Source organism: Oncorhynchus tshawytscha, linkage group LG26 (assembly GCF_018296145.1).
Source record: "Oncorhynchus tshawytscha isolate Ot180627B linkage group LG26, Otsh_v2.0, whole genome shotgun sequence".
NCBI classification, from domain to species: Eukaryota; Metazoa; Chordata; class Actinopteri; order Salmoniformes; family Salmonidae; genus Oncorhynchus; species Oncorhynchus tshawytscha.
Genome location: NC_056454.1, coordinates 41,574,071 through 41,718,249, shown reverse-complemented (window position 1 = coordinate 41,718,249; position 144,179 = coordinate 41,574,071). Strand labels below are relative to the sequence as shown.

Genomic DNA, 144,179 nt, shown 5'->3' with positions numbered 1-144,179 from the left:
GGCTGTATCCAAGCACTCCGTGTTGCGTCGTGCTTTGTATTTAAGTGATAATGCCTGAGAAGCCGGTGTTTGGAGGATATATTGGCACGGATGTTGTTAGGCCCGAGACGAAATCGAGGGCTGGCAAACCGTGCCAATATATTCTCCAAACACCATTTTCGAGGACAGTATCACTTTTACACAACGGGTTACCAACATATTGAAATAACGATTGACTTATTTAAATTAAAAACTTTATTTGGATGAATTTATTCATACTATTTCTTCCTTCCACAAGATATAGTCCCGACACAAATCTAGGTACTACCCAAGCCGGCTGGTTGTTTGTTCTATCGGTTCGGTTGCCATAGACGTGACCCAGTTTTAAAAAAAATAAATTCATTAAAAATCCTACAATGTGATTTTCTGGATTTTTTTTTCTCATTTTGTCTGTCATAGTTGAAGTGTACCTATGATGAAAATTACAGGCCTTTCTCATCTTTTTAAGTGGGAGAACTTGCACAATTAGTGGCTGACTAAATACTTTTTTGTCCCACTGTATGTGCTGATGGTCTGTCAATTCCTCCTCAGCTCTGCAGAAAGTGTTGGATAGAAAATGCCATAAAATTGATTTCAAAATCCCTTTTGGGGTGGTTGAGCTTCGAGTGAAACTGAAGGAAGATGGCGGTGAAACAGAAGTGAAGAAAGTTAAACCACCAGTCTTCCCTCGCCCTACAAAAGACAAACTGATTTCTCTAGGAAAGTCTTCACCTAAAGTTGAAGAGAAGGTAATTCTTTATGTGTTGCTTATATTGTATCAAGTTAGAGTTGGCAATATACAGCATTACAGCATTTAGACCTACTAATGTGTTTTCTCTCTGTCTTTGATGTATCAGCCAGTGTCAGAGAGTCTAGCGGGTAAGACTCATATTCATAAATATACTTAATGTTGCACTATGCAGAATTCGCTCCGCAATTTCCTGGTTGCTAAAACTCGAATCGTTTTTCTAATTTCAGTTTATGTGACAAAATAAACTAGCATAAAATCTAAAAGGTTAAATATTGACACTTCAATAAGATATTAAATCAATAGGGAAATCACAGTAATGTTAATTCTGTGTGTCTGTTTATTATTCAGATTCAGTGACGGATAATGACATAAAATTACTACTTGTCAGAACAACCAAGGAATGTGAAAAGGAGGTCCTTAACTTGTATTTTGAGCAGTTTGCTTCAGAGGAAGGAGAGGTCAGCATTACAAGACATGGAAAGAATAGATGGGTCCTTAAACTGTCCTGTCAGTCAGGTAAGGAGTGTTTTCCCATAGACTCATCTAATTCACATGTTCTTTTTTCAAATGAATATTATATTGTGGATTTACTGTATGTGGGAGTTGTTAACCACTTGTATTGCTTTCAGTGGACAGTTCAACTTTGTACCTGTCAGGATAAGCACTAATTATATCTACTATGACACTTGTGTATCATTCAGAGGTAACTTTCCTTTGACTGTAAAATACCATTAGTCATCTCAGCTGGGAATAGGGCTCATAAGGAAATGATTCCTTCTCGGTCACTAGAACACAATGGCTGCTATTTGAAACAAGTATATGTTGATTTTTTTTCAGTGAGTCTTTGTATCTCAGATAATTTACCTTGTTACATGTGATGACATTGACATTGTGACACTGACATGTGATGACATTGACATTGTGACACTGACATGTGATGACATTGTGACGTGATCTCATTGTGACGTGTCATCTACTTATATCATCAAGTGAACATTTACATGAGTGAATTTCTTGAGTCTGCTTGATCATTCATGCCCACCAATAAATACTGTTCCTACTACCTTCTGTCAGATGCAGAGAAAGTCCTTGCCAAGAAGGAGCATCAGTATGGCATTTCTGTGGAGGTGTACAATGAGACAGCTGTTGAAGGGAAACTGGACAAAAGACGCTTCATCCTGACTGGGTTCAACGAGACCTGCAAGTGTGACATTGTCTCTCTATACATCGGCAGCTGCAGCCAAGGGGCTGAACATGTCTGGGAGACCCTTGACGATGGAGAAAGAGTAGTGGTCACCTTCAAACAGGACATTGGTAGGTCCACAGATACATCATAAATATGTATACACCATATCACTATTACACCATATCACTATTACACCATATCACCATATCACTGTTACACCATATCACTGTTACACCATATCACGATAACACCATATCACGATTACACCATATCACTATTACCTCATATCACGATTACACCATATCACGATTACACCATATCACGATTACACCATATCACTATTACACCATATCACTATTATACCATATCACTATTACACCATATCACTATTACACCATATCACTATTACATCATATCACTATTACACCATATCACTATTATACCATCACTATTACACCATCACTATTACACCATATCACCATATCACTGCATGACCAAACAGCACCATATCACGAAATACAACACTAATACTAACTATTACATCATATCTAACTATCCATGTTCACCATATCACCATATCACTATTACATCATCACTATTACATCATAACACTATTACACCATATCACTATTACACCATATCACCATATCACTATTACATCATATCACTACTACACCATATCACTATTACGATTCAATTAAGTCGCATGACCAAACAGCGAAATACAACACTAATCTAACTATCAATCTAACTATCCATGTTCCGCAGACATCAAGTCCTTCCTTAGGAAATGCTTGTCAAAGAAGTTCCAGGGCATGGAGATTGGGGCTTGCCGTTTAGAGCTGACAGACTCTGTCCTTGTCCAGGGGGACATGAGCCAATTCAAAGGAGAGGTGGAGGAGGCCCTGAATCTCTACTTCTCCAGCAGGAGGAGCAAAGGAGGGGCTATCAGGTCCCAGATTTGGGTTACAAATGGCAAGAGCATGGTCATCACCTTTGAAGACTGTCATGGTAGGGCCCTTTTCAATGACATTATGCTCTAGAAATGATGTTGTGTGTAGGCCTACAGTTGTATCAATAGTTGTACATGCACATTGTATATTGTGCATTTCAAAGCGTAATGCATTACCTCCGTGTGCTATCCTGGTATTTCCAAACAGTTACAATTGATGACCTTGGAAATACAATATAGTGTTCAAGTCCTCCTCCAGTCTCATTTTCACCTAATTTAAACACCTGATTTACTTAAAGGGCTCCTTTTTTTCTCAATTTCCGCCTGACTGACGTGCCCAGAGTAAACTGCCTGTTGCTTAGGCCCTGAAGCTAAGATATGCATACAATTGGTACCATTGGAAATAAAATACTTTGACGTTTGTAGAAATGTTAAAATAATATAGGAGACTATAACACAATAGATATGGTAGGAGAAAATCCAAAGAAAAACCAACCAGAATTTGTTTTTGTTGAGAGCCCATGCTCTTACAATGGAAAGTATAGGGGCATACTGAATTCTAGCTCCCAGGATGCAATTCCTATGGCATCCACAGGGTGTCAGCCATCTATGTTCAAGGTTTCAGGCTTGTAACTTCCAAAACGAATAAGAAATATGAGTTTTAGTAGAGGGAAATTTGTGTTTGGGCCCGCGATGAAGACAAGACGCACCTGCTGTTGTTGAAACAAAGTTTAGCGGTATATTTTCAGATTCCTTTCTCTGCACGTTGAACAAGTGGTTTACTCATCGATGACGCCAACTAAACAGACTTTTTAGGATATAAAGAAGGATTTTATCTAACAAAATGACACCACATGTTATAGCTGGGACCCTTTGGATGACAAATAGGAGGAAGATTTTCAAAAAGTAAGTGAATATTTAATCGCTATTTGTGAATTTATGAAACCTGTGCCGGTGGAAAAATATTTTGATGTGGGGCGCCGTCCTCAAAACAATCGCATGGCATGCTTTTGCTGTAATGGCTACTGTAAATCGCGCCGTGCAGTTAGATTAACAAGAATTTAAGCTTTCAACCGATATAAGACACTTGTATGCACCTAAATGTTTAATATCCATAATTTTTATGATTATTTATTTGAATTGCGCGCCCTCCAGTTTCACCGGAAGTTGTCCCGCCAGGTGGTCACAGTATGACATGAAATGGCGGAGGTGAGGGAGGAGGACTCTCTTCTGTTCTCTATTGCTCCTATTTATTTATTTTATTGAACCAGGAAGGGCTCATTGAGGTTAAAATCTCTTTTTCAAGTTTTTTTTTATTTTACTATTTTCTATAATGTAGAGAAGTCAGAGCTATGAAATAACACATACAGTTGATGTCGGAAGTTTACATACACCTTAGCCAAATACATTTAAACTCAGTTATTCACAATTCCTGATATTTAATGCAAGTAAAAATTCCCTGTCTTAGGTCAGTTAGGATCACCACTTTATTGTATAATGTGAAATGTTAGAGTAATAGTACATAGATTAATTTCAGCTTTTATTTCTTTCATCACATTCCCAGTGGGTCAGAAGTTTACATACTCAATTAGTATTTGGTAGCATTGCCTTTAAATTGTTTATCTTGGGTCAAACGTTTTGGTTTGCCTTCCACAAGCTTCCCACAATAAGTTGGGTGAATTTTGTCCCATTTCTCCTGACAGAGCTGGTGTAACTGAGTCAGATTTTGTAGGCCTCCTTGCTCGCACACGCTTTTACAGTTATGCCCACACATTTTCTATATGATTGAGGTCAGGGCTTTGTGATGGCCACTGCCAACACCTTGACTTTGTTGTCCTTAAGCCATTTTGCCACAACTTTGAAAGTATGCTTGGGGTCATTGTCCATTTGGAAGACCCATTTGCGACCAAGCTTTAACTTCCTGACTGTTGTCTTGAGATGTTGCTTCAATATATCCACATAATTTTCCTACCTTATGTTAAATGCACCAGTCCCACCTGCAGCAAAGCACCCCAAGCACCCCCGGCTGTTGTCGTTCTTCACATTCAGTGAGCCGAATTCCTAGCTACAGACTAGTAATTAGTATCAAAGACTTGTTCTCATTCTGTCGGTATCGATAGTCTAAGAGTTTAACCACGTGGTATGGTTGAAAGATTCAGCAATGGTCTGCAACCTTTAGTCCCCCTCCTAATGGAGAAAAACATGGTCTACTGATAATTTCTCAACGTGGGGTTTTATTCAGAATGGCAGAAGAGGGCTGTCCCAGGATGTCTGACCCTAACTGGGCTCAGGTGCGGTCCTCTGATTTAGTTCAAATCAAAAGGGAATTGTATTTTTCTTCATTAAACAGTCCACAATCATATTACACCATTATTCAAACAGTATCGTCCTCACTCATTCATCTTATACAACAATTAGATGTAAACCTCATATCTGAGGCTATTATATAAACAGCGTTATGGTAATGTGGCCACACCGTCTCTCTTGATCTTCCCAAGTTGTGACAAACGGACCAGTTCGTAGCTGGATTCTTCACCGATCTTTTACACTTTCTCTGGAACATGAAATTTGTTCGTACCTCAAGTTCTGTGAGGTGGAAGGATTTCCTTTGTCTCCATGAAAAACTACTCCCTATAACTGTGTGTCCATGAGGCAGGGTCTTCCTGAGGAATTTACGACCTCACTCTGCCCACAGCAGTCTGTGTAAAGATTTTCCTCCTCCTCTTCTGAGGAGGAGTAGCGAGAAGGATCGGAGGACCAATGCGCAGCGTGGTAAGTGTCCATATCGTTTAATAAAACATAAACTGAACACTCAATGAATACAAAACAATAAACGTGAACAAAACCGAAACAGTACCGTGTGGCGAACAAACACAGACACGGAAACAATCATCCACCGCACAACAGTAAAACCCAGGCTACCTAAGTATGATTCTCAATCAGAGACAACTAACGACACCTGCCTCTGATTGAGAACCATACTAGGCCGAACACAGAAAACCAACCTAGAAAGACAAAACATAGAATTCCCACCCAACTTACGTCCTGACCAACTAAAACAAACAAATAACACAAGAACTAGGGTCAGAACGTGACAGTCTGGTTGTAGAAGCAGAGAGCGGGGGATGGTGCTCGCTGTACTCAAAGAGGGCAACATCATGACACTACTTTGAAGAGTATAAAATATTTGTTTAACACTTTTTTTGGTTACTACATGATTCCATATGTGTTATTTCATAGTTTTGATATCTTGACTATAATTCTACAATGTAGAAAATAGTAAAAATATTTTAAAAACCTTGAATAAGTAGGTTAGTCCAAACTTTTGACTGGCACTGTATAATTTTGCTTTAGTGTGTGTACTTTACTGTATTTCTACTTGGGATATCACATTTCAACAGGAGAAATGGATGATGTCTTTAAGTCAATTCAGTAGTAATTCATTCTGTCCCCTGTTCTCCTTGTTCCAGTTGCCCATCAGGTGGCAGAACACAAGCATCATTTTGGTGGGGTCGACCTCATAGCTCAGCTGTTCTACTCCAGCCTGCAGAAGGCTTTGACAGGACAAACAGCCCTCCTCCCAGACATCCCCACTGAAGTGACCCTTCCACTCAGTGTGGAACTCCTTGACTTCATTAACCATGACGAGACCCGCAAGCAGGAAATTACAACTGGACTCCTTAGGGTCCATGCTAGAGTTTCCTTCAACATGAGTACAGAACCCCCTCAGATGGAACTGAACATGACCATGGAGAATGAGTCTTTGGGCATGCTCAGATTGTTCCCTACATGGGAGAGGAAAGCCCGGAGACAGGCACTGGACTTGCTAAAGAAATATAAAGAGGTTCAGCTGCCCATAGAGGTGGAGGCCTGGGAAAGGATTGAGAGCGGTTGCCTTGGCCTCAAATCCCCTGGCGCTAGCATCTCTTACAGGAGCACCAGTGCTGAGATAGTGGTGGTGTGTGTGCAGAATGAGGCGAAGACCCTAGTGGAGAAGATTGAGCAAATGGTGAAAAATGCTAGTGATGAGCTCGAGAGGGAGAGGAACACGGTATTAAGAAAAATCCCACTGGACTCTAAGGAAAAGCTTGATTTCATTTGTGATCTCGTCTCTGGTAAACTAGTGGACGTAGGGTTTTCTAAAGATGAAGAAAGCTTTATCATCTGCCTAAAGGGTTTGGAGAACCAGGTGAGCACAGCAGAAGGTGCCGTGAAAGAGGCCCTGGGGAAAGTTGAAGCCAAACTCCTTGAGATATCAATGCCTCTGGTGGAGTTCCTAAAGTCTGTGGACCTGAAGAAGATTGAGAAGAACCACTTTGCTCAGAACAACATATCGTCTGTGTTCCTCCTTGGTAATGATTCCATCCAGATCCTGGCAGATAGAACTGACATCCAGAGAGCTGAAGACAAACTACACGAGGTCATCAAAGAGGAAGTCATCAAACTCACACCAGACCAAACCCACGTGACTAAGGGCGAACAATGGCTGCAGTTCTTTGCCGGACTCGACGGGGAGCTCAAATCCACCAAGAACAACCACAATGTCATCATCTCAGTTTCACAGGAGAAGATCGGTGTCTGTGGATTCTCCAATGTTGTAGCAGATGTGTCAGGGAAGTTAAGGGGATACCTGGATAACAAGAAGCCAGAAACAGTGGACGTCCCTCTCAAATCAGTGCAGGAAGTACAGTATGTGGCCTCTTGTATGAAACTCTCAGAGGTCCTTGAAATTAAGGCCCTTGGCGTGACTATACTGCCATGCAAAACACAAGGATCCCCTTGCCTGAAGATCACTGCAGCGAGGGATAAAATCAAAGAGGCCTTAGATGCAGTGAAACAGCAGGTCAGTACAATAACGACAGAGAAGTATACATACTCCGAAGCCGGCAAGTCCAAAGTCCTGGAGAAGAACCGAGTTGCTCTGCAGGCTAAGGCCAAGGATTTAGGGTGTAAGCTCTACCTATCACCATTGATTACCCACTGCCAGAAATACAGCTACGACATAGAAGGGTGCGTCACTTTAACCGTGGGTCAGGGTAACATCTCCCAACATCCTGCAGATGCTCTGATCTGCCCTCTGAGCAGCAGCCTGGCCTTCGATACTCAGATCGCCAAGCAATTCCTTCAGATGGGTGGGCCTGAGATCAGGAAGGTGTGTGACAAGTTCCTGAAGGAAAGGCAAACTCTACAGGCGGGAGATGTGGTCTTGTCCAACCCAGGAACCCTTGGAACTAAACACCTCATCTATGCAGGCATTCCTGTATTGGGGGAGGCTTCCACACCTCTCAACATTGTCTATCTGCAGTCTGCTGTCAGGGACAGTTTATTGGGAGCAGAAAAAATGAAGTGTGTCTCCATTGGCATGCCAGTTTTGGGGTATGGCACCTTTGGTTTTTCTGTCAAAGAAAGCTGTGTAGCAGTTATCAAGGGAATCCTAGATTTCATCAACGCTGATCAGAAACCCCCCCAACTGAGGAGCATATTTGTGATCGACTCTGATGCCAAGCTAGTGGGGGAGTTCCAATCAGCTATTGAAGGAAAGGTAATTCTGCTTCTCCACATAACATTCCATGTTGATCTAGTTGGACAGGTTTTTTTGTTTATAATGCCACCCGGCTCTACCTTAGATTTAACATACCAAGTCAAACCACGGTACATTCTTGTGTGTGATTGAAGAGGAAATGTACAGTGGCATTTGTAAATGTGGTCAAGTATTCCTGTTGAAAGTGAAACCTCTTTTGTCCTGCTTAATTTAACAGGGTTATCGTCGTCAACAAAAAAACAGCAAACCAGCAAAAGGCACAACTCCAACTTCTCCCCCTGCAGCCAACGCCTCACATAACACACCTCCACCACCACCCCTAGCGGCTAAACCAGGTTCAGACATCAAAGGTTATTTCCTTCAACCATACATTTTTGTGTTAACATAAAGATAAATACTGCAGGAAACCTATAGCATGCCGTGTCCTCACTCAGACTTCTCTCCTCTATTAACAGTGATTATAGGTGGCGTGTCAGTGATCCTGAAGAAGGGCGACATCACCAAAGAGACAGTGGATGTCATAGTGAATTCCAACAACCAAAATCTGGATCTGAACTCTGGTAAGTTTCAATGTTTACAATTAGGCAAATTATCTCAATTTAGACTTTTAGGTTTTAGTTCAGGTTAGTCACAAGTCTTTAGAGGGTTGCTGAACTTACTGATTTAGCCTCGGTTTCAATCTTCCTCATTGGGAAACACACCTGAGATTTGGGTTTTGGAGCCTTGCTTTGATGTCGGTGTCTCTTGTATGTGTTCGCACATGGGAAGAGTTTCTACATTCACCCTGACAAAAACAGTACACAGTTACAATCAATCACCCTTCTAGATAACTTAAAACCAGGTCTTGTGTCTGGAAGTAGCCTAGGTTAGCTAGCAAACTTCTTTTGCCAATTAACTTCAGCCAGCCGGTGCACGACTTTGGCAAAGTTGGTTTGACTTTGGATAGCCTATCTGTGGGGCTAGTCAATATATTACACAATATAAATGGGAGTATACTTTCATGTTACACACACCTTTTTAGTTTTCTCATTAAATTATTTCAATATTTGTATATTAATTTCTACAAATAGTTGTTGGTTTGAGGTTTTAATGTCATTGCAATTTGGACCTATTGAAATGTACAAATATTGTCCAATGTACAGTTGAAGTCGGAAGTTTACATACACTTAGGTTGGAGTCATTAAAACTAGTTTTGCAACCACCACAAATTTCTTGTTAATTAACAAACTATAGTTTTGGCATGTTGGTTAGGACATCTACTGTGTGCATGACACAAGTAAAAATTTCCAACTATTGTTTACAGACAGATTATTTCACTTGTAATTCACTGTATCACAATTGCATTGGGTCAGAAGTTTACATACACTAAAGTTGACTGTGCCTTTAAACAGCTTGGAAAATTCCAGAAAATGATGTAATGGCTTTAGAATCTTCTGATAGGCTAATTGACATAATTTGAGTCAATTGGAGGTGTACCTGTGGATGTATTTCAAGGCCTACCTTCAAACTCAGTGCCTCTTTGCTTGACATCATGGGAAAATCAAAAGAAATCAGCCAAGACGTCAGAAAAAAAATGATACACCTCCACAAGTCTGGTTCATCCTTGGGAGCAATTTCCAAACGCCTGAAGGTACCATGTTCACCTGTACAAACAATAGTACTCAAGTATAAACACCATGGGACCACGCAGCCGTCATACCGCTCAGGAAGGAGACTTGTTGTGTCTCCTGGAGATGAACGTACTTTGGTGCGAAAAGTGCAAATCAATCCCACAACAACAGCAAAGGACCTTGTGAAGATGCTGGAGGAAACAGGTACAAAAGTATCTATATCCACAGTAAAACGAGTCCTATATCGACATAACCTGAAAAGCTGCTCAGCAAGGTAGAAGCCACTGCTCCAAAACTGCCATAAAGGCCAGACTACGATTTGCAACTGCTCATGGGGACAAAGAACTTACTTTTTGGAGAAATGTCCTCTGGTGTGATGAAACAAAAATAGAACTGTTTGGCCATAATGACCATTGTTATGTTTGGAGGAAAAAGGGGTAGGCTTGCAAGCCGAAGAACACCATCCCAACCATGAAGCACGGGGGTAGCAGCATCATGTTGTGGGGGTGATTTGCTGCAGGAGGGACTGGTGCACTTCACAAAATAGATGGCATCATGAGGTAGGACAATTATGTGGATATATTGAAGCAACATCTCAAGACAGTCAGGAAGTTAAAGCTTGGTCGCAAATGGGTCTTCCAAATGGACAATGACCCCAAGCATACTTCCAAAGTTGTGGCAAAATGGCTTAAGGACAACAAGTCAAGGTATTGGAGTGGCCACCACAACGCCCTGACCTCAATCCCATAGAAAATGTGTGGGCAGGACTGAAAAAGTGTGTGTGAGCAAGGAGGCCTACAAAACCTGACACAGTTACACCAGCTCTGTCAGGAGTAATAGGCTAACTTAGTAATGGGCCAACTCTGTCAGGAGTAAAATTCACCCAACTTATTGTGAGAAGCTTGTGGAAGGGTACCCGAAACGTTTGACCCAAGTTAAACAATTTAAAGGCAATGCTACCAAATACTAATTCAGTGTATGTAAACTTCTGACCCACTAGGAATATGATGAAAGAAATAAAAGTTCAAATAAATAATTAAATAATTAAATAAATAATAACTCTCTACTATTATTCTGACATTTCACATTCTTAAAATAAATTGGTGATCCTAACTGACTAAGACAGTGCATTTTTACTAGGATTAAATTGTCAGGAATTGTAAAAAACTGAGTTTAAATGTATTTGGCTAAGGTGTATGTAAACTTCTGACTTCAACTGTACACTGAGTAATTTACTGATGGTCCCTAACTAGCCCCGTAGGGATATCCAAAATTAAACCAATTTGTCCATGGTCAGTGTGCTGGGCATTATGATCAGTCGTGTTCAACTGCCACTCCGAATTGGTGATTACTTGTGTGCTGCCGGCTGTGGGCATGTGGGCAGGATTGAAATCAACCTAATCCAAGGAAAACCGTTACGTACCCTTCATTCCGTGACATACCCTTTTTTTCCCTAATAACATCTAGGGCCGGGATGATACCAGTATCGCAATACTCGTTAGGATCGTGGCAAAGAAACAAAACACAAAGCAATTTTACTTTGTTAGGAAAACAGCCCTGATGTTTCAAACAAACAAACATTATGATGTCATCCAGTGTCACATGTATTTATTTTCCAAGCTAAAGCACACAACATTTTAAATAGGGCAGGTTTTTAAAGGAACACATTTTGGTCTGCTTCATGTTTTGCATGGAAAAAAATTCTGAATAAATGTTTCCACATAGGCCATTTTCAACCAGAAAAGGTGTTTTTTTGATTGTTGCTCTTTAACATATCTCATACTCATTGACTTGACAGGGGTTTCTGGAGCCATCCTGCAAGCGGCTGGGAAATCTGTAGCAGATGAATGCAAAATAATTGGTTGAGTATTATTTTATTAAGTCTTTATTTGTCCAGAAATGAAAGTGCATTGAGGTTTGTAGAATTTACTTTGTGTCCCAATTTCCCCAGGTATGCTGAAGGCCGATGGTGTTGTGCTCACTTGTGGTGGGAACCTAAACTGTAAAAACATAGCTCAGATGGTTGGACCCAAGAATTCTGCAGGTATCATCACCTCCATAGAGAAGGTCCTTCAGCTGTGTGAGAGCCAGAATGCAGCCACAGTGTCCATCCCTACTATTGGCACAGGTGATTCAACTGAACTGTAGTGTAAAACTAAAAGATCCATTCCGGTGTCACTTGTATTGATTAATCATTATATTTATTGGTTTCAAATGATCTATTTGTCACTTTGGATGCTGATGTCTTATGCTTTAGGGAAAGGTGGCATTGAACCCAAAGATTGCATCAAGGCCATTCTAAAAGGACTGGAGAGCCACACGTCACAGATGACCTCATCCAGCATCAAAATCATTTTCATAGTGGCCTTTGAGCAGAAGATCTTTGACTCCTTGAGAAATTACTTTAACAAAAGGAACCTGCCCCCACACAAAATCAAGCAGGTAGATTTAGTGTGACTAAGGCTCAGTTGGACATGTTCTGTGGTTTTGTTTGGTTGATGCGTGTAATAACTTAAGGTTATGGGTTTTATCTAGGCTGCAGCCACACCTTCTCAGTCCAGTCTTCCCCCAAATCACGGTTGGATTTTGATACATCTTTGTTTACATTTTACATGAATTTGCGCTGTTCTATTTCAACATTTGCGTTGGTTGTCATCATCACAATAATGATTGTCGCTGAAATGTTTACCTCTTCCGACCCCTAGTTAAGATCCATGGTGTCAGAATTGAATTGAGGAAAGGCAACATTACTCAAGAAACTGTCAGAGGCATTGTGAATAGCACCAACGCTGATATCAGCTTCACAGGAGGTCTGTATATGGAAAAAAAGAACATAAAATGGTACATTGTTAGCACACTACAGAAAATACAGTAGTAGCTATTCTGTGAATATAACTTTCTCCATACAGTCTTTTTAAAAATTGATTTTAAGGATATGGCCTCATTTTAAACACGTTATTTTCAGGAGTTAGTGCGGCGATCATCAAAGCAGCTGGGAGCGCAGTTGAACAGGAGTGCAAAACCATTTGTGAGTGTCTCCCATCTCCCATAGCAATTCACCTGTGGTGGCTCACAGCCATTCAGTCTGACTCTCTCTCTCTCTCTCGCCTGCTCGCTCTCTGTGTGTGACATCTGCTTTATCCAGGCCCTCTGAGGGCTGATGCAGCAGGGGTGACCAGTGGCGGGGCCCTTAAGTGTGACTTCATCATCCACATACTGGGGCCCCACTCTGTGGCTGAAGCTACACGACGAGTCACCAAAGTCCTGGAGTGCTGTGAGGACAAACAGATCACCACTGTGTCCTTCCCTGCTCTTGGCACTGGTGGGCAATGGTTTATTAGTCATTCAGCATTGTTACAGGTTGTTAAAAGAAACTGTTGTTATTAAAAACTCTGAATTACCCCATCAAATAATATTTTTAGGCTACCACCATGCTGCTATTTTTAATTGTCACATTCAAAATCTAGTCATCCATTGGTTCTTGTTGTCCTATTTTTTTCAGCTCCACCTAATGCAGGTCATTTTGTATGATTCCCATTGTAGGTGGTGGTGGCCTTAGTGGCACAGACTCTATTGGTGCCACCCTCCAGGGCATCCAGGATCATCTATCACTGTGCTCCTCCTCTACCATCATTAAACTGATCTGCATCGTCATCTACGAGGACAAGATCCTGCAGGAGTTTCAGCTGGGGCTCAACCAGTGGAAGACAGACCAGATGGTACAGCATGTTGAGGAAATACAAATCTGATGTACTAACCTTTCCTTACCAACTAAATGCAAACATTGTGATTCCAAAACCAGGTTGAAGACAACAGTGACTATGATCTTGAGGATGATCTTTATGGTGATGAAGATGACAGTGATATATGGAACACCAACTCTGAGGAAGATGACACCAGTGTTCAGACAGGTTCGTACAATTCCAGTCGGTTGCTAAATGTGTTCTACTGCTAAATGCCTGCTACTTACACTTTTCTATGTGAATCCCTTCATCCAGGAAACACAATTGAAGCAATAATTGGGCCAGTGAAGGTCAAGGTAGTATGCGGTGACATCACTAAGGAGAAAACGGACGCCATCGTCAGCAGTACAAACACGAGTCTCGATCTGAACTGTGGTAAGATCCCCCTCCCCCAATTCCAACTTTCGAACAGCCAAACAGACCTGATATTATTGCATCATACAGGTCTTCAGCTGAGGATTATACTCATGACCTATCTCACTCTGCAGGTGTATCAGGAGCCATTCTAAAAGCGGCTGGACAGACAGTCGTGGACGAGTGCAAAGCCTTAGGTATGAGTCTTGATGTATATTAAGGATGTAACGGATTTATCGATATGCATCGGTCCCCAGTTCAATTGTTTGAGATGTGAGTGCATCGGTCTGTGGAAGCCCAAACCAATCCAAATTCAGCCTGTAACGCAACAAAATGTGGAAAAAGTCAAGAGGTGTGAATACTTTGAAAGCACTGTACATTTTCAACCTTATACAGAGATAAACCAGGTGACATCACTTCCTGTTGAGTGAGGGAGTGCTCTGTTTGTTGTTTTGAAAGTCTCTGAAAAAGTGTTATATTAAAAACGTTTAGTTACTAGCTAGCCACCTTTTGAGTTTGGATATCGCAACGCGGTTGGCATCACTTGCTGGGATTGCTAATATCTGTCCAGGGATCCTGCCGACCAAGGCTGGGTCTGGGGAGCTATTTGACCTAGCAGCTAGGTGGAGCGTGTCCACAGGCTTGGAAAACCCAGCACCGGCCCAGATGACAGGTCCAGGCCGATAGTGGTCAAGTTCCTGAGGTTCAAGGTCAAGGTAGCTGTTCTGGAAACAAACACTAGTAACAGGATCATCCAAATGTATTGATCACATTTTCACTAATACTGTAGTACTTTGTTCTAAAGATGTATCCGTACCCATTGGATGAAGTGATTACAATATAGTGGCTATATACAGAAAAGCCCAAGCTCCAACAGCTGGGCTGAAAATAATGTAAAAGAGATCATACAAAATATTTTGCTTTGACTCCTATGTGGATAAGGTTAAACCCGTTGGTCTGATGTGATTAATAAGGTGCATCCAAATGCGGCACTTGATGAATTTATGAAATTGCTTCTTCCAATTATTCATAAACATGCACCAGTTAAGAAACTGACTGCTAGAACTGTTAAGGCTCCATGGATTGATGAGTAATTGAAACACTGCATGGTTGAAAGAGATGGGGCAAAAGGAGTGGCTAATAAGTCTGGCTGCACTTCTGACTTGATGTGACTAAACTCAACAAAAAGAAGAAGAAACTGTATTATGAAGCCAAGATCAGTGATATAAAGTATGATTGAAAAAAACTACATTAAATGACAATCTGGGCAGAAAGACATTCAACGCCATCTTTCATTGACTCAGATGGCTTATTCATCACAAAACCATTTAATGTTGCCAATTATTTGAATTATTACTTCATTGGCAAAGTGGGCAAACCTAGGCAGGAAATGCCAACAACGAACAGTGAGCCATCGTATTCATGCATAAAAAAAAACTAATAATGAAAGAAAAGCATTGTACATTTTAATTTTCTAAAGTTAGTGTGGGAGAGGTGGAGAAATTGTTATCAATCAATAATGACAAACCTCCTGGCATTGACAACTTCAAATCAAATGTTATTGATCACAGACATTTTTAACAGATGTTATTGCAGGTGTAGTGAAATGCTTGTGTTTCTAGCTCCAACAGTGCAGTAGTATCTAACAATTCACAACAATTCACACATCTAAAAGTAAAAGAATGGATTTCAAATGTATATAAATATTAGGACGAGCAATGTTGGAATGGAATTGACTACAATAAAGTAGAATAGAATATAGTATATACATATATGAGTAAAGCATATGATATGAGTAAAGCAGTATGTAAAAATTATTTAAGTGACTAGTGTTCCATTATTAAACTGGCCAGTGATTCCATGTCTATGTATATAGGGCAGCAGCCTCTAAGGTGCAGGGTTGAGTAGCCTGGTGGTAGCTGGCTAGTGATGGCCATTTAACAGTCTGATGGCCTTGAGATAGAAGCTGTTTTTCAGTTTCTTGGTCCCAGCTTTGATGAACCTGTACTGACCTCACCTTCTGGATGATAGTGGAGTGAACAGGCCGTGGCTCGGGTGGTTGATGTCCTTGATGATCTTTTTGGTCTTCATGTGACATAGGGTGCTGTAGGTGTCCTGGAGGGCAGGAAGTGTGCCCCCAGTGATGCGTTGTGCTGACCACACCACCCTCTGGAGAGCCTTGTGGTTGCGGGTGGTGTAGTTGCCATACCAGGCAGTGATACAGCCCGACAGGATGCTCTCAATTGTGCATCTGTAAAAGTTTGTGAGGGCCTTAGGGGCCAAGCCAAATTTCTTCAGCCTCCGGAGGTTGAAGAGGCGCTGTTGCTCCTTCTTCACCACACTGTCTGTTTGAGTGAACCATTTCAGATTGTCAGTGATGTGTACGCCAAGGAACTTGAAGCTTTCCACCTTCTCTACTGTGGTCCCATCGATGTGGATAGGTCTGGGCTCCTTTTGCTGTTTCCTGAACTCCACGATCAGCTCCTTCGTTTTGTTGAGGGAGAGGTTATTTTCCTGGCATCACTCCGCCAGGGCCCTGACCTCCTCCCTCTAGGCTTTTTCGTCATTGTTGGTAATCAGGCCTACTACAGTTGTGTCATGATTGAGTTGGAGGTGTGCATGGCCATGCAGTCATGGGTGAACAGGGAGTACAGGAGGGAGCTGAGCATGCACCCTTGTGGGGCCCCAGTGTTGAGGATCAGCGAAGTGGAGGTGTTGTTTCCTACCTTCACCACCTGGGGGCAGCCCGTCAGGAAGTACAGGACCCAGTTGCACAGGGCGGCGTCGAGACCCAGGGTCTCAAGCTTAATGATAAGCTTTGAGGGTACTATGGTGTTGAAGGCTGCTATAGTCAATGAACAGCATTCTCACGTACAGTTGAAGTCAGAAGTTTACATACACCTTAGCCAAATATATTTAAACTCAGTTTTTCACAATTCCTGACATTTAATCCTAGTGAAATTTCCCTGTTTTAGGTCAGTTAGGATCACCACTTTATTTTAAGAATGTGAAATGTAAGAATAATAGTAGTGAGATTTATTTCAGCTTTTATTTCTTTCATCACATTCCTAGGGGGTCAGAAGTTTACATATACTCAATTAGTATTTGGTAGCATTGCCTTTAAATTGTTTAACTTGGGTCAAACGTTTTGGTTTGCCTTCCACAAGCTTCCCACAATAAGTTGGGTGAATTTTGTCCCATTTCTCCTGACAGAGCTGGTGTAACTGAGTCAGGTTTGTAGGCCTCCTTGCTCGCACATGCTTTTTCAGTTCTGCCCACACATTTTCTATCGGATTGAGGTCAGGGCTTTGTGATGGCCACTGCCAACACCTTGACTTTGTTGTCCTTAAGCCATTTTGCCACAACTTTGGAAGTATGCTTGGGGTCATTGTTCATTTGAAGACCCATTTGCGACCAATCTTTAACTTCCAGACTGATGTCTTGAGACGTTGCTTCAATATATCCACATGTAAATCCTTCCTTTTTTTCCTCCAAACATAATGATGGTCATTATGGCCAAACAGTTCTATTTTTGTTTCATCAGACCAGAGGACATTTCTCCAAAAAGTACAATATTTGTCCCCATGTGCAGTTGCAAACCGTAGTCTGTTTTTATGGCAGTGTTGGAGCAGTGGCTTCTTCCTTGCTGAGCGGCCTTTCAGGTTATGTCGATATAGGACTCGTTTTACTGTGGATATAGATACTTTTGTACCTGTTTCCTCCATCTTCACAAGGTCCTTTGCTGTTGTTCTGGGATTGATTTGCACACGACAGCCCATAATGACAAAGCAAAAACAGGTTTTTAGAAATGTTTGCTCGTTTATTAAAAATTAAAAACGGAAATATAACATTTACGTAAGTATTCAGACCCTTTACTTTGTTGAATCACCTTTGTCAGCGATTACAGCCTCGAGTCTTCTTGGGTATGACACTACAAGCTTGGCACACCTGCATTTGGGGAGTTTCTCCCATTCTTCTCTGCAGATCCTCTCAAGTTCTGTCAGGTTGGATGGGGAGCATTGCTGCAGAGCTATTTTCAGGTCTCTTCAGAGATGTTCGATGGGGTTCAAGCCCGGGCTCTGGCTGGGCCCTCAAGGACATTCAGACTTGTCCAGAAGTCACTCCCACGTTGTCCTGTTGGAAGGTTGAACCTTCGCCCAGAGTTTTCATCAGAGTAGAGAATATTGTTTCTTATGGTCTGAGTTTTTATAAGTGCCTTTTGGCAAACTCCAAGCGGGCTGTCATGTGCCTTTTACTGAAGAGTGGCTTCCATCTGGCCACTCTACCATAAAGGCCTGATTGGTGGAGTACTGTAGAGATGGTTGTCCTTCTGGAAGGTTCTCCCATCTCCATAGAGGCTGCAGAAATTGTTTGGTACCCTTCCCCAGATCTGTGCCTCAACACAATCCTGCCTCGTAGCTCTACAGACATTTCCTTCGACCTCATGGCTTGGTTTTTGCTCTGACATGCACTGTCAACTGTGGGACCTTTTTATATAGAGAGGTGTGTGCCTTTCCAAATCACCTCCAATCAATTGCATTTACCACAGGTGGACTCCAATCAAGTTGTAGAAACATCTTAAGGATGATCGATGGAAACAGGATGCACCTGAGCTCAATTTCGAGTCTCATAGCAAAGGGTCTGAATACTTATGTAAATAAGGTATTGTTACAGGAATTAAATTCCTCTATGTTTTAATACCCAATTAAAATGAAACACTCTGTCAATTCATAAGAATTTGTAAGACTCTTATTTGTATAAAATGGACAGAGATCAGTCTTTGAAATCAACCAGCAGCGTTTATTCTCGAGAGGACTGCCCATGATACATTCTACCACAGGTTATAAACTGAAAATGACGTCAGCGTTTTCTAACTGTTCCGTCTCTTCTTGACACTGGTATAAAGGCTGTATAGTTCTCAAGCCTTCCCACATTGTCTAGAGCCAAGGCCAGCCTGTGTAGATAAGCATTCTAGCCAATCTGGCGATATAGTTCATTCATTTCTACCAAGGAACAGACAGTCATTTTTCTAATTCTTGATTATATTTACACACATTATATTCAGTACTAGGATTAAAAAGAAAAATCATACATATACAGTAACATAATAGTATTCTGATTAGTCAGAATACATAATTAGTCATTATTGATAAAAAAATTCCCTTAACAGGTATATCTGTTTTTTGTTTTCCAAAAATACTTTTCACTGTGTCATTATTGGTTTATTGTATGTAGATTTGCTGAGGATTTTTATTTTATTTAATCCATTTTAGAATAAGACTAACATAAATGTTAAATAAAAAGTCAAGGGGTCTGAATATTTTCCAAAGGCACTGTATAAAAGATAGGAATATGTATAAAGCCATTATTGCATGGAACTCCCATCTCATATTGCTCAAATGAACAACAAACCTGCTTTTAAAAAACAACAGATAAAGCAACACCTCACGGCACAACGCCTCTCCCCTCTTTAACCTAGATATTTGTGTGTATGTATTGATATGTAGGCTACGAGTGCCATTTTAAAATGTATGTAATTCTGTCCTTTAGCTGTCCTTGTCTATTAATGTTCGGTATTATTTCATGTTTTGTGTGGACCCCAGGAAGAGTAGCTGCTGCTTTCGCAACAGCTCATGGGGATCCTAATAAAATAACAAATACTCTAATCTGATAGTGGGGTGGTACATGTTCACTTAGTCTGACCAATGGCTCAGCTTAGTTGCCTATACACATCATTGACAGACACTAACAGAGGGCCACTCAGAGATGTCATCTCAGACCGATCCAGCTCAGAGAGGCCCAGTTCCTGAGCTCCCATCAGCCGCAGATTTTAATTTAAAATGGAAAATTAATGTGTTCATGCAACAATAACATGTGTCAAATTGAAACCAAAGCACATCAATTCGTTCCCCTAATCAAACAAATCTATTCCTGTATTGTATCGGAGCTATAGATACGTATCGAATCGTAAACATCCCTAATATCAATACATACACACAAATATCTAGGTTAAAGAGGGGAGAGGCATTGTGCCGTGAGGTGTTGCTTTATCTGTTGTTGTTTTTTTAAAGCAGGTTTGCTGTTCATTTGAGCAATATGAGATGGGAGTTCCATGCAGTAATGGCAACTTGCTAATCCTTTTTTTACCTTCTGATCCCAGGGACCCAACCCAGTGATGGTGTTGTCATGACCAAGCCTGGGAATCTCAAGACCAAGCACATCATCCACATGGTGGGACAGACCAAGGAGAAGGAGATCGCCAGCTCCATGCTTAAAGTGTTAAAGATGTGTGAAGACGAGAAAATACAATCGGTCTCTTTCCCAGCGCTCGGAACAGGTAGGCATAATAACAATCTAGTATTATTGTTGCAAACCTTACAGTGACGTGTATTATTTGCTGTCCATGTACTGTATGAAGATATAACAAATAAATACACTGGACACTAAAGACACAAGTGTCTGTTCTAACAGATGTGGTATTGTTTGTGCCCTTGTACAGGTGCTGGTAACTTGGGAGCAGTGCAGGTCGGAAATGCAATGATGGCCGCAATAGCTGATTTACTGATAAGCGTCAGAACTCCGTCAGTTACAACGATTCACATTGTCATATTCCAAAACAAGATGATAAAGGACTTTGAGGAGGTTATGAAAAAGTTCAAGAAGGTGATCCCCAAGGCTGCAGGTAGGTGACAGGGTTTTAAGACCAGAGTTGAAGCTTCAACCTTTAACTTAAAGTCCCACAGTAAAGTAAACACACTTAAGGGCACAAAAATATGTGCCTTTTGTTAAGTCAATCCGGTGGATAAATGAGGTTCTAAAGAGGTGGGACTTTCATCAATATACCTTTAAGAATTTGACTGTATACAGAATTAGATCATGTTTTTTTTCTGCCTCATTAATACAAAACCAAAGCATACAATGTTGTTATTTTTGAAAGTCTTGTAAGGCTCCTCACAGCACTCTTTGTTTTTTAATTCATTCCCATAGCCAAAACGTCATCAAAAACTGCCAAAACAACCAGACCAACCCAGCCCATCCCTACCAAACCAGCCCTGTTTTTGGCCAGTGCCACAGCAGCCGTGGTCTTCCCCAGTATGGAGGCTGTGGTGTATGGGCCCTCCCCTGCCAGCCTGACCAAGGTGAAGAAACTCCTGGACGAGCTGATCTCTGAGGAGTGCATTAGCCAGGACCTTCTCTCCAGCCACCTGCCCTTGCTCCTGGAGGCCCAGAAGGAGGCCATCGTGGCCCTGAGCCAGAAGAACCAGGTCCATGTGCTGGTGGCGTCCCCAGACAAGATGACCATCTCTGGGAAGAAAGATGACGTTTTCTCCGCCGTCCTCCAGATTAAGGACTATCTGCAGGGGGCAAGGGACAGGGAGAGCCGGGAGGGAGAGGAGAAGAGGCTGAGGGAGACAGTGCGCTGGGAGGCGGGGGAGGGAGAGACCTGGGGAGAGCTGGACTGTAGTCTAAGCTATGATCTGGAGCTGGCCTTCCACAAGAAAGAGAAGCTTTTTAAATATAACCACCAGGGGGAGACATTCACTGTGGACCTGAAGGACATGCAGCAGACTGACAGCAAAGGGACCATCACCAGGGTCAAAAGGAGCCTTGTGGCGGACTCTGAAACAGGTAATGCCTCGGTTTTAATGTTTAGGAAAATGTTTTATATGAAAGTATAGTTTTTAGTTCATACAAATGTATAGTTTTATACAGTGTCCAATACAGAATATTAAGAGAATATTCCTGTCAAACTTCGGTGATAACGCTCCTGGTCATGTTTTTACATTGATTGATCTGTTCAATTATTCCCACTGTGCGTCTGTTTTTCAGCCGTCATTCAGTTCCCACAGAGCTGGACTAGAATGGAGGGTAAGGATCTGGAGATCGTCACACTGGCTTCCAATTCAGCAGAGTACCAGAGAATTGAGAAGGAGTTCATTGCAACCAGCAAGGACCCAAATACTAATACGCAGCCAACCATTCAAATTATCCAGGTAAATCAAATCAAATCAAATTTTATTTGTCGCATACACATGGTTAGCAGATGTTAATGCGAGTGTTGCGAAATGCTTGTGCTTCTAGTTCCGACCATGCAGTAATATCTAACAAGTAATCTAACAATTTAGCATCAACTACCTTATATACACAAGTGTAAAGGAATGAATAAGAATATGTACATATGAATATATGGACGAGCGATGGCCGAACGGCATAGATGCAGTAGATGGTATAGAGTACGGTGAATACAGTGGGGAGAACAAGTATTTGATACAGTGCCGATTTTAAAAAATATATATTTTTATTTTATTTTATTTTTGCATTTTCCAATTAAGAACATTCAAAACAAAAGTGAAAAGATATTAGACAACGATAGGACAAAGTGACAGTAACAGACGAGCGTAACAAAAATAAATAATAATTATAATTATATAAACAAACATACAATAAGAAAAAATATATAAAATAATAACGAGACATTGGATCACCTGCCGTAGGCTACATATTATACATTACGTGTGAAACATTATGTGAGGATTATATATAGATTCAGTCAATGAGATGTTGGGGGGAGATTCTCCATAATGTCAATAAAAGGTTGCCAAATTCTGTCAAATGTCTTTAACTTATTCCTCAAGCAGTAAGTGATTTTCTCCAAAGGGATACAACTATTAAATTCCGATAGCCACATTGCAACTGGCAGGGAGGAATCCAATTTCCATTTCAAGGCAATACATTTCTTGGCAATCGCTAGCAATATTTCTGTTAGCTTTATAGTATGGCTTTGCCTAAGATTGGTGTTAGTAAAGTTACCCAGTAGACAGACCTCCGGGTCTAAAGGGAATGCAACCCTGTGAATTGAGGATATGGTATCGCATACCCCCTGCCAGAAACCATGTAGTTTTGAACACTGCCAAGTGGAATGGAGGAATGTTCCTTCATCTGAGCCACATCTAAAACATAGGGAGGAGATATCTGGGTTGAACTTGTGCAGTCTAGATGGGGTGATATAGAGCTGATGGAGGAAATTAAACTGGATCAGTCTGTATCTGGAGTTCAATGTGGATGTAACACCATCCCTGCATAGCTCACTCCATAGATCCTCATCAAGATCAATACCCAGATCTTTTTCCCATCTAAGTCGGGGTTTTATCTACAGTGCCGATTTTGCAGATTTTCCTACTTACAAAGTATGTGGAGGTCTGTAATTTTTATCATAGGTACACTTCAACTGTGAGAGACGGAATCTAAAACAAAAATTCAGAAAATCACATTGTATGATTTTTAAATAATTAATTTGCATTTTATTGCATGACATAAGTATTTGATACATCAGAAAAGCAGAACTTAATATTTGGTACACAACTTTTGTTTGCAATTACAGAGATCATACGTTTCCTGTGGTTCTTGACCAGGTTTGCACACACTGCAGTAGAGATTTTGGCCCACTCCTCCATACAGACCTTCTCCAGATCCTTCAGGTTTCGGGGCTGTCGCTGGACAATACGAACTTTCAGCTCCCTCCAAAGATTTTCTATTGAGTTCAGGTCTGGAGACTGGCTAGGCCACTCCAGGACCTTGAGATGCTTCTTACGGAGCCACTCCTTAGTTGCCCTGGCTGTGTGTTTCGTGTCGTTGTCATGCTGGAAGACCCAGCCACGACCCATCTTCAATGCTCTTATTGAGGGAAGGAGGTTGTTGGCCAAGATCTCACGATACATGGCCCCATCCATCCTCCCCTCAATACAGTGCAGTCGTCCTGTCCCCTTTGCAGAAAAGCATCCCCAAATAATTATGTTTCCACCTCCATGCTTCACGGTTGGGATGGTGTTCTTGGGGTTGTACTCATCCGTCTTCTTCCTCCAAACACGGTGAGTGGAGTTTAGACCAAAAAGCTCTATTTTTGTCTCATCAGACCACATGACCTTCTCCCATTCCTCCTCTGGATCATCCAGATGGTCATTGGCAAACTTCAGATGGGCCTGGACATGCACTGGCTTGAGCAGGGGGACCTTGTGTTCGCTGCAGGATTTTAAGCCATGACGGCATAGTGTGTTAATAATGGTTTTCTTTGAGACTGTGGTCCCAGCTCTCTTCAGGTCATTGACCAGGTCCTGCCGTGTAGTTCTGGGCAGATCCCTCACCTTCCTCATGATCATTGATGCCCCACGAGGTGAGATCTTGCATGGAGCCCCAGAACGAGGGTGATTGACCGTCATCTTGTTCTTCTTCCATTTTCCCATTTTCTAATAATTGCGCCAACAGTTGTTGCCTTCTCACCAAGCTGCTTGCCTATTGTCCTGTAGCCCATCCCAGCCTTGTGCAGGTCTACAATTTTACCCCTGATGTCCTTACACAGCTCTCTGGTCTTGGCCATTGTGGAGAGGTAGGAGTCTGTTTGATTGAGTGTGTGGACAGTTGTATTTTATACAGGTAATGAGTTCAAACAGGTGCAGTTAATACTGGTAATGAGTGGAGAACAGGAGGGCTTCTTAAAGAAAAACTAACAGGTCTGTGAGAGCCGGAATTCTTACTGGTTGGTAGGTGATCAAATACTTATGTCATGCAATAAAATGCAAATTATTTACTTAAAAATCATACAATGTGTTGTCTCTCACAGTTGATGTGTACCTATGATAAAAATTACAGACCTCTACATGCTTTGTAAGTAGGAAAACCTGCAAAATCGGCAGTGTATCAAATACTTGTTCTCCCCACTGTACATATGAGATGAGTAGTGTAGGGCATGTAAGCATTTTATAAAGTGGCATAGTTTAAAGTGACTAGTGATACATTTATTACATCCAATTTTTTATTATTAAAGTGGCTAAAGATTGAGTCAGTATGTTGGCAGCAGCCACTCAATGTTAGTGATGGCTGTTTAACAGTCTGATGGCCTTGAGATAGAAGCTGTTTTTCAGTCTCTCGGTCCCAGCTTTGATGAACCTGTACTGACCTTGCCTTCTGGATGATAGCAGGGTGAACAGGCAGTGGCTCGGGTGGTTGTTGTCCTTGATGATCTTTTTGGCCTTCCTTTGACATCGGGTGGTGTAGGTGTCCTGGAGGGCAGGTAGTATGCCCCCGGTGATGCGTTGTGCAGACCTCACTACACTCTGGAGAGCCTTACGGTTGTGGGCGGAGTAGACCTCACTACCCTCTGGAGAGCCTTACGGTTGTGGGCGGAGCAGTTGCCGTACCCGGCGGTGATACAGCCCGACAGGATGCTCTCGATTGTGCATCTGTAAAAGTTTGAGTGCTTTAGGTGACAAGCCAAATTTCTTCAGCCTCCGGAGGTTGAAGAGGCGCTGTTGTGCCTCTTCACCACGCTGTCTGTGTGGGTGGACCATTTCAGTTTGTCCGGGATGTGTACGCCGAGGAACTTAACTTTCCACCTTCTCCACTACTGTCCCATCGATGTGGATAGGGGGATGCTCCCTCTGCTGTTTCCTGAAGTCCACGATCATCTCCTTTTGTTTTGTTGACATTGAGTGTGAGGTTATTTTCCTGACACCACACTCCGAGGACCCTCGCCTCCTCCCTGTAGGCCATCTCATCGTTGTTGGTAATCAAGCCTACCACTGTAGTGTCCTCTGCAAACATGATGATTGAGTTGGAGGCGTGCATGGCCAAGCAGTCATGGGTGACCAGGGAGTACAGGAGAGGGCTGAGAACGCACCCTTGTGGGGCCCCAGTATTGAGGATCAGCTGGGTGGAGATGTTGTTTCCTACCCTCACCACCTGGGGGCGGCCCGTCAGGAAGTCCAGGGCCCAGTTGTGCAAGGCGAGGTCGAGACCCAGGGTCTCGAGCTTAATGATGAGTTTGGGGGGTACTATGGTGTTGAATGTTGAGCTGTTATCGATGAACAGCATTCTTATATATGTATTCCTCTTGTCCAGATGGGATAGGGCAGTGTGATTGTGATTGCATCGTCTGTGGACCTATTGGGGCGTAAGAAAATTGGAGTGGGTCTAGGGTGTCAGGTAGGGTGGAGGTGATATGATCCTTGACTAGTCTCTCAAAGCACTTCATGATGGCGGAGGTGAGTGCTACTGGGCGATAGTCATTTCGCTCAGTTACCTTAGCTGTCTTGGGAACTGGAACAATGGTGGCCCTCTTGAAGCATGTGGGCACAGCAGACTGGGATAAGGATAGATTGAATATGTCCGTAAACACACCAGGCTGCTGGTCTGCGCATGCTCTGAGGACTCAGCTAGGGATGCCGTCTGGGCCGGCAGCCTTGCGAGGGTTAACACATTTAAATGCTCTACTCACGTTGGCTGCGGTGAAGGAGAGCCCGCAGGTTTTGGTAGCGGGCCGTGTCGTTGGCACTGTATTGTCCTCAAAACGAGCAAAGATGTTGTTTAGTTTGTCTGGGAGCAGGACATCGTGGTCCGCAATGGGGCTGGTTTTCTTTTTGTAGTCCGTGATTGACTGTAAACCCTGCCACATACCTTTTGTGTCTGAGCCGTTGAATTGCGACTCTACTTTGTCTCTATACTGACGCTTAGCTTGTTTGATTGCCTTGCGGAGGGAATAGCTACACTGTTTGTATTCGGTCATGTTTCCGGTTGCCTAGCCCTGATAAAAAGCAGTGGTTTGCGCTTTCAGTGAGGTGTTACTGCTGTGATATGTAGATTACATATATAACTAGAAGAAAAATGTTGGTTTTCTCTATCACTGACCACTGACAGATCCAGAGGATTCAGAGCAAAGACCAGTGGCAGAGGTACGCAGTGAAAAAACAGGCGATGGATAAGAAGTATCCCAAAAACAAGAACGAGCTGAATCTTTACCACGGAACAACCAAAGACATCTGTCAGAAAATCAACACCTGTGGTTTCAACAGGAGCTTCTGTGGGAGAAACGGTACAGACAATCTATAGCCTCGTTACTGCTCTCTTCAGGTAGATACTGACAGTGCTCTTAGGAGGAGCTTAATCAAAGATTTAGCAAACAATTTATCACAGCAAAAACAGTCTTGTGGTTTGACTAGATTCCTGAAGATGAAGCCCTCCATTTTCATTCAGTGTTTAATTAACCTTGAGTCTGTTTTCATTTTAGCTACTGCATACGGCGACGGGACTTACTTTGCCAAAGAGATGTGGTACTCGTGCCACGATGCATACTCCAAACCAGATGCCAGTGGGCTGAAGTACATGTACCGTGCCAGGGCACTGGTGGGTTCACCCTGCCTGGGGGTGCATGGCATGAAGGAGCCGAACCCCCTGAACCCCGCTGACCTCCGCCAGGGGCTACATGACTGTGCCGTCAATGATCTGCAGAATCCATTTATCTATGTGGTGTTCTGTGATGCAGGTGCCTATCCAGACTACCTCATCAGCTTCAAGACCATCTGAGAGATGGGAATATTATTTTAAGGGCTTGTCAAGTACTTAGGAGGCAAGTAGACCTTTATGCCTTAAAGTGGAGTTTTGATATTTTCTTAGGTATGAGGCTCTTTAACCAGGTCGAAGCTGTGACATGTTTAGTTTATTAGAATCCCTGTTAGCTACTGCACATGCAGCAACTACTCTACCTGGGATCCACATAACACGTACAAATACATGACAAAGTACAGATAAGAACATAAGATATTAAAAGAAGTTATAGTTGAAGTCACTAGTTTACATACCTCAGCCAAATACATTTAAACTCAGTTTTTCACAATTCCTGACATTTAATCCTAGTAAAACTTCCGTGTCTTTAGGATCACCTCTTTATTTTAAGAATGTGAAATGTCAGAATAATAGTAGAGAATTATTTATTTCAGCTTCTATTTCTTTCATCACATTCCCAGGGGGTCAGAAGTTTACATACACTCAATTAGTATTCGGTAGCATAGCCTTTAAATTGCTTAACTTGGGTCAAACGTTTTGGGTAACCTTCCGCAAGCTTCCCACAATAAGTTAGGAGGAATGGGCCAAAATTCACCCAACAGAGCTGGTGTAACTGAGTCAGGTTTGTAGGCCTCCTTGCTTTCTATGGGATTGAGGTCAAGGCGTTGTGATGGCCACTCCAATACCTTGACTTTGTTGTTCTAAAGCCATTTTGCACAACTTCGGAAGTATGTTTGGGGTCATTGTCCATTTGAAGACCCATTTTCGACCAAACATTAACTTCCAGACTGATGTCTTGAGATGTTGCTTCAATATATCTACATGATTTTCATTCGCCATGAAGTCATCAATTTTGTGAAGTGTACCAGTCCCTTCTGCAGCAAAGCACCCCCACAACATGATGCTGCCACACCCGTGCTTCACGGTTGGGATGGTTTTCTTCGGCTTGCAAGCCTCCCCCTTTTTCCTCCAAACATAACGATGGTCATTATGGCCAAAGTTCTATTTTTGTTTCATCAGACCAGAGGACATTTCTCCAAAAAGTACAATCTTTGTCCCCATGTGCAGTTGCAAACCGTAGTCTGGCTTTTATGGCGGTTTTGAAGCAGTGGCTTCTTCCTTGCTGAGTAGCCTTTCAGGTTATGTCGATATAGAACTCGTTTTACTGTGGATATAGATATTTTTGTACCTGTTTCCTCCAGCATCTTCACAACGTCCTTTGCTGTTGTTCTGGGATTTATTTGCACTTTTCGCACCACAGTACTTTCATCTCTATGAGACAGAACTTGAGCAGTATGACGGCTGCGTGGTCCCATGGTGTTGATACAGATGAACGTGGTACCTTCAGGTGTTTGGAAATTGTTCCCAAGGATGAACCAGACCTGTGGAGGTCTAAAAAACAAAAAACAATTTGGAGGTCTTGGTGGGTTTCTTCTGATTTTCCCATGATGTCAAGCAGAGGCACAAAGTTTGAAGGTAGTCCTTGAAATACATCCACACCTCCAATTAACTCAAAGTATGTCAATTAGCCTATGAGAAGCTTTTTAAGCCATGACTGAATTTTCCAAGCTGTTTAAAGGCACAGTCAATTTAGTGTATGTAAACTTCTGACCCACTGGAATTGTGAAATAATCTGTAAACAATTGTTGGGACAATTGTGTCCTGAAAAAAGTAGATGTCCTAACCGTCTTGCCAAAACTATAGTTTAACAAGTAATGTGGAGTGGTTGAAAAATGAGTTAGACACTCCAACTGTATATATATATAGAAAAGACAGACAACAAAAATACTTCTTATATACAGTTGTATACAGCCTCAATGGCTACGTGTAGTTTGTTTTTGAAATTATCATGAAATTATCATGACAATTCAATGTTAGTCGTTCCACCAATTCAGTGCCTTTTGAGAAGTGTAACTTCACCTAATTTTAACATGAGCACATGCATGTTCAAGAAAAGTTGTTTTCCCCATTTCAAGGGGTTAAATAAAATACTATAGTAATCTTAATCAGCCATGAAAATAGAAGCTTGTTGTGTGCAACGGAGGGGCAATTGAATGAAAGCTTACATTTTGTATAACATTTCTAGCCAGTCTATGGGGAACAGGGTTGATGTGTATTGCTCGACCTACTCAGTTTTCTACCACAAAACACTAGCAAATGAACAGTAGAACCAGCTCACCTGCTTTTACACTGATTTGACTGTTTGTTTCTTTTCTAAAGAAATAGTTTGACCATATTAAAACAAGAGTTCACATAATGAATAACTTAATTAGGGACAGATGTAAATTAATCAGTATCCTGTGCTATATATATATTTATTATAAAGTACTGCTGCGAAAGCAAGAATCTCAAATCAATTGTATTTTGCACATCTGAACCAATAAAGATCTGATTGAGTCGCTGATGTTATTCACAGCTCATTAGATACCGTTGATTTGTTTGCAATGTCAAGGCTTGATTTAACAGAATTATAGAGCCAGCCAAATGATTGTTTATTGGAAAACATTTTTATTACCATAGTTAAATGAGAGCAGTACAGTGGTTTCCCATGTTCAACTAGTAGTAGAAACACATTCTACTGCCGAGGGAGGTAGTCTATACCAAGGGGTCACAGCCTTGATTAAATACTGCTACACACACACACAGGCCTCATATCATACAGCATTAAACACCATTTTATTTGGTTATTGAATGTTTAATTTAACACAAAAGTTCTCATTTAGACAAGGCCATCAATCAACACCTGTCTCAGCCCTTCATCATACAGTAGACATGTCAGGATACTGACGGTCGTCCGTCCCCCCCGGCTGGTTGTATTCTGTAAGAGGCTGAATGAATCAAGTAACTGTTTCAACACAAAGGGGGTCTTCTCTGTTCAAGCCCAACAGTCAGGAGGTAAACTTGATTACATCTACCCATGCAGGGGAGGAGCAGAGTACAGGCTTAGACAAGATAAACATAAAACAAACAGCCCTAATATTAGCAGGAGGGAGGGAAGGAAGGGGGAGACAGTGTTATTGCACTACATCTGCTGGGTAGAGTTGCCGTTCCAAGTGTTATTTTCATCCTCACTGTCCTGGTGATTCCGTAGCCTGTGGATTTTACCGTCTCGTTTGAAGTCTACTGGTTGCTTCTCCAGTGTGCGTTTGCGAAGGGTTTCTCTGAAAAAGTGAAAATGGATGTGAAACAAACCAATTAGGCTTTAGAACACCCAATCTTACACAACCACAGTATTCAATCAAACCCCTTGATTCATTCTCAGAATTCTTTGCCCTCTGGCTACAACAACAAAGCATGTTTCTGTTATGAAACCTGATAATGATTAACCTGGACGAGTCTAACCATTCAATTTCAATGTAACATTGTAACAATCGGGCAAAGTCTTGTCAACTGAAATCCTAACCATAATGTACCATCACAACAATCTCAGCTACTCCTAAACATAGGAGTGTATATCGAAGAGCCTGCTGGATGGGGCCTCACCTCTTCGGTTCAGCAGATGAGGAGGAGGAACCAGAGCCTGAGTTAGTGTTGGGCTGCTGGGCTGGGCCTCTAGGGCCTGCTGCTCCGGGGGTGGCGGGGCTGGTGAAGAGGAAGCCGCTCAGGAACCTCCACACAGCCAGCAGGGGGTAGAGGATGGTACCCAACACAGCCCAGATACCCCCTCCAGACTGCACCACCGTGTTATTGGGCCGTCCTGTTTGCTGGAAGCGGTTAGGAATAATATAAAACACATTATACTCAGTGTTGTCATTTTACCAGGGAAAACAAAAAGTCCCTAAAAACAAACATGGGAAACAAGACCAATGCAGTGTAGCTTCCGTCCCTCTCCTCGCCCCTACCTGGGCTTGGACCGGGGACCCACTGCACACATCGACAACTGACACCCACGAAGCATCGTTACCCATCGCACAACAAAAGCCACGGCCCTTGCAGAGCAAGGGGAACAACTACTTCAGGTCTCAGAGCAAGTGACGTCACCTGATTGAAACGCTATTAGCGCGCACCACCGCTAACTAGCTAGCCATTTCACATCGGTTACACATGCATGTACAAGGACTAAATCTAACTGTGCAGTGATATGACACTGTCTTGTTGTGAATTCACAAATGACAAAGTGGAAAATGGGAGTTGTATTTGGTTTCCAGTCACTCACAGGCAGCAGGACTATGGAGGCACCGGGAGCCAGCTCCAACTCCAGTAGAGTCTTACCCAGGTCGTCAGCCGTAAACTCCCTGCGAGGGAACATAGTCGCCAGGGAGAAGTTGCCATAGCGATTTCCCACTTCCTGAAAGGAGAAATACAAACTCTTTAGTGACAGCCAGCATTATGATATTTAATATCATATTCCACCAGAGAGAATGAACATGTTCTTAATGTTCACTTGTCTAACTCGAGTTGGATAAAGTCTTACATTGACAGCAAACTGCCGAGCCTCATTCAGTCTGGCCTCTGAGGAGAACTGCCTGGTGAAGAAAGAACCATCTGGGAGACGGAACTGTATTCTTGCTATGGCGCTGGAGGAAAATAACGTTTTTTTAATGTTATTCTATGATTACATTAGTGGTGACATAGAACTTCTTGGGTGTAAAAAATAAATTAAAAAAATAACAAAAGTTTAAAGTCAATCTACATTTTCTCCTGTGACTAAAGTAGCTCCATACCTCCTCTCCCTGTGTACGATCTCCTTCTTGGCTTCCGCCTCTACTTGTCTGGCCTGCAGTGCTGCCAGCCGGGCTGCCTCCACCTCCTCCTGGTTATTGGCATAGCGGGCAGCTCTGTCAGCACGGTCCTGTGGGACAAACTTGCATCAACCAGCCTCTATACTCATTCCACACCACCACAACAACAAACATTGTCTATTTCATCACCAAACCCTGTAGTGTTCACTCAGGCCACTAGAGGGAGTTATGAGTAAAAGTTTAATCAGAGATGCCCAACAAGGGATTATTATTTTAGTTCAAAGTCTTTTGGGTTTTGAAGCTGAGGGGTGAGAGTTTGATGCATTTGTTTACCAGGGCGATCTGTGCTTTGACACGCTCCCTGGCAGCCTTCTCCTCTGCCTTCTCTCTGCTCCTCTCATCCATAATGCGCTTGGTCTTCTCATCCTCGTCCTTCCTCTTGAAGTCCAGCATCTCCTTCCCCATCTTCCTTCTCTCCATCTCCTTTATTTCACCCTGACCATCATCACACAGAAATAGATACAGGCGCACACAAGTATCAATAGGCCATCCATACTAGCCAAAATGTACATTATATAGTATTAAAAGAGCAGTATGGGCCACCGGCGAGGTGTCAGTATGGGAGGTGTCAGTATGTGCGGTGTCAGTAGGGGACACCGGCGAGGTGTCAGTATGGGAGGTGTCAGTATGGGCGGTGTCAGTAGGGGACACCGGCGAGGTGTCAGTATGGGCGGTGTCAGAAGGGGACGTCAGTAGGGGAGGTGTCGTCAGTAGGGGAGGTGTCGTCAGTAGGGGAGGTGTCAGCAGGGGACAGTAGGGGAGGTGTCAGTAGGGGACACCAGTGAGGTGTCAGTAGGGGACACCACCAAGGTGTCAGTAGGGGACACCACCAAGGTGTCAGTAGGGGGAGGAGTCAGTAGGGGACACCAGCGAGGTGTCAGTAGGGGAGGTGTCAGTAGGGGACACCGGCGAGGTGTCAGTATGGGAGGTGTCAGTATGGGCGGTGTCAGTAGGGGACACCGGCGAGGTGTCAGTATGGGCGGTGTCAGAACGGGACACCGGCGAGGTGTCGTCAGTAGGGGAGGTGTCAGCAGGGGACAGTAGGGGAGGTGTCAGCAGGGGACACCAGCGGAGGTGTCAGCTGGGGAGGTGTCAGTAGGGGACACCAGTGAGGTGTCAGTAGGGGACACCACCAAGGTGTCAGTAGGGGAGGTGTCAGTAGGGGACACCAGCGAGGTGTCAGTAGGGGAGGTGTCAGTATTCTTTACCTCCTCTTTCTTTTTCTGATCCCGTCTCTCCTCCAGTTTCTTTGTTAACCTACAGAAGGGAAAGTTTCAGAAGACAAAGCATATTTCAACCCTCCATCCCTGTTCCTCCGTTGTGTGTCGTTCCTACCTCTCCACCTTAGCATCAAGGACCCTGTCATGCTGAGAGCTGGTTGATGCGTCGTCTGACGATGCGCTCCAGTCTTCCCTGGGGGTGACGACCACTGAGGCTGATGCTCCGCCTTCCTCTGCTGGCCTGGACAGGGATTCTGAGCAGAACCACAAGCGGATTACAGAAATCATTATCAGTGCGTGTTTCTCAATATGCATACTGCCGTGCTCCATGCTCCGCGTGCATTCCTCGACAACGTTCTCTCGAGTATGGTTCTTGTGAGGACGAGTGTGGAGAAAAATATATATATTTATTTTTTTACATGGTTGTTTCATATTTCTGTGCATACTTTCAGTTGAAGCTTGCATTGATGCATACTTCAAAATATGTACAAACGGAGTATGCATTCAAGAAGTGCCCTCCGTGCTCCGTTTTGCATACTTTGATTTGGAACCACACATTTTGAGAAACACCAAGTGTATCAATTAACAGCAATCATGTCAGTGTCTCTATTTAAGTCTACACATTGTTGTTCATATCAACAGGACACTATATACAAAGGTATGGAGACACCCCTTCAAATGAGTGGATTCAGCTATTTCAGCCACACCCCATGCTGACAGGTGTATAGAATCGAGCACACAGCCATGCCATCTCCATAGACAAACATTGGCAGTAGAATGGTCTTACTGAAGAGCTCAGTGACTTTCAACATGGCACGGTCATAGGAGGCCACCTTCCAACAAGTCAGTTCATAAAATTTCTGCCCTGCTAGAGCTGCCCTGGTCAACTCTAAGTGGTGTTATTATGAAGTTGAAACGTCTAGGAGCAACAACAGCTCAGACGCGAAGTGGTAGGCCACACAAGCTCACAGAACGGGACCGCCGAGTGCTGAAGCGCGTAGCATGTAAAAATCATCTGTCCTCAGTTGCAACACTCACTACCAAGTTCCAACTGCCTCTGGAAGCAACGTCAGCACAAGTCTTCCTCAGGAGCTTCATGAAATGGGTTTCCATGGCCAAGCAGCTGAACACAAGCCTAAGATCATCATGTGCAATGCCAAGCCTCAGCTGGAGTGGTGTAAAACTCACCGCCATTGGACTCTGGAGCAGTGAAAACGCTTTCTCTTGAGTGATGAATCAAGTTTCATCATCTGGCAGTCCGACAGAAGAATCTGGGTTTGGCGGATGCCAGGAGAACGCTACCTTCCCCAATGTATAGTGCCAACTGTAAAGTTTGGTGGAGGAGGAATAATGGTCTGCGGCTGACTTTCATGGTTCGGGCCACGCCCCTTGGTTCCAGTGAAGTGGGATCATAGGCTACTGCATACTATGATATTCTAGACAATTCTGTGCTTCCAACTTTTTGGCAAGAGTTTGGGGGAAGGCCCTTTCCTGTTTCAGCATGACAATGTCCCCTGCACAAAGCGAAGTCCATACAGCAATGGTTTGTCGAGATCGGTGTGGAAGAACTTGACTGGCCTGCAGAGGCCTGACCTCAACCCCATCAAAAACCTTCGGTATGAATTGTTACGCCGACTGCGAGGCAGTCTTAATCGCCCAACATCAGTGCCCGACCTCACGAATACTTGTGGCTGAATGGAAGCTAGTCCCTGCAGCAATGTTCCATCATATAGTGGAAGAGTGGAGGCTGTTAGAGCAGCAAAGGGGGGCCCAACTCCATATTAATGCCCATGATTTTGGAATGAGATGTTCGACGAGCAGCTGTCCTCATAATTTTAGTCATGTAGCATATCTAGTAACACACACACACCGAACGACATTTCTGTATAGCGCAACTGCTCGTATTTTGTTGCATTGTTATGCAGCAAAACTCCTGTGGTGAACCATCATTAATCAGCATCGTCCACAGTGGTCTGACACACAAACATACCTTTAGATGTGGCTGGCGCTGCAGGTGGTGCGTGGCTGGGCTGGAGCTCCAGTGGGGGTGAGGGGGGCTGTGCTGGGGCTGGCTCTGAGGCTACCACGGCTGGTGGGCAAGCCTCCACGGGAGTCCCTGCTTCCGTTCCCTCGCTTGCTATCTGCTGGGCGTGCATCTGTAAGGCACAAGAGATGCATGTTCAGTGTGACACCCTCAGCGCTCTTGAAAACAAGTTACTGTTATTGTTTGTCTTTTCTATTTAAGTCTTACCTGTTTGACTTTGTCGATTCTTTTCATGAGTTCCTCTGCAGAGACACTCCCGGCAACAACTTCCAGGGGGATTCCATTCTCGCCAATAAAGAAACTGGACGGGATGCACACCACCGGGTCTTCAAGGGGAAGTTAAGGGCAAACCAAAGTGCACAACATAATAATAATAATAACAATAATAAAAGGGATTGGACTTGATTACATAGTCTAGAATATGTCTGAAATAATACGGTTGGTGAATAATCACAGGTATTAGAAGAGATGGAACATCTTCTACACAAAATTATGACTGAGGGATCAGAAACAACAGTCCAAATATAGGGGTAATAAAAACCCTTTGGAGGAGAAGGATACAGATTTGAGAGAACTGAGAGCATGTCTCGCTGGCAGAAAAAAAACATTAAAAACACAAGACATAACATTTATGTTAGTAATACTAACGTCATTTGAAAAATAAGGTAAGGAAGCAGTGTGTATCATATCCACACAAGTGTAGGATTGCATTATAGGCTACCTCTTGGCATCCACCTTGATTGCGACACAACATTTATGGGAGACCTCGGCCACTCCGTCGTCCTCCCAACTGGACATCATTTGTGCTGACACCTCATCGTCGCCTGGTAGAAGACAAGAATGTCATTAGTGGTGAATTATTCGCTTCACACGCACTGCCCACAAGACAAGTATGTTGGTGGTGACAGTCGCTGGTTCTACTGAAATTAGGCAAGGGACGAACGGTGAATAATGACAAACGCCATCTATGTTTCTGTTGTATGTAACGTAAAAAATAAAAAATAAAAAGCTAGCCAGACAGTTTGGTTGTCATTAGCGGCTAGAACTAACCAGTTAGCTAACAATTAACTAAACTAGCTAAATCGTATTATTTAACGTTAGCTGATTTTTGACAGCGGTCATTCCTTTCCGTTTCGACCCGTTGGCTAACGTTTTGTCATGTTGTTGATATTCATAGCTAAGTTTACTGACAATGACAGAGCTCGTTTGGTCTCAGTGTTCTAGCTACATTAGCGAATCATTCAACTCAACTGGTTTGCTAGCAAATCTGCGCTGGCTACCAACCGTAATCTACAAAACAATACCTGTTATTACGACGACGAAGATGGAGCTCTGTTCTTTGGCTGAGATGATGGCTGCTGGAATAGAGCCTTCAAACCAAAGCATTTTAATCAAATGTGTTGGCTTTTTCTGTTTTGTAATGCTGTCCAGTCGTTTCTATTCTGAAAGTATTAGAAACTGTGCTATAACGTTTCAATCTCATCGCTGAACTAAATTAGCATGATGGGTGTAGTAGTCCGTAGGCACTAACGCTTCCTTATGGGACTTGTAGTCCACACAATTATGTCAACCGATTAACAGCAGATAGCGCTGTGGTACTGATTAAATATTTGTTGCCGATTACTAGAAAAGAGTTGTGAATGTGATTAACGAGGCCCTCTGAAAAAACAACGGGTGTGGTAACTAAGAAAGCATAATAAATATATGTGATGAGTTATGAGAACTAGAACATTGCATTTGATTAACGGGCTAATACATCAGCCTCCACTACATTACTTTGTAATGCCAAATTCAAATATAATCTCTAGCCTCAAGGGTTGAAATACTATTTGTATTCTAGCCCTTTATGGAAGTAGTTTTATTTCACAAGGCAAATAGCCACGTCTATCTTAGCATGTCAAACATCCCAGTGCTTTTTATATAGATTATTTCCCCTCACTCTTATAGTACTAACTAGAGCCCCGATAGCGATGCAATGCAGTCGGAGAGTATTTAGACCCCTCGACTTTTTCCATTTATTTATTTTACAGCCCTATTCTAAAATCCTCATCAATCTACACACGATGCCCCTTCATGACAACACGAAAACAGTTTTTGTAGAGCGGCCAGACGGAAGCCACTCCTCAGTAAAAGGCACGGCAGCCGGCTTGGAGTGACTCAGACCATGAGACACAAGATTCTCTGGTCTGATGAAACCAAGACTGAACTTTTTGGCCTGAATGCCAAACATCACGTCTGGAAGAAACCTGGCACCATCCCTAGGGTGAAGCATGGTGCTGGCAGCATTATGCTCTGGGAATGTTTTTCAGCGGCAGGAAATGGGAGACTAGTCATGATCGACGGAAAGATGAAAGAGAGCAAAGAGAGATTCTTGATGAAAACCTGTTCCAGAGTGCTCAGGACCTCAGACTGGGGGCGAAGGTTCACCTTCCAACAGGACAATGACCCTAAGCACACAGCCAAGACAACACAGGAATGGCTTCGGGACAAGTCTCTGCATGTCCTTGAGTGGCCCAGGCCAAGCCTGGACTTGAACCCGATCTAACATCTCTGTAGAGACTTGAAAATAGCTCTGCAGTAAAGAATGGGAGAAAATCCCCAAATACAGGTGTGCTAAATTTGTAGCGTCATAGCCTAGAAGATTCAAGGCTGTAATCGCTGCCTAAGGTGCTTCAACAAAGTATTGAGTAAAGAGTCTGCATATGTAAATGTGATGTTACAGTTGAAGTCAGAAGTTTACACGCACTTAGATTGGAGTCATTAAAACTCCTTTTTTTCAACCACTCCACAAATTCCTTGTTAACAAACTATAGATTTGGCAAGTCAGTTAGGACACTACTTTGTGCATGACACAAGTAATTGTTCTAACAATTGTTTAGACAGATTATTTCACTTAATCACAATTCGTCAGAAGTTGACATACTTTTTTTAATACATTTTTATTTCACCTTTATTTAACCAGGTAGGCCAGTTGAGAACAAGTTCTCATTTACAACTGCGACCTGGCCAAGATAAAGCAAAGCAGTGCAACAAAAAACAACACAGAGTTACACATAGGATAAACAAAAGTACAGTCAATAACACAATAGAAAAATATATATACCGTGTGTGCAAATGGAGTAAGGAGGTAAGGCAATAAATTGGCCATAGTAGCGAAGCAATTACAAATTAGCAAATTAACACTGAAGTGATAGATGTACAGATGATGATGTACAAGTAGAAATACTGGTGTGCAAAAAAGTAAATAAAAACAATATGGGGATAAGGTAGGTAGTTGGGTGGGTGGGTGGGCTGTGGACAGCTGCAGTGATCAATAAACTGCTCAGATAGCTGATAAGTCTCCAACTTCAGCAATTTTTGCAATCCGTCCAGTCACTGGCAGCAGGGAACTGGAGGGAAAGGCGGCCAAAGTGGGTGTTGGCTTTGGGGATGACCAGTGAGATATTCCTGCTGGAGCATGTGTTACGGGTGGGTGTTGTTATGGTGGCCAGTGAGCTGAGATAAGGCGGAGCGTTACCTAGCAAAGACTTATAGATGACCTGGAGCCAGTGGGTCTGGCGACGAATATGTAGCAAGGGCCAGCCGACGAGAGCAAAAATGTCGCAGTGGTGGGTATATGGTGCTTTGGTGACAAAACGGATGGCACTGTGATAGACTGCATCCAGTTTGCGGAGTAGAGTGTTGGAGGCTATTTTGTAAATTACATCGGCGAAGTCGAGGATCGGTAGTATAGTCAGTTTTACGAGGGTGTTTTAGAGGTCGACCGATTAATCGGAATGGCCGTTTAATTAGGGCCGATTTCAATTTTTCATAACAATCGGAAATCTAAAATTAATTAAAAATACAATTAATTTAATCTTTATTTAACTAGGCAAGTCAGTTAAGAACACCTTATTTTCAATGACGGCCTAGGAACGGTGGGTTAACTGCTTCGTTCAGGGGCAGAACGACAGATTTTCACCTTGTCAGCTCGGGGGATCCAATCTTGCAAACTTACAGTTAACTAGTCCAGTGCAATAACAACCGTTACACTCGTTGCACTCCACAAGGAGACTACCTGTTATGTGAATGCAGTAAGCGAAGGTAAGTTGCTAATTAGCATTAAACTTACTTTATAAAAAAACAATCAATCATAATCACTAGTTAACTACACATGGTTGATGATATTACTAGATAGTATCTAGCGTGTCCTGTGTTGCGTATAATCTGACTGAGCATACAAGTATCTGACTGAGCGGTATTAGGCCGAAGCAGGCGCGTAAACATTCATTCAAACAACACTTTCGTGCGCTTTGCCAGCAGTTCTTAGTTGTACGTCAAGCATTGCGCTGTTTTTGACTTCAAGCCTATCAACTCCCGAGATGAGGCTGGTGTAACCGAAGTGAAATGGCTGGCTAGTAAGCGCACGCTAATAGCGTTTCAAACGTCACTTGCTCTGAGCCTTGGGGTGGTTGTTTCCCTTGCTCTGCATGGGTAACGCTGCTTCGAGGGTGGCTTTTGTCGTTGTGTTCCTGGTTCGAGCCCAGGGAAGAGCGAGGAGAGGGACCAAAGCTATACTGTTACACTGGCAATACTAAAGGTGCCTATAAGAACATCCAATAGTCTAAGGTTAATGAAATACAAATGGTATAGAGGGAAATAGTCCTATAATTCCTATAAAAACTACAACCTAAAACTTCTTACCTGGGAATATTGAAGACTCATGTTAAAAGGAACCACCAGCTTTCATATGTTCTCATGTTCTGAGCAAGGAACTTAAACGTTAGCTTTCTTACATTGCACATATTGCACTTTTACTTTCTTCTCCAACACTTTGTTTCATTATTTATTTGAGCCTAAATTGATTTTATTGATGTATTATATTAAGTTAAAATAAGTGTTCATTCAGTATTGTTGTAATTGTCATTATTACAATTTTATTTTATATATATATATATATATTTTTTTTTAAATCGGCCGATTATTCGGTATAGGCTTTTTTGGTCCTCCAATAATCGGTATTGGCATTGAAAAATCATAATTGGTTGACCTCTAGTATGTTTGGGAGCGTGAGTGAAGGAGGCTTTGTTGCAAAATAGGAAGCCGATTCTAGATTTAATTTTGGATTGGAGATGCTTAATATGAGTCTGGAAGGAGAGTTTACAGTCTTGCCAGACACCTAGCTATTTGAAGTTGTCCACATATGTTGTATGGCATTGAAGCTCGTATGGAGGTTTGTTAACACAGTGTCCAAAGAAGGGCCAGATGTATACAGAATGGTGTCGTCTGCGTGGAGGTGAATCAAGGAATCACCTGCAGCAAGAGGACATCATTGATATATACAGAGAAAAGAGTCAGCCCAAGAATTGAACCCTGTGGTACCCCCATAGAGACTGCCAGAGGTCCGGACAACAGGCCCTCCAATTTGACACACTGAACTCTATCTGAGAAGTAGTTGATGAACCCGGCGAGGCAGTCATTTGAGAAACCAAGGCTGATGAGTCTGCCGATAAGAATACGGTGATTGACAGAGTCGAAAGCCTTGGCCAGGTAGGTGAAGACGGCTGCACAGTACTGTCTTTTATTGATGGCGGTTATGATATTGTTTAGGACCTTGAGCATGGCTGAGGTGCACCCGTGACCAGCTCAGAAACCAGATTGCACAGAGGAGAAGGTACGTGGGATTCGAAATGGTCAGTGATCTGTTTGTTAACTTGGCTTTCGAAGACTTTAGAAAGGCAGGGCAGGATGGATATAGGTCTGTAACAGTTTGGGTCGAGTGTCTCCCCCTTTGAAGGGGGGGGATGACCGCGGCAGCTTTCCAATCTTTAGGAATCTTGGACGATAAGAAAGAGAGGTTGAACAGACAAGTAATAGGGGTTGCAACAATCATGGCGAATAATTTTAGAAAGCGAGGGTCCAGATTGTCTAGCCCGGACTGTTTTGCAGCTCTTTCAGAACATCTGCTATCTGAATTTGGGTGAAGGAGAAGCTGGGAGGCTTGGGCAAGTAGCTGTGGGGGGTGTGGAGCTGTTGGCCAGGGTTGGGGTAGCCAGGAGGAAAGCATGGCCAGCCGTAGAGAAATGCTTATTGAAATTCTCGACCATCGTGGATTTATCAGTGGTGACAGTGTTTCCTAGCCTCAGTGCAGTGGGCAGCTGGGAGGAGGTGCTCTTATTCTCCATGGACTTTACATTATCCCAGAACGTTTTGGAATTAGAGCTACAGGAGGCAAATTTCTGTTTGAAAAAGCTAGCCTTTGCTTTCCTAACTGACTGTGTGTATTGGTTCCTGACTTCCCTGAAAAGTTGCATATCGCGGGGACTGTTCGATGCTAATGCAGTACACCACAGGATGTTTTTGTGCTGGTCGAGGACAGTCAGATCTGGAGTGAACCAAGGGCTATATATGTTCTTAGTTCTACATTTTTTGAAAGGGGCATGCTTATTTAAGATGGTTAGGAAATTACTTTTTAAGAACAATCAGGCATCTTCAACTGACGGGATGAGGTCAATATCCTTCCAGGATACCCAGGCCAGGTCGATTAGAAAGGCCTGCTCGCAGAAGTGTTTTAGGGAGCTTTTGACAGTGATGAGGGGTGGTTGTTTGACCGTGGACCCATAACGGATGCAGGCAATGAGGCAGTGATCGCTGAGATCCTGATTGAAAACAGCATAGGTGTATTTGGGGGGCAAGTTGGTCAAGATAATATCTATGAGGGTGCCCATGTTTACAGATTTAGGGTGGTACCTGGTGGGTTCCTTGATGATTTGTGTGAGATTGAGGGCATCTAGCTTTGATTGTAGGATGGCCGGGGTGTTAAGCATATCCCAGTTTAGGTCACCACACTAAGTTGACTGTGCCTTTAAACAACTTGGAAAATTCCAGAAAATGATGTCATGGCTTTAGAAGCTTCTGATAGACTAATTTACATAATTTGAGTCAATTGGAGGTGTACCTGTGCCTTCAAACTAAGTGCCTCTTTGCTTGACATGGAAAAATCTAAAAGAAATCAGCCAAGACCTCAAAAACAATAATTGTAGACCTCCACAAGTGTGGTTCATCCTTGGGAGCAATTTCCAAACGCCTGAAGGTACCATGTTCATCTGTACAAACAATATTACGCAAGTATCAACACCATGGGACCACACAGCCGTCATGCTGCTCAAGAAGGAGACTCGTTCTGTCTCCTAGAAATGAATGTACTTTGGTGTGAAAAGTGCAAATCAATCACAGAACAAAAGCAAAGGACCTTGTGAAGATGCTGGAGGACACGGGTACAAAAGTGTCCATATCCACAGTAAAATGAGTCCTATATCGACTTAACCTGAAAGGCTGCTCAGCAAGGAAGAAGCCACTGCTCCAAAACTGCCATAAAAAAGCCAGACTACAGTTTGCAACTGCACATGGGGACAAGGATCACACTTTTTGGAGAAATGTCCTCTGGTCTGATGAAACAAAAATATAACCGTTTGGCCATAATGACCATCGTTATGTTTGGAGGAAAAAGGGAGGCTTGCAAGCCGAAGAACACCATCCCAACCGTGAAGCACGGGGCTGGCAGCATCATGTTGTGGGGATGCTTTGCTGCAGGAGGAACTGGTGCACTTCACAAAATAGATGGCCTCATGAGGGAGGAAAATTATGTGGATATATTGAAGCAACATCTCAAGACATCTGTCAGGAAGTTAAACCTTGGTTGCAAATGGGTCTTCCAAACGGACAATGACCCCAAGCATACTTCCAAATTTGTGCCAAAATGGCTTAAGGACAGCAACGTCAAGGTATTGGAGTGGCCATCACAAAGCCCTGACCTCAATCCGATAGAAAATGTGTGGGCAGGACTGAAAAAGTGTGTGTGAGCAAGGAGGCCTACAAACCTGACTCAGTTACACCAGCTCCGTCAGGAGAAATGGGCCAAAATTCACCCAAATTATTGTGGGAAGCTTGTGGAAGGCTACCCGAAATGTTTGACCCAAGTTAAACAACTTAAAGGCAATGCTACCAAACACTCAATTAGTATATGTAAACTTCTGACCCACTGGGAATGTGATGAAAGAAATAAAAGGTGAAATGTATAATTCTCTACTATTATTCTGACATTTCACATTCTTAAAATAAAGTGGTGATCCTAATTGACCTCAGATGGAATTTTTACTAGGATTAAATGTCAGGAATTGTGAAAAACTGAGTTTAAATGTATTTGGCTAAGGTGTATGTAATCTTCCGACTTCAACTGTATATATTTGCAAAAATAAAAAATAAACCGTTTTTGCTTTGTCATTATGGGGTATTGTGTGTAGATTGTTGTTATGTGTGTTTTGTTCTATATTTTTTATTCCCAGCCCCTGTCCCCACAGGAGGCCTTTTGCCTTTTGGTAGGCTGTCATTGTAAATAAGAATTTGTTCTTAACTGACTTGCCTAGTTAAATAAAGGTAAACCTTTTTTTTAATTGATAATTTTTTGATTAAGAATATAATAATATATATGTAATAATTATTCTCAAATTAATAATTAGAATACAGGAGATCTATCACCTTATGGTGAGGATAACCAAATCTTTAGGCAAGGGCAATTTAAGTGTAGGAAAAGATTATACAGCGTCTGTTCCACCAGTAAATACAGGTAGTAGTGTTAATCCCCCTGCACAGTTACCGCAGATGTTCTCCTAGTTTCTGGGAAAAAAATGCGTTCAGCATCCTCAACCGGTGTCTCTCATTGAGCCGATAGAAACTTATAACCGGTTCTCCCCACTAAGAAACGAGTCACAGTCAGAGCCCAAGCCTTCTCTGGTCTTCTCCTCCACCCATTACGGTGTCTGAGCTGTCAAAGCCTCCCACCATTAGCTCTGACAAATTGGAAACCCTAGTAATTCGCGACTCCATTACCCGGGTTATTAGATTTAAAATGAATTATCCAGCGGTCATACATTGTTTACAAGGAGACAGAGCTACTGACATAAAGGCTAATCTGAAGATGGTGCTGGCTGAGACTAAAATTGGCGAGTGTAGATGGTATAGCACCAACGATGTTAGGATGAAACAGTCAGAGGTCACCAAGCGCAACATACCTTCAGTGTGTAATTTAGTTAGAAAGATGTGTTGGCATCGAATAATTGTCTCTGGCCCACTCCCAGTTAGGGGGAGTGATAGCTCTACAGCAGTCTTACAACTCAATTGCTGGTTGAAAACTGTTTTCTGGCCCTCCCAAAAGATAGAATTTGAAGATAACTGACTTTCTGGGACTCCACACACAAAGGACCAAGCCTGGCCTGCTGAGGAGTGGCGGACTCCATCCAATCTGGAGGGGTGCTGTCATTTTATCTATCAACATAGAACCCTGTCTATCTCCTCTAGCTCCACAATGAGATAGGGTGCAGGCCAGGCAGCAGGCTGTGAAGCCAGCCTGCCAGCTTAATGGAGGCTGCCACTAGCAGTCAGTGTGGTCAGCTCAGCTATCCTCATTGAGACGTGTCCGTCAATTCCTCAATCTAGGTCAGGCAAAACTAAATATGCCGGTGTTTGCGTTAGCAATCTCACTGGAATAAAGACCTCCTCCATTCCTGTCATTATTGACAGAGATTGGGAAAATATCTCACATCTCAAAATAGGACAAGTTAATGTTAGATCCCTCACTTCCAGGCAGTTATGGTCAATGAACTAATCACTGATCATAAACTTGATGAGATTGGCCTGACAAACGTGTGTTAAATGAGGCCTCTCCGTGGTTACTCTAGTGACCTTGCCCCCCAGAACATCCTGCAAAGGCAGAGGTGTTGCTAACATTTACGACAGAAATGTTGTATTTACCCCCTCAAAATTACTGTGTTTGCATCTTTTGAGCTTCTAGTCATGAAATCTATGCAGCCTACTCAATCACTTTTTATAACTACTGTTTGCAGGCCTGCTGGGCTGTATACAGCGTTACTCAGCTAGTTCCCAGAATTTCTATCGGACCTTGTAGTCATGACAGACAAATGTTTTTGGGGACTTCAATACTCACATGGAAAAATACACAGACCCACTCCAAAAGGCTTTCGGAGCCATCCACGACTCAGTGGGATTTGTCCAACAGGTCTCCGGACCTACGCATTGCCACAGTCAAATATTGTGGATATAAATATTTTTCCTCATAATCCTGGACTTTCGGACCACCATTTTATTAAGTTTCCAATCGCAACAAATAATCTGCTCAGACTCCAACCAAGGGTTATCAAAAGCCGCTCTATAAATTTTAGGACAACACAAAGATTCCTAGATGCCTTCCAGACTTCCTCCACCTACCCAAGGACGTTAGAGTACAAAAATCAGTTAGCCACCTAAATGTTTGTCTGAGTGATACTTACCTTTTATGTTGAAATTGTAATGTTTAAAATGTTGAAATGAACAGAGTGAAAACTGCTACCGATCTTGACGGAGATGACTGGGTTTGCGGCCAAGCTAGGCCATAGAATAACATAAGACAAAATGGAGCCGGCTAATATTCTGGTTTGGACTTATTGATTTATAGCTCCTCTGAGGTAATATTGTGGTTAATTTTCTACTTCGTTTACATGGCATAGGTTCTGACATCTTCCCGCTCAATTGTTATATATTAGAGTTGTACTTTGTTTTGAATAACTATACTCTAACTGTCCTACCGCTAGCCTGTCAAACCTATAGTGTTGCTATTAGCTTAGCGGCTACCGTTAGCTGGCTCAGTATTGAGATGGCTGTACTGGTTTATGGTTCATTTAGCTATTTAAAGGTTAAGACAGGTTCTCTTATATATGTGTATACCTTTGTATAGAAACATAGTACATGAGGTTATGATACATACTGAGAAGGTACATTGTTTAAATCAAGTCAATGTATTTACTAGTATGACTATTTAAAATACAGAGGATATATTATGTTACTTACAGTACTTCCTAGTCTTTTACAGCATCTGACTGAATTATTCATGTTTTGTAGATCGAAATTCACCCAGGCTCGAACGTTACAATCCCAAAGAACGACTGGAGGGTGGCCATGCAACCAGGCAAGAAGTTCCACTGTGATGGCAAGAGCGCTGTTGGGTGCTTCAGATGTTGGACATGTTGCAGAAAAGCAACCTGAGAGGTATGTACAGAGGTTGTATTGACTGTAGAATTAGAATCGAAAAGAAGATATAATCACATTGGGTAATTTTTTGGGGGTCTCCCTCTCAGGATGCACATACTGTATGAGGATAGCTAGGGTTGCAAAGGGTCAGAAACTTTCCGATAAATTTACAGCATTTTTCCAGATATTTTCCATGGGAAGTTAAGCCCTGGAATTTGGGGAATTTCGCTTAAATTCATAAAAAAAGTTACCTTATAACAGTGAACCTTTTTTTGTGGGATACACAAGGCAATTATAGGTCTTGTGGCATATTTTGTTAAACTATCCCCAGTTCAATGGAATTGCAACCCTCTGCATTCACAGTGCATTCTTCCATCACATGTACAGCTGATCTCTCAAGATCTTGCACACTAATGAGATGCTATTGATCCCACACTACTACACTGAGCCAAGGACTACATGCTTTCTGGTAAGTTTTGATTACAATACTGGGTGGGGTGAATATATTTTATGACATAATTTCTTGTTAACTAGTAAATAGTAGCCTACAGCAAAGTGTGTTTTAAATCATTTCTAACTTAGCAATTTCTGCTAGTTAGTTCTTGCTACCATGTGGGTTTTAGCTTGCTTGAGCCTGCTAACTGAGGAGTGTTAATTCACCTGTTTCCATTCATATTTCATTTTAAAACATTTATCTTACAAAGGAGTTGTTTAATCTAACTGCTTAACTATTTTTCTGTACATGGAATTGTATTTGTTTTTTTAACTCATTTTTTCAGGAAAATACCACGAGCACTATCTGATGAGTGGATACATTTCACTGCAGCTAATGTAGAAGGACAAGGTGTATACATTTGTAAATACTGTGCTAAATCATATGTGAAGATTGCAACAAAGATGCAGAACCATCTGGCCAAGTGCATAAAGTTCCCTCAGCGCTCACAACAAGCAACCTCTGACACGTCCCTCTACTTCTATTCGAGGTGAAAATTATGAATCAGAGACCTTATCGATAGCAACAGCTCATGGTCCTTCTGGAAACAGAAGTTTTTTTGACTCAATGGAGGAACGTAGTCAGAGAAATGCTGATGAATGTCTTGCTCGAGCTGTGTATAGCCAGGAATAATTAACCACATCTCCACCCCTCAACCAGTATTCTACAAGAGCACAGACACAAGGGACAACAGACACACCGGTCTCTACATTGCAGATTAGCTGAAGGCAGCCATCAATGACCATGCACCACAGAAAGTATTTGCACTGGTGACAGACAATTCTGCGAACATGAAGGCTGCTTGTTCTAAAGTGGAGGAGTCCTACCCTCACATCACACCCATTGGCTGTGCTGCTCATGCATTGAATCTGCTCCTCAGGGACGAAACAAAACAATGGATACACTCTACAAGAAAATGGTTAGGTGGGTGAAGCGTTATCAAGTTATAGCAGCAATCTACCTCACCAAGCAAAGTGAGAAGAATAAGAGCACCACATTGAAGCTGCCCAGCAACACCCGTTGGGGTGGTGTTGTCATCACATTTGACAGTCTCCTGGAGGGGAACGAGTCTCTCCAAGAAATGGCCATATCACAGTCTGCCGATATGGCCAGCCCCATCAAGAGGAACCTCCTGGATTATGTATTTTGAGAGTGGTAAGCAGCCTGAAACTCCTGAAACCTATAGCAGTAGCCATTGCACGGATTGAGGGAGACAATGCCATCCTGTCTGATGTTCAAACTGCTTGCAGATGTAAGAGAAGAAATCCGTACTGCCCTGCCCACTTTACTGTTGCCCCAAGCAGAGGAAACTACAGTTCTGAAATACATCAAAAAGCATGAAGACTTCTGCCTGAAGCCCATACACAACGCAGCGTACATGTTGGACCCCAAGTATGCTGGCAAGAGCATCCTGTCTGGTGCAGAGGTGAACAAGGCCTATGGTGCCATCACTACCGTGTCTTGCCACCTTGGCCTGGATGAGGGCAAGGTTCTTGGCAGTCTGGCGAAGTACACTTCCAAGCAAGGGCTTTGGGATGGAGATGCAATATGGCAGTCGTGCCAACATATCTCATCAGCCACCTGGTGGAAGGGACTTTGTGGATCTGAGTCAATTCACCTGTTGCCTCCACCATCCTCCAAATCCCACCAACATCAGCTGCCTCAGAGCGCAAGTGGTCCTTGTTTGGGAACACACACACACACACACACACCAAAGCATGCAACAGGCTGACCAATACAAGGGTTGAAAAAATGGTGGCCATCCGGGCAAATTTGAGGCTTTTTGAGCCTGACAACGAGCCATCCTCAACAAGGATGGAAAGTGACAGTGAAGATGAGGCTTCAGAGTCTGATGTTCAAGAGGTGGACATTGAGGAGATCCAGGGAGAAGACATGGAAGACAACCAAAGCTTTAGTTTCTAGACAATCATGTATATTGAAAACATTTTTGGGAGATGCGATGGATCATTGGGGATCATTCAATATTCCCTTTCTTTTGTTGTTCTGAGAAATCATAACTATATAGTTTTTAAAAATGTATATTGGAAGGATTTAATCATTTGCAATTATGTCTACTTATGATAAGGTCATATGTTAGTCTCCATATGATATGGTAAATATATCCAATGCAAAAAACCTTACACTTAAATGGTATTAATATTAATTTGCATATATTCCCGTTTAATCCCCATATATCCCTGTTAATTCCCATGGAAAGATTCCAGTTTGTAGTGACACCTCTTGCACTGAGATGCAGTGCCTTAGACCACTACGCCACTCAGGAGCCCATTGATCCAACATTTTTTAAAGTGGGATGCATGCCAGCAATGCCACTAACACTAATCAATACATTAATTGCACTATAACGGTGACAAACGGTGCCCACAAACTGTTAGGGCCTACATAAGGCTGTCCCAACATCTTACCACTGCTACACCTGGCTATCAACAGAGCCTTGTCTGGCAGCGAAACAGTTCATTCAGCCTCATTTACTGACTTAAAAATAATACATAGCTGATATGGCTGACTTGCTTAAATAAATGTGGTTTCTAATGAAAATTGAGATGTACAAAATATGGCATGGGATACGACAAGCGGATGAGAGGCAATCCGTAATTTCAATTAAGACAATGAGCGAGCTAGGATGGACATAGATAATTGGACCGAACAGTGTGTGTACCTCAAACCCCCCTCTAACTGGCTGAAGAAGAGCGACAAAAGTGATCAATATGGCCCTGTCCACACCACTTCTACCGAGAGAAATGAGTCGGAGCCAGCAACCAGTGTACAGCATCCGATCTAAGCTATCAACTGCTTTTCTCTCATGTCTTTTCTCAGGAGTGTGATAGGAGTCCACACGGAGTGAGCTTGGAGAGAAATCTGTTCTAAATTTCTCTTATGTTGCTGGTATACTGATTGACGAATGGACAAGACATTGTGGTAAAGGTGATGGCGGCTCAGGTGAGACATTGAAATTGGGACATTATCATGGGCCATCCACTTTGAACTGCAAAGCTATCTGAAAAGACAATAGGGATGCTAGAAGAATCAGTGCCTGGGGGTTGATTGTAGAGGTCTACACACTACTGATGAAAAACATCCCCACAGCTTGATGCCAAATCCACGCTTCACCGTAGGAATGGTGTCAGGTTTCCTCAAGACGTGACGCTTGGCATTCAGGCCAAAATGTTCAATCTTGGTTTCATCAGACCAGAGAATCTTGTTTCTCATGGTCTGAGAGTCTTTAGGTGCCTTTTGGCAAACTCCAAAAGAGGCAACAAAGAGACCAAAGATTAACCTGAAGGAGCTGCAAAGCTTCACAGCAGAGATTGGAGTATCTGTCCATAGGACCATTTTAAGCCGTACACTCCACAGAGCTGGGCTTTACGGAAGGAAAATAAACCATTGCTTAAAGAAAAAAATAAGCAAACATGTTTCGTGTTCGGCAAAAGGAGATTCCCCAAACATATGGAAGAAGGTACTCTGGTCAGGATTAGCAATTTGTTTATTTTATTTTAACCCCCATTTTCGTGGTATCCAATTGTTAGTAGTTACTATCATGTCTCATCGCTACAACTCCCATACAGGCTCGGGAGAGACGAAGGTCGAAAGCAATGTATCCTCCGAAACACAACCCAACCAAGCCGCACTGCTTTTTAACAGCGCGAATCCAACCCGGAAGCCAGCCGTACCAATGTGTTGGAGGAAACACCGTGCACCCGGCGACCTGGTTAGCACGCACTGCGCCCGGCCCGCCACAGGAGTCGCTAGTGCGCGATGATAAGGATATAGACCACTGCGCCACCCAGGAGGCCCCTAAAATTGAGCTTTTTGGCCATCAAGAAAAACGCTATGTCTGGGGCAAACCCAACACCTCTCATCACCCCCGAGAACACCATCCCCACAGTGAAGAATGGTGGCAGGACAATGACCCTAAGCATACTGCTAAAGCAACACTTCAGTGGTTTAAGGGGAAACATTTAAATGTCTTGGAATGGCCTAGTCAAAGCCCAGACCTCAATCCAATTGAGAATCTGTGGTATGACTTAAATATTGCTGTACGCCAGTGGAACCCATCCAACTTGAAGGAGCTGGAGCAGTTTTGTCTTGAAGAATGGGCAACACTCCCAGTGGCTAGATGTGCCAAGCTTATAGTGACACACCCCAAGATACTAATTGCTGCAAAAGGTGCCTCTACAAAGTATTGATTTTGGGGGGGTGAATAGTTATGCACGCTCAAGTTCAGTTTTTTTTGGTCGTATTTCTTGTCTGTTTCACAATGAAAAATATTTTGCATCTTCAAAGTGGTAGACATGTTGTGTAAATTAAGTGATACAAACCCCTCAACAATCTATTTGAATTCCAGGTTGTAAAAACAACAAAATAGGAAAAAAGCCAAGGGGGTGAATACTGTCGCAAGCCACCGTATACAGAAAGTATTCACACCCATTTACTTTTTCCACATTTTGTGTCACAGCCAGAATTTAAAATAGATTAATTTGAGATTTGTGTCACTGATTTACACACAATACCCCATAATGTCAAAGTGGAATTTTGTTTGCAGAGAAATGTAGAAATTAATAAAAGAAATTAAAGCTGAAATGTCTTGGGATCAATTGAAACCCTTTGTTATGGCAAGCCTAAAGTTAATGAGTAGAAATGTGCTTAAAAAATATTTTTGCATAACTTGAATGGGCTCATTCCATGTTTAATAATAGCGGTTAACATGATTTTTGAACTACCTCATCTCTGTAATCCACACATACAATTATCTGTTTGGTTGGTAGTGTAAAAATACATTTAAAAAGATGCAAAACATCCCTTTGAGCTTGATGAAGTTACTAATTAAGGCTTTGGATGGTGTATCAATACACCCAATCACTACAAACATACAGGCCTCATTCCTAACTCAGTTGCTGGAGAGGAAGGAAACTGCTTAGCGATTTCACCATGAGGCCAATGGTGATTTTAAACCAGTTAGAGTTTAATGGTTGTCATAAGAAAATTGATGGATCAACAACTTTGTAGTTTCTCCACAATACTAACCTAAATGACAGAGTGAGAAGAAGGAAGCCTGTACAGAATACAAATATTACAAAAACAGGCATCCTGTTTGCAATGAGGCACTAAAGTAATACTGAAAATAAAAATTGCAAAGAAATTCATATTTTTGTCCTGAATACAAAGTGTTATGTTTGGGGTAAATGCAACTCAACACGCCAGTACCACTCTTCATATTTTCAAGCATGTTATGGGTACGCTTGTCAATGGCAAGGACTAGGGAGTTTTTTTAGGATAAACATTTACAGAATAGAGCTCAGCACAGTCAAAATCCTAAAGGAAAACCTGGTTCAGTCTTATTTCCAACAGACACTAGGAGACAAATGTACCTTTCAGCAGGACAATAATTTAAAACCAGGCCAAATCTACACCAGAGTTGCTTACCAAGATGACATTGAATGTTCCCGAGTGGCCTAGTTACAGCTTTGACTTAAATTGGCTTGAAAATCTATGGCAAGATTTGAAAATGGCTGTCTAGCAATGATCAACGTGACAGAGCTTGACACATTTTTTAAATATTGTACAATCCAGGTGTGCATAGCGCTTAGAGACTTACCCAAAAAGACTCACAGCTGTAATCGCTGTTGAAGGTGATTCTAACATGCATTGACTCAGGGGTGTGAATACTTACAGTACCTGTCAAAAGTTTAGACACACCTACTCATTAAAGGGTTTTTCTTTATTTTTACTATTTTATACATTGTAGAATAATCACAACTATGGAATCACATAGTAAGCAACAAAAAGTGTTAAATGCAAATAGATGTTATATTTGAGATTCTTCAAAGTAGCCAATCTTTGCCTTGATGACAGCTTTTCACACTCTTGGCATTCCCCCAACCAGCTTCATCTGAAAGGCTTTTCCAACAGTCTTGAAGGAGTTCCCACATATGCTGAGCACTTGTTGGCTGCTTTTCCTTCACTCTGCGGTCCAACTCATCCCAAACCATCTCAATTGGGTTGAGGTCAGGTGATTGTGGAGGCCAGGTTATCTAATGAAGCACATCACTCCTTCCTGGTCAAATAGCACTTACACAGCCTGGAGGTGTTTTGGGTCATTGTCCTGTTCAAAAACAAATGACAGTCCCACTAAGCGCAAACCAGATGGGATGGAGTATTGCTGCAGAATGCTGTGGTAGCCATGCTGGTTAAGTGTGCCTTGAGTTCTACATAAATCACTAACAGTCACCAGCAAAGCTCCCCTACACCACCTCCTCCATGCTTCATGGTGGGAACCACACATGCGGAGATCATCCGTTCACCTACTCTGCGTCTCACAAAGACAGCGATTGGAATGAAAAAAAATAAAAAATAAATAAATCACACATTTGGACTCATCAGACCAAAGCACGGATTTCCACCGGTCTAATGTCAATCAATCAACCAATAAAATGTATTAATAAAGCCCTTCTTACATCAGCTGATGTCACAAAGTGATGTACAGAAACCCAACCTAAAACCACAAATAGCGAGCAATGCAGGTGTAGAAGCACGGTGGCTAGGAAAACCTCCCTAGAAAGTGGTTGTTGAGGGTGCAACAGGTCAGCACCTCAGGAGTGGTGAGTTGTCAGTTGGTCAGTTGGCTTTTCATAGCTGATCATTCAGAGTATCTCAACCGCTCCTGCTGCCTCTAGAGAGTTGAAAACAGCAGGTCTGGGACAGGTAAGACATCTGGTGAACAGGTCAGGGTTCCATAGCCACACGCAGAAGTTGAAACTGGAGTAGCAGCACGACCAGGTGGACTGGGGACAGCAAGGTAGTCATCAGGCCAAGTAGTCCTGAGGCATGGTCCTAGGGCTCAGATCCTCTGAGAGAATTAGAGAGAGCATACTTAAATTCACACAGGACACCGGATAAGACAGGAGAAATACTCCAGATTTAACAGACTGACCCTAGCCCCGACAAACAAACTATTGCAGCATAAATACTGGAGGCTGAGACAGGAGGGGTCAGGAGACACTATGGCCCTGTCCGACGATACCCCCAGACAGGGCCAAACAGCCATTGCTTGTGTTCCTTGGCCCAAGCGTCTTCTTATCAGTGTCCTGTAGGAGTGGTTTCTTTGCAGCAGTTTGACCATGAAGGTATGATTCACGCAGTCTCCTCTGAACAGTTGATGTTGAGATGTGTCTGTTACTTGAACTCCGTGAAGCATTTATTTGGGCTGCAATCTGAGGCTGATAACTCTAATGAACGTATCCTCTGCAGCAGAGGTAACTCTAATGAACGTATCCTCTGCAGCAGAGGTAACTCTAATGAACGTATCCTCTGCAGCAGAGGTAACTCTAATGAACGTATCCTCTGCAGCAGAGGTAACTCTGGGTCTGAGGCTGGTAACTCTAATGAACGTATCCTCTGCAGCAGAGGAAACTCTAATGAACGTATCCTCTGCAGCAGAGGTAACTCTAATGAACGTATCCTCTGCAGCAGAGGTAACTCTAATGAACGTATCCTCTGCAGCAGAGGTAACTCTAATGAACGTATCCTCTGCAGCAGAGGTAACTCTAATGAACGTATCCTCTGCAGCAGAGGTAACTCTAATGAACGTATCCTCTGCAGCAGAGGTAACTCTAATGAACGTATCCTCTGCAGCAGAGGTAACTCTAATGAACGTATCCTCTGCAGCAGAGGTAACTCTAATGAACGTATCCTCTGCAGCAGAGGTAACACTCCTCTGCAGCAGAGGTAACTCTAATGAACGTATCCTCTGCAGCAGAGGTAACTCTAATGAACGTATCCTCTGCAGCAGAGGTAACTCTAATGAACGTATCCTCTGCAGCAGAGGTAACACTAATGAACGTATCCTCTGCAGCAGAGGTAACTCTAATGAACGTATCCTCTGCAGCAGAGGTAACACTAATGAACGTATCCTCTGCAGCAGAGGTAACTCTAATGAACGTATCCTCTGCAGCAGAGGTAACTCTAATGAACGTATCCTCTGCAGCAGAGGTAACTCTAATGAACGTATCCTCTGCAGCAGAGGTAACTCTAATGAACGTATCCTCTGCAGCAGAGGTAACTCTAATGAACGTATCCTCTGCAGCAGAGGTAACTCTGGGTCTTCCTTTCCTGTTGTGGTCCTCATGAAAGCCAGTTTCATCATAGCGCTTGGTCTTTGCGAGTGCACATGAAGAACCTTTGAAAATTCTTGAAATGTTCCGTATTGACTGACCTTTATGTCCTAAAGTAATGATGACGGTCCTTACCATTTGCTTATTTGAGCCGTTCTTGATATAATATAGACTTGGTCTTTTACCAAATAGGGCTATATTCTGTATACCACCCCTATCTTGTCACAACAGAACGGCTTGGCTCAAACGCATTAAGGAAGAAATTCCACAAATTAACTTAAAGCACACCTGTTAATTGAAATGCATTCCAGGTGACTACCTCATGAAGCTGGTTGAGAGAATGCCAAGAATGTGCAAAACTGTCAAAGCAAAGGGTTGCTACTTTGAAGATTCAAATATATTTTGATTTATTTAACACTTTTTTGGTGACTACATGTTCCCATTTGTGTTATTTCATAGTTCTGATGTCTTTACTATTAAACTACAATGTAGAAAATAGTACAAAATAAAGAAAACCCTTGAATGGCGTGGCATCCGGACTTTTGACTGGTACTGTATGTAATGAGATATTTCTGTATTTCATTTTCAATAAATTCACAAAAATGTTTAAAAACATTTTCAGTTGTCATTAAAAAAACAGTTAATCAATTTTGAATTCAGGCTGCAACACAAAATGGGGGTATAAAAACATTTAAGGCACATTGCCATTACTAACTTTTCTGTATGGGTCTCCCTTGTGTGGCAACTTTCGTTCAATGATTTATGCACGTCTAGGATTATACTGGGGGTGATAGTGAGTACAACTTTGTTTTTTTCAATTGGTTTAGTACTTACCATCAACCCTCCATGGTCTTCGGTGTCTATAAATTATAGAGCAAGATGAATGAAAAATATTACATTTGCTGCTTTAAACCTGACAATGCATAAATATGCCGAATACCACCCCCGTGTGCTAGACAGGAATCATTGGGGGGGGGGGGAATACAAGTAGAGGGAAAAAAAACTGTAAACAATAATCATAACAAAACAACCTGAGGGTAATTTATTGCTGAGAAAATTTCCTCAATTACAAAAACGCCATTTCACCAACCTTGGCTGCAACACAGAGCTAGGTACTCTAGATGTTGTTTTAATTATCCGTTAATAATCTCAGAATCAGAATGGAGAACCTTAATGCCACGACGAAACAGACTTCACATGACAGATAAGACAGAACGATGAATGGTGTGTTCAAGACAACTGGAAAGTTCGAGCTCCAGAAAGAGACCCAAGTTGGATGACCGTTCAACATTTTTTTTCCCCTCAGTCCAAATGTTTCTTATTTCCCCAGTTGTCTTGAACACAGCAGAAGCCATCCATTCTAAACTGTTTCTGGCAACTATGACAGTGGAAGAGGGAACTGTGAGGCATTGGAAGAGATGAGGTTGGTGGGAGGTTAATGTAGCAGACAAATGACCCTATAAAACCTGGATTGAGATGAACAGCACCAACCAAAGACCAAATTAGATAAGACCAAGTATAAAACCCACATGCCCACCTTCCATCCATAGCAAAACAAACCACTCTCTATGCTTACACTGACATCTGAGGTAGGACTATACCTAGTGTTTTTAAAATCATCAGTTTAAACATCATGAAAGAGGACACCCAAAGCCGGTTGGATATTCTGGACACGATAGAAAGCCTGAGTACCCATCCATTTCAAAGGACTTCCTGTGATCTGAAAAATCACACATATTTTGGTGTAAACATTTATTGGTTTCAAAATGAAATAAAAATGACTTGCACCAGCATTTAACAGCCTTTCAGAATCCACACATGTTTTTTATCTTTGAGAGAAATTAAAGGAAAAATAGATCATTTTTATAAATGTGCAAACTGTTGTTTCTTCCAGTGACCCAGTAAGTATATTATTTAAAAAGACTTGACACTGTAGGCGAGAGAGAGAGAGAGAGAGAGAGAGAGAGGGAGAGAGAGGAGGCCATCCAAGCAGATGATTGCTAAAATATGCCGTTGCGGTGGAGGAGTGTCATTTTAAATGAAGTTAAAAACCAGGGGTTTCAAACAAGCCTTTTTTCCCCCGTTGCTCTCATCTGTGCCTGCCTGTGAACAACACACATACAGAACGTTCACTGTGTAATAGAGAACTGATTGAATTATTTAGCTACTATATAAATTATTTACAAGGTGCAGGTCTTTTCATTTAACAATAGACTCTGACGGGGGTGACTTCATTTTGCATTTCTTTCTTGGAGAATAAAGCAGTAGACTTTGGAGAGAAAGGCACAACTAGAGACCCATTGTGTAGCCGAGGGCAACTTCATCATGTACCGGCCACAATATGGGGCAAGTGGCTGGTGGCAGGCTGGCCGATAGTCAGCTACCCTGGGGATGTGGGAAGCTTTGGTTGAGTTAAACTGAACCAGGCCAGACACTGCAACTGGGCTAGGTGAGTAATAATGAGAGAGCTGAGCTTTGGGCCTGACTCAGGATTTCAACAACTATAAAACAAATGAACAAATAAAATAAAACAAAAATACAGGCTTTTGATGTGTTCCGGCCTGTTCTCAAAACAGAGAGCAGACAGGTTATTAATATTTGGAACTTCAATAATCGTGGTTTTTGGATATTCGTTCACGTCAGTTCAGTTACATTTTGTTCTTTTTCGTCAAACCGCTAGTAAGAACATTACGAAGTACAACACATTTCCCCCCAACCAAGTCTCTACAAATCAAGTGGAAAAACAACCCTTTACATCAAGCCAACGTAGTGAGTGAAGAGGGAGGGGGAAAGGAGGGGCTGGGGGGAGTGATGGCAACAGGAAGTGACTGGCGGTGCTGGTGAGGGGTCAGGGTTTAAAAGGCGAGCCAGGGGTCCTTAACGCCCTCTACTGGGAGCTGGCCCTCTCGGGAGTGTCTGTGGCCGTAACCTCGGCCATGGCACCTGCTCGTGGTAAGTCTGATGGAGGATCAGGGGTCGTTGTGGATCAGGAGGGCATCCTGCACAGCGTACCTGGAGGGGAACGTGACCAGGAGGGATTAGGTGGAGGCTGGGTTGACAGGGGTTTGACCGTGGGGGTTTGGCGTGGTGGTGGTCACCGTTAGCCATTGACTGCCAGACAACGCGGCTGTGATGGTAGTGGTGCTCTCGGAGCCATCAGACCACAGCCCTGACTCTGGAGAGCTCACCTAGCAGAGAGTCCGCCTCGGTCCGGCTGATCCCGACCGGCAGCTCAGTCACCTCCAGGACCCGCCCACTCACTGCCTCCGAGAGAGGAGAGAGAGAACTGTCAGACCCAACTTGGAGACAGCCTTTAGCCTATGACCTCATTAGTTAAAGCAGTACAGACTAACCCTATGCTTCCTTTGTCATAAGACTACTAAATAACTACCCGGACTATCTGCATTTAACCTCTTTGCACAAACTCTTTTGACTCATCACATGCTCATACTGTCTATTATCTATCCTGTTGTCTAGTCACTTTACCCCTACCTACAGTATACTGCTGTTACTGTCAATCCTGTTGTCTAGTCACTTTACCCCTACCTACAGTATACTGCTGTTACTGTCAATCCTGTTGTCTAGTCACTTTACCCCTACCTACAGTATACTGCTATTACTGTCTATTATCTATCCTGTTGCCTTGTCACTTTACCCCTACCTACAGTATACTGCTATTACTGTCTATTATCTATCCTGTTGCCTTGTCACTTTACCCCTACCTACAGTATACTGCTGTTACTGTCAATCCTGTTGTCTAGTCACTTTACCCCTACCTACAGTATACTGCTATTACTGTCTATTATCTATCCTGTTGCCTTGTCACTTTACCCCTACCTACAGTATACTGCTATTACTGTCTATTATCTATCCTGTTGCCTTGTCACTTTACCCCTACCTACAGTATACTGCTATTACTGTCTATTATCTATCCTGTTGCCTTGTCACTTTACCCCTACCTACAGTATACTGCTATTACTGTCTATTATCTATCCTGTTGCCTTGTCACTTTACCCCTATCTATATGTACATATCCATCTCAAATACCACGTACCCCTGCACAGACTTGGTACCAGTACATTAGTCATTGTGTATTTATTCATCATGTTATAATTGTTTCTACATTTTTTATTTCTGAATTATTAGGAAGGGTCCATAAGTAAGTGTTTCACTGCTGTTTACGAAGCATGTGGAAATTATATATATATTTTTAGATCAAATATCAATATCATGGATAAATGTTGTATTTAAGATACATCTTAAGAGTAAGATATTTATTGACTAGAGGTCCACATCTCTGTCCTCTTAACAGACGGAGGTGTTCTCTACCATTACCTGGTTGACCTACACTGAGATCTGTAGACAGAGCTTTCCTCGGCTGCTTCCTCCCTCTGCCTCCTCCACCGCTGTGCCGTATCCCCATAGGTACCTGGGAGCAGAAAAGAGGACGAGAGAACATTCAGTTGACCAGCTTGTAGTCTGCTGTTGCACTTTATGTGGACTCTAGCTCAAGGTATCCCAAATGCTTGATATTGATTACATTGGAAGAGAAAATGAGGAACAAAAGAAGAAGCGGGGACCATTGTTTGACTTTGATCTTTTGTTTTATTTGCACAGTACTAAAGAGAAGATGTCACTAAGCATTTCTAAAATGGTACATAGATATCCACACAGATATTTCCTCCTCTGTCTTGTGTAGACTCACCTGATGGTTGGGGGCCATGGGGGGAAAGTGGAGGAGAGGAGGACGGCTCTGGGGGTTGTACTGGAGGGGTTGCCCTAGCAATGGGTACCGAGCATCTCCTGGGAAACACAAATGACGACACACTAAATTGGGCTACATTTCTTTAGGGTTACCATTTGCCATAAAGATGGAGCAGTTGAGTAGCCTCAGGGACCCTCAGCATTCCACATATTTGTTTGAATGTAGTATTAGCACACCTAATTCAACTAATCAGCAAGCCATTGGAATATTATATTCCTATATAATTGGAATAGATTAAGTATGTGAAATGGCTGGTTAAAGTTCCCCCAGAACTAGGTAAAGGAACACTGGGTGTCTCCCTCACCTTGCCCTGGCACGAAGGGTCTGGAGAACTGTGGCATCATGGGTACGGGGGTGAGGCCAGGACGGATGCTCTTCACATTGGTCAGGTGGGAGGGGGTTGGCGACTGGGCGGGGGAGGTAGAGGGACTGCCCAGCTGGGGACTGCTCTGTATGGACAGATAGAGGACAGTGTTAGATGGAGGACAGGGGAGGGTTATTGGGTGAACACACCCAACACCAGGAAAACCACTGGTTCAAAATCAAAATAAAAGTATTCAAGGCTACTCTCTTACAACATTACAGACCACAACACCAAACCCCATTGCTATATTTACACCAAGAGTGTGATACTGAAGAAATACTTGCAATTTTTTTTTTTTTCAAATCTGCATGTTCTCTTTAGGCTGTATGGGGGAGTGGAGCAAGGGACTCTCACCTGTGAGGTGTCTATGACTGAGAGCTCTGTGGACTTCTGACCTCTGGTGTGATCCAGACTGTAGTACTTGCTGTGTTTCCACTGCGAGGGCGTGTGAGGCCTCGGCTGCTGGCCAGGGGACAACATCAGCTGCATCATCACCATTCCACCACCTGGAGGAGGGGCACAGAGGCAACAAGGACAGACATTACAATATTACATCAAATTCAATGAGAGTTTATATGCATCTCTTCAGGGGCAATGAAAGATGTGTAAAGATTTAGTCTTACATTTCAGATACTAGAACCTGTTCCACTTAAGAATCACAGTATGTTTATTTTGTGTGTGTGTGTGTGTGTGTGTGTGTGTGAGAGAGATTTGCCTTTTAGAAATATATGAATCACATTTAATAGGATAAGTATGTCAGTTTGACTGTTTTGTATTTCATTAGTGTATTATGTATGAAAACTAAATCATATTCACTGACTTGCCGTTAAAATCCTGTGTCATCTAATAACATGTGATGTTAACCCCTACTTATTTGATATGTAATATGTTATTAGAAATTTAACTCTATGTTTGAACAATGTTTGTTGACATGCATTTTATTCTAGTTGGGACCTTCTTTCCAAGACAGCTCAGATCATTAATACTTTTAATTGCATCATCTCAAATGTTTTGCCGTCAAACATCCAATTAAATGCGTTTGCCCAACAAAGGGTTCGAGAACTTTCTGGACCTGCACTTGACCTTATTAAAAGAAGACTTCTGACTGCCCTTAGCCGGTCTGTAATTATTTCTGCTGAGGAAGACTTCTGACTGCCCTTAGCCTGTCTAATGATTTCTGCTGAGGAAGACTTCTGACTGCCCTTAGCCGGTCTGTAATTATTTCTGCTGAGGAAGACTTCTGACTGCCCTTAGCCGGTCTGTAATTATTTCTGCTGAGGAAGACTTCTGACTGCCCTTAGCCGGTCTGTAATTATTTCTGCTGATGAAGACTTCTGACTGCCCTTAGCCGGTCTGTAATTATTTCTGCTGATGAAGACTTCTGACTGCCCTTAGCCGGTCTGTAATTATTTCTGCTGAGGAAGACTTCTGACTGCCCTTAGCCTGTCTAATTATTTCTGCTGAGGAAGACTGCCCTTATTAGCCTGTCTAATTATTTCTGCTGAGGAAGACTGCCCTTAGCCCGTCTAATTATTTCTGCTGAGGAAGACTTCTGACTGCCCTTAGTCTGTCTAATTATTTCTGATGGGGGATAAAAGTAACGAGCATCTATAACACTCTTACACAGCCACATAATTCCCCACCCTATCTCAAGGATGAAAACCTCCATTTATATTTTGTTTTCCATCTATTTTATTGTGACAATAAAAAAGGGAGGTCTACAAACAAAAGAGAACCTGGACTCTATAGTACTACCAACCTTGGATTTAATCCATCACTAGCACTGTCTTGGTGTAATACGCAGCAGTCTATTTGTATTTCATTGTGAATAAAAAAGGGGGTCACACAGAAAGGAAGTTGACCCATAGAACAGCATAATAACCAAAACACATGTCCACATTGGAAAAAAAAAAGTGGAAAAAAAAGATTTACTTTTGCCACAAGAGGTTTAAAATAAAGGGAATGTATTTTTTACGTGGTAATCCTGGCATGAAATGAAAACATTTCAACCATCTCAGGTCTGAAGAGAGAGAGAGATCTAATTTCAGGATTTGAAATAAGATTACCCTTTCCTTTAATTTGTTATTTAAGGAGAAAATAAAAGATGACAGAGCGCAAGACAGAGAGACAAAGAACTTCTGTGAGTGTAATGTTTACTGTTAATTTTTTGTTTCACTTTTGCTTATTATCTACTTCACTTGTTAACATATGATTCCCATGCCAATACAGCCCTTAAGTTGAAATGTAATTGTGAATTGAGAGACCGACCGAGACACGGGGAGACCGACGGTGGCTATACTGATCAAAGGAGCTTCGCCACAGAGGAAAATCACATTAAGGCCTCCTAAAACATTTCAAATTAGAATTAGATTGCCCATAAAGGGACTTTTTTAATAAGATGACCATAACTGGGAACAAAGCAGCAGAGGAATTACTTCTTAATTACCAGTCCATATCTGTTCAATAATTACATCGTTAAGACTTGGAGTGTAATTTCAATTAGCACCTTAAAGCCTCAAAGCTAACTGAATAGGAGAAAGACGTTAAGGCGTCTACATCACATTTATTTTGTTGTTGCTACGTTGTATTGTTATAGCTTTACCTGGGAGATCAGGAGATGAGAATGCTGCCTGTCTGCGCCCCTCCCCAAGAAGACCCTTTAGAATCGATTCAATCCATTTTGATTTGCCGGAGAATTCGGTTGCAAGTAATTTCTCCTGATGACGCCTTTGTTTAGTTGGGCTCTAATTAAAATGTTCTTCGGGCTCTTCCACGCCATTGTTCAGAACAGAGGGGATTGGGCTGTCTACATTGTGACGGTTGGATTGGACAGCGTGTTAAAGAACTAAAAGAGGTAGGAGAAAGGTTTTTTTTTAAAGAAAAAAAAAGGTGGTACAGCGAAGCTAACGTCTGTGGGTTTTGTTCCAGAGACAACCCGTACAGCAGCTCATTTCAAGAACTAACTCATTAGGAGCAACATTTTATATTTCACACTTATACAGTTGAAAAGAGAAAATATGCTCTTTCAGGGATCCAACGTAAAGTGATAAAGCAGTCTTGTAGCCAGCTACTGATAACCAGCTGGTTGCCAGACTACTTTATTTATAAATTGTGATTTTTACTTCATAGTTGAGACCTGGTTATAATGCATAATGTGGCTCAGACTGGCTCTCTGCTGTATACCTGAACACTGCAGTGTGTCGGTCTGTGTGTGTGTTTCTGTGTGTACCTGAGCACTGATGTGTCTGATGGAGTGGCTGCTGGGAGCTGCAGGGGGAGGACGGCCGAGGGAACAGCATCTGCTCTGATCCGGAAGGAGGCAAGAACTCTACAGAGGAGCTGCAGTGAGAGAAACACCACACACACACTAAAGCCGAGTAGCAGAGAGGCCAAGCTCTGGCACAGATTCATTCATGTAATCAGAATTCGGCACATCGGTTTTAAAATGGGCTAAATTACTGAAGTGGAACACTGTGTACACTGGAGATCAATAACCCTGTATTGCATTAGAACAACCATAAATATCCTCAATCTGAAACCGGTGAAGGCTGGGAATCGGCTAGAAATCTCTACAGGCTCATTTTCTAACAAATCAAAACAAATCAAGGGAAAACAGCATAAATCACTGCGTCTCCGTTACGGAATTGCGGTTGTGGAGTGCCACTGGGGTTTCTACTTTCCAGGCTCCTCTTTCACTCTCCTCCATTTTGATTTTATAACAATATAAGCAAAAAGAAGGCAGGCAGGGTTACGCGCCAGCCCAAAGCAGAGGCAGGCAGCTGCCGCAGCAGACATTCGGCTCTCCGTGCCACTCGGCACCCAGAAGAATAATGTGCGTCTGCACAGCGGCCCAGAGGGCTGGCATGAAGGATGGTGTAGAGAGCAGCTCGCCACACTGGACCAGCGCTGTTATATTAAGACTCAGTAGATATCTGGCCTTATAAATCATCTTGAACATGGCCTATTAAAGAAGAGGACCCAGGAGGGGGGTTCCACAGCTCAGTGTGAAGCATCACAGAGAAGAGCTAGTTATCTGTTCAACCTAAAAAACTGCTTACTGTAAAACTGGGAATGATACAGTATTAATGTTCTGTAGTAATGTTATTGGTATATAATCGGAGTCCACATTAAAACTGTGCGGTCCTACCACATGGTGTTCTGTTCAACTGGGAATGCATTTACATGTACTCAATGTATTGGTATTATAATGGGTCGACATTAAGTGGAATATTTATAGGTATTTTTATGTTAAAACTGTGTGGTGATGTCCTACCTCTGTTGATTGGGTGTGATGACACTGTAGTAAACCTGGACACCAGAGCCAGGCATGGGCCTCTGGTGGGACTGGTTGTGGATGACGATAGGCTGCTGATACGTTTGCTGTGGTACAACCTGGGAGCCTTGGGGCTGCATGGATACCTGCCAAGACAGACCCATAGTTCAGATGGATGACATGGGATGCCAAAAAATATTCACGGTTACACAAGACTTTATGGAAAAAGAGAATGGTTCTTAATGACTAAGCTACTTGGCTAAACAAAGGTTTAAATAAATATGCTTTACATTTCTTAATGTTCATCATTGTTAATAGTGTTTTTACATTATAAAGTGACATTGAGTTATTAGATGTTGAAATGCTGAGTACCCACCTGATAAGATGACATAGAGGGATACTGGACCATCATGCCTTGCATCTGATGTCCCATATTGCTATGCTGGCCACTGACCGGGTTCTGCTGGCCACTGACTGGGTTTTGACTCTGTGGCACTACTATCATACTCTGATAGCTCTGTGGATGATTGAGCATCACAGTTTGGTAACCTGGAGAAATAGAGAGGGAGGGAGGGGGAGCGAGAGAGAAATGAGTGAGCGAGGGGGAGCGAGAGAGGGAGAAAGAGAGCAAGATAAAGTGAGATGGGAGCGAGAGATGGGGGAGAGAGAGATGAAGTTGATTTAATCAAAAAAGTGGATTCAAATGTCTTGATTCTTAGAATTCAGCACTTGTATGGAAATTAAAAACGTTCAGAATTCCCTGATAAATTGGTCCACAGGGAAAACTAAAAAAGGTATAGAAACCGTAAATTACATTTATTTATGACATTTATTTATTAATAAATGTATTTCCATGACAGAATTCAAAAGCAATTTTGGACTGACCAATGTAGATATTTTCAAATACATTCAACTTAAAAGTTCCATATGAAGAAATGTCAATTTATGTTATTTTGGATATCAGAGTAATCTTGAGGTAATCCTAGTTGAGTCAGAAAAGGATGTTCATTTGATGGGTAAGATATACAAACCCTTGCAGAGAGCCAATCCAACGGGCAATCTATCCAACGGGCAATCTATCCAACGGGCAATCTATCCAACGGGCAATCTATCCAACGGGCAATCTATCCAACGGGCAATCTATCCAACGGGCAATCTATCCAACGGGCAATCTATCCAACGGGCAATCTATCCAACGGGCAATCTATCCAACGGGCAATCTATCCAACGGGCAATCTATCCAACGGGCAATCTATCCAAAGGGCAATCTATCCAAAGGGCAATCTATCCAAAGGGCAATCTATCCAAAGGGCAATCTATCCAAAGGGCAATCTATCCAAAGGGCAATCTCAGTTGGATAGATTAACCAGTGGAACTAAGACTTAAAAATAACTGATATTGGCACACGATGAAGGGAATGTTGGAACATAACTAATGCAATTACAGTTAGTGAAAATGTACACAATCCAGCATAAACTAATGTATAGAATTTATTACACAAGAAACAAAATTCACAAACTTCGACAGCACAACGGAGTCAAGTGTTAGGTGTAAAATTAACAATGACTCTATAGCCTTCTTCTGGGAAGGCTATAAAGTCCAAAAGTTATGGACGAAGCTAGAAAGTTGGCAGAAGTATTATAAAGTAAATGTACTATTAATCAATCTGTCTGCATATTTCAAGACATGACATGTGAGGGTGCAGTGAGATACCCGATGGATTGGACGATCCTTTCTCGTCAATCTTGACAAAAACATACTTAACTGGAAATCAACCAATCCTCCATCGTTAACACAATGGAAAGGTCAAATGCTTTATGTAAAATGTTGAAAGTGCATGGGCGACGAAGAGAAACAAAATGGTGCAGTTTGAGGCCATGTGGCAGAGAATGATACATCACCCCTAGAGATGGGGGGTGAACAGGTGGGTCTGGGCAGTTGGGTCTGGGCAGGGGTGGTGTGAACAGGTGGGTGTGGGCAGGGGTGGTGTTGTGCAGGTGTGAACAGGTGGGTGTGGGCAGGGGTGGTGTTGTGGATGTTTGTGTCTGCATGTTGTTTGTATGCTTTGTAAGAATATTATAATAGTTATTTCTTTAAACAAAAACTAAACACTTTGCCACAGAACAGGCTGTGTGCTTATTCCATTGGAAGCGATCAATGATTCAGGGTAGTCAACATTAAAATGGCTCAGTAAATAAACAACCTTTCAGCGCCAAAGTCGTTTCAATAGGATTTCTCCTCCACTGGTAAGATTATGGGAGACGAGATAAAAAAAAAAAAGCTAAAAAACTTTATAGGTCTTAGGAAAATTACATTTAATAAGCTTTTTCTTTCGCTGGGTAAAATACATCAGCATCAAGGTTACCAGAGTGCTTATAGTGGAGAATGTTATTGAAAGCCCCTCTTAAGCAGGCTCCCTGAGTAGAAGGGGGGTGGTGGAGGGGAGAAAACAGCAGGAGGTAAAAACGAGAAGGGAGGGAGTTAAGGGAGGAGAGGGCTGTCTGGGCAATTTTCAATTTCTCCTGGCTTTTGGCCAGAGCGACAGCAATCAATTTAGCCCAGATGAGAAGAGAAGTGGGACACAAGGAATGGATGCACCCGGTGAGAGGAGAGGCAGGCAACAAGAGAGGCTGGTTGCCATTTTTAGTACCATTCTCTCACCTCCACTTACAAACCGAGCATGAAGCGAATATAATATTAAACACTCTGTGCTTCAGCTGAATGAGCAGAGGATGGAAGAGAGAAAAGAGAGGAGAGGAAGGAGACTCTGGACCTCAGGACTCAAAAGGCTTGAATTGCTGCTGGCAGACTGTCTTGCCTGCCTGGTTAAAAGGAGCCACTGACTGTCAGGCAGCTTTAGGAGATAAGATGAAACAGGCACGCCACCCTTCTCCTTATTACACCAGATATACTGGGGCTTCTGCTGCCTATCTATTTTTACAAGAATAAGGGAACAGGACTAGGCTTTCTCAGCCGCCTGGGGAAAGGATGAGTTCAGTGTGTAATGGTGTCCTTCAATTCAGATCTACCACATTTCTCCTTTTCATTAAAAAAAAAATATATATATATTGTTTCCTTAGGCTTTATTTGACCATATCTGGAGAAGTACAGTACATTTCTACAGAAAACATAAAAGTTTGACATTTGATAGCAGAGAATTCTGCTGATATTTTATGATTACGATAATTGCACACATTATGAATCTATAATTAAATCTATCTTCAGAATGATATGAATTGCAGTTGAGACTTTTGCACAAGACATTTATAGCTAACAATAATCAGTATAACACCTCATTCAAAATGTCGTCAGAATATGTGAATGTTTTATATAAAGTTGACGTCTGATGTTGAAGTAAAAAGCAAAATGAAGACTCTTTTGGCAGGAACAGCCAAACATAAAAACAAAAAATACCAGGTCTTCACAAATATTCATGGAGAGATAAATGAAATGTCTCAGTCAAGTCAGATAGTTGGTTGGTTGATGGATGGTTGATGGTTAATTCCTCAAGTACACCCAGTAGACAGAAGGCTTTAAAATGGATGACTTTTACAGCAGTGTGATTGAGTGCTTAGCTGTGGAGGGTTGTTGGCTAACAGTTCTGTCTGAAGAGGCGAAAGTGAGGGGCTGGAAAAGAGACCGGTTCACTGTGAGAATTATAGGCCTCTCAGACAGCGCCCCGGCCCCGTATCCAGGACCTTTGGTTCTTCTGTGGATGGTCAACTTCCACACGTATCCAGAATAGGCCCTTTGGTTCTTACCCACACCTGGAGGGCTGATATATATCCAGGTAAGAAACCCCTCTAAACACCTGACTTAGAATGTCACAATGTTTATACGCCTGTGGGTCCTGACATTTTGCGGCTGGAACTCTAGATAATTTCCCCATTTGAAATCCCCATCCTGTTCGCCACTGCCAATCTGCATGACTGATGCATGTACAAAGGCTGCCAGGTAATTAAAACAAAATTCCCCATTCCCTTTAAGAGATCCGATTGACTTTTGTATTTCAAATGGTGCAGCGGAGCATCTGTTTCTCTAGACAGGCCAATGAATGATGCTTCAGCGATACGCAGTGGAGACGAGGGAGACAATGCTAACGGTGTATTTGATTGGAAATGGTTATTGTGTGGGCTAAAATGCCAAGGGCAACACAATGGCCAACCCTGCAGAGAAAAAGCGTTCTAACACAGGAGTCAGCTTTTCGCACTGCTCCTCTGCCCCAGAGGCACCGTCTACTTTCCCTGCCACAGTTTATTGAGATGAGCCTATTGTGTACCTGCAATAAGGGCAGATAACCAGAGACAACAAAGTGCTTAGAGCAATAGAAAATAAAGTGTGTGAAGAGAGCGGTAACAACCATGCCCACCCCGCAGTAAGATAGAACATGTAAAAAATATACCACAGGGAGAAAGACATGGATTTAACCCCCCATGTAAATAAATGTCAAGCAAACCACTCCACTGATGGTATTCCAGATATTACGCCAGAGAGAAAAGAAAAAAAAACACACCTGATGTGACACCTGTTTTTAATAGAGGAACTAGGCAGCTGAGATGAATGGTTGAGTTACTGGTTCAGCCTGTGTTAAGATATTTACCTGTCTGTTGTGTGGGCGGGGGCATTGGCTGGCTCTGCAGGGCACTATACTGCACTGTGCCCACAGGCCTGTACCCCTGGTTAGACAGGGGGTACTGGCCCGGCCCACAGTAACACGCTGGCATCTGTAGGCAGAGATGAAGCAGTCCAAAATGAGATACCATTAACACCACTACTGATATGCAGCTCTCGGAGGTCTCTGAACCTAGACTACAGTCCCTCAGCTGCAGTGGCTTAGTTAACAAGTCCAATATAAATGTTATTTTAAGTAGAGAGAAAGTATCTATGAACAAATGTACTGTACGTGTATCACTCAGGTACTAATGATGAAACATTTCAATCATGTAGACGAAGGAATAGAGACCGGTCAAGCATTGATCAAGTTAGTCAGATGGAAATAACATATGATTGTTTTATTAGTACTGAGTTACATTGTATAACCTAATAGGAATAAACCAGGTAAGGGTCAGATGTACAGTAACCTACCTGCTGCATGTAACCTTGTTGCTGCATGAGTGGCTGGTTGACAGGCGGAGGGGCGGGGGTGTTGTAGGCCTGGGGGGCAGGGACAGGCTGGCCTGGGGGGCACCATGAAGCCCTGCTGCTGCGGGGGGGCCTGGAGCACCACGGAGGAGGGGCCCTCCCCAGAGGCCTGCCGGGACAGACTCATGTGGCTGAACTGGGCTCCCAGGTTCTCTTGCTGTGGGATGGAACACACAGAAACGTGTTACATGCATAGATTATATATTTATTATTAACAGTTCGGTCGTGGCTCTAGTTGAACTACTACAGGACCTTGTATGTAATAAATAATACATAGTACTTTTATATGGCACTTTTCTGAAACCCCAAAGACTTTTATACTGCTGGCTCCTAGTGTAGTCACTGAACTTTGAACTACTGTACTAGCCTACAGCAATACAACTGGATACAGTCACCCATGCAAAGAACAAACCTGAAGGCCCTAAAACATTAAACTGGAGTCATCCTGACTTGCTTAAGTGTGGTGTGGTTTACTAGGCAGCAGATGGTTGAGTGGTTAGGAACTTCAAGCATTGCTATTTATAGAATATCATATTCAGATTAGACGGTAAAATTAATGTAGTCAGTCATTAAGGGAGGTTTATTCGTAGAGGGACGTCAGGAAAGAGGTCAGTAGAACACACGATTTGCGTCAATGGAGGTAGTTGGGTAGCAAACGAACATGAAAGTTAAACTGATTCAATTCCTCATTAATTGGCATATTAATGAAGTCTAATTAGCATGCTGACCAAACGCCTCCATAAATCGGTCCACGTGAGATTTTGTCCATTACCACCAGATGCAAAAAATTATCAAACCAACTAACTGTATTAATTTATGGACAGGTCGAAACACACATGAAACATTCATGGACATTTAACTAGCTTGCGGATGCTAGCTAATTTGTCCTGGAAAATAAACATTGGATTATTATTTTACCTGAAATGCATATGGTCCTTTTTTTTTGCTGGTACTTTGACCCTTTTTGATTCACAAAAAATCGTGTGTTCTCTACTCCAACAATTAATCCACAGATAAGAGGAAACCTAGCTGTTTTTTTGTTTTGTTTGGTTAATCTCTCATCGTTTTCTGTGGACTTTACATGGCAGTTGGCAACCAACTAAGGTGCATTACCGCTACAAACTGGACTGGAGTGTGGACCTCAATCATATTTCAATAACCCACGTGGATTCAGGAACTTTTCTAAATTCCATCCCTGTGTGTATTCTTTCAGTAGCATAAGTTCACTACTCATTTCCACAGCCTTTTGTTTTAACCTAGCCCAAAGAGGGAAGAGAAGAAGAGTAGTACCACAGTGTATAGTTGGTCAGGGGAGACGGACAGCTTTTTGTTTTACCCTAGCCCGAAGAGGGAAGATGGCATAGAATGACAAAAAGACTGGGGGGGAAGAGCGAAGAGAAGAAGAGTAAAGTACCACAGTGTATAGCTGGTCAGGGAGACGGAGAGGAGCTGAGATGGGTAAGAGACAGACGAGTAGTGGACAGGCTGAGCAGAGGGCTGGAGGGGCCGGACCGGCTGAGGAAGGGACAGAACAGACAGAGGTGAGGAAAAACAGAGGAGAAGAAGAGGTAGATGAGAGAAGCAGAGGTAGAGAAGAGAAGTAGAGAAGAGGGCATTGGGTTTAGTCAGACATTAGGCAGAGATTGCAAACGTCACAAGCAGAGAAAGTATCATCTCAAACAATGGAGGAACAGTATATATTAGTTAACGGAGTGAATCAGCGCTAGATCAGGGGGGAATCCAACTACACATGGGGGAATCCAACAGTAATGAAGTTAATTAACCTCAGTCAATAGATGACCATGGATATCCTCCATCCTCTACCAAGGCCGACTGGTGAAAATCTATTGATATGAAAGCAATGGGACAGCTCTTGGTTAAAAAATATATATCCTTTCATCAGCCCCCGCCGCCCGGTTTGGAATGATGTCTTTATTAGGAAGGGGCGTTGCTTCTTCACTGGGGGGGGTGCACCCACACTATCAGAGGTCATTTACACTAATGAATGTCAAGCCTTCCGGCTGTTTTTTAATTTTTTTAATATGATTTTTAAAAGGGGCTCTCCATGACAGGTTGTGTTGAGGATCTTGCTATTAGAGATCGCTATTCCTACCACTCAGGGCCTGTATAAAACGCTAATGATTACCGTTTGGGCTGTGTGCTGCACCAGTGGTCACAGGGTTTAGCTGACACTCTGAACTCAATTCATATCCTCTGACAGGGCTGACGACTAAGGAGAAAGGTTGCAAAGTTTCCTCAACGAATAACACCGTATGCATGACAACCACCCCCATGAGCTGTCATGGTAATGTTTTGAATTGGGGGCCATGTCAATCTTCAGGGTGGCTTAGGATGTCTGTGTAAGAACTGAGCATGTGCATCAGTTCACTTCCTACTTTCCCCTGCCCTCTCAGACTGTACAAGCACTGTGTTTGTAATGCGAATGTGGTATAATTAGAAGCACAAGCATTTCGCTACACTCGCATTAACATCTGCTAACCATGTGTATGTGACAAATAAAATTTGATTTGGTATAGTAGATGTTATGAGTAAGCCTGTGACATATACATTTACTCCTAGGGGTTCTATTTAATTTAATTCAAATTCAATGGCCTGCTGAAGGGTGTTAGCGAACCTGTGCGAGGACGTGGTTGTGATTGGTGGGCTGGTGCTGGCCAGGCAAGTGCGGAGGAGTGGGCATGGGCTGCTGGGTCCTGCCCTGCTGATTATGATGTTGAGGAGCCATGCCGTGGTTGGGGTTGTACACCACAGCACTTCCATCCGGGTTCACAAACGGCTGTCCTGAAGTGAGAGCGAAGGGCAGGGCTGAAAACACACTGGAAAACCACCAAAACTAGCATCTCTATAAACACAATCATTATTTTCAGCATTATCGTCAACACTATCAAGCAAGACTTTCCATCTCTATAAATCACATCAATAATAAAAAATGAATATTTTCAACATCATCATCATCACTATCGACACTGGCCCCATTATCAACATTAAATAGATAACTTCAACGCTTTGATATAGTTTGCCTAATTGCTAGGTATCCAGAAATGTAATGGCTATCATTATCCTTACAGCAGCTCAAGACAGCAGAGTATCCAGAGGGCTTCATTTCCATAGCCTATTTATGAATTCACACAGCCAAGTGAGTGAGTAAATATTTATAATAAAGAGCAGAAAAAAATACTAAGAATGTTGTGTGCACTTTATGTGGAGAATATGACACATTTTATTCAAGTGCTTATTTCAAAATCTCTGGTGAAAAATGCCTTGTGCTCCAGTGAATTTCCCTGAGCCGTCTGTACTTGATGAAAGCATCAATGCATTTCTCTGTGGTTCACTGAAATAGGCTGGCTCTGAAAGCCGAATATCGGTTTAAGGAGGTGTTTTTTTTGTACAGAAAAGAGGTTAGTGCCACGGAGCAATCCAGAGACACCCGGTTCCAGTGTATGACTTCATCACATCACAACAGGCTGGTTTTTCCTTTACATTTGTATTCTACACACGTCTACTGAAGCACCGGTTGGCTATAGACATCATCATAGGGACAAGGGTTCACACAGACACGTTACACATACAATGGAAATCCATTTGTCCCCTTTCTGAATTTTTCTATTTTTGATATTAGATTATATTGATATTAGATAAAGGGAACCTGTGTTTACAAATAACATGTTTTAAAATTTAATTAACAAAGTTATGCATCACCCAATTCCCCTGTGTGAAAAATGAATTGCCCCCTTACACTCAATAACTGGTTGTGCCACTTAGCTGCAATGACTGCAACCAAATGCTTCCTGTAGTTGTTGATCAATCTCTCACGTTGCTGTGGAGAAATTTCAGCCCACTCTTCCATGCAGAACTGGTTTAACTAAGCGACATGTGTGGGTTTTCAAGCATGAACTGCTTGTTTTAAAGTCCTGCCACAATATCTCAATTGGGATTAGGTCTGGACTTTGACAAGACCATTTCAAAACTTCAAATTTGTTGACCATTTTCATGTCGACTTGATTGTGTGTTTTGGATCGTCTTGCTGCATGACTCAGCTGAGCTTCAGCTCACAGACAGATGGCCTGACATTCTCCTGTAGAATTCTCTGATACAGAGCATAATTCATGGTTCCTTCTATTAAGGCAAGTTGTCCGGGTCCTGAGGCAGCAAAGCATCCCCAAACCACCACCACCACCACCATGCTTCAGCGTTGGTATGAGGTTCTTACTGTGGAATACAGTGTTTTGTTTTCGGCAGACATAAAAATGGGATCCATCTCGTTCCGGAAGCACCTGGATGATCATCAAGACTCTTGGAAGAACGTTCTATAGACAGATGAATCAAAAGTATACCGTTTTGGATGACATGGGTCACCTGGTGAAAACCAAACAATGCATTCCACAGTAAGAACCTCATACCCACGGTCAAGCATAGTGGTGGTAGTGTGATGGTTTGGGGATGCTTCGCTGCCTCAGGACCTGGACGACTTGTTGAGGGTGGGTTTCCTCTATTTTTTCCCCACGTTCAAATGCCCAAATGACCGTCCGATGACCCTGAAAATAACTCCTCTTGAGTTAGCTATCAGGTGGCAAAATTAATTCTCTGGGTTCTACACAAGAATTCCCCATTTTCCAACTCCTTAGGAAAAGGTCAATAAGCAATTGCACAGCCCTGGCTGGCTCTCGAAAAACATATTAGTGCCAGCGCCATATACCCGGGCTTATCAGCCAGTCCCATGCATATTTAAGGAGCAACATTCTCTAGGATGGCCATTGAACCACGGAGTGAAGAGGAATACATTATACATCAAAGCTACGACTCGCCCACTATCCATTATCTCTATATCCAATAACACTGTACAGTGTGGCTTCATTATCCCGTGTCTCAGCAACACTTTGGGGAATTTGTTTTGACCAAAGTCAGGGTATATTGATCTTGCGAGACAGCCATCGTTTTTCAAAGTGCTTCCGTTCCCTCCTCATTTGTGGGAGGCAGAGACACAGATTCTCATTTGCATGCAAGCCGCGTCATTAGACAGTGACTCCTGTGTCAATTCTGAATAATTTGAGGGAAAGCGATGCGCAATCCGTCGGTTGGGTTTACTTTTTAAAGGGCAGTTAAAGCAACTTGTAATTATCACCTCCCCCAAAAGACTCAGCAGCATCACAACTCAAATACATCAGAAATAATGAGTGAAGGACGCCTGGTGTTCTACTGTGGTGTTCCAACACTTTGCTGCTTGCAAGAAGACAACACACCACCACCATCAGAAGCTATAGTTCCCTCTCTCCCCCTCCCTCAACACCACAAGAAGAAAGCAGTGGGGGAATAAGCAGCAAGTTGTGTGAGTCATGTTAGTTTGAAAGAGAAGTTATCAGTTTGTGAAAGAAACCCAACGACAGGATACAAAACACAAGACACATTTTGCATCCCCCATAGCAAGCCCCTGTACTTTAACTAAACCTGGTAGGTAGGGTTCGGTTACCAACCTGTGTGTGGGTTGACCAGGACACTCCCTGGCGGTATCCCTGTGGCTTCCAGAGGAAGCAAATAGTAGCTAGTGTTAGCGGTGTTCCCTGGCGGTGCCGCGCTCCTGCCTCCCGCCTCATAGACCACAGTACTACTAGCGCAGACAGCTGGGTAGGCCGCTGGGCAGGGAAGCGCAGAGTGGTTGTGGGGGTAGCCAGCCTTGGTTAGAGCCGGGACAGGGTGGGTTGGCTGGGAGCGAGAGAGCGAACCCGTGGAGGACCCTACACTACTCGAAGACTCAGAACCTAGGAAAGGAAGGAGTGAGAAGGAAAGCCTTAACCTACAGACACCATGCTCAGAGTGGTTATGTGGGGATGGATGGGGAGAGTCATAAGATGCTCTCCAATGGTCACAGGAGCAAGGCAGTAAGGCCATATTACTGATGGCATCTACTGGAGGAGACACGGCTTGAATTCATTGGGTATTTATAGTAGTCTGGCTCACACAATCACATATTACTGTATCATACATCATTTGTTGAGGCCATAAATACCTTGATATTTCTACTTAGGTCAACAAATTATTTTTTATTAAAAAAAGGTATGCACTACTTCGAAAGGTCATGTTTGATTCTCCAAACCTACATAGCCAATTATCTATTCTAATTACCTGTGGGAGTGATGCTGTCATAAAATAGAAAGAGGATAATTATATCAACAGCTCTAACTGGCCAGTTAATTAATTCCTTGATTAATGTCTTCATTTAGCTATTCACATTGTTTTGCTATTCACCTAACTGTCCAAGCACCACCACCACGTCCATGGTGAGCAGAACACTAAGAAATGAATAGATTCTAGAACAGATAGATTAGATCATTATGACATTAAATAGAATAAAACATAATTGACTAAGACCTTCTACTACAATTCTAAAAACACCAACCCACTGATAGAATATTACCATAACACGTGTGGTTTAAAGGAATGACAGGAAAATGTAGCACTGCTTAAGTCCTGCATTGTTGAAACAGTTAGCTACATCACACCTATCAAACTGAAGATGTTTAAGATGGGGCTCTGAATGTAATAACCAATGAATTCACACTCGCGATACCAAATTATTTCTAATACAATGAGAGACGAGGAGTGGCCGATATAATTGGAGGGGAAAGCATGCTGAAAAGGCAAGCATTAGAAAGCACACTATGTAAAAAATAGACACCGTCTTGGGAACATGTGTGAGTGGTATGTTAATAAGTGCGAGCAAGGCGTGACAATGCACTAAGAAAAACATGCATCAATCTCAGGTCGCCAAATAGCAAAGAAAAGTGCTCCGTCAATGTCTGATCTAATAAAATTAAACTAATAAATAAACACCCCGTTAATGCAGGCAGACGGGAGGAGATTAAGAACGGATGGCTTGGTTCTCCTTGTCTGTCGGCATTGGTTTGAGAATACAACCACATAGTGAGGCACCCATTTCACCTGGAAGAGTAGTCATAGGGACTGTGTCTGTTCAAAGCCTTTGTCAAACAGCTCCTGATTGGATGCTCCTCTAATGGACAGGGCGTTGTGACCATAGAATTAGATCACTAGAATAGACAAGCATCTTCTTATTATGAGATAAAATGTCAGCCATTTGTTAATCATGGTTTGCCAGTGCTGTGATCATTGTCTCATGTCAGATATCAGTGCAGACGGGCATTGCGCTAACTAGCAAACACGCATTGGATGGCTAAAAGGAAGTTTGGCTACAATATGCTGTACTAACATTCAAAAATGTTACTAAGGTGGTTGTATTACATTGTTCACTGAACCCCCTTTCATCCTCAAAAGAGAGGTAATCTTACCAACAAACCTGTAACTAATATACTTTCCCCCCCGAAGAAGTCTGCACTACCTAATTCTACATCTAGCTACGGTACTTTGTGGTGGTAGGATCAGTATTTATGAAACTCGAAAACATGCACGAACATTTGCTAGCTCATTTCTGCTTGCTGGCAGAACCAGTCTCAAATCAATCCATATGAAATGAAAGGCAAGGATGCTAACACCACCAGTTCACACACAATGCTGAATACTCCCTCTAGCTAGCGCAGTGAAGTTCTAGCTAATGCACAAATTAGTTGTCATGACATCTGTTCTGCTGTGATTAGTGTGATTAGAGTTGTACAGCACAACTGACTGCTCTCTGCAATGTCATCACGTTGGCCAAATGTTACAAACTAGCGAGGCACAGTGCCAGCTGTCGATTTCTGAGAACAGTCCCATAATTTTAGTGCCGTATAACTTTATCAGCAAGCTGGCAAACTAGCTACAGTATGGCCATCCAAACAAGCTTGCATGAGGCTGCTGGCTGGAGCAAGTTGGCTAAACTGATTGAGCATGGTTTGCCGTAGTAGCCAGTGCTTCATTGCTACCGAGAGCCAAGTGATTTTCTGAATTAGGAACTAGCGTTAGGCGGAAGAGTAAAAATCCAAACATTTTGAGATGAGTTCCACGCCCTGCAAGACCGATCAGCTGAGGGACAAGAGTGACGTAGGAGTGAGACCATCTGACGTGAGACAATGGTGCTGTGATAATGTAAAATAATGACTTAAGAATTTTCCTACACTGTATGGTTTTGCTAGCTAGACTGACAGTTTGTGGAGTGATTGCACAAATTGTTCAAATTAACTGCAAATATGCCAACATTCCAATCCACTGCCATACACTGGCTGAGATCAGTTGATAGGGCTTAGAGAAGTTGCAAATTCAACAAGTACAGATATTGTATCATTAAAAAAAGCACTCTGTGGAACGCCGCTTCCCAAGAAAATCAACATTTTGACATTTATGGTCCGTTGACATATTTTAGAGGATATTTATACAGAACATTTTAAAACCTTCATAAACTATTTATAATGACAATATTTTTCTTTGACAATACTACACAATTTCTAATATTTCACATCTTACGTTTAATTCCCTGCATAAGTAAAATTAGCATTATGCCTCTACTGCCATTCATTCCAATGAATGGCAATTGTTTGTAATTCTCCCTGATCATTATGGCTGGCATTTTTACCTCATTCTGGAACTTTGAGGGTTTATGACATAGCCCCTCCAGTAATTTAATAGGATGTCTATGGTTGTTACCATAGATATCCTATTAAGGGTACGCTTGTAAATTGCCTCGACTGTGAGCGGTATGCTCTTGGAGCGTTCACAGTGCACACCGGACGCTCTGGCTGAGAAGTAGGGATGTATGGAGCGTTCTGACCTCACAATGGCAGCCCAAGCTACAGTGCCTTGCGAAAGTATTCGGCCCCCTTGAACTTTGCGACCTTTTGCCACATTTCAGGCTTCAAACATAAAGATATAAAACTGTGTTTTTTTGTGAAGAATCAACAACAAGTGGGACACAATCATGAAGTGGAACGACATTTATTGGATATTTCAAACTTTTTTAACAAATCAAAAACTGAAAAATTGGGCATGCAAAATGATTCAGCCCCCTTAAGTTAACACTTTGTAGCGCCACCTTTTGCTGCGATTACAGCTGTAAGTCGCTTGGGGTATGTCTCTATCAGTTTTGCACATCGAGAGACACATTTTTTTTCCCATTCCTCCTTGCAAAACAGCTCGAGCTCAGTGAGGTTGGATGGAGAGCATTTGTGAACAGCAGTTTTCAGTTCTTTCCACAGATTCTCGATTGGATTCAGGTCTGGACTTTGACTTGGCCATTCTAACACCTGGATATGTTTATTTTTGAACCATTCCATTGTAGATTTTGCTTTATGTTTTGGATCATTGTCTTGTTGGAAGCAAATCTCCGTCCCAGTCTCAGGTCTTTTGCAGACTCCATCAGGTTTTTTTCCAGAATGGTCCTGTATTTGGCTCCATCCATCTTCCCATCAATTTTAACTATCTTCCCTGTCCCTGCTGAAGAAAAGCAGGCCCAAACCATGATGCTGCCACCACCATGTTTGACAGTGGGGATGGTGTGGTCAGGGTGATGGGCTGTGTTGCTTTTACGCCAAACATAACGTTTTGCATTGTTGCCAAAAAGTTCAATTTTGGTTTCATCTGACCAGAGCACCTTCTTCCACATGTTTGGTGTGTCTCCCAGGTGGCTTGTGGCAAACTTTAAACGACACTTTTTATGGATATCTTTAAGAAATGGCTTTCTTCTTGCCACTCTTCCATAAAGGCCAGATTTGTGCAATATACGACTGATTCTTGTCCTATGGACAGAGTCTCCCACCTCAGCTGTAGATCTCTGCAGTTCATCCAGAGTGATCATGGGTCTCTTGGCTGCATCTCTGATCAGTCTTCTCCTTGTATGAGCTGAAAGTTTAGAGGGACGGCCAGGTCTTGGTAGATTTGCAGTGGTCTGATACTCCTTCCATTTCAATATTATCGCTTGCACTGTGCTCCTTGGGATGTTTAAAGCTTGGGAAATCTTTTTGTATCCAAATCCGGCTTTAAACTTCTTCACAACAGTATCTCGGACCTGCCTGGTGTGTTCCTTGTTCTTCATGATGCTCTCTGCGCTTTTAACGGACCTCTGAGACTATCACAGTGCAGGTGCATTTATACAGAGACTTGATTACACACAGGTGGATTGTATTTATCATCATTAGTCATTTAGGTCAACATTGGATCATTTAGAGATCCTCACTGAACTTCTGGAGAGAGTTTGCTGCACTGAAAGTAAAGGGGCTGAATAATTTTGCACGCCCAATTTTTCAGTTTTTGATTTGTTAAAAAAGTTTGAAATATCCAATAAATGTCGTTCCACTTCATGATTGTGTCCCACTTGTTGTTGATTCTTCACAAAAAAATACAGTTTTATATCTTTATGTTTGAAGCCTGAAATGTGGCAAAAGGTCGCAAAGTTCAAGGGGGCCGAATACTTTCGCAAGGCACTGTAGCTGGCTAAAGTTGGCTAGATTGCTACCTTCTTCCAGACACAAACGAGAGAACACCATTTTACTTGCCCTAGCAGTGCTGGTTACTGTTTTCATGTTATCTAGCGTGTTAGTGACTGTGCTGCTAGCAACAATTTAATCTTTTTTTTTTGCCTACCTTTACTGACACCTGTCCCATTCAACGAGTGTTGTGCGTTCGAAAATGAATGAGTTTTGGCCTCCCGGGTGGTGCAGTGGTTGAGGGCGCTGTACTGCAGCGCCAGCTGTGCCATCAGAGACTCTGGGTTCGCGCCCAGGCTTTGCCGTAACCGGCCGCGACCGGGAGGTCCGTGGGGCGACGGACAATTGGCCTAGCTTCGTCCGGGTTAGGGAGGGCTTGGCCGGTAGGGATGTCCTTGTCTCATTGGGCCGGGCGCACTGCGCGCTAACCAAGGTGCACGGTGTTTCCTCCGACACATTGGTGCGGCTGGCTTCCGGGTTGGATGCGCGCTGTGTTAAGAAGCAGTGCGGCTTGGTTGGGTATCGGAGGACGCATGACTTTCAACTTTCGTCTCTCCCGAGCCCGTACGGGAGTTGTAGCGATGAGACAAGATAGTAAATACTAACAATTGGATACCACAAAATTGGGGAGAAAAAAGGGGTAAAATTCGAAAAAATTTAATGAATGAGTTTTTCTGCACTCTGGCATACTCAAACGAGTGTGCTCTGAAATAGGAGTAGATAGCTAAAATTACACTTAGTGCGTTCCTAACTAAATTGCTAATTCTATGGTTGTGACCATATAAATAGACTGAATAGAACAGGCTTGGAAGCTCTAACCCTGGCAATTTGACTGGTAAACTCATTGATACACTCGCAATGTCTGCCTGGTATTGTGATGCAATAATTGCCATGGTATTTTGGAATGTTCTATCAACTGATGCTAGATTGCCATGGTAATGTAGAATGTTCATTCAAATGATGCTAACTGATGGGTTAGGGTTGTCTTTTTTGTAGTGTCAGTTAAGTTGACTAAACAAATCACAGATTTACGCGTCTACTTTCTGATTTTACTTTCTGGCATGGGTACACTCAAAATGGCTGCCAGTCCACCCATTATGACACCCTTTGTATTCAATTTATTTTAATGGCTGTGACAGGTGCTGCACTGCTGATTGCCCAAATATATGGGTGGAGACTTGAACTGTAGATGGTGGTTGATGGTTAGCTTGGTTAAACCAGACTGAACTCTGCACTCACCATGGAATGTGGCATTCAGTCTGGTTTATCCAGGCTAGTTGATGATGGAAGTGGAGGTTATTTACCAGTCTTAGAGAGGCGACCCATGCTTTTGCTGCTGCCTGAGCTGTCTCCCCTGATGAGGACAGAGATGCCGCTGAAGCTGCTTGCTTTGGTCATGGCTGGCCTCAGGTTACGGTTTGAGCTGTCCGAGTCAGTGCTGCTCCACGGCCGGGGTTCAGAGTTCTTGGGCTCGTTCTCAGAGCTGCTCTGGCAACTGTTGGCCGAGCGGACATCTTTTAACCTGAGGAAGGATCCATTTTAAACCATTATTATACATATATTAGCTATTATAAGAAACAGGAACATTCTATGCTATTAAGGACCTTCATAGCAGAGAGTACAAGATGGGGAAAGTGTCATGGCTATGTTATGTTGAGAGATAATGACCTAAATATTTGCCGTCTTTGCTGTGTGCTGTTACAGGCATCATCCTCCTGTATTCTTTTTTCAAGAGGAAAGCCATCTGGACCCTGTAGTAAAATAAGTTACGTTATCTACATGTTTATATTGAATCAAACTCTCACAATCTGCATTTAAAAGCTATTAAATTAATATTAAAAGGAGGGTTCTTACTTCTTGAGCGAATATCCTGTCTCTGGCCCTCTGGTACTCCTCTTCTCGTTCCTCTATAGACTTACTCCTCCTGTCTTCCTTCAGTCTCATCCGCATCTAGACACATCAGCATCCAGCTTAGCACTAACATCTAGACACATCAGCATCCAGCTTAGCACTAACATCTAGACACATCAGCATCCAGCTTAGCACTAACATCTAGACACATCAGCATCCAGCTTAGCACTAACATCTAGACACATCAGCATCCAGCTTAGCACTAACATCTAGACACATCAGCATCCAGCTTAGCACTAACATCTAGACACATCAGCATCCAGCTTAGCACTAACATCTAGACACATCAGCATCCAGCTTAGCACTAACATCTAGACACATCAGCATCCAGCTTAGCACTAGACCCATAAACATCCTGCTTAGCACTAGACCCATAAACACCCTGCTTAGCACTAGACCCATAAACACCCTGCTTAGCACTAGACCCATAAACACCCTGCTTAGCACTAGACCCATAAACACCCTGCTTAGCACTAGACCCATAAACACCCTGCTTAGCACTAGACCCATAAACACCCTGCTTAGCACTAGACCCATAAACACCCTGCTTAGCACTAGACCCATAAACACCCTGCTTAGCACTAGACCCATAAACACCCTGCTTAGCACTAGACCCATAAACACCCTGCTTAGCACTAGACCCATAAACACCCTGCTTAGCACTAGACCCATAAACACCCTGCTTAGCACTAGACCCATAAACACCCTGCTTAGCACTAACATCACTCTCATTTAGCACTATGGTTTGTTAACACCAACAAAGGGCTTAGGGAATTTACTCTAGGAAACACTGAACTAAACACCAATACTATTTGGCCGTTGACTACTGCTTTGTGCAGAGGAAAATACATTTTTCAGTGGGTTTGTGTCTTTTCAGAACTTTCCTGGCTTTGGCTTTCATGGTGAAGATACAATTTGAAAATAAATAATTAGAACTTTTTTCTTAGAAGTTAATTGATCATAATGCGGCCTAGTATAGATCTGGAGCGGCTCACATTAAACAACTCTTACCATATTGGCATCTTTGTCTGAGCCGGAGTTGTCCCTTTTGAGAATGTACCGCTTTTGGAAGTCGTCAGTTTTGTCATCTTTGATGTGTTCTGAAAACTTCTGATCAGGTCTACACAAAGCATTCGAGAGAGAGCGAGAGATATATATATATATATATATATATAGACACACACACACATATATATATGAGAGAGAGTAGCAGCAGAGAGAGAGATGGAGAAAAGGGGAGGGAGAGCAGAGGAAAATAACAATGAAAACGGGAGTTGTGGTAGGGCTTCCTTCTAAGAAACCTGACATGTTTACACCATCTCCCTTCCGCCTCTAACAACATTACTCTCCTCCTCCTCCCTACCTTCCTCACTGCAATATTGAAAACGCAGATAATTAAGTTTCCCCAAAAACTAATTTCAAGGGTCGCAAAGAAAAATCTGTTTTCCCTCGGCAGAGTATACGGAGACAGTCATTTCTGCAGCTTAAGCAGTTTGAATTAGAGTAAGGCTGAGAAATTGAATTATTGGCTGTGGCAGAAAGGGAGATTACTCACATTCTCGTATTGCTAGTTTTGTTGATGATTACAGATTTCCCGGTTTGGTCGACGTTGTGGTCTAGGCCGAAGTAGGCTGCAACGCGGTGCAGCAGCATTCTGTGGTAGGAGGTCATCGGAGGGAACTTTCTCTTCTGGCTTCTGGGGTAGGAGAGGTTGTAGGAGGGGGAGGAAGAGAGGACCAAGGAGGTTGTAGGAGGGAGCGGAGAGTGAGAAAGAATGGGAGGAGAGGACAGTGGATCAAATCAATAATTCAAAGAGAGATTACAGGACAATTAGGAAGAGTCGTTCTGGGCAAAACGGTCCAACATAGCCCAGAGTGAAATCTCATTAGCAGAACGTGACATCACACGAAATTATGCATGGGCTTAATAAATGACCAGAAACAGATTTTTCTGTTGAAATCAAACCCCCCCAAGAAATCAAGACATGAGACTCAAATGCACCAACAAAAAAAAATGACTCAGCTGAACTACTCACTCGTTATTACTGATAAAGTCAAGAATGTCCTGTTCCAACTTCAGAAGCATCATTCTGTCCCTGTGAATATAATGGATTGAACATGGAGAGAATAAGTTTGGTGTCCGTTCAGTCATTTCAGCACTCATCTCATTACCTCAGGGTATGACAGAAATTGCAATTAGTAATCGACTAATGAAGAAGCCACATTTTCAAAATGTAACCTTTAAGAGAGAGTGTTTGCTTAATCACCAGTGAAAGAACAACAGCTCAGCGTGGCTTGTGGATGCAGACAAAAGGTTTCTAAATGGCTGGCATGTCTACACACCTGGGGTTGTTTTTCAGCGTGTTTACTAAGAACTCATGGACATCGATCCCGGTAGAGTCGGTGTATTCTTGACTGGAATCTGGAGGGAGAAGAAAAAGGCATTGATTACTAACTTTTCTATTGCGTCTCCTCATTTCACAGAAACTTTGCAAAAGTGAATCAAGTACTTAATGAGAAACAAACATTTTTGGCAGGGGGGGGAAATGTAGGCTAAGCTTGCAGGACATAGACCATCAATTGCATTTTCACTTTTACAGAAGCATTGAAGGCTTATTGAGTCCTTGAGACCTTTGAAGAAACTTCACAACCTCTGGTTACTGACCATAGTAGGTGCCTAGTGCCTACCCACACACAATGGATGTGTCCCAAATGGAAACCTATTCTGTATATAGTGCACTTGTTTTGACCAGGGGAGGCAGACGATGTCTACCTCTGGACAGCATCTTCCTGGGCATCCTTTCAGTCTTCTCCAGCAGCTTCTCCACTCCTTTATCTTGGTCCACTTCATTCTTGATGGGCGATGACGCATCCTCCTCTTTGTCAAACGACTGGGTGAGCTGGATCTCAATTTTCTCCTTCAAAATAAAGACAAGACTGTTGTAGTCACCTTTTATGAAGCAGAAAATGGGATCAGGTGTTCTTTTCTCAGTAGCTTGCTATCCATCAGGACAATGAGAACCCCCACCTTCCCAAGTTTACAGATTCTGTAGCTGGTTGGAAAACCCATGGGTATTAGGGGTTGTCAGTTTAATGCTATGGTCTTGAGCATTCACACCCTACAGAGTATCTAGAACCCGAGCAGGTGTTTCCCCCCTCCTCATTCACACCCTACAGAGTATCTAGAACCCGAGCAGGTGTTTCCCCCTCCTCATTCACACCCTACAGAGTATCTAGAACCCGAGCAGGTGTTTCCCCCTCCTCATTCACACCCTACAGAGTATCTAGAACCCGAGCAGGTGTTTCCCCCTCCTCATTCACACCCTAGAGTATCTAGAACCCGAGCAGGTGTTTCCCCCCTCCTCATTCACACCCTACAGAGTATCTAGAACCCGAGCAGGTGTTTCCCTCCTCCTCATTCACACCCTACAGAGTATCTAGAACCCGAGCAGGTGTTTCCCCCCCTCCTCATTCACACCCTACAGAGTATCTAGAACCCGAGCAGGTGTTTCCCTCCAACTCCATCTCATTGATTAAGAATCTGGAAAAAGTGACTTCCCTTTTGTTTTTCAAGGTCAATACTAAAGTAGAACAAGCCTACAACATGAAACGCAGGGAATGGAGTGGATTTCTTTTTCTTTAATGGGGGAGGAAAGGGAAGCTGCAATGTTTAAAATGGAAGAAGGGTGAATTTTTTTTGCTCCACCCCTGCGAAAATTACTAGCCTGGAAGAGATGAAGTTTGCTAACAGGGCTTTGGTGCAGCACAGACTGAGTGAAAGCGAGGGATTGTGAAGAGTGATAAAATAAATTCCAGGAAAGGAAATCTCTATCGCTCAACAGTTCAAGACTATAAATATGACTGAAGGTCATAGTCTTAAGGTGTCCACTTGCTTTCCAGCCAAAACCGTTTGGAAGAGTTTGTGCATATATTATAACAGTGACATTTTTGTTCATTTCGGACTTTGATGAGGGCGCACATTTCTTCTAGAGGCAAGCCTAAGTCTAGGCCCTTTTGGTGATTATTGAAGGATCCTTACTGTTGACTAAAGTATTTGTCGTCATTCAACAAGAGACGACACGTTTACATGCACATTTTTTCATTGAGAAATACTGCACCAAACGTCTTAGTAAGATACACATTGTGCAACTTAGATCTCGGCAAAAAAAGTCAAAATTAATGGACGGATTTCGAGGGTCATCGCAGATTTTTTTAAATTTGACTATTTTGAGGAACCGTATACTGGCTACGGCGTCTAAAAATGGACAACGCGGTACTACTACCGCTTTATCGTTTTTCAAGCGAAGGTCTTTTAAGGGAGTATGTGTGCACACTCGTTCGGTTAGCCGATGATCCGAACTGAAGCATACTGACGCCTTTAGTGTGACAAGCTACCGAGTATCTGACTGAAGGAGTCATAGATTGACACCCTACCGTATATATTATTTCATGTGGTGGGAGATATTCTAACTGGCATTTGTTTAATTCACTCACAGTTGAGTTTCCATGATGATCCAGAATGAATCTTTTTCTACAGTAAAACCATCTGAACAAAAATACACTATTTATTTCTTTGGGATGAGTGGAATGAAAGCCGGCCTAACACTTAATAAAGGGTGTTATACAGAAGCCTGACTCTATCCAATTTAACCTCATTCCGTCAGATTAAAATGATTTATTTTAATAGGCTAATCCTAGTGCCACTTTTTGTGTCAATTTCAGATTTCGTGTTAAACTAAAAAAACTTTTTTTGAATCTAGACCTCAGCTGAGACTAAACTAAAATATGAGTCATGAGGTCAACTTTTTTTTTGCTTGACAGAATTTGTTATTAAAATAAATTATTCTGAAGTTCGTTGGAACACTACTGTTCTGGAGGCTGAAGATGACTAAAAAGGGGGAATGGTTAGTGGAGAGTGGCAACCAACCAGAGGAATTTCTTATGAACCTCTTGATATTTCTCTATTAGAAGATATGCACTTGAAGGGTATACATATGCAATGAAATGATGGTTAAACACCAGATGATGGTTCAGGGGGAGGAGGAGGGCTTGAGAATTGTCATGGGAGGGTGGTGGTTACCTGATGTTCTCGAGGCAGATCAGTGGCAATAGGAGGAGGAGAGGACTCTTCGCAAACAGCCAGGCTTCGAACTAACTTTAACTTTGAGTTAGACTGGGGATTGGAGAGTGGTGAGGGTTAAGAACAGAGTCAGGATGGGACAAAGAGATTGTGCAGGTAGGAGTTTAAAAACAAACCACACGCGTCGAGGTACCCAGAACTCCCGTGCAAGCACAGCACACACTGGCATAGCAACCCACTTACAGGTAGATTTTTCCAAGCTCGAGAAGACGCCATGCACACTGTCACCTAGGTTAACCATAAACTGGTCAGATCACTCGTCCTGTTTCTGATGCATTCAAATTGAAATTTTGTACTTGAATAACTGAAAACTACACACGCACAAAAAAAACAAGCAACAAAAATATAATTCACTCACAAAAAATACGTTCCTTTCAAAATAACAAAACATTTTTTTTTTTTTTAAACGGACATTTCAAAAATGCAGGCAGTGTGTAAATGAAAACAATTCATTGTCAACTACTGGCCGATGGGGTTCATCAAGCAAACACTTAGACATGCCTCCTGTACCTTGGGTCTTTTTCCTGTCTGTTCCGATGTCTGCTGCTGCACAGTAGGCAATGAGACAAAATGGACCATAAGACAAGGGTCTCATTGTCTGTAAGTCCTGGGATGATTCCCCTTCACAACAAACTGACTGAGGAGGACTAAGTGAAATGACAGACTAAAGAATATGGGAATCTGCTACTAAAACCATCCCTACACAAAGGGTTATTAAAAATAAAAAAACATAATATTTTGCCTAAATGTCCAACCGATTCTACCTTGTTTATTAATGGTTAATGCACAACAACATTTATATTTGTTAGCCCTAATGCATCAGGCTACATTACACCCAAGGCTAAATAAGTGACTGCAGTAGAGGATTTGGAAAGAGAGCGCGCGCCTTGGCCTCCATTCTACTGTGAATTCTAGATTCTGGGGGGGATGGCCGCAGGGAACGGCAACATAACCGCTCTCTCCTGCACACGTCTAAAACAGCACCATGTGTTCAGTGAGGCGTCTCGATCTGCAAAGTGGAGGAGACAGATGGCGACAAAGACATTCGTTCCACCTCCCCTCCCCATCCTCCTAGGGGTGACACAGGAGACATTTGTGGATAAGCTGGGATTTGAGCTAAGAGATGATCAGCTTTTCCTATCTTGCCTAGCTCTCCTCTGCAGACTGACTGCAGGGCTTCTGGCCTTTCCATTTCCTTATAGCCCTTCTCTCTCTGACTGCCTTTAGACCTGGACTCTCTGACTGCCTTTATTAATGTTCAAGGGGGGCTAGCCAGGCTAAGAGATGCGTGAAATGGCACCCCATTCCCTATAAAGTGCACTGCTTTTGACCAGAGTCCAAAGTGGTGCCATTTCAGACGCCGCTCTCCTCTGACGGAGGCACCGTGACGCCGCTCTCCTCTGACGGAGGCACCGTGACGCCGCTCTCCTCTGACGGAGGCACCGTGACGCCGCTCTCCTCTGACGGAGGCACCGTGACGCCGCTCTCCTCTGACGGAGGCACCGTGACGCCGCTCTCCTCTGACGGAGGCACCGTGACGCCGCTCTCCTCTGACACTGCTGTAATACTGTATAAACCACCTTTACAGATCAGCCAGGTTGACAGTAAACTAGCTCTGCCGACAGATATGAATAGGAAAACGAGCAGACATAAGCAGGGTCAAGGCTCTTCAGAAAGGGAGAAAGCATGAGGGAAATGTCACAGCATCAAGGGAGACTAGCCTAGCTGTTCACGAGCTACATATCAGAAGGAGGAGGGGGGGGGGTAATAACCTGCCTGACATACAGAAACCTCCACAACCTTAACCTTGAAGCGTATAATAACCGAGTAGTGATTTTGAGGTATACCGCTTCTGCAGATTCTCATAACTCAATTATCTGACAATTGATTGGTTGTGCTTTGCCAGAGACTCCCCCGGGCCCCTGAGCCTGTGCTGTATTGGAAAGCAATTATTTCTCCCTGCTCTGCCCACCGATACACCAAACCCCCACCTGTCTCTAGCTGAATATACCTTCAGTGGTGTGTAGTCCCTTGGTACATAACACAACCCCTTCAACTGACACGTCATACTTTCATACAGAAATTGTGTGGGTAGAAGGTTGATTAGGGGGGGGGGTTACAGGTTGAAAGCAGTGGGAAAAGGCTGACTGGTGGGGGTGGTGTGGGACGCAGGGAAGAGATACTGACAACCCTGCTCTGTAATGAGAGGTTTACCTGAGTTTCCTTCTTCTCTTGACAACAGCTCTCATCTGACCTCTGTGGTTGGAGCTGGGTCTGAGGTTGGGCCTGTGGCTGGGTCTCTGCCTGCTCCCTGCAATCTGTCTTGGTCGGGCTTGGCTCTTCTCCCCCCGCTGGTGTCGGTGTGGCACTGGCGTTGTGGCTCTCCTCAGTCTCCAGACCTCTCATAGTGGCACTAGTCTCCTTTACAGTGACAGTATCAGACGACATTCTCATTAGAGAAAGCTACTGGAGCTTTGTCTACAAGAGCTCGAAACCTAGAGAGCAGAGAGATGGACAACACACGACACGGTTCCTTTGGTCAGCCTCAGCCTGCCCTCCCCCGAGGCTACCGTTTCACCAGCAGCTATTTGTACTAAACAGATCAACGACATTTCATCAATAACAAAAATCTCCCAATTGTGTAATAAAGCATCACTGTAAACCCTTAATCTCTCCTCCTCCCTACATCCCACCCTTGTTCTAAACTGATGAAAACTGAGTGAGCAGCAACTGGCCCTTCCACCAAGCTCTGCCGTTATCACGTCAGTGGGCGAGGTATGCTCTGCCGTTATCACGTCAGTGGGCGAGGTATGCTCTGCCGTTATCACGTCAGTGGGCGAGGTATGCTCTGCCGTTATCACGTCAGTGGGCGAGGTATGCTCTGCCGTTATCACGTCAGTGGGCGAGGTATGCTCTAAACCTGTGTGTGTGTGCGTGTGTGAGAGACAGTCCTTTCCTTACACCCAGGGATTGCCTGACGGTGTGTGTGTGTGTCTGGTTCCACGGCAGACGTCAGCATGGCCAGATGGTGCAGCAAGCCGTAAGTGTTCTGTCTGCCAGGTTGCTTGCCTCAGAGAGGAGAGACGGTGGTGACACACCCATACGTGACGCTGCAGCTAGCAGCACCTAGGCCTCCAGGGACTCATCTCCTCCTTATCGTGACAACGGGAGAAGTAATCTCCCAGTGTCATCTCCAATCTGGCAATCTGTCAACACACTGACATCCTATTCTTTCTGACTGGTCAGCGCTGCCTCTGCAGTCTGTCAACTCTAGTCTGGACAGAGACATTAGCTGTGACAATCTATGACAGCATAAGCTGTAATGTCGTGACGTGCGCGACGGTGTGTGTAATATATATATATATATATATATATATATATATATATATATATATATATGTGTGTGTGTGTGTGTGTGTACCGGCTGCGGTGCTGGGTGCTGGGCCTGCCGTGGGGTGGTGGCGCCGGAGAGAAGGGTGAAGCCCTCTGAGGCAGGGTCACTCGAGGTGCTGCTGCTGCTGCCGTGGGTGTCTGGATGGTGCTGGACCAGCTGGTGGCTGAGGCTCTGGCTTGTGTTGAGCTGGGTCGTACTGGAAGCCCTGAGGAAGAGGCCCATGTCCCCGTCACCAGCACTGGGTCCGGCAAGCAACGGCACTGGCCTCGCACAAGGCTCTCATGCCCCTCCGTGACCTGGAGAGAGGGAGAGAGAAAATGGTTTGTTAGTATGCGTGTTCACTTAAATCCATAATGACCAATGTAAACTTCTCAACAACACTTCAATAGAACAGAGTCAGAGGTCAGCTAGGTCAAGTGGATTTCCAGCTCGCTCCACCTCATGGCCCTACGAAGCCCTGGATAAACGGGCACTGTGTCACCTCAGACGATGCAATGGGTACCAAGAAACATGGTAGCTAGTTCAGAACATTAGCTGTCTGATCAGTGCTACACTGGCCAGGAAAACTCAGACAAGTTGCCTATGCCAAATTCCTATAATCAAAACCAATTTGTTAGCGCTTCCAGAATTGAGTTGTGTAAAAACACACACCAGTCCAGACAGTCGCTAAAACAAGCCATGCCTTTGCTGGAGGCCTGAGATCATCGGGACGTGTTGAGAATGGCAGGGCACAGCTAAGCAAACACTTGCCGGGTTCCTGACTCTGACAATGTAGCTCGTTTATCAGGCTAATGGAGGTGGCGCGGGGCTGAAGCAGGAACTGCTTGCATTATTTATGGTTCCGACGACCTCGCCTGATTGGGATTCATGAGATCTGGAGCCCGGGGCTGGTGGGGGCCATCAGTGGAGAGGACAGGTGTGTGTATGTGTGGGTGGCTCCTGTCCTTGCACTTAAAACACACAAAGCGACGTCTGTCGGTTTCCCGCAACCTCCTGTCCGTCAACAGGGCGTGTGGTATCTGTTAGAGTCCCTCTGCTTGGACCCTTTCCCAAGGCCTCCGGCCATCTGGTCTGCCTGCCTTGTGCTGTGTGTGAGAGTGAGCCTGCCAAAAGCCCTCCACATCCCTCACACTATGTGGATCACAGAGACCAGCCGTCAGCAAGGGGCTGAACAAGACGCTAAGCATATTTTTCCGCCTCTTCTCTAAATGCACCCACTCAAGGACAATGATGCTTTTAATGCGACCGGAGAAGAGCCATTTTTTTCCCCTCCCCTCGTTTTCCGTGGCACAGCCGGCACCAGGCGAGCTAGGACGCCCACGCATGGCCGGCTACAGATGGAGGCTCTCCAGGGGGGAGAAAAGGAGAGCAGGGCAGGGTGGTGGCATTGGTAGACTAGAGGGGAGCAGGGCTGGGTGGTGGCATTGGTAGAGGAGAGGGGAGCAGGGCAGGGTGGTGGAATTGGTAGAGGAGAGGGGAGCAGGGCAGGGTGGTGGCGTTGGTAGAATAGAGGGGAGCAGGGCTGGGTGGTGGCGTTGGTAGAGTAGAGGGGAGCAGGACTGGGTGGTGGCGTTGGTATAGGAGAGGGGAGCAGGACTGGGTGGTGGCGTTGGTATAGGAGAGGGGAGCAGGACTGGGTGGTGGCGTTGGTAGAGGAGAGGGGAGCAGGACTGGGTGGTGGCGTTGGTAGAGGAGAGGGGAGCAGGACTGGGTGGTGGCGTTGGTAGAGGAGAGGGGAGCAGGACTGGGTGGTGGCGTTGGTAGAGGAGAGGGGAGCAGGACTGGGTGGTGGCGTTGGTAGAGGAGAGGGGAGCAGGACTGGGTGGTGGCGTTGGTAGAGGAGAGGGGAGCAGGACTGGGTGGTGGCGTTGGTAGAGGAGAGGGGAGCAGGACTGGGTGGTGGCGTTGGTAGAGGAGAGGGGAGCAGGACTGGGTGGTGGCGTTGGTAGAGGAGAGGGGAGCAGGACTGGGTGGTGGCGTTGGTAGAGGAGAGGGAGCAGGACTGGGTGGTGGCGTTGGTAGAGGAGAGGGGAGCAGGACTGGGTGGTGGCGTTGGTAGAGGAGAGGGGAGCAGGGCTTGGTGGTGGTGGGAGGACCAGTGCAACCTGACTCAGGCCCCATGAGGATCAACCTCCACCGGGTTGTGGTGCGATGAGCACCTTACAGCAGCAGGAGGCCACCCCGGACACATGACTCTTCAGGGGCTTCTGGTTTCAGCTAGAGCACCGATTGGACGTTCAGTCTAATATTCCATGCCTGTACATATGCTCCTTTGTGTTTTCTGATGACATCATGAGTGCATCATTCCTACGACAGATGCTCGTTCTTTTCACAACGTCACTTGGTTCACACAAATGCATTTGTGGAGGACAGAGGGAAGACTTTACAGAGGCAAAGAAAATTGCATTTTTATTTTCCTTTGAGATAGAAAAACAGAAGAAGCCTCTCCCTTCTTCCTCATCCTCCATCACACTTATTCAATTAAAAAAAGGGCAGAGCTGGTGTTTCTTTTTGGCTGGAGCCTGATCAGCTGCAGGCAGCGCTGAACAGAGCAGGCGAGGAGGATCTCGAGTCCACATTTACCACTAATTGGCCAGTGTGTTTTAGCTGAGCGGCTAGCCAGATAAGAGATGGCAGTCTCCTCGCCTCACAGTTGACTTGGGAAATTGTTGAGGTATTTACAACTGTGGCCGAGCGAAACAGAATAAAACCACGGGTGGATGTGCCACGTTTGTGAGTGACCCTGGTGAATGTAACGGACTGTGTGTGCGCGCGCGCGCGTCTCTCGCGCGCGCGTCTCTCGCGCTCATCTATAAAAAATAAAAAAAAATTTTTTTAAAAATCGGCAAATGGATCTAGGGAAATACACATGAAATAGATACACATGACATCTGTGTTGGTGTCAACGAGTGACAGCTTAGCGTGAAGGTCCTAATTTTGTCATGCTGGATAAACTGTTGGCTGCTTTCTCTTCCTGCTGTGTTGTGTGCAAAACGAGAGGCAGGGTTGCTTCCCAAATGGTACCCTATGGACTCTGGTCAAAAGTAGTGCACTATATAGGGAATAGGCTGCCATTTGGGACACAGACAGGTGTCTAGTATACATAAATAGTGAGGGAGTATGGCACTAACCTGCAGAAGAGAGGAGAGCGGGGACAGTCAGCTACTGTGTCTACAACTTGACATCGTAATAAACCACAGAGTCAAAGACTGATCTGTCCGTGACAGTTCAATCATGTTTTAACTAACCATGAACATGACATTTTCCTGAAAATAAACTGGGTAAACAGTATTTCCTGCAAATACAATTACAGTATGTGAATCACAAAAAAAAAAACATTTATTTTCACCGTGGGGAAAGCATTTATTCTGGAGGATGACTTATAATTGTAACATAACAAAAAAGTGCCTTGTTGCATTGTCCAGAATAACAAAAAAGTGCATTTCATTCCGCAAGATTAGAATCCTTTGAACGGAGGGAGAAGACAACTAATTAAATTCCTTCCTATTTGTTATTTACCACACATACACGTGTCACTTAGCAGACACTTCAATCCAAAGCGACTTACAGTATTGAGTGCATAAATGTTGAGTGTTTATTCACTGGTCCCCCGTGGGAATTGAACTCACAACTCTGGCGTTGCAAGAGCCATTCTCTACCAACTCAGCCACACGGGGACCAAACAAACACACAAAATTATAATTAAAAGACCAGGGGGAAAAATAAAAGAATCCGGAGGGAAACTCCGTAAGTGCCCATTTCTGCCATGGCCCCTTCCATCACCATCTGAAATATTCCCTGGCTTCAGTTTGGAAGTGCGCCAATACCATTTGCGGTTCCATTCACACACTAAGTTTCTGCTGCATTCAACACACTGAAGTCCACCTCCAGCCCCCGGGGTGCTTTCTTTAATGACGATCTGAATTAGGGGTGGGAGGTTCAACTCCCAGACCCCACTGTCCATTTCCATCTGCTTAAACACAAAGCCGTGAAAATATATATATATTTTTTTTAAGTGCCGGCCGCGGTTATATTAAATGCAGGAATATATTAGTCTGTCAGTAGATCGAGCTACACTAATGACTTCAATAGCAATCATCATATCCACATAACAGATCATCCCATTCAGCGGAATGACTCGCACAGCAGAGTGAGAGATTCACTAACGGAGAAGGGCCAGCTGACCTCAGGGCTGCAGCCAGAGACGAGGCTACGGCTGCTGCCAGGGACGAGGCTACGGCTGCTGCCAGGGACGAGGCTACCTCTAGCTTCCTTTCAATTACCAACGGTGGAGAAAAAGGAGAAAGAATGAATGAAACCTACAAGGGAAAGGGGGGGGGGGATAAAAATCAAAAGGCATGGTGCAGTTTTTTTTCCTTTGCTGGACGGCAGCAGCCGCCAGTCAGCACACAAAGGAGCGCTAGGTTCTGCTAATGAGGACTTCCTGAGGAGGTTAGAGAACAACGGGCCAGGCTACACTCCCATCACAGCTAAATCCATATAGCAATTACACCACTTAATTGCCTTTTTGAGACATATATTCCCTTTCCGCTTAATGTTAATGCAATTACGCCGGGGTTCCTGGGTAATGTTAAATGCTATCTCTGGAGTGCATCTCTGGAGCATTGTGGCATGCAGTAGCACTGGGTCCCTTTATGTCATTCATTTTAAACCCCTCTTAAGAGCGAGGCTGGAGGAGACTGAGCTGAATCATTAACCAGACTCTGAGAAAATGGCCCTTGTCGCCTCTCCCTCTCTCGCTCTGTCCCCCACCCATCCCTCTCCACTCCAGCCATCTGGGATTGTGACGGGAGCCAACGCTCACCGACGGCGAGAGACATTTCAGATAGGCATCAAATTAGAATGATTAATTTGGCCCCCTTTCATTAGGTGTACAATTAATAAATAGACATCAAAGAATATGAGACCAGGATTGTGGGGGATTTGATAAGGACGGCTGATGGCCAATAGATGCAAAGTAGCCGTTAGGTCTGTGGTGCCAGCAGCAGTCCGACAAACTCCATTCCCCATCGTAACCTTGTACCACTTTACCAGGACTTTGTTTGCCCCATTTAACAGAAATGAGATGCACAGTATTAAGGGCAACTAAATATAAGCGGCCCGCTCTACCAATTACAATACGGTTCACGAGGACTTCGAATTTTCTTTGTGTTTTTTTGGGGGGGGCTAATGGTCCCCCAAGATATCATACGGGGGAAATGGACCAGTGAAGTATTAGCAAATAACGCCAAGCTAGTAATGCTACAGTACGATCAGGGATAATAAGCAATTCATCAGCCAGAGGACGACGGAGCAAAAACAAAAAAACGTACCTGGAAACAGAAACAAGCCTGAAAACGCTGACAAAGGCACCAGAGGATAAACAGCAAAGGACAACATTTCTGAAAAGCTTTTGAGCAGATTGGGCACTTACTAGGTGAATTGCAACAATTACAGTTGAATAAGAAGAAGCTTACGCCTACCAAACAGAGTAATAATATTCAGAGTTGAAAAGATCTGCAGAATCCGCACCCCATTAGACAACAACCTTTTCCAGTGAAAAAAAGAAGAAAAAGCTACCGTGTCACAAATTGACAATGCCAGTGAACGATGGTGCACAATTTGAACAGACATTGAAAGAGAGAGATGAAACCCGTCTTACTGTTGTATGCATTTCCCTCCTGGTCCAAGCGTGGCACAGCGAGTAAGGATTCAGCACGAGGGACTGAGCAGCTTGGTCCGAGCACCGTGGTGCTATTCAGGACACGATTGAGTAGGGGGCCAAAAAGATTGAGATTGAGTAGGGGACCAAGCACACCACTTTCTTCCCCCTGCCTCCCTCCCACTCACCTAGGGAAATAAGCCCTTTGGCAAAGAAACATCATCGTAGCAGCACAAGTATCATTTTCAACTGAAAAGTTCAAATGTTACTTGGACCAAAGACAACCTTGGTGCCAAAAATGACAAAGATCCAGGCTGCCAATCGTATCCCTCCTTTGTAAACACTAATAAGCTTGTGAACTTCTAGAAAAGCTGCAGCATATCTCCGGGAAACTTTGCTCTCAAAACGTGAATCGCTGAACACTACCAGCAACGTTCAAACAGTCTCACGTTTATTTCTCCATGTATAAGACAAGAGAAACAGAGGGAAAACCCACTTACACAGAGAGTGCTCGTTCATTGGACATTGTTCTGGTAGGAACTTACACCCCTTGAGCGGAGTGTGCAGACAACATAACACTCACTCACCTGCCACATTGTAGCCTCCATTATTTCCATTGGTCAGGGGTTTAGTTTCCATAGTACCAGAGGCTGCATTGGCTGTGAATGTTGCCGGTCGGAGAAAGGTCCCCGAGACAGCCCCCTCTCTTTCTTCACTCTCTTCCCTGCTCTCTCTCACACACACACACACACTCACTCAGTCTCTCTCTGCAGAGCTAGCGCACTCTGTCTGCCTGTGTCTGCCTTGCTCTCTGCTCTGCAGCGCTCTCTGTCTGCGCCAGGCTGTCTAAGTGCCAGAACCCATGGTTGGATTGTGGCTCTCGCTCCGAGGCCTCGGAGACAGCGCCAAATCAACGGCTGGGCTGTGTGACGTCAGAGCCAGGCTCAGCCACTCAGGTGGCTTGGCTGGGCTCGCGGCACGTCACTGGCTATATTGCACTCTTCATTAGCTATACAGCCGGATGCCGCAACGTCAAGTGGAGCCGTGGGAGGTTCACGTACCTCATCCATCCCTCCCATCAATAACCAACACTCTCCCCCCAAAATCACACCCCACCCCGAGTGCGTGGGAGTTTGTGTAAGGGTGAGTGTGGGAAAGGTGGGGATATGTTGGGCCACAGGAGCTGAATACTGTGGAGGTAGAGAGAGATAAAGAAAGCCGAGATAATTCTGCCTTATAGGTGTATTTGATTGATCGACTGTAGTAGTCAAACAATTAAGCAAGAGAAACTGAACCTCTCATTTGAAAGATTTTGGCCCGTCTCTTCCTTTCTCCAAGTCTCTTAGTGGGAGAAAAATAAAAACAATCCAGAGATTGTTACTGCAAGACAAAAACAAAAAGAGTTGATCATTCATTATTCATCAAGAACTGCTTGGCCTAATCAACTCTATAGGACAAGATACAGATGCTCAGTGATCTGAATATGTAAACAAGAAAAGGTCTGTGCACTGCTTATGCACACCATTCCTCATAGAATATTTCATGGTATGAAAACCAACAATGTCATAATCTTACTACTGTACTCCACAAACAGGCTTCTTAGAGTGAGAAAAACACAACCCAACAATAGCTTCTCCTTCCTAAACAGCTCATTAAAACCTGTGTGTTACTAAAATAAACAGAATTTCTCTCAGGGATAGGGAACATGAAACAGAAAGCTAAATCCTTTCTCCCTCTGCCATTGATCTTTGTGGGGTCCTCACAAGCCCCTCGAGCAAACGCACAGACACCTAAAAAACGAGATAATAATAATAACATCCGACAATTACAGCAGACGTATGCGGCACCCTGCCTCTGCTGTAAACAAATATGATTCTCACACCTTGAGAATTCTACAGTTTTAAACATGGAATTAATGAGTCCTTCCTCCATCCTCCCTCAATAATCTATAAACAGATCCCTGACAAGAAACCATCAGGAGTCAGTGTGTTCATTACATTTGTTTACATTATTTTGCAACGACATGGGGAGTTGAGCACAAAGAGATGGTGTTTGGCAATAACACGGGCTTTGAATGCCTCAGTAATAACCAGATGATTGGAGGGAGAGAGGGAAGGAGAAAGAGACGGAAAGACGGAAAAAAATATATAACCAGGCGTTTGTTTTTGCAAGCCTTTTCCCTGAAACCGTATTGTTGAATTAGCCCTGGCATGCTCGAGTCTTAGATTAAAACCTATCCCTGGGCTTCCCTGGTGATATTAATATTTGATGATAGCTCCTTAAACGACTTCAATTGCAAGATCACAAACCTTCCCTATGCTGCAGGAAATAAAAGTATTTGGCTATGGTTTAAAACGATCATTCTGAAAGTTAAGAGGCAGCTCTTACTGTATATATATATCATTAGACTTTACTCCATAATGCCTGAAACCTGTATGGACAAACCTAAATTCTGAGAGAAATAATGACATAATGTCTCACTCATTGAATTGGTTGTAGAGCATCACACCGTTGAGGTGCAAAGTCACACTGTCACCTCTGCATGTGGAGGTGTGACAGAGCTGAGTGATAGGTCTGGTGGGGAGAAATACAAACACACACACACACACACACACACACACACACACACACACACATGTTGTGTTGGTGAAGTAAACAACTAGGCAGAAAGGTGCTGGTGCCCCCTTTCTCAGCATTCCACACCTGACTAGATCTGTCATCAAAATACCTCTGGAAGATTAAACCCACCCGGTGTACTACACACCCCTAGCGAATAAGGCTTTTGGTGTTGCCGTCGTAACTGGGGAATATTCACCTCATACCAATTAATTTTATGCATTGCAAAGCAAGCTGGGGAGGAAATGGATTCAGATTAGCACTGACTTAGTTCAAACTCCCAAGCGTGGTAGTGGAGACGCGGCATTTACAAGGAGCACCCAAACCACGCGTCACTAACGCTAGTAGTGCAACACATCCTGCTTTCAATTTAACAGGAGGAACAAAAGGTGAATATGAGCCAAATACGGCCTTCACTTGGGATGTGTCTGACAACGTTACTAGAAGTCAAATCTTTGCTTTCAACGTTCTTGTTTCCTCAATTCCTCAAACCTCCTTGTGGGAGGGAAACCAGGATTGAGAAAGCAAGGATTTGATGCCGGGCGGCTAGTAACCGTTTTCAGACAGCCCTGGAGAGAGAAATCAACAATGCATCATGCCGATGGTGACAGTAAGTGGAGGAGAAGACAAATGCCATAATCCCAACCCGCCATCTAATTGCCCTGGACTGCGTCAGTCCCCAAAGAAAATGATCCCCCTCTCGGTTATTAAATTAGAACTAACATATGTCACGGCAACTCTGTTGGAAAATTATAACCCTATAAACCGACCACGAATCATAAAAAAGTAGTGTCACTGCACTGCTAATTCCAGACATTCCTGAGGCTCGAAGAGTCGATTGCAACATTACACTGTAACTCAAAATAATGAACAATGGACACCCCCTCAAACAGTGGTTCATCAACATTCTACAATCACAAGGAACTAACTGGCTGGGAAAATGTAAGTCGTTTTTGACACTGGGTCGGTCGCTGATAATGGCCAATCACGACGCTTCCTGCAACCGACCTGTCAACGCTATTCCCCAAGATCAGCTGGGTGTTTTGACCCAGTGGAAAACAAAATAATATTATCAGATGTCAGGCACAATTCAATGATTGGACCTCGAACAACAACTTGAAGCATCAAACACGTCAAAGGGTTATTGAGTCACGTTCCTTCTTTGACGGCCGTTCCAAGGCAAAATAGCTTGCATTGCTCTGCAGTGATTTACAAAGCTAAAAGGAGCATGCCTTTCCCCAGTCAGACAAGAGTCAGATGCCAACGGCAGGGCTTTAAACAACTGGTGAGTCTAATCCTGAATGCTGATTGGTTAAAACTGCATTAAATCTATTAGATCTGCTAGATTTACATTGAGTCCCACAGAGATGCTGGCCATTATTCTGTATACCATAAGAATGAAAATTCCAATCAGAAACAGAGGAAGGATCCCATTGCAGAGACTGGATTCAAATCTAAATCACACAGGGGGGGGGTCTTCAACATCAAGCCATATTAAAAAGTATGAGTTCTGGAAATGGGTAGGTTCTTCTAAGCAATAAATACACTAAGTGCCTTGGCAGGGCCAAATGCGCTGGCTCAGCTTGGGAAAGAGAGAGAAATGGAGAGGCAGATCTAACCATGTTGTCACACCCACTATTCCCTCGGTCTCCTTTCAGAGATTTTGAGATTGAGCCATTAACAGATGGTATAATTCTCGATACAAAGCCGTGAAATCAAAACAGTTTATCATTTGAATCCATCCAAAAACATTTAATGAGGACTGAGACTACCAGCAAACTATATTCCTGCATGCCTTCTGTAATTTTATATGCAGTTTTCAGGTTTATTCTGCCCACGCAATCAAATTAAATTATTTTTGTCATATGCTCCGTAAACAGGTGTAGGCTAAGAGTGAAATGCTTACAGGCCCTTCCCAACAACACAGGGGGAAAGAATTTGAAAATAATATGGAATAAATACACAAATCAGTAATGATAACTTGGCTATATGGGGCGGCAGGGTAGCCTAGTGGTTAGAGCGTTGGGCTAGTAACCGGAAAGGTTGCAAGTTCAAATCCCCGAGCTGACAAGGTACAAATCTGTCGTTCTGCCCATGAACAGGCAGTTAACCCACTGTTCCTAGGCCGTCATTGAAAATAAGAATTTGTTCTTAACTGACTTGCCTAGTAAAATAAAGGTAAAATAAAAAAAATAAAAAAATTAATAAAAATAAATATATACACGGGGTACTAGTACCGAGTTGATGTGCAAGGGTACGAGGTAATTGAGGTAGACATGTACATATAGGTAGGGATAAAGTGACTAGTCAACAGGATAGGATAAATAGTAGCAGCAGCATATGTGAGGAGTCAAAAGAGTTAGTGCAAAAGGGGTCAATGCAGATGGTTGACTACCCGGACTAACTATTTGGCAGTCTTATAGCTTGGGGGTAGAAACTGTTCAGGGTGCTGTTAGTTCCAGGCTTGGTGCATCGGCACAGCTTGCAGTGTAGTAACAGAGTGAACAGTCTTCAACTTTTGGCCTTCCTCCGACTCCGCCTGGTATAGAGGTCCTGGATTGCAGAGAGCTCGCTCTGCCCCTGGGCCCTACCCTCTGTAAGCAGTTGCCATACCAGGCGGTGATACACCCAGTCGAGATGATCTCAATGGTGCAGCTGTAGAACTTTGAAGATTTGAGTGCCCATGCCGAATCATTTCAGCATCCTGACTGGAAAGAAGCATTGTCGTGCTTTCTTCAAGACTGTGTTGGGGTGTATGGACCAGGGTTGGGGGGGTCCAAATTTTCATAGTCATACAGTTCTCTCGTTCCAGGATTTATGGTATTACTGGCTTAGTACACAAGGGGGTGCAAAAAAACCCTAAAAGGACTATTGTGCATCTGTTACCAGAATGCTAACCAAATTTGCACATGTAATAACAGCCTCCATGGACATTTGCTATCTAAATATGCTAACAAGCTCAAACGAAAATAAACAAATGAACAAAGTTGACGCATACTTGTCTGTGTACTCGGTCTGTCTGGAGTCACAAAGGCAACGGGCCTGCCTGCTCTGCTCAGAATGAAAACGTAGAGGAGAAAAAGAGGCAAGGAAATCAAAAGATCGTGGCAGCTGCACAAATAACTCAACCAAAGGGCTTTGATTTCTCAAACACGGCAGAAAGTTTACACAATATGATGCTCTGTCACCTTATTCAGTAAGTTACTTAGATGACTAGCAAGTTAAACTTAGGGGTTGCATTAATGTAGAATTCTTTTTCAGGAAAATATATATCTTGCTGCGTTTTCTAAATGCTGAGCTAAAAAGCTTCTTATTGTAATTTCTGCATCAGACTAATTTTGTGCTTCAGATGCACTTCTCCACTAGGATGAGAATTCACAAATTGGTATTTATCAGCAGACAGAGCTCTGACTGGTGTAGCTTTTTCTCCTGTTATTTATTTTTTCTTGGTGTGGTAAGCCTATTTTCTCCTGTAAAATTCAAGATGAACTTTAAGCAAAACACAAGGACATGTAGCCAGCTACATTCTTTCTATAATAAACAATTATGATGGCCATGCATCGTAAAATAAAAAAATTAAAATGCTGTGCCTTTTCATTGTAAGCTTGTTAACTTGTGTGGCTAACAGCCAAATAGCGTTGCAATTTTCATAGTTGCATGTCCTTGATCACTCTATTGAGGCAAAAAATAATAATATATATAAAACACGACCCCGGTCAATACACAGCTGGACTCACCTGCTCACGCTTTCATCCGTTGTGCCATTGACAAACAAACACTCGACTGGCTCAGCTTCATCATGCAAAATAATGTGACAGGTTAAATGAAGAACGTGATCCATTTTACCTCCTAACATACTGCACAAGTTAACTGCAAGCATTTACTTAGAAAGTAGCAACAAATTGGAAAAAAATTCAGACGACCATCCAGTTGCCATTTCCAAACACCCCAGTATACGGTTTACCAACCAAACCTAGTGTGGACCATATTCTAATTCCTTAGTGATGTGGACAACGAGGAACTTGATACTCTCAACCCGCTCCACTACAGCCCCGTCGATGAGGATTGGGGCCCTCCGTTTCCTGTAGTCCACGATCAGCTCCTTTGTCTTGCAGACGTTGAGGAAAAGGTAGTTGTCCTGGCACCACACTGCCAGGTCACGGACCTCCTGCCTATAGGCAGTCTCATCGTCGTCAGTGATAAGGCCAACCGCTGTCATATCATCAGTGAACTTAGTGTTGGGAGTTGTGGCAGCCATGCAGTCGTGGGTGAACAGGGAGTACAAGAGGGGACTAAGCACGCACCCCTGAGGGGCCCTCAAGTTGACGGTCAGCGTGGCGGATGTGTTGTTGCTTAACCTCACCACCTGGGGACAGTCCATTAGGGAGTCCAGCATCCATTTGTAGAGGGAGTTGTTTAGTCCCAGGGTCCTTAGCTTAGTGATGAGCTTGGACGACACTATGGTGTTGAACACTGAGCTATAATAAATGAACAGCATTCTCACATAAGTGCTTCTCTTGTCCAGGTGGGAAAGGGCAGAGTAGAGTGCAATAAAGATTGCATCATCTGTGGATCTGTTGGGAGAGGGGGGTATGCGGGTGGAGTGGGTCCATGGTGTCTGGGATGGGATGAAGTTGATGTGAGCCATGACCAGCCTTTCAAAAAAAAAAAAAAAAAAAAAAAATCAAAGCATTGAAATGGCTACAGATGTGAGTGCCATGGGGCAATAGTCATTTCGACAGGTTACCTTGGCGTTCTTGGGCACAGGGTCTATGGTGGTATGCTTGAAACATGAAGGTATTACAAACTGGGTAAGGGAGAGGTTGAAAATATCAGTGTAGACACTTGCCATGGTCAGAGCTAGTGATGTGAAAAATGTTCTTAATGTTTAAACTACCGTTTTTTTATCGGTTTTCTGTTAAAACGATAACAACATTTTATACAATTCCACATCAAATCCTTTTGCATGCTATGGCCGCTAGGGGGCAATGAAGTTCTACCTCAGTCCTACAGCAGGCGGCACCTGAAATCCGCTTGAGGCAGGTGACATTATGTCCAGAAGACAACCGCTAATTCACATTGACTCACGTTTCTTTCAATTGTTATGTGCATTAGCGACTCACAAAAAAATGTACCTAGCCAAATGATCACAGTTCTCCCTACATTCTCTTTTCCCTTTGTTGTGGCTCACTCAATTTCGATGCAACCGCACCCCACACACACGCTGCACACCCAAGCTCACTGCTCCCCACACACACACACACACACACACACACACACACAGCTCCCATTAGGCCTAAAGACATGATTGCCTTTAAAACATAACTAAATCACAAAACCTTTAACGAATTCAAAATGGACTGGTTGATTAAAGTAGGGAAATGTGTTCCTATTACAAGCTGCAGTTAAGGAATAATAAAGAAGTCGTCTTTTTTTCTAACTGCTACAGTGTGCCATTTAAAAATGAGGTTACGACACACACCACCCCCAAACCTAGGCAAGATCCAGAATGGAAGATTGTTGCTTTCTAATGCCGTTTACTGTTGGTCTCAATTCCAGTTGTAAAGGGAATAACACCCTGTTGAAATGGCAATAAACAGCGATATTGACGAGAAAGACGCACGCATCCGTTTCAGCAGTGCGAGTCATGGCTCAAAATGGCGCTTGCTAAACTTAATTTAGCAAATTACCTCAACTCAAGTAGGCCATTGACAATGGCTGCATATCAACTGCAATCATTTCTGTAACCAATGTTTTTTCCCCAACTTAACGACAATGACTTGCTGAGCGCTTTATATCCGTGGCAAATAATTTGAATGATTAATATCCCCTCTTACTAACATTAGAGCATTGTTGCGTTAGGTAGGCCTATTTGTAAAAAAAATACATAAAAATGTAATCCCTTTATGATGATCGGGACCTGTTAGTGGTAGTTGTGATAATTGCAGAGATTTTATTTTGTGGAGACAAAAATATCAGGTTAGGGATTTTTTCTTAATGTTAATGATTCAATTTCTTTTAAATGTTAACATTCACACCCCTAGTCAGCGCACGGTCTGAGTACAAGTCCTGGTTATCCATCTGACCATGTGAATGTTAGCCTATTTAAAAAGGTCTCACTCTCCATAGCTGACGTGTGTGAGATCAGTCATCCAGAGAGCTGGTGCTCTCATGCATGGTTCAGTTTTGTTTGCCTCAAACCTCTCTCAGATGTGGAGGTTTAGGTGTTCATGAAAAGGAGGCCAGGAACTGCAGAAGGGGACAGACAGGGTGCCCTAATCTTCCTATAAAAAGAAGCCTTGACCACAGAATCTGAAGGGACAACTTAGACTAAAAACACAGGCAGGCTTTTCAGCGCCACGGTTGTCAGGCACACACTCTGGATTTCTGAGTATCAATTCACATTTGGCAAATACGGTTTCCCAGAAAAAAAATGAGTGAGATCCTGAATAAGTGGCAGTCAGTCCCAATTCACACTCAACAGCCACCACATTCTCCAAACCCCCACATTCTGTAACCCCCCACACACAAAGCTGTAACAAAGGATATCAAAGTGGCACCGTCACTCATGTCATTCCAGCACTATAGCTGGGAAAAGAGAAAAATCTGTCAAATAATTATAGCTTGTCCTACGATTTCACTCTGCTGTTGTCTTTTTTGTTCTTTCACATGCAAAAACAAAGTCCCCGGCATTCAGCTTGGAAACACCTGGCACAGGGCTTGTGAGACAACACTTCCAAAACGCTCGACCAATTCATTTGCATAATAAAAAAAGCGTAATGGCAGCGATTACTAATTAAGACTCGAATTGCAATTTGCTCTCAGGAAAGAGGGAGGAAAAATGAGAGAGAGAGAGAGGTGACAAATGCATTTATTTACATTTTTCCCCAAGGACATACTGATTCATGCACATTCTAGGAAGGCAAAAAAAAGTCCTAATGAGGTCCCTTGGGGTGTAGGGAGAGCCTTTTCTTTCTCTCCCCCTCGTTCTCTCCTTTCCCTCTGTGTTGGGGAAAGTGTTCCATCCTCATTAGAGCAGAGGCAGGAAACGGGGCTGCACAGACTCTGGGTTCGGCATATGTCACTGAGATGGAAGGACAAGTGGGGTGGGGGGTTGACGTTAGCTAGCGCTAGTCGGCTGTACCTGCGCCAGAACTCAGATATTTATCCCCCTATAGCTAGTTCTCAATATTTTTTAAAAATGCTTTAAAATGGTGAGCCAACATGTTTTACCTCAAACTCATTATCTCATGGCTTTATCATGTCCCCCTGCAGCAGACATACAGTGAACAATACATTTGTTATATCAAATCGCAATATCGAACCACAATACATACACTGAACAATATAAAACGCAACAATTTCAAAGATTTTACAGTTCCTTATAAGGAAATCAATCAATTGAATTAAATGTCTTAGGCCCTAATCTATGGATTTCACAACTGGGAAACTGTTGGACAGAGAACTAAAAAATTTTTTTTAAATTTTAAAGGATAGGAAACAAGTCAGTATCTAGTGACCACCATTTGTTTCTTGCATCTCGACACATCTCCTTCGCATAAAGTTGATAAGGCTGTTGATTGTGGCATGTGGTCCCAATCCATGGAACACCTAGGAACCTGGAACCCGTAGTCCTACACTGTCGATGCAGATCAACCCAAACATGCTCAAATGGGTGACATGGCTGGTGAATATACAAGCCATGAAAGAACTGGGACATTTTTAGCTTCCAGGAATTGTGTACAGATCCTTGAGACATGGGGCCATTCATAATGCTGAAACACGAGGTGATGGCAGCGGATGAATGGCACGACAACGGGCCACAGGATCTCATCACAGTATCTCTGTGCATTCAAATTGCCATCAATAACATGCAATTGTGTTCGTTGTTCATAGCTTATGCTATAACCTCACTGCCACCATGGAGCACTTGGGGTTCCCAACAATGACATCAGCAAACCGCTTGCCGATACGATACCATACACAACCATTTGCACGCTACAGTTGAAACAGTGAAGAGCACACTTCTCCAGCGTGCCAGTGGTCATCGAAGTTGAGCATTTGCCCACTGATGTCGGTTACGCTGCCGAACTGCCATCAGGTCAAGGCCCTGGTGAGGACGACGAGCACGCAGATGAGCTTCCCTGAGACGGTTTCTGACAGCAGAAATTATTTTTTTGTGCAAACCCACAGTTTAATCAGCTGTCTGGGTGGCTGGTCTCAGACGATCCCGCAGGTGAAGAAGCCGAATGTGGAGGTCCTGGGCTGGCTTGGTTACACGTAGTCAGCAGTTATGAGGCCGGTTGGAAGTACTGCCAAATTCTTTAAAAACGACACTGGAGGCAGCTTATGATAGAGAAATTAACATTAAATTCTGGCAACAGCTCTGGTGGACATTCCTGCAGTCAGCATGTCAATTGCAATCTCCCTCAAAGCTTGAGACATCTGTGGCATTGTGTTGTATGACAAAACTGCACATTTTAGAGTGGCCTTTCATTGTCCTCCGCACAAGATACACCTGTGTAATGATCATGCCGTTTAATCAGCTTCTTGATATGTCACACCTGTCAGGTGGAAGGATTATCTTGGCAGAGAAACGCTCACTAACAGGGATGTCAACAAATGTGTGCACAAAATGAGAGAAATACATTTTTTTTGTGTATATGGAACATTTCTGGGATCTTATATTTCAGCTAATGAAACATGGGACTTACAATTTACATGTTGAGTTCATTTTTTTGCTCAGTATAGAGTCGCAACACAATATCGTATTTGCACCTAAGTATCGTGATAATTTCGTATTATGAGGTCTATGGCAATTTTCAGCCCAATCAACAACGGCAAAGTTGTAGATTGTTTTAATGCAATGAAAATGTGTTTGCAGAACATATCTGTGGTGGTTTCCGATGGCAAACCACCGTGAACCTCAAATGACGACCCCCGGTACACTATATCTATTGATCTGAAGATCACCATTCCCCCCCCCGGGCTTTTTATAGGACACCGTGTTTCTTAGCAACCGATAACATTACATCGTTGGTGTTTTTTCTTCCCCCAAGCCAGAGAAACAAAATGAATATGCGACTCCAGACAGTTTCCCCAGCCCAGACTTCATAAACAAACACAGCATAGTAATGCTGGAAGTGACAGGTCACTGCTCACATTTATTGATTCCCAGAGCGACAGGCAGGCGTACGATGCAGCACACACCCAGACTGGCATCTTCCCACACATGCCCCACCATGTGGAGCAGAGTATCATCAGCCTCCTCTTCAGTTGTTTTTGGCGAGAGTCTCCGTGCAACCCCCCCCCTCCCAAGTGATTGACCTTTTCTATTGCACAGGTATATGCAGAGCAGCTTAGTATCCACTACAGGGAAAGGGCAACAGTGTTTGTAGAGCGATATTAAACCCCTATAGGGACCAGAGAGACAGCGTTTCCCTCGCTCTCCCTCTATCGGCAATCTGCAATTCTCTACGAGAAAAATTGCTAGGGGAGAAGAAACTAATTAGAAGCACATGGGAGAGATCGGTAGCAATTAGAGGGGAGCTCGTCAGCTGTGAACCCCTACCTGCAACAGTGGCTCTGCGCTGCACAGGAGCACAGATGACAGGGTGAGCGTTCTGCACAATTGCCGCTCTGTCTGCCCCCCCACCCCGCTCTCCCCCTCTCTATTGGTGTGAAAAATATGCAGGAGTAGGGGCTGCCGCAGAAAATATCTGTGGGGGTCCTGGGAGAGAGCAGGGTTTCGCCAGGCATATATTCTAATTAGGTCAACCCTCATCCTAATGGTCGACCTCTACCTTGATTTGACAGAGCCTGGTGCTGGTGGACCCCCCACCTGGATGGCAGACTGCAGGGAGGGAGGGAACATTGGAGGGAAAGGTATCATTGAAGCCCAGGCGAAGGACAGACCAGACGGCAACCCTGAACACTCAGTTCTTTTATGTTATCGGTTGTACTCGCTTTCAGGGAACTGAACGTAATAGAAATACCTAACACTGTCCAAGAGATGCACTCATTCTGTGGAGAATGATATAAACCCCCAGCCAGCCATCCTAGGTTATTCCTTAATATTGTGTAAATTTAATTGGCTCCGTGACCCTTTTCTGATGATGGATGACTCAAGGATTCAGAGCGCATTCATACAACATAAAAGACTGATGGGGGTGAGGGTGTAATGGTTTTAAAGCCAGCACTTGGGCCACTGTATAGGCGAATAGATAAAACTGCTGTCTGCCTGCCTCAAAAAGAAAAACTCCCAACAAATCTTGTGTCAGGTCAAAGTTCTGATGGAAGCCACATGAAAAGGGTGAAGGTAAAACAGGGATATGCAGCTTTAACTTTTAAACAAGGTGTTGAGGAATCAGGATTCTGCCGTTCACAATTTCACAGCAAAAATAGAGAAAGCGAGAGGAGCAAGCGAGAGTGATAGAGTAGAAATCAACAATAAAAAAATTTGTCAGCAATGGGCCTCCCGAGTGGCAGTGGTCTAAGGCTCTGTCACTAGAGATCCTGGTTTGAGTCCAGGCTCTATCGGAGCCAGCAGTGACCGGGCTACCCATGGGGCAGCGCAGTTGATGATACCAATGTTGCCTTCTCAAGCATTGGCTAGGATTTTCCTCTATTCAAAATTGGCCATGTAATACTGACAAAGTAAAAAAATATATATTATTAGAACAGCCTAATTGACAAGTAACTCCTATGCTGTCAAGATTTCCTCTGAACACTTCCGATTTTTACCTTAGACAAACATCATAGTCATCTACCTCGCCCACCTTAGCCAATTGATCCCTGGTTCATTGAAAGGGGGAATTATTTTAAAGACATCAAAAGTATTTAGTTGTAATTGTAATGTTGCAGAGTGGCCAACTATCCTCCAGGAGAGATACTGGGTGTGCATTTTTTTTTACTTGAGCTTCTGGACAAAAAAAGTTCATGTCAAGCCCTGCCTGTGGAGGGGAGATCGCATGGAGCCTGAAAGATTCTCATGTTTCAGATAATTTTCAGAGCACATTTCTTTTAGATTTTATTTGCCCCATTCATATTTGTTATGGAATTAATACATTTTTGTTCTCTTTTCTTGTAGCACACACGTCATTCATTGCATGTTTTCCGTCAATGAGATATGTTCCAAAACAGACTTAAAATGTGAATGTTGAAAGGCGATTTATCAAAAAGATATCCCTCAGCTCTCTGCAATGTACCAGTTCCCCTAGGATCGAACAACTAGGAAGAGAAGCAATGCCAAACAAAGTTACATTTATATTTCAGTCATTTAGCAGAAGCTCTTATCCAGAGCAACTTACAATTAGCAGATTCATCTTAAGATAGCTAGGCGGGACAACCACATATCACAGGCATAGAAAGTAATAATGTAGCCATCAGTAGAGTGAGAGCTAGAAGAGAGGGATTGGGTGGGGGTCAAGTGCCAGTGCTGGTTAAGTGGGGGGGGTTCAGATGTTTTTGGAAGATGGGCAGGGACTCTGCTGTCCTAGCTTTAAGGGGGAAGTTGGTTCCACCATTTCTTGGACTGGGCTGAGCAGGAGCATGCCAGCATTTTAGAGCCGTACCTTTTCCATAAACCATATCAATAACGAGAAGGGACACAAATTAATAAACTACTCCCTTTGGATGATTAATGAATGACCAAATATGAATCAATTAGCCAGTCAGACACACAATGATGATAGGCTAGAGCTCAAAGGTTAGAAAGCCCCCTATTCATCAGTCCCACCTCCCTGTCCTACAGTCTTCACAAAGGAGTGGTCATATTTCTAGAACCTGGACCCCTGTCACCATTCTCATCACGATGAATTCTAATTGACCAGCAGCACCCTTGTGACTGACAGACAGCATCCAATGGACCCAAAGGGCAGCCACCGAGCACATAACTATTGACTAGCAGCATACCGCATGTGTCTCAGAGTTATTTATTTATTTATATATATATATATATATATTTAAAAAATGTATCCATTCACCCCCACAAAACCTGTTGGCCTCGCTGTTCCAGTAATACCACTTATTCACACATTTCAAAACAGATTTAGGATAGAGGTCGACCGATTAATCAGAATGGCTGATTAATTAGGGCCGAGTTATAACAATCGTAAACTTGTATTTTTGGACACCGATTTTTTACACCTTTATTTAACTAAGCAAGTCAGTTAAGAACACATTCTTATTTTCAATGACGGCCTAGGAAAGGTGGGTTAACTGCCTTGTTCAGGGGCAGAACGACAGATTTTTACCTTGTCAGTCAGGGATTCAATCTTCCAACCTTACGGTTAACTAGTCCAACGCTCTAACCACCTGCTTCTCATTGCACTCCACGAGGAGCCTGCCTGTTACACGAATGCAGTAAGCCAAGGTAAGTTGCTAGCTAGCATTAAACTTATCTTATAAAAAACAAATCAATCACAATCACTAGTTAAACTAGTAATATCATCAACCATGTGTAGTTATCTAGCATGTCCTGCGTTGCATATAATCGATGCAGTGCGTATTCGCGAAAAAGGACTGTCCTTGCTCCAATGTGTACCTAACCATAAACATCAATGCCTTTCTTAAAATCAATACCCAAGTATATATTTTTTAAACCTGTATATTTAGCTAAAAGAAATCCAGGTTAGCAGGCAATATTAACCAGGCGAAATTGTGTCACTTCTCTTGCGTTCATTGCATGCAGAGTCAGGGTTTATGCAACAGTTTCGGCCGCCTGGCCCGTTGTAAAATATTTTGCCAGAATTTTACATAATTATGACATAACATTGAAGGTTGTGCAATGTAACAGGAATATTTAGACTGATGGATGCCACCCGTTAGATAAAATACGGAACGGTTCCGTATTTCACTGAAATGATAAACGTCTTGTTTTCGAGATGATAGTTTGTGGATTCGACCATATTAATGACCTAAGGCTCGTATTTCTGTGTGTTATTATGTTATAATTAAGTCTAAAACTTGATAGAGGAGTCGGACTGAGCGACGGTAGGCAGCAGCAGGCTCGTACACATTCATTCAAACAGCACTTTCGTGCGTTTTGCCAGCAGCTCTTTGCTGTGCTTCAAGCATTGTGCTGTTTATGACTTCAAGCCCATCAACTCCCGAGATTAGGCTGGTGTAACCGATGCGAAATAGCTAGCTAGTTAGTTAGTGGGGTGCGCGCTAATAGCGTTTCAAACGTCACTCGCTCTGAGACTTGGAGTAGTTATTCCCCTTGCTCTGCATGGGTTAGGCTGCTTCGAGGGTGGCTGTTGTTGATGTGTTCCTGGTTCGAGCCCAGGTAGGGGCGAGGAGAGGGACGGAAGCTATACTGTTACACTGGCAATACTAAAGTGCCTATAAGAACATCCAATAGTCAAAGGTATATGAAATACAAAATGGTAGAGAGAGAAATGTTCCTATAATAACTACAACCTAAAACTTCTTACCTGGGAATATTGAAGACTCCTGTTAAAAGGAACCACCAGCTTTCATATGTTCTCATGTTCTGAGCAAGGAACTTAAACATTAGCTTTCTTACATTGCACATATTGCACTTTTACTTTCTTCTCCAACACTTTTTTTTGCATTATTTAAACCAAATTGAACATGTTTCATTATTTATTTGAGGCTAAATTGATTTTATTGATGTATTATATTAAGTTAAAATAAGTGTTCATTCAGTATTGTTGTAATTGTCATTATTACAAATAAATGTTTAAAAAATTAATTATAAAAAATTAATTTAAGGGGGGAAAAAAGGCTTTTATTGTCCTCCCAATAATCGTTATCGGCATTGAAAACTCATAATCGGTCGACCTCTAATTGCAACACTGCCCCCTTTGGCCATTCTATCTTGTCTGAAAATGTTGTAGTTAGGGATGAAAATGACAGAATTTTTGGTGGTCTTCCTAAGCCAGGATTCAGACACGGCTAGAACATCCAGGTTGGCAGAGTGTGCTAAAGCTAAAGTGAATAAAAAACAAACTTGGAGAGGCGTCTAATGATAACATGCATGAAACCAAGGCTTTTACAGTTACAGAAGTCATCAAAAGAGAGCACCTGGGGAATAGGAGTGGAGCTAGGCACTGCAGGGCCTGGATTCACCTCTACATCACCAGAGGAACAGAGGAGTAGGATAAGGGTACGGCTAAAAGCTATGAGAATTGGTCGTCTAGAACAGAGAGTAAAAGGAGGTTTCTGGGGGATATAAAATAGCTTCAAGGTATAATGTACAGACAAAGGTATGGTAGGATGTGAATACAGTGGAGGTAAACCTAGGTATTGAGTGATTATGAGAGAGATATTGTCTCTAGAAGGATCATTGAAACCAGGTGATGTCATCGCATGTGTGGGTGGAGGAACTGAAAGGTTGGATAAGGTACAGTGAGTAGGGCTAGAGGCTCTACAGTGAAATAAGCCAATAAACACTAACCAGAACAGCAATGGACAAGGCATATTGACATTAAGGAGAGGCATGCTTAGTCGAGTGATCATAAGGGTCCAGTGAGTAGTGAGGTTGGTTGGGGTCACAGCGATTCAGATAGCTAGCCGGGCCATCGGTAGCAAGCTAGCATAGGATGGAGGTCTGTTTTTAGCCACCTCGTGCGTTTCCATCGGTAGATTAGTGGGGTTCCGTGTGGTAGAGGAGATTAATCCAATTGGCAAAATAGATATAGTTATAGTGACCCAAGAAAAATGGTCCGATACACTTATTCAGATAGCAGCCGATAAGACAGCTAACGATTAGTGGGCCGCAGATGGGCGTTCAGGTAACGTCGCGACGGAGTGGCCCGTTGGATAACTCCCTAGGGCAGATAACGTCGGTAGTCCAGTCGTGAAGGCCCGGTGGGGCTCCACATTGGCAGTAAAATGGGCCCGGATAGGTGATTGTAGCCCAGGAGTGGCTGATGGAACTCTTCAGCTGGCTAGCTCCGGAATAATTGATGTCTGCTCCGGGATCGACGTAAGCCAATAGACACACGGATAGCAGCTAGCTATCTCATTTGATTTGATTTAGCTAGCTGCAAGATCCAGGTATAAATGTCCAGAACTTGCGGTTGAAATCCCGGGATATGGAGAGAAAAATAGGTCATGTATGTTCTGGTCTGAGGGGCGTTGTACAAAACTTTTTGGTCCTCCAATAAATCGGTATCGGTGTTGAAAAATCATAATCGGTCGACCTCTAGTTTAGGGTGTTTTCACATATAGCCCTCTTTAAAAGAACCAATATCAATGCTCTTTAAAGTGAACTTTGGGGTAAAAACAAAGCAAAATAAGTCTGTTATCATTGTATTCACACTGCCCTTGCCATTGAATAAGGACTCAACTGTTTTGCAAGTTCACTTGACCTATTTTGTGGTCTGAGTCCTCTTTGCATTCACATTGCTATGTTTAGAAAGGAACCAACAAAAAAATTCTAACATTCAATCAAAGTACTCTGGGTTTTTAACAAAGTGCAGGACAAGCCATTCCATCAGAATTTGTTGTAAGACATCTAGATACAGCTACTTTCATTTTGGAAGCTAATAGATTACAATTACAAAAATCATATTTTAAATAAATGCAATCAGAAGATACCATTAATATTTACATGTCAGTAGTAAAAAAAATAATTTAAATGCAGATTAAATAATGCTGTAATCGAAAGTTGCAGGCTACTGCTCCTTTAAGAGCTAGAATTGATTTTATACCCTGTTGTGGCATCTTCTCACAATATTCAAATCCTAGGGCTGGGCGGTATACCGTAATTTACAATACCAGTATTGATGCACACACCAGTTTGGGTTTTTACTTTACCTTCTATAAATGGTACTTCAATGTTCGATTTGTTAAATGTGAAACGCATATAATGTCAGTTTTTATAGGTTACTCATTTGTGTCGAGTCATCTCTCTCCCTCTCCTGCTAACCACACCAAGCTCTGCCCCTCACTCAAGGACAGAGCAGTTGCTCGACCACGGAGTCCAGAGCACTTTCTTGCCGTCCACTCCACATAGTCAGATGGGTGCGACAATGTTGGCGGCATGCTGCTTTCCACAAGCATTCTATAATTACACAAAGTATCTTACTGTCTGCAAAATACTGTTTGCCAATTTGTCTTTTCTTAGCAAGGTGTTGCTAAAATAATTTGTGTTAGCCGCTAATGCTAAATCGTTAGTTATTACTTTTAGCAAGCTAGCTAGCTAAGAGTCAGAGCAAAATGTAGCAAGTTAGCTAATACTGCCTGGTGCTGGTATAGGCCTCAATAAGCATGTTTGTCCAATGGTATCTTATCAGAGAGGAATAGGTGAAGCATGAATATGTTAGCTAGCTAGCTACATGAAATATGAAAACATGTAGCTAGATTAGTCATTCACAATGTGGTCAATAAAAATGCAGGCTGTATCAAAAAAATAATAATAAATCAGGATACAGTATGGTAAAACATTAGGGCCGGGGCGATAGCAGTGTTGCAATACTCGCTAGTACCATAACAAGGAAACAAACGGATTTAACTTCTATACAAAAAACAGCTCTAATGTCAGAAAAAAAAACATGTTTTCATCCAGAGTCACATGTATTTATTTTCCAAGCTATAACAAAGTATTTTACATACAGCAGGTTTTTAAAAGGACCTAAGAGTTGTCTGCATTGGGATTTCATTTTTGCCATGGAAAAAAATATGGTATATACACTGGTATTGTCACAGCCCTACTAAACATTGTGTGTGTTGTGTGTGTGTGTGTGTGTGTGTATTTTAAGTGGGGCAACGATACATTATTGCTGTGTTTGCAAACGCGAGCCGTGCAAAGCCCAGCAGTTACTCAGGTGAGAGCTTCCTGGGCCTAATGAAGACTGACATTTTTTTCTGTTTCTCCTTTCCCCGGGAGCCCATATATATGGCACTATTCGCTATGGCACTCTATTCCCTATGTAGTGCACTACTTTTGACCAGGCACCATAGGGATCTTGTCAAATCTAATGCACTTAATAGGGAGCCATTTGGGAAGCTAGCAACCTATGCATCACATCAGCTCCATTGATATCTTCCAGAGAGATACAGACCAGGGGGAGAAGAAAAGAAAAAAGAGACCATTGCCAAACAATACTGAGGCTGAGATTAGCTGTAATGCGATTAGACAGTCTGACAAACCTGGACTTGAGAACATTACAGTCGGGGACGTAGCCTATCTGGAGAGAGAAACGAAAGATGAGACCAAGGCATGATACTAGACAGGTGGTTCTTTATTCAGCGTTTATTTTTATTTTTTTTACCCTGACAGATAATCGTGTCTCTCTAGGAGCTAAGGCAAGGCAAAGTCTGGACCTCATGGCACACAGCAGTGGCTGCTCAGTGCTGGGAAGTCACTTCAGTTGCAACCACAGGACCGACCGACGATAGCACTTGTTTGAACGCCTTGTCTCAGCGGAGTATCTTGCAAATTGGCTTAATGTCCTTAAGTAAATGGGTGTCCTGATGCATTAGTGTATGTCCTAACCCTCAGACACAGGCAGAACCAGTTCAGGGCAATTCAACAGTATAACAGTGACAGTCAGATTGTTCACTTTCAAATGTATGTAAAACAAAAACAATGATTGCAAAGTTAAACAAGCCACATAACTATTCACAAGGACTACTTTTAACAATTTCCACAGACATTATTACAAAACACATTTACTTCAAGAACAGTGCAGATTAAGGTGTGAACATTTAAACATAGAAATAAATCCCTAAACATTAACGATCCCAAACCAAAAAGACAACTGCAATGTGAAGAAAAACTATCGCAAATCTACCACTAACAGACCAATGACTATTACCAAAAATATTGTGTTATGATATTGTCCATATCACCCAGCCCTATCAAACTTTACAATCAAATAAACAGCTGATGAATCTATTAGCCTTATAGAGCACATATTGCAAACAATTCATTTGAACTAAAAACACGTTTTGAAATTTCTGTGTATCCTTGAAAATCGCTAATCAATAGCACTAACCAAAAACAGCCCATGTTTTTTTCTGCAAACCGGCACATCATATTCTCTTTATTGTGACACACAAAATGAGAGGGTTTATGGTAGGGGAAACAGTGTTGCAATAGTCTGTGACAAGCGAACCTGGGAGCTTTGTGTTCACATTTCCCTAAAAAGGCAACCGGACCGTGGAATTCAAGCGAACCAAACTCAGACTCTCTCGTTTGGTTCGGGGGCTCTTTTGAGGGGTCTGAAATCCTTTGGCGTTCACAAACCACAAAATATTTTGCCAACCACACTGAGTTCACATACCTAATGGAACAATGCTGTAACATTACGAAGAGATATGCATTTTTCTAATTATCTACCACAAACATAAAGCACTACGCACATCATCTTCATTAACAGGTCAAAAAAATGGCCCGAGTGAGAGCAGCAAAGTCCTGTATGACAATACTTTAATAAGTCAAATGAGAAGGTGATTAAATGCTAACTTTGCGAGGTGTAATAGAGCTAGTGGCAACAGTGCAATAAGGGACAGAGTGAGAGTCACAGCGCTGATTACAAAAATGATTGCAGTTGATATACTGCAATTGTCAATGGTAGAGGATGTCGGCATCAATAGCATATCTAAAACCAGAAGACTACAAGATACCATGTCCAAAAAAAAAAACATGACAGCCCCGATGAAGCAATTGTACAATGATTGCTTGGCAAGTGCAACGCCCGAGCTCTCAAACACCATAGGTAGCTTGAACAGATTGTTGGACGTCTATGAACACGTTTGTCACAAATCACTGCAATGAGCCATCACATCGATGAGAAGTGGGACATGAAGTACGTACTGAGAACATGGAGGCACACAACAGAACATAAAACAGCACTAATACCATCGTTGCTGAGTGGGGGATAGCACTAAGGTAAGTGCGGTTACCACAGTCAAAGTCAAAATTGGCTGTGTATTCATTAATTTAAGGTTAGGCATAAGGTTAGCATTGTGGTTAAGGTTAGGATTAAAGACAAGGTTTGGTTTAAATCACATAAGAGAAATTGTAGAAATAGGCAGGGTTTATGACATTGTTGCTGTGGTACCAGTATGTAGTTAGCCAGGACTGGGGCAGATTGAACTACATTGCCCCCTAGCGGTCATATGCAGAACCACATTGAATTCATGTCTTTTTTTAAAAAAGTTTAAACAATAAAAGGCTGTTTAAATGTTGATAAATGTAAATTTGTCACATCCCTAGGGCAGATGGAAAGTTTGGTAAAATAATTACGTTTTGTGCTTTTGGTGCCGTAATTCGGTTACCAAACTTTGCATAGGCGCACAGTTCAAGTAAATGTGTTTTTGTCATTCATTGTTACAGTGGAATTGCCCTTCAGCAGTTTGACAGTCAGTGTAGCTACCCTGACAAACCCCACATGTAGCTATTATGAACCACTCAAAGGCAGACAGGTGTCTTAACATTGAGGTGCCGCTGGGCAACCCTAAAGAAAACTAGCCAATAATGTGGTTTTGAAATGTGCAGTAGTTGCAGGGCTGGGAGGAGAGGAAGATCTTCCCCCAGGTGATGAACTATTTATTGCTTTGGAGGATGTACTGTTATCTATCTTGTGGGATATCAGTCAGTGAGGCACAATAGAGAAACCATTTTCTTGGCCATTACACCTCACCTCTTCCTTCACCATGTGAATTTCCACCACAATCTTTTAATAAAAGATGAAAACTGGGTATAAGGTAGACCACATACAATATTGTGTGTAGACCTGTGACACAGGAAATAATCTCTTGCTGTCAATCTATGAGCAACTTCTGTTCATGGTAGCCTTATAAGGCATCCAAAACAAATGTAAAAAGACAAATACCATAGATCTGGCCTAAATATAGAACATGACGTGCAAACCATTGAGCAGATAGTCCAACTAATGTTAATGTGTGGACATTGGAAATGTAGTGTATCCTGTTCCAAGAGGGGAAATCCTACAATTGCAAAAGTACTTAAATTACTCAGCGATGCATCATAAATTTGGTAAACAATCCTATAAAATCACAAGTTTGCAGGCATATGTCCATGCAAATATCAAACTAGGAAGAGGTCAATGATTATCGATGCCTGTGATTATGAACTCCTCTCCTGCCAAGGTATGATTAGGTCATATTTATTTTCCCATTGTAGAATTACCAAGTACCCTACATTGTTGAATCACCTACAATGAAATAGTGATACAAAAAAATACTATACTTGATTGTTTTGAAACGGGTGTTTAGTGCTAGGCTGGTACAAAACTCCGAATGCCCACCAGTAGCTAGTTACGGGATACGTTTCAGCATGCGAGTCAGCCAGAAGTAGGCCTAAATATCTCCATTCTATTTCCAAAGTTGGAGGAACACCACAGACGATAAACGTCATTGTCACCTTACTGTAGTGACAACGATGTAACTAACTACTGCACATGGATATTGTAGCCAGATAGGTTTAGTTCGGCTAGCACTGCAAGCTCTCCAAACATGAAAGTTACCTTTCATCGCATTACAAAATCCAACATCCACCGGTAACTTACGTAGTTAAGGTTACTTTCAAACAGCAATAACTTGTTCCATATGAACTGACGTCAGTTACCGGTTATCAACTCGACCGGGTCACATAACTACCTCGATTGTCTTACTAATAGAGCGTAACGTTATATTATTACACGTAACTCGCTAACTAACTTTGTAGCTCGGACTTTGTGCATTGACACTAGCTACGAACGAAGCTAATTGGTGGCTAGCAAGTAATGGCAGGCCTCACATGGTAACGTTAGCATATACTCGCTAACAAGACACTTCTGTAAAAAAATGTTTAAAAAAAGACCTAACCAGCCGACTCAGTTATAAATATTAGTAACCAGTTTTTGGTAGATTTTTTTTTTTTTAAAGGACGACTAGCTAGTTTGCTAGTTCTGTCAGCACGACACGTCAGGAAGAGTCCCTTGTTTTTATGCGACTGGTTAGCTAGCTAGCTACTTTCAGTTAGGCCAAAGCTTCGTCAACACATTGCCTTCCTCGCCATTGGACGCCGTTTAGTTAGCAAGCATACTTAGCTGCGCAAATTATGTTCATAACAAAATAACATGTTACATTTATAAACCATTAAAAATTGTCCTTACCGGCTGCGATAACTTTTGAGTTATATGTTCAGCGGTGTGTGTATATATATTTTTTTCTATTTCCAGTCAGAATCGGCAACATGAGAGCTTGGCGAGGGGGAGGCAGCGCGTCTGCAACGGTCTGACAGATCGGTGGAAGGCAGAGTGGAGCCAATGAGTGACATCGGCGGGTGCGTCCGTACATTCACTATCTACTTCTATTTCAGAGCACTGTCGTGTCTGCCAAAGCATTGACCTAACTGATGAATTTACGACGCGCAACACCAGTTGAATATGATTACGACCGATGTCAAGTAAACGTTGGCAAAAACAAAAAAAAAACGTAATTAAAATTGCTACCAGCAGCTTAGTTAATCACAAACGCTCAAGAAAACAGTCTAACTAGTTTTGCTAGGGTGAGTAAAATGGTCAGAGTGAGGTGTTCTCTCATTAATGCCTGTAAGTAAGTTAGCCAACTTTAACCAGTTATCTTGACTGCTGATGTGAGGTCGGAAGGCTCATATCAACCCAAATCGTCGGCCAGAGCTTCCAGCGTGCGCTCTAAACGCTTTGATAGCAAAACGCTCTGAATTTATTAAGAACATAATCTGACAAAGCTTTGACTTTACTAACGACCGAGAACTCACTCTGACATACTTGAGGCAATTCACAAACGCACCCCAAGTCCTGTCCAATCACTTACCTACTAGCTGTGAGAAGTAAATTATTGTACACTTTTTTTGTTGTCGAAAAAGTTGCTCTCTGACTGAGACGGGGGCGAACCCCTCTTTAAAATTCTACAGAGTACCACAGTATGAGTCGCAATACCCATACAACCGAGGGGTCAAACAGGGAAATGGTTCCTATCTATCGTTTTTCCACCATTCATTTTTCCCAAGGTATTTTAGAAACAAGTCAAATAAGAGCAGTGCTTCGTGTAGGCGTACCCTGGCGTCACGTTTTGATAGCCGTGTAGGACAAGGTGACTTTTATCAATATATTCGCTTGTATTTACTCCCCAAAAATGAAATGCTAATGTAGCTATCATAAAGAACAACAAATGCCATGTTGATCTGGATGAGACTGCCAAATCGAGGCACAAGTAAGAATTTATTTATATTTATTTAACATTTATTTTAGGCAAGTCAGTTAAGCACAAATTCTTATTTACAATGACAGACTGGCAAAAGGCCTCCTGCGGGGACTGGCCTGGGATTTTTTTTTAAATATATAAATATAAAACAAAACACACACCACAACAAGAGAGACAACACAACACTATATAAAGAGAGACCTAAGACAACAACATAGCAAGGCAGCAACACATGACAACACAGCATGGTAGTAACACAACAACAACATGGTAGCAACAGAACATGGTAGCAGCACAAAACATGGTACAAACATTATTGGGCACAGACAACAGCACAAAGGGCAAGAAGGTAGAGTCAACAATACATCACACAAAGCAGCCACAACTGTCAGTAAGAGTGTCCATGATTGAGTCTGAATGAAGAGATTGAGAAAAAACTGTCCAGTTTGAGTGTTTGTTGCAGCTTGTTCCAGTCGCTAGCTGCAGCGAACTGAAAAGAGGAGCGACCCAGGGATGTGTGCTTTGGGGACCTTTAACAGAATATGACTGGCAGAATAGGTGTTGTATGTGGAGGATGAGGGCTGCAGTAGATATCTCAGATAGAGTGGGGGTGAGGCCTAAGAGAGTTGTATAAATAAGCATCAACCAGTGGGTCTTTAGACAGGTATACTGAGATTACCAGTTTACAGAGGAGTATAGAGTGCAGTGTTGTGTCCTATAAGGAGCATTGGTGGCAAATCTGATGGCTGAATGGTAAAGAATCTCTTAGCCGCTCGAAAGCACCCTTACCTGTCGATCTATAAATTATGTCTCCGTAATCTAGCATGGGTCGGATGGTCATCTGAATCAGGGTTAGTTTGGCAGCTGGAGTGAAAGAGGGGTGATTACGATAGAGGAAACCAAGTCTAGATTTAACTTTTGCAGCTTTGATATGTGCTGACAGAACGACAGTGCATCATCTAGCCATACTCAGAAAACTGGATACAGTCTATCACAGTGCCATCCGTTTTGTCACCAAAGCCCCTTATACCACCCACCACTGCAACCTGTATGCTCTAGTCAGCTGGCCCTCGCTACATATTCATCGCCAGATCCACTGGCTCCAGGTCATCTATAAGTCTATGCTAGATAAAGCTCCGCCTTATCTCATTTCACTGGTCACGATAACAACACCCACTCGTAGCACATGTTCCAGCAGGTATATCTCACTGATCATCCCCAAAGCCAACACCTCATTTGGCCGCCTTTCCTTCCAGTTCTCTGCTGCCAGTGACTGGAACGAATTGCCAAAATAGCTGAAGTTGGAGACTTTCATTTCACTCACCAACTTTAAACATCAACTATCTGAGCAGCTAACCGATCACTGCAGCTGTACATAGTCTATCTGTAAATAGCCCACCCAATCTATCTACCTCATCCCCATACTGTTTTTATTTTATTTACTTTTTTGCTCTTTTGCACACCAGTATCTCTACTTGCACATCATCGTCTGCTCATTTATCACTCCAGTGTTAATTTGCTAAATTGTAACTACTCGCTCCCATGGCCTATTTATTGCCTACCTCCTCATGCCTTTTGCACACACTGTATATAGACTTTGTTTTTTCTACTGTGTCATTGATTTGTTTATTGTGTTATTAGCTTGTTTATTGTTTACTCCATGTGTAACTCTGTGTTGTTGTCTGTGTCACACTGCTTTGCTTTATCTTGGCCAGGTCGCAGTTGCAAATGAGAACTTGTTCTCAAATAGCCTACCTGGTTAAATAAAGGTGAAATAAAAAATACTCCCAAGTACTTGTATGAGGTGACTACCTCAAGCTCTAAACCCTCAGAGGTAGTAATAACACCTGTGGGAGGAGGGGCATTCTTCTTACCAAACCACATGACCTTTGTTTTGGAGAAAGCTTGTTGGACACTAAGAAAGCTTTGTTGTAGAGCATTTAACACCAAATCCGGGGAGGGACCAGCTGAGTATAAGACTGTACCATCTGCATATAAATGGATGAAAGAGCTTCCTACTGCATGAGCTATGTTGTTGACGTAAATTGAGAAGAGCGTGGGGCCTAGGATCGTGCCTTGGGGTACTCCCTTGGTGACAGGCAGTGGCTGAGACAGCAGATTTTCAAACTTTATACAGAGAGGTAGTTAGCAAACCAGGCAAGAGACACCAATACTCCTTAGCCGGCCCACAAGAATGGAAGGGTCTACCACATCAAAAGCTTTGGCCAAGTCAATAAAAATAGCAGCACAATATTGCTTAGTATCAAGGGCAATGGTGACATTATTGAGGACCTTTAAGGTTGCAGTGACACATCCATAACCTGAGTGGAAACCAGATTGCATATCAGAGAGAATACTATAGACATCAAGAAAGCCAGTCAGTTGATTATTGACAAGTTTTTCCAACATTTTTGATAAACAGGGCAAAATAGAAATATGACTATAACAGTTAGGATCAGCTTGATCTCCCCTTTAAATAAAGGATGAACCGTGGTTGCCTTCAAAGCAATGGAAACCTCCCCAGATAGGAGAGATGGGTTAAAAAGGTTGGAGATAGGCTTGGCGATGATAGGGGCAGCAACCTTAAAGAAGAAAGAGTCTAAACCATCTGGCCCAGATGTTTTTTGGGGGTCAAGTTTAAGGAGCTCCTTTAGCACCTCGGACTCAGTGACTGCCTGCAGGGAGAAACTTTGTAGCGGTGCAGGGGAAAAAGAGGGAGAAGCATCAGGGATAGTCGCATTAGAAGGGGTAGGAGATGAGGACATGTTGGACGGGCAAGGAGGGATGGCTGAGTCAAATAGGAATCCTAACTTAATGAAGTGGTGATTAAAGAGCTCAGTCATTTGCTTCTTGTCAGTAACACCCACATCAACATTAAGGGACATGGGCAGCTGAGAGGAGGAGGAGGGTTTATTCTACAGGTCTTTAACCGTTTTCCAGAACTTCTTGGGGTTAGACCCAGAGAGAGAACTGCTCCTTAAAGTAACTAACTTTGGCCTTCCGTGTAGCCTAAGTGCACTTATTTCTCATTTGCCTGAACGATACCCAGTCAGCATGAGTATGACTGTGCCGAGCCTTTCGCCAAATGCAATTCTTGTGGTGGAGTAACTCTGCAAGATCACGGTGGAACCAGGGGATGAACCTGTGTTTAATTCTCATTTTCTTTTGGGGGGTGTGTTTGTTAACACTACCACAGAATTTTTTTTTTAAAGAAGGTCCAAGCATCTTGGACAGAGGGGATCAAGCTGATTCTATACCATTTTACAGAGGCCAGTTCATGAAGGAAGGCTTGCTCATTAAAGTTTTTTAGCAAGCATCTATGACAAATCAGGACAGGTCGTTTCACTGAGCAGCCAATACGAACACAGGCTGTAGAACAGTGATCACAAAGGTCATTACAGAAAACACCAGACTTGGTGGAGACAACCGAGCACTCAAGGTGATCCTTGGTAAAGATTGCCACTCCCCCACCTTTGGAAGATCTGTCTTGCCGAAAAAGGTTATAACATGAAAGGTTAACATCGGTATTCAAAACACTCTTCCTTAACCACATCTCAGTAATGACCAACACATCTGGATTGGAGCTGTGAACCCACACTTTCAATTGATACATTTTAGGTAATAAGCTTCTTGTGTTAATGTGCAGAAAACCCAGGCTTTTACGAGAGCAGAAATCAGTGGGGAAGATATCCGAACACAAGTCAGAATTAGGGCTAGCAACTATAGATGGGCCAGGGTGTACATGCATATTTCCAGATATCATCAACAGTAATACAATCAAGGCACGGCAGAGGACAGGGAGAGCTCTGCAGTGCTGATTTATGACATCTGAATGTGCATCAGATGGCAACATAATCATATTGAAGGGCAATTTCATCACGTAACATGAATACAAAGTCGGCGAGAAGTGGTTAGAATAGGATGGGAGGCCAAAAGTCTATGTAACCAATAGAGAGTCAGAGTCCCAAGTGTGGGAAAAAACAAACATAGTCTGTCCCAAAGTTTGTAGTCAACAAAGTATGCAGGAGTCATGAGACAAAATAGCAAAATGCACAAGAAAAAAACCCATATATAACGACTTGGGGCTAGCCATTGTATGTTCAGAGTCAATCGCCTCAACAGTGCATGAGTGCTCGAGGTGAGTCGAAAACTCGGTAGAGAGGTGTGTGTGTGGTGGGGGTACCTGTACCAGACAGGGGGCGACAGACCAGGGCAGACTGTGAACAGATCGCCAGGTGGAATCCAAGCAGCAGGCAACGGGAGAAGGTGTCACACCCACATGGGAGAGGCTTTTATTTCTGGAGGAAGACTCCTTCTAGAAAATTCCAGTGAATGGTTTTTGAACAGCAGCAGGGGGCTTCAGAGGATGCTTTCAAGACTCCTGCCACTTGTTTTGCCCAAAGGCCTCGACACCTTTTACTTCACACCTTAGTGCTAATTGAATTTGAATCTGGTCTGTCCTTGCATGCGTGGGAGCGAAGACTAAGCATTCATGTCCCCATAAAATAAAATATATCATTGTAATGTACTTTATTTTTATTTTTTATTCTTGGCTTTCAAAAACAGCGTCAGACCAAACACTACTCACTCAATTCCAGGTTGGATGATGTCCTCAGGTCTCTGCTGTTTGTTTGCTGGAGCACCCTCCGTATAGCTTGGAAAAATAAAACTTTGGAAGCAGTAATCTCTCCGGTTAATTTTGGTCAAAATTGTGTTGTTGGTTTGGAGTTTTGATCTGGAGCGAAGGCCATGCTGTGTACCTGCTGAAAAATCCAAGAGTATCTAACTCCAAATCTATCCTTTTGTAAAAAAAAAACATGTTGAAAAATGTGAGAGCTCACATGCAGCTGTGTCTCTCTCTCTGAGCGGGGTGTCCCCCCCACAAGGACAATAATCTCTGGATTATTAACTATCTAATGTTAGCTAAATGTAGTAATGAGTAAATTGGCTACATTTCATTGAATGGACAATTATGTGAACTGTCTTTAGCAGTTTTGTACTGATCCATACAGCTATGGGTGCCTCCATCCAACAAAACTACATTTCCACTACACTTCCTGAGTTACACTTACACACTGGTTTTCGGAGCATGCTAGATAGGTAATTAGCCTCTTATCTTTCTTCTGTTTTCAGTAAACAAGCGCTTGTAACATTGAGATATGGCCTTGTGGGAACACTAACCCTATCATGGTGTGTATCAATTTAACCATTTTGTTTTTTGAAAATTATTTCTCGCTAATATGAAAGATAAGGTCCTTATGTTTCCAAAAATGTAACGCAAGTGATGCATGTAATGTTCAGACCGAGCGTCGGGAATCTTAACAAAACTCCCCCTTACAGAAGACACCTTCGTCAATTGACTCTTATGTGTACTGTAATGGAACTGATCGTCATGATCAAGGGCTAATGTTTTGCATACACATAATGAAAAGTAGAAAGCAGTATTTTGACAGGATAGGCAGGTACTTTTTCCGTACTGTAATGTCACATTCTCATAAACGTTTATCACCATCTTCATTTTCCTTCCTTTGCAAAAACCTCTGGATATGGTGCTATTTCAAATTTGACAACTTTTGAAAAACTTTCTAAGATGCTCTAGCCAGGGCTGTCTTCAGGGCTACAGAAAATTCTGATTTCCCTGGGGTTGAAGGTCGTGAGGGAAGTCTGCCCAGGGACACTGTATGCTATGGGGGGTTTCTCGTTTGGGAAAAAGACTGCCCTCTCCACTGAGGTATAATAAGAATCCTAAGGATCCTCAAGAATCATAAGGTCCTCTCTCTTCTGGGACCCGGACACCGATAAGTGGTTGAGTTGTCGAGGAGTGTGTAAATTCGTTAAGTAGGCAAAGGGAAGAGTGTCCTCCCTCCTCGATAGCCACCTTTCATCAAAGATACTCATGTGTGTCCTTTTAATTTTTTCTTTATTTCACCTTTATTTAACCAGGTAGGCAAGTTGAGAACAAGTTCTCATTTGAAATTGCGACCTGGCCAAGATAAAGCAAAGCAGTTCGACACATAAAACAACACAGAGTTACACATGGAATAAACAAACATACAATCAATAATACAGTAGAAAAATCTATATACAGCATGTGCAAATGAGGTAGGATAAGAGAGGTAAGGCAATAAATAGGCCATGGTGGCGAAGTAATTATAATATAGCAATTAAACACTGGGATGGTAGGATGTGCAGAAGATGAATGTACAAGTAGAGATACTGGGGTGCAAATGAGCAATATAAATACAGTATGGGGATAAGGTAGATTGGATGGGCTATTTACAGAAGAGCTATGTACAGGTGCAGTGATCTGTGAGCTGCTCTAACAACTGGTGCTTAAAGCTAGTGAGGGAGGTCTCCAGCTTTAGTGATTTTTGCAGTTTGTTCCAGTCATTGGCAGCAGTGAACTGGAAGGAGAGGCGGCCAAAGGAAGATTTGGCTTTGGGGGTGACCAGTGAGATATACCTGCTGAAGCGCGTGCTACGGGTGGGTGCTGCTATGGTGACCAGTGAACTGAGATAAGGCGGGGCTTTACCTAGCAGAGACTTGTAGATGACCTGGAGCCAGTGGGTTTGGCGATGAGTATGAAGTGGAGGCCAGCCAAAGAGAGCGTACAAGTCGCAGTGGCGGGTAGTATATGGGGCTTTGGTGACAAAACGGATGGCACTGTGATAGACTGCATCCAGTTTGTTGAGTAGAGTGTTGGAGGCTATTTTGTAAATGACATCGCCGAAGTTGAGGATTGATAGGATGGTCAGTTTTACGAGGGTATGTTTGGCAGCATGAGTGAAGAATGCTTTGTTGTGAAATAGGAAGCCGATTCTAGATTTAATTTTGGATTGGAGATGTTTAATGTGAGTCTGGAAGGAGAGTTTACAGTCTAACCAGACACCTAGGTATTTGTAGTTGTCCACATATTCTAAGTCAGAACCGTCCAGAGTAGTGATGCTGGACGGGCGGGCAGGTGCGGGCAGCGATCGGTTGAAGAGCATGCATTTAGTTTTACTTGCATTTAAGAGCAGTTGGAGGCCACGGAAGGAGAGTTGTATGGCATTGAAGCTCATCTGGAGGTTAGTTAACACAGTGTCCAAAGAAGGGCCAGAAGTATAAAGAATGGTGTCGTCCGCATAGAGGTTGATCAAAGAATCACCAGCAGCAGGAGGGACATCATTGATGTATGCAGAGAAGAGAGTCGGCCCGAGAATTGAACCCTGTGGCACCCCCATAGAGACTGCCAGAGGTCCGGACAACAGGCCCTCCGATTTGACACACTGAACTCTTATCAGAGAAGTAGTTGGTGAACCAGGCGAGGCAATCATTTGAGAAACTGGTCCTACCGCGGAAGAGTTTTGAAATCTGCCACACCCACATTGAAACAGCTTTTGTTTTGTTGGAGAAAAACATGCACACGTTTAAAAACAATATGTTACTTTTTTTTAAATCTATCAAATAAAATTGTTTTGTCACATGCTTCGTAAACAGGTGTAGACCTACAATGCTAACTTACAGGCTCTTCCCAACAATGCAGAGAGAAATAAAATAGAAAACTAATAATAAATACATAATGAGTAACGATAACTTGGCTATATACATGGGGTACCAGTACCGAGGTAATTTGCAGGGATATGAGGTAATTGAGATAGGTATGTACAGTCGTGGCCAAAAGTTTTGAGAATGACACAAATATAAATTTTCACAGAGTTTGCTGCTTCAGTGTCTTTAGATATTTTTGTCAGATGTTACTATGGAATACGGAAGTATAATTTCATAAGTGTTAAAGGCTTTTATTGACAATTACATGAAGTTGATGCAAAGAAATATTTGCATTGTTGACCCTTCTTTTTCAAGACCTCTGCAATCTGCCCTGGCATGCTGTAAATTAACTTGTGGGCCACATCCTGACTGATGGCAGCCCATGTTTGCATAATCAATGCTTGGAGTTTGTCAGAATTTGTGGGTTTTTGTTTGTCCACCCGCCTCATGAGGATTGACCACAAGTTCTCAATGGGATTAAGGTCTGGGGAGTTTCCTTGCCATGGACCCAAAATATCAATGTTTTGTTCCCCGAGCCACTTAGTTATCACTTTTGCCTTATGGCAAGGTGCTCCATCATGCTGGAAAAGGCATTGTTCGTCACCAAACTGTTCCTGGATGGTTGGGAGAAGTTGCTCTTGGGGGATGTGTTGGTACCATTCTTTATTCATGGCTGTGTTCTTAGGAAAAATTGTGAGTGAGCCCACTCCCTTGGCTGAGAAGCAACCCCACATGAATGGTCTCAGGATGCTTTACTGTTGGCATGACACAGGACTGATGGTAGCGCTCACCTTGTCTTTTCCGGACAAGCTTTTTTCCGGAATCCCCAAACAATTGGAAAGGGGATTCATCAGAGAAAAATACTTTACCCCGGTCCTCAGCAGTCCAATCCCTGTACCTTTTGCAGAATATCAGTCTGTCCCTGATGTTTTTCCTGGAGAGAAGTGGCTTCTTTGCTGCCCTTCTTTACACCAGGCCATCCTCCAAAAGTCTTTGCCTTACTGTGTGTCAGATGCACTCACACCTGCCTGTTGCCATTCCTGAGCAAGCACTGTCAAATCAAATCAAATCAAATTTTATTTGTCACATACACATGGTTAGCAGATGTTAATGCGAGTGTAGCGAAATGCTTGTGCTTCTAGTTCCGACAATGCAGTAATAACGAACAAGTAATCTAACTAACAATTCCAAAAAAAACTACTGTCTTATAACACAGTGTAAGGGGATAAAGAATATGTACATAAGGATATATGAATGAGTGATGGTACAGAGCAGCATAGGCAAGATACAAGATAGGCAAGTAGATGATATCGAGTACAGTATATACATATGAGATAAGTATGTAAACCAAGTGGCATAGTTAAAGTGGCTAGTGATACATGTATTACATAAGGATGCAGTCGATGATATAGAGTACAGTATCAACGTATGCATATGAGATGAATAATGTAGATTAAGTAACATTATATAAGGTAGCATTGTTTAAAGTGGCTAGTGATATATTTACATCATTTCCCATCAATTCCCATGATTAAAGTGGCTGGAGTAGAGTCAGTGTCATTGACAGTGTGTTGGCAGTAGCCACTCAATGTTAGTGGTGGCTGTTTAACAGTCTGATGGCCTTGAGATAGAAGCTGTTTTTCAGTCTCTCGGTCCCAGCTTTGATGCACCTGTACTGACCTCGCCTTCTGGATGACAGCGGGGTGAACAGGCAGTGGCTCGGGTGGTTGATGTCCTTGATGATCTTTATGGTCTTCCTGTAGCATCGGGTGGTGTAGGTGTCCTGGAGGGCAGGTAGTTTGCCCCGGTGATGCGTTGTGCAGACCTCACTACCCTCTGGAGAGCCTTACGGTTGAGGGCGGTGCAGTTGCCATACCAGGTGGTGATACAGCCCGCCAGGATGCTCTCGATTGTGCATCTGTAGAAGTTTGTGAGTGCTTTTGGTGACAAGCCGAATTTCTTCATCCTCCTGAGGTTGAAGAGGCGCTGCTGCGCCTTCCTCACGATGCTGTCTGTGTGAGTGGACCAATTCAGTTTGTCTGTGATGTGTATGCCGAGGAACTTAAAACTTGCTACCCTCTCCACTACTGTTCCATCGATGTGGATGGGGGTGTTCCCTCTGCTGTTTCCTGAAGTCCACAATCATCTCCTTAGTTTTGTTGACGTTGAGTGTGAGGTTATTTTCCTGACACCACACTCCGAGGGCCCTCACCTCCTCCCTGTAGGCCGTCTCGTCGTTGTTGGTAATCAAGCCTACCACTGTTGTGTCGTCCGCAAACTTGATGATTGAGTTGGAGGCGTGCATGGCCACGCAGTCGTGGGTGAACAGGGAGTACAGGAGAGGGCTCAGAACGCACCCTTGTGGGGCCCCAGTGTTGAGGATCAGCGGGGAGGAGATGTTGTTGCCTACCCTCACCACCTGGGGCGGCCCGTCAGGAAGTCCAGTACCCAGTTGCACAGGGCGGGGTCGAGACCCAGGGTCTCGAGCTTGATGACGAGCTTGGAGGGTACTATGGTGTTGAATGCCGAGCTGTAGTCGATGAACAGCATTCTCACATAGGTATTCCTCTTGTCCATATGGGTTAGGGCAGTGTGCAGTGTGGTTGAGATTGCATCGTCTGTGGACCTATTTGGGCGGTAAGCAAATTGGAGTGGGTCAAGGGTGTCAGGTAGGGTGGAGGTGATGTGGTCCTTGACTAGTCTCTCAAAGCACTTCATGATGACGGATGTGAGTGCTACGGGCGGTAGTCGTTTAGCTCAGTTACCTTAGCTTTCTTGGGAACGGGAACAATGGTGGCCCTCTTGAAGCATGTGGGAACAGCAGACTGGTATAGGGATTGATTGAATATGTCCGTAAACACACCGGCCAGCTGGTCTGCGCATGCTCTGAGGGCGCGGCTGGGGATGCCGTCTGGGCCTGCAGCCTTGCGAGGGTTAACACGTTTAAATGTCTTACTCACTTCGGCTGCAGTGAAGGAGAGACCGCATGTATCCGTTGCAGGCCGTGTCAGTGGCACTGTATTGTCCTCAAAGCGGGCAAAAAGTTATTTAGTCTGCCTGGGAGCAAGACATCCTGGTCCGTGACTGGGCTGGGTTTCTTCCTGTAGTCCGTGATTGACTGTAGACCCTGCCACATGCCTCTTGTGTCTGAGCCGTTGAATTGAGATTCTACTTTGTCTCTGTACTGGCGCTTAGCTTGTTTGATAGCCTTGCGGAGGGAATAGCTGCACTGTTTGTATTCAGTCATGTTACCAGACACCTTGCCCTGATTAAAAGCAGTGGTTCGTGCCTTCAGTTTCACACGAATGCTGCCATCAATCCACGGTTTCTGGTTAGGGAATGTTTTAATCGTTGCTATGGGAACGACATCTTCAACGCACGTTCTAATGAACTCGCACACCGTATCAGCGTATTCGTCAATGTTGTTGTCTGACGCAATACGAAACATCTCCCAGTCCACGTGATGGAAGCAGTCTTGGAGTGTGGAGTCAGCTTGGTCGGACCAGCGTTGGACAGACCTCAGCGTGGGAGCTTCTTGTTTTAGTTTCTGTCTGTAGGCAGGGATCAACAAAATGGAGTCGTGGTCAGCTTTTCCGAAAGGGGGCGGGGCAGGGCCTTATATGCGTCGCGGAAGTTAGAGTAACAATGATCCAGGGTCTTTCCACCCCTGGTTGCGCAATCGATATGCTGATAAAATTTAGGGAGTCTTGTTTTCAGATTAGCCTTGTTAAAATCCCCAGCTACAATGAATGCAGCCTCCGGATAAATCGTTTCCAGTTTGCAGAGAGTTAAATAAAGTTCGTTCAGAGCCATCGATGTGTCTGCTTGGGGGGGGATATATACGGCTGTGATTATAATCGAAGAGAATTCTCTTGGTAGATAATGCGGTCTACATTTGATTGTGAGGAATTCTAAATCAGGTGAACAGAAGGATTTGAGTTCCTGTATGTTTCTTTCATCACACCATGTCACGTTGGTCATAAGGCATACGCCCCCGCCCGTCTTCTTACCAGAAAGATGTTTGTTTCTGTCGGCTCGATGCGTGGAGAAACCCGCTGGCTGCACCGCTTCGGATTGCGTCTCTCCAGTTAGCCATGTTTCCGTGAAGCAGAGAACGTTACAGTCTCTGATGTCCCTCTGGAATGCTACCCTTGCTCGGATTTCATCAACTTTGTTGTCAAGAGACTGGACATTGGCAAGAAGAATGCTAGGGAGTGGTGCACGATGTGCCCGTCTCCGGAGTCTGACCAGAAGACCGCTTCGTTTCCCTCTTTTTCTGAGTCGTTTTTTTTTGGGTCGCTGCATGTGATCCACTCGGTTACACTGGTTGTAAGGCAGAACACAGGATCCGCATCGCGAAAAACATATTCTTGGTCGTACTGATGGTGAGTTGACGCTGATCTTATATTCAGTAGTTCTTCTCGGCTGTATGTAATGAAACCTAAGATGACCTGGGGTACTAGTGTAAGAAATAACACGTAAAAAAACAAAAAACTGCATAGTTTCCTAGGAACGCGAAGCGAGGCGGCCATCTCTGTCGGCGCCGGAAGTAAAGTGTACTGGTGGTGTCCCGATCCCGCAGCTGAATCAACTTTAGGAGACGGACCTGGTGCTTGCTGGACTTTCTTGGGCACCCTGAAGCCTTCTTCACAACAATTGATCAGCTCTCCTTGAAGTTCTTGATGATCTGATAAATGGTTGATTTTGGTGTAACCTTACTGGCAGCAATATCATTGCCTGTGAAGCCTTTTTGTGCAAAGCAATGATGACGGCACATGTTTTCTTGCAAGTTACCATGGTTGACAGAGGAATAACAATGATTCCAAGCACCACCCACCTTTTGAAGCTTCCAGTCTGTTATTCGAACTCAATCATCATGACAGAGTGATCTCCAGCCTTGTCCTCGCCAACACTCACACCTGTGTTAACGAGAGAATCACTGACATGATGTCAGCTGGTCCTTTTGTGGCAGGGCTGAAATGCAGTGGAAATGTTTTTGGGGATTCAGTTCATTTGCATGGCAAAGAGGGACTTTTCAATTAATAGCAATTCATCTGATCACTCTTCATAACATTCTGGAGTATATGCAAATTCCCATCATACAAACTGAAACAGCAGACTTAGTGAAAATTTAAATTTGTGTCATTCTCAAAACTTTTGGCCACGACTGTACATATTACTAGGAAAAAAGTGACTTGGCAACAGGATAGATAATAAACAGTAGCAGCAACATACAGTGGGGAGAACAAGCATTTGATACACTGCCTATTTTGCAGGTTTTCCTACTTACAAAGCATGTAGAGGTCTGTCATTTTTATCATAGGTACATTTCAACTGTGAGAGACAGAATCTAAAACAAAAATCCAGAAAATCACATTGTATGATTTTTAAGTAATTAATTAGCATTTTATTGCATGACATAAGTATTTGATCACCTACCAACCAGTAAGAATTCCAGCTCTCACAGACCTGTTAATTTTTCTTTAAGAAGCCCTCCTGTTCTCCACTCATTACCTGTATTAACTGCACCTGTTTGAACTCAAATCAAATCAAATCAAATCAAATTTTATTTGTCACATACACATGGTTAGCAGATGTTAATGCGAGTGTAGCGAAATGCTTGTGCTTCTAGTTCCGACAATGCAGTAATAACGAGCAAGTAATCTAACTAACAATTCAAAAAAAAACTACTGTCATACACAGTGTAAGGGGATAAAGAATATGTACATAAGGATATATGAATGAGTGATGGTACAGAGCAGCATAGGCAAGATACAGTAGATGATATCGAGTACAGTATATACATATGAGATAAGTATGTAAACCAAGTGGCATAGTTAAAGTGGCTAGTGATACATGTATTACATAAGGATGCAGTCGATGATGTAGAGTACAGTATCAACGTATGCATGAGATGAACAATGTAGGGTAAGTGACATTATATAAGGTAGCATTGTTTAAAGTGGCTAGTGATATATTTACAACATTTCCCATCAATTCCCATGATTAATGTGGCTGGAGTAGAGTCAGTGTCATTGACAGTGTGTTGGCAGTAGCCACTCAATGTTAGTGGTGGCTGTTTAACAGTCTGATGGCCTTGAGATAGAAGCTGTTTTTCAGTCTCTCGGTCCCAGGTTTGATGCACCTGTACTGACCTCGCCTTCTGGATGGCAGCGGGGTGAACAGGCAGTGGCTCGGGTGGTTGATGTCCTTGATGATCTTTATGGCCTTCCTGTAGCATCGGGTGGTGTAGGTGTCCTGGAGGGCAGGTAGTTTGCCCCCGGTGATGCGTTGTGCAGACCTCACTACCCTCTGGAGAGCCTTACGGTTGAGGGCGGTGCAGTTGCCATACCAGGCGGTGATACAGCCCGCCAGGATGCTCTCGATTGTGCATCTGTAGAAGTTTGTGAGTGCTTTTGGTGACAAGCCGAATTTCTTCAGCCTCCTGAGGTTGAAGAGGCGCTGCTGCGCCTTCCTCACGATGCTGTCTGTGTGAGTGGACCAATTCAGTTTGTCTGTGATGTGTATGCCGAGGAACTTAAAACTTGCTACCCTCTCCACTACTGTTCCATCGATGTGGATGGGGGTGTTCCCTCTGCTGTTTCCTGAAGTCCACAATCATCTCCTTAGTTTTGTTGACGTTGAGTGTGAGGTTATTTTCCTGACACCACACTCCGAGGGCCCTCACCTCCTCCCTGTAGGCCGTCTCGTCGTTGTTGGTAATCAAGCCTACCACTGTTGTGTCGTCCGCAAACTTGATGATTGAGTTGGAGGCGTGCATGGCCACGCAGTCGTGGGTGAACAGGGAGTACAGGAGAGGGCTCAGAACGCACCCTTGTGGGGCCCCAGTGTTGAGGATCAGCGGGGAGGAGATGTTGTTGCCTACCCTCACCACCTGGGGGCGGCCCGTCAGGAAGTCCAGTACCCAGTTGCACAGGGCGGGGTCGAGACCCAGGGTCTCGAGCTTGATGACGAGCTTGGAGGGTACTATGGTGTTGAATGCCGAGCTGTAGTCGATGAACAGCATTCTCACATAGGTATTCCTCTTGTCCAGATGGGTTAGGGCAGTGTGCAGTGTGGTTGAGATTGCATCGTCTGTGGACCTATTTGGGCGGTAAGCAAATTGGAGTGGGTCAAGGGTGTCAGGTAGGGTGGAGGTGATATGGTCCTTGACTAGTCTCTCAAAGCACTTCATGATGACGGATGTGAGTGCTACGGGGCGGTAGTCGTTTAGCTCAGTTACCTTAGCTTTCTTGGGAACAGGAACAATGGTGGCCCTCTTGAAGCATGTGGGAACAGCGGACTGCGGAACAGCGAACTCGTTACCTGTATAAAAGACACCTGTCCACACACTCAATCAAACAGACTCCAACCTCTCCACAATGGCCAAGACCAGAGAGCTGTGTAAGGGCATCAGGGCTAAAATTGTAGACCTGCACAAGGCTGGGATGGGCTACAGGACAATAGGCAAGCAGCTTGGTGAGAAGGCAACAACTGTTGGTGCAATTATTAGAAAATGGAAGAAGTTCAAGATGACGGTCAATCACCCTCGGTCTGGGGCTCCATGCAAGATCTCGCCTCGTGGGGCATCAATGATCATCAGGAAGGTGAGGGATCAGCCCAGAACTACACGGCAGGACCTGGTCAATGACCTGAAGAGAGCTGGGACCACAGTCTAAAAGAAAACCATTAGTAACACACTACGCCATCATGGATTAAAATCCTGCAGCACACGCAAGGTCCCACTGCTCAAGCCAGCGCATGTCCAGGCCTGTCTGAAGTTTGCCAATGACCATCTGGATGATCCAGAGGAGGAATAGGAGAAGGTCGTGTGGTCTGATGAGACAAAAATAGAGCTTTTTGGTCTAAACTCCACTCGCCGTGTTTGGAGGAAGAAGAAGGATGAGTACAACCCCAAGAACACCATCCCAACCGTGAAGCATGGAGGTGGAAACATAATTCTTTGGGGATGCTTTTCTGTAAAGGGGACAGGACGACTGCACCGTATTGAGGGGAGGATGGATGGGGCCATGTATCGCGAGATCTTGGCCAACAACCTCCTTCCCTCAGTAAGAGCATTGAAGATGGGTCGTGGCTGGGTCTTCCAGCATGACAATGACCCGAAACACACAGCCAGGTCAACTAAGGAGTGGCTCCGTAAGAAGCATCTCAAGGTCCTGGAGTGGCCTAGCCAGTCTCCAGACCTGAACCCAAAAGAAAATCTTTGGAGGGAGCTGAAAGTCCGTATTGCCCAGCGACAGCCCAGAAACCTGAAGGATCTGGAGGTCGATATGGAGGAGTGGGCCAAAATCCATGCTGCAGCGTGTGCAAACCTGGTCAAGAACTACAGGATACGTATGATCTCTGTAATTGCAAACAAAGGTTTATGTACCAAATATTAAGTTCTGCTCTTCTGATGTATCAAATACTTATGTAATGCAATAAAATGCTAATTAATTACTTGAAAATCATACAATGTGATTTTCTGGATTTTTGTTTTAGATTCCGTCTCTTACAGTTGAAGTGTACCTATGATACAAATTACAGACCTCTACATGCTTTGTATGTAGGAAAACCTGCAAAATCGGAAGTGTGTCAAATACTTGTTCTCCCCACTGTATGTGATGAGTCAAAGGTTTGTGCAAAAATGGTCAATGCAGATAGTCCGGTTAACTATTTAACTGACTATTTAGCAGTCTTATGCCTTGGGGGTCAAATATGTTCAGGGTCCTGTTGGTTCCAGAGTTGGTGCATCGGTACTGTTTGTCATGTGGTAGCAGAGAAAACAGTCTATGACTTGGGTGGCTGGAGTCTTTGACCATTTTTAGGGCCTTCCTCTGACACCACCTGGTATAGAGGTCCTGGATGGCAGGGAGCTCCACTGATATGCTGATATGCTGATGCTGAGACATATGCACTACCATCTGTAGTGCCTTGTGGTCGGACGCCAAGCAATTGCCATTCCAAGCGGTCATGCATCCAGTCAAGATGCTCCCAAAAGGTGCAGGTGAAGAACTTATTGATGATCTGAGGGCCCATGCCAACTCTTTTCAGCCTCCTGAGGGGAAGAGGCATTGTCGTGGCCTCTTCACGACTGTGTTGGTGTGTGTGGACCATGATAGATCCTTAGTGATGTGGACACCGACGAACTTGAAACTCTCGACCCGCTCCACTTGATGTGGATGGGGGCGTGCTCGGCCCTCCGTTTCCTGTAGTCCATGATCAGCTACTCTTCTTGCTCACATTGAGGGAGAGGTTATTGTCCTGGCAACACTACCTGGTCACTGACCTCCTCCCTATAGGGTGTCTCATCGTCATCATCCGTGATCAGGCCTACCACTGTTGTGTTGCCAGGAACCTTGGACTCCAGGGAAGAGTAGCTGCAGCTTTCACAACAGCTCATGGGGATCCTAATAAAATACCAACTTAATGATGGAGTCGTACATGGCCACACAGTCATGGGTGAACAGGAGGAACAGGAGGGGAATAAGCTCGCACCCTTGAGGGGCACCCGCGTGGCGGATGTTGTTGCCTACACTCACCACCTGGGGGCGGCCAGTCAGGAAGTCCAGTATCCAGTTGCAGAGGGAGGTTTTCAGTTCCAGGGTCCTTAGCTTATTGATGAGCTTGGAGGGCACTTTAGTGTTGAGAGCTCCTTGAAATCTGCAGCTCTAGCCTTTAGTTCAGTGCAGATGTTGCCTGTAATCCATGGCTTCTGGTTTGGGTATGTACGTACGGTCGCTGTGGGGAAGACGTCGTCGATGCACTTATTAATGATGCATTTGTATGCGTTTGTGTGTGTGGACGACAGGTGATCTAGATGTATTTTTCTCGCCGGTAGTTGCACAGGTGACATGCAGAAATAGTATGGATTTCCGTTTCCCTGCAATAAAATCACCAGCCACTTGGAATGCCGTCTCTGGCTTCTGTTTGCTTATGGGCCCATACAGCTCTTTGAGTGTGGTTTTAGTGCTGGTATCAGCTTGTGGTGGTAAATAAGACAGCTATGAAAAATATAGGTAAATAGTACGGTCTACAGCTATTCCCAAGTCGAATGTAGATGGTTCTGATTGGGGAATCGATGTTAGCGTTGTCGAGCAGTGAACAGGAAACTATGAAAAACAGATTTTAAATGCTACACCCATCCACCAATTTAAAATCGAATATGGATGCCAATGTTTTGTTCTGGCTTCGTGCGCACACGTTTGCACTACTCCCCGTCTGGGTAAGCACGGTTGCCTACTGCAAGGCTGATTAGCTAGGACAAACAGGTGTGAAACATAGTTGTGCACACATACAAACAACACAACATGGAATCCATGTTTGGTTGTGATTTGGAGGGGGGCTCAGTGTTAACAGCTAGATGGAGATTACGATATCCGTCTAGAAGCTGGGCTAACTCAGACAGTGCCCTGTCTTACAGCCAATCTATTTGAGGGTGGGATAATATTATATTATTATTTTGGATAATATTATATTAATACTTTGACTCCAATTATCGATTTGTAACACTAGGTAACGTTAACTAGCGCTAGTCGGCTGTACCTGTAAAACATATAAAGAGTGAGACAACACCTTTATTTCCATGACTGATAAAAACTAATTTTCTCATGCTCTCTCCTTTCTCTCTGCAGCAGGCATATAGTGAGCAATATGTTTGGAACATCAAATTGCAAAGACATCGCAGTATCGAATAATACGTATCGAATCGTGAGCAACGCAATACATATCATATCGGCACCTACATTTTGGAATAAAAATTGTATCATGAGGCCCCTGGCAATTCCCAGCCCTACAATCTATTCTCTCTGACTTTACCTTCTGAGCCATTTAAATTGTCCACAGTTTTTTTGGGATACAGTCTGGATACTAGTGATCTTCAAATGTACAGTATATTCATGATAAACAAGAGCAAATGCAAAAATTACCCAGCTTTATTTAGAGCACTACTCATTTCCCTTGGCCGTGATCATTTTCAACCTAAAACGTTCCTCTTCAGACAATGGCAAAAACTCTTAAAACCATATAAATAGAGGAAGAGGGTTTGCTTTACCAGAACCTTTATTTCTATGCTTCAAACCTCAACATCCCCCACACAAAGCAATACAACTTTAAAACACCTTGTTATGTGCTGAGTATCCTATTATTCAATCTAACAGTTTTCCACATTTCTCTCTCTTGCTCTCATTCTCTCTCCACATGTCTTTCTCTGCCTGCATAATATCTCTCTTTCTGATTAATTTATGTGGGGAATTGCTTGTAAACCTCAATGGCGTCCATGCAGCAGAGAGAATAGCCAGGTTCAGGTAAAGACAACCGTCTCCCTGTGGCCCCAGACTGATTGATACTTTAGAGAAGCGAAGTTACTGACGTGCATGGTGCATACTCCTGTGAAGAGACGGGTGATCTGATGCCCTGTTATCTTTACATAGCGTCTGAGTGGGAGGACAGGCAGCGTCATTCAAGACGAGGGCCAGTGCCACAGCCCTGCATAAGAAGCTGAGAGAGGAAAGCTCTTTGGAGCTGTTCGACGTGTAGGCAGGCGCCCTCAAACTGGAATCTGGTTCACTGAGGGGAGAACTAACAAATGAAATTATGCAAAACACTCCAATAAATTCATAAGGCAAACCGGAAATGGAAATGGACACTACGGCTTTGAATAAACAAAGTGGGTTTTGATTTGCAGTCAAAAAGGATATTAAAGAGTAGTTATGCATTTTGAATCACTGCTGTATGGTTCTTGAAGAGCTTTCCTCTCTGTAATATAGCCTGAGCAAACAATCCTATATTTAGGAAATTGATTTAGACTGAGAAAATTTTATGAATTAAGATAATGAATGAAATAAACAGTGAGACACAGCCTAGACCTATAAAGATAAAACTGTTTACATTAATATCAGTGAATGACAATTCATATTTTCCCTTTGAAATGGAATGACAGGATCAGAATTACAATTAAGGTATTGTTGCCTCAATTCAAGATAGTTGAAGATTGCATTCTACATCAGCCATTCAGTGAGAAATCCCTTTTGTGGCCAGAACAATACAGTCATCAACAGAACATTACATATTTGGTCTTATCTCCCTGGCCCATGCTGATGGCTTGACAGCTGCAGACCAATAGACTGACACCCCAGGTGCATGCGGTGGTTATTTCCTCCTGACAGCGCAGATCCACATATGTGTCCCAAATGGCACCCCATTCCTTATATAGTGCACTACTTTTTACTAGATGCCTATGGGTCCTGGTGAAAAGTAGTGAACTACATAGGGAATAGGGTGCCATTTGGAACGTATTCCACATAGAGGCAGCAAGCAGTGTCCCTCAGATCCCACAACAAAACCAGACAGAGCAGATTTCAAATGCTGCATCTCCTTCTAATATGGCTTCTCCCTGGGGGGGTCACAGTTTTTTACTGCGGACAGAGTGTTACCTTCCTCACACCACTCTCCGCCCTGGTTATTTATCTGTAAATTGATCGCAAGCCCCCGGTTCCCTGGGATGTGTCTGATGCTGACTCCCTGGTTGAAATTGGTAGTATAGGCTTTAGCCTTGCTCTTACTTAACCAACTTTAGCCTGGTATAATGGAGTAATCTGCTCCCCTCTGTATATCCACCGCCAACCCCCAGATGGGCTCTTGCCGTAGTATTTATTGCTGTTGTACCTATGGCGTATCAGCTCCCTGAGACTACACTTTACTGGCCAGTTGACCCGCCTCATACATCCTGTATCTGGGTTTTATTTTATTTTTCTTCAGGGCAGATAGACCTCAATGTAAATATTTGTTTTTCCGAATTCAGGAAAATAAGGTGTTTCATTGAAGTCTTGAGATTGCATTTATGCTGCGGTTGATGATCCATTTAGTCTGAATGGTGCCTGTACATTTGTGTGGGTTTACCGAGGTTTTGTTGCTCACGCTAATCGGCACCACTCCTGCACATTTTAATCATCATCATTGGAACTAGTTGTATGACTGGTTGTATCTTAGAACACACAGTGGCATTGATGACAAACCGTGTTAAAAGGATTTGCTAGAAAATACATCAGACGACGACGCCAAGCTGTGTCGGTCCTTGGGCAAAGTCAAATCTGAACAATGCGTTAAGAGAAAAATAAATCATTGGAATAATATTTTTTTTCAAGACCCCCCTTGGGCCATTGCATCAGGTCTAAGAAGAGTTTGAGGAAGAAGAGTTAGATGGCTTGTTTTGGGGTGAGTGAGTGGGAGTGAGGAAGTTGAGCAGTGGTGTGCGTACACAGTATACGCTTTAAGTCTTCAAGCCCCACTCTGACTCACCCCAGTGGGCGAGGGCCGGGAGAACATCAGGACACCCACACCCTCAGCCCACACTCCCCTCAGCTCAGCTCTACAGCTACTGCCCTGGAGGCTGAACAACACAGAGGGACGGGGAGGACAGAAAATAAGAAATACATCTATTTTTTTTAAAAACTATTAATAGTCAACTGTCATCAACGTTATGTATGTTTTCCTCCAGATGCTGTAGGGAACATAAGTGTGTGGGTACAGTGCCGGACCTAAACTACAGATATTTATTATTAGACACAGAGTGAAAGAACCACAGTCTTTGAAATAGACATCAATGTCTGAAATAGACAAGGGTGTCCTGGCCACGAAAGACCTTCAGCTGATAATGGAGGTCTTTCCTCCTGTTGTATCATCATACACCTGAAGACAAAAGGCAAACCATAGGCCTACAGGAAAAAGACAAAGACAAGTACATCATGGCTTTACGAGTGACCTCAAACCTCCTACTCCAATCGCTTGCTAGTGCTTGTGCAAATAGTCTAAGGCACAAAAGTCACACAGATGAGATCCACCTTTGGTGATTTGCAATCTGTGTTTTAAAACTTGCTGGCTATCACCAGACTAACCACCCTATCCTCCCATTCTCCTCCAGTCACAGACGGATTACAATCTCAGCCCCAACTGGATGCGATTCAGCTGTGCTGGAGAAGCTGTGTCGGGGAATTGGATATGACATTTTCAGCAATACTGCCTTAGTGCCTTTCTTCAGCTCCCCTTTCAACCTACCAGCACACCAGGAACACAAGTGGACGGCTTTCTTGTGGTATTGATTTTTCTTTTCCAGAGATGTAGCAACCAGCTTCCCAGGAGGTCTGTATTGGATTGCCATTACAGTCCCCAATACTGTGTTATTTGGCCTTTTACCCTTCTGTGGGCTACCTGAATGAGACTATAGCTTGTCCAAGGCACAGATGTACCAAGGTGGTGGTGCTTGTTTCTATGTATACAACTCCCATAAAAACAGTACAGAAGCTACACATTTCTGACCTTTTGCCATGTAACCCTACCTGTATAAGGCTACCTTATTGTCCCAGGAACAAAGGCAAAGAGGCACACACTTGTTTCTACCACCTCCAACAACTTCTTCAGTAGCTACGGAGTAGTCTCCGACATCTTGCTCAACTCCCGAAAAAGACTAACCAGCACAAAGAAAGTTGGTGATAAGACCTCTGTAATAAGCGTGATATGAGGCATCAGTGAACCTGAAAGGCACAGGGAAGGGGAGGTAAAGCACAGCTGTGTTCACAGTAAAGATACAATTACATTTGTGGAGACTAAGCCAAGTGGAAACGGAGTCGCAGCAGTGCCGCAATTATGGAGGAGCAGTCTAGCTGCTGCTCATCACGCCACAAGGTGATGAAATACACTGTGAATGCAAATTGGCGTGGTTAGTATGGTAATGCACGTGGATCACGACGTACCCGGTAGAGGGGTGCAAAGGGAGGGAGGGTCAGTGACAATTAAGGCAGATAATTAGCCCAAGTCGTGAGCTGGAGTTACCTTGGCATTGATGGCTATCTTTGTTATGAGAGCTAATGCATTGTAACGTTTTGCGTTAAGACATCACGACGGCGCCTCATCATACATAAGACAGGAAAATGTGTGTGTTGAATTGTGTGTTTGTCTTATTTCCACTGTCCTCGTTCCCTGTCAGGCCTGTCACCGTGGTGCACCTGATCCTGTGTCAAAGCCTAGTAAAGAAGCCAAGACTGGCACCAGGGGCGACCACAGTTGATGCTAATGCCACTTTTCATTTAGCATCATTACTCGGCTGCCAACTACTAAAGCAATCTGTCTCTTACTGAGCTCTGTCTTAGAATGAATAAGAGATACAGTATAACACCATAAATACTCCACTGGAATTCATCATCTTCTCTTCTTGAAGAAGGCATGAATCATGACCAACAGAACCAAGGGCCTATACAGCAACTGATGTGTAACGTCTGACCAAAGAATACTACAGAAGAAAATATGAAAATAAAATATATAATATGACATTTTGGACCTGAAAAGAAGCTGGCAAATTAATTATTATACCTCTTTTAATAAATTCTCTATTCAGAGGAGGCGCGATAATCTTGTATAGTTCAATTATGTCATTATCACCAGATGGGACCCTCTGTGGTCCTTTCAGGGCTGCTTCTGCTCTGGCGTCTTCAGGCCCTTGTGGGTTTGGAAGATAACATTTAGGAGTTCTGCATGTTATTGTGAGGCAACCATGACCCAGGATGCCATGCTGTTTGGAGCTTGAGCCGCCGTGCGCCCCTCCGTAGACAGGGATGATGAATGCGCGGCGAGGCACCGGGTCTCGTCCATTGT

General features: G+C 43.3%; 4 protein-coding genes across 6 annotated transcripts in view; 1 reads left to right on the top strand and 3 right to left on the bottom strand.

The window, feature by feature from the left end:
* The window catches only part of LOC112225621, a 28,991-nt gene extending 1,200 nt beyond the window's left edge, over positions 1 to 27,791 (top strand). Inside the window, exons 2-26 of one of the 2 annotated variants that reach the window (XM_024389731.2) lie at positions 571 to 767; positions 876 to 897; positions 1,118 to 1,285; positions 1,844 to 2,083; positions 2,724 to 2,966; positions 6,378 to 8,449; positions 8,667 to 8,784; positions 8,905 to 9,009; positions 11,858 to 11,920; positions 12,011 to 12,187; positions 12,317 to 12,501; positions 12,595 to 12,637; positions 12,765 to 12,869; positions 13,025 to 13,087; positions 13,205 to 13,381; positions 13,603 to 13,778; positions 13,862 to 13,970; positions 14,058 to 14,177; positions 14,291 to 14,353; positions 20,317 to 20,493; positions 20,656 to 20,838; positions 21,144 to 21,785; positions 21,987 to 22,150; positions 26,847 to 27,021; positions 27,217 to 27,791. In XM_024389731.2, coding sequence (XP_024245499.1) covers positions 571 to 767; positions 876 to 897; positions 1,118 to 1,285; positions 1,844 to 2,083; positions 2,724 to 2,966; positions 6,378 to 8,449; positions 8,667 to 8,784; positions 8,905 to 9,009; positions 11,858 to 11,920; positions 12,011 to 12,187; positions 12,317 to 12,501; positions 12,595 to 12,637; positions 12,765 to 12,869; positions 13,025 to 13,087; positions 13,205 to 13,381; positions 13,603 to 13,778; positions 13,862 to 13,970; positions 14,058 to 14,177; positions 14,291 to 14,353; positions 20,317 to 20,493; positions 20,656 to 20,838; positions 21,144 to 21,785; positions 21,987 to 22,150; positions 26,847 to 27,021; positions 27,217 to 27,512 — 6,083 coding nt within the window. In that variant the 3' untranslated portion in view covers positions 27,513 to 27,791. Of the gene's footprint in view, positions 1 to 570; positions 768 to 875; positions 898 to 1,117; positions 1,286 to 1,843; positions 2,084 to 2,723; positions 2,967 to 6,377; positions 8,450 to 8,666; positions 8,800 to 8,904; positions 9,010 to 11,857; positions 11,921 to 12,010; positions 12,188 to 12,316; positions 12,502 to 12,594; positions 12,638 to 12,764; positions 12,870 to 13,024; positions 13,088 to 13,204; positions 13,382 to 13,602; positions 13,779 to 13,861; positions 13,971 to 14,057; positions 14,178 to 14,290; positions 14,354 to 20,316; positions 20,494 to 20,655; positions 20,839 to 21,143; positions 21,786 to 21,986; positions 22,151 to 26,846; positions 27,022 to 27,216 lie in introns of both variants that reach the window. The other variant, XM_024389730.2, reaches the window with a different exon arrangement.
* Positions 27,792 to 29,976: 2,185 nt separating this feature from the next.
* LOC112225628 (UBX domain protein 4) lies at positions 29,977 to 37,023 on the bottom strand. 2 transcript variants are annotated; one of them, XM_024389746.2, is made up of 13 exons: positions 36,802 to 37,023; positions 36,219 to 36,321; positions 36,059 to 36,087; positions 35,705 to 35,823; positions 35,444 to 35,609; positions 33,569 to 33,707; positions 33,442 to 33,490; positions 32,507 to 32,656; positions 32,156 to 32,283; positions 31,906 to 32,008; positions 31,648 to 31,779; positions 30,975 to 31,195; positions 29,977 to 30,652 (listed from the first exon to the last, which is right to left on the bottom strand). In XM_024389746.2, exons 1-13 carry the CDS (start codon positions 36,881 to 36,883, stop codon positions 30,514 to 30,516), a joined length of 1,560 nt encoding a protein of 519 aa, XP_024245514.1. In that variant the 5' UTR covers positions 36,884 to 37,023; the 3' UTR covers positions 29,977 to 30,513. The 2 variants fall into 2 exon arrangements, with proteins under 2 accessions (XP_024245514.1, XP_024245512.1); XM_024389744.2 differs by having other exon boundaries at positions 32,507 to 32,668; positions 36,802 to 37,022.
* Positions 37,024 to 56,920: 19,897 nt separating this feature from the next.
* LOC112225623 (R3H domain-containing protein 1) lies at positions 56,921 to 120,134 on the bottom strand. The gene is given in 26 exon segments (XM_042306656.1): positions 56,921 to 58,443; positions 59,519 to 59,612; positions 59,889 to 59,986; positions 60,253 to 60,397; positions 60,667 to 60,818; positions 63,542 to 63,651; positions 64,586 to 64,731; positions 64,962 to 65,134; positions 69,186 to 69,309; positions 69,671 to 69,678; positions 69,680 to 69,884; positions 72,363 to 72,529; positions 75,220 to 75,504; positions 81,417 to 81,634; positions 81,781 to 81,863; positions 81,967 to 82,062; positions 83,035 to 83,143; positions 83,579 to 83,719; positions 84,059 to 84,118; positions 84,366 to 84,444; positions 84,796 to 84,940; positions 87,103 to 87,195; positions 87,673 to 87,708; positions 89,377 to 89,583; positions 90,584 to 90,852; positions 119,930 to 120,134. Coding segments are annotated over 25 exon segments (3,273 nt in total). The 5' UTR covers positions 90,779 to 90,852; positions 119,930 to 120,134; the 3' UTR covers positions 56,921 to 58,339.
* Positions 91,952 to 92,677, bottom strand: LOC121840967 (vegetative cell wall protein gp1-like). Its single transcript, XM_042306369.1, has one exon. It carries the CDS (start codon positions 92,675 to 92,677, stop codon positions 91,952 to 91,954), a length of 726 nt encoding a protein of 241 aa, XP_042162303.1.
* Positions 120,135 to 144,179: the final 24,045 nt, after the last annotated feature.

Excerpts from the sequence above, each read along its gene's own strand:
- LOC112225628 (XM_024389744.2), bottom strand. The coding sequence starts at position 36,883 with ATGCTTTGGTTTGAAGGCTCTATTCCAGCAGCCATCATCTCAGCCAAA. Across the intron at positions 32,284-32,506 it reads TCAAAGCACAGATCGCCCTG|GACCGTGCTGACAGAGCTGC; the intron begins GTAAACAAATGC and ends TTTGTCCCACAG. Across the intron at positions 30,653-30,974 it reads TCATCTGCTGAACCGAAGAG|AGAAACCCTTCGCAAACGCA; the intron begins GTGAGGCCCCAT and ends TCACTTTTTCAG.
- LOC121840967 (XM_042306369.1), bottom strand. The coding sequence starts at position 92,677 with ATGGGGCCTGAGTCAGGTTGCACTGGTCCTCCCACCACCACCAAGCCC.